The 144,179-nt window shown below is 38.8% G+C and overlaps 1 protein-coding gene and 1 non-coding gene across 3 annotated transcripts; one reads left to right on the forward strand and one right to left on the reverse strand.

The window, feature by feature from the left end:
- Nucleotides 1-6,244: 6,244 nt before the first annotated feature.
- On the reverse strand, nucleotides 6,245-91,838 carry YES1 (YES proto-oncogene 1, Src family tyrosine kinase). 2 transcript variants are annotated; one of them, XM_058556858.1, is made up of 12 exons: nucleotides 91,712-91,838; nucleotides 32,021-32,293; nucleotides 29,090-29,189; nucleotides 26,272-26,370; nucleotides 24,120-24,223; nucleotides 23,877-24,026; nucleotides 22,498-22,653; nucleotides 22,151-22,330; nucleotides 15,162-15,238; nucleotides 13,968-14,121; nucleotides 9,344-9,475; nucleotides 6,245-8,638 (listed from the first exon to the last, which is right to left on the reverse strand). In XM_058556858.1, exons 1-12 carry the CDS (start codon nucleotides 91,767-91,769, stop codon nucleotides 8,430-8,432), a joined length of 1,692 nt encoding a protein of 563 aa, XP_058412841.1. In that variant the 5' UTR covers nucleotides 91,770-91,838; the 3' UTR covers nucleotides 6,245-8,429. The 2 variants fall into 2 exon arrangements, with proteins under 2 accessions (XP_058412841.1, XP_058412842.1); XM_058556859.1 differs by lacking the exon at nucleotides 91,712-91,838 and adding an exon at nucleotides 77,720-77,918.
- LOC131415519 (U6 spliceosomal RNA) lies at nucleotides 64,977-65,078 on the forward strand. The gene has a single exon (XR_009222484.1). It is a non-coding gene; the product is annotated as a U6 spliceosomal RNA (small nuclear RNA).
- Nucleotides 91,839-144,179: the final 52,341 nt, after the last annotated feature.

Consider the following 144,179-nt stretch of genomic DNA (forward strand, 5'->3'; position numbering starts at 1 on the left):
TGAAGTGGAATAGAGAGCTAAATGTAAGAGAGGCCGGCCCCATCGCGTAGCGGTTAAGTGCACGCACTCCACTGCTGGTGGCCCGGGTTCGGATCCCGGGTGTGCGCCAACGCACCACTTTCAGGCCATGCTGTGGTGGCATCCCACATAAAGTGGAGGAAGATGGGCACAGATGTTAGCCCAGGGCCAGTCTTCCTCAGCAAAAAAAGAGGAGGATTGGCATGGATGTTAGCTCAGGGCTGATCTCCCTCACAAAAAAATTAAAAAAAAAATTAATAAATGTAAGAGCTAAAATTATAATAGAGAAAACATAGGAGAAAATCTTTGTGAACTTGGATAAGGCAAATTTTTTTAGGAAACAGAAAGCATGAATCATAAAAGGAAAAAAATGATAAATTAGACTTCATCAAGATTAGAAATGTTTTTGATAGATACCATTAAGGAAATGGAAAAGCAAGCTGCAGATTGGGAGAAAAATATTTGCAAAACATATATCTGATAAAGTACTGGTATCCAGAATATTGAAATAATTACAATTCAATAAGACAAACAACTTGATACAAAAAAATGGGTAAAAGATTTTAATAGACACTCCACCAGAGAAGATACATGAATTTGAAATAAGCTCATGAAAAGACTTAACATTAGTAGTCATTAGGGAAATGCACAGTCAAAGCTCAATGAGATCCCACCACCACCCGGCAGAACGGCTACAGTTCAAGTAGCTGACAACACCAGGTATCGGCAAGGATGTCAAGCAGCTAGAGCTCTCCGTACAAAATGGAACAGCTTCTTTGGAAAATAGGTTGACAGTTTCTTAGAAAGTTAAATATACATGTACCATAGAACTCAGTAATCCTACTCCTAGGTATTCTTCCGAGAGAATTTAAAGCCTGTGTTCACACTAAAACTTGTACTTGAATGTTCATAGCAGCTTTATTCATGATAGTCTCAAACTGGAAACAACCCAAACATCCATCAACTGGTAAATGGACAAAATCAAATTGTGGTACATCCCTACAATAGAATATTTCTGAGCCATAAAAAGATGAATCTCAAAAGCACTGTGCTAAGTGAAGGACGCCACACAGCAGTGACTACATACTGTATGATTCAATTTGTATGAAATTCTAGAAATGTCAAACTGTAGTGACAGAAAGCCCTCAGTGGTTGCCGGCGTCGGGAGTTAATGGAGGGAACTTTTTGGAATGATGGAGAAGTTCTATATCATGATTTTGGTACTGGTTTCATGACTGTATACATCTGTCAAAACTCATCTAATTGTCTACTTAAAATGGTGAATTTTATTGTGTCTGAATTATACCTCAATAAAACAAACAAAAATGTTGCTTTGAGGCTCCCTCCTCCTCTTTATATTTGTTGATTTTGAATTTGAATTCTTTGGAATTGCACTTAAAGCTCTCCAAGAATTTTCTCTTGTATTTGCTTTGGACTGGGTTTCTTGTGGTTCCAGGAGTTCCTCAAAATTTCTGCTGGACTTATGCCACCCTTTCTAATTTTCTAGCAATGGTAAGGATTACAGAAATAAAAAACCAACAACCCAGATCTTTGATCCTTTCAGGGGCTTTGGGATAGAAAGAGACATGAAAGCATGTCTTTAGTTTGCTACTTCCACAGTATATTCTCTCAGTGTTTTAGGGGACCAAGGCTTTCCTCGAAAATACTGCAATTATAAGTGAGTAAAAGGAATTTGATGACCTTTAAGGGACACACCATAATTCTTCAGTTTTCTGTTAGGATCCTTTTGGCCAACTTCCAAGTTTTGCTTTTTCTCTCACCCCTATTACCACGTAGGCTGGAGGCAGTTTTGTACTTTGGATTCTCCAGGTCCTCCAGCTTGCTCATGTTAACTTGACCTTTAAGATGTAAGTGAGGCTGGAGTCACTCTCTGCCCCCTGCATGTGGGAAATCTGTCCGTCCCAGTATCTCTGGAAGTACTTGGTGGACTTATTTTTCCACTCACCCGATTCAGTTTCTGTATTTGAATTTTTTATTTATTTCCTCACTGCATTTAAACTCTTATGTGTGAAATCCACCCCTCCCCATTTTTGTACCTTGTCAACAACCCTTCTGGACATTACCCTAATCGCTTTATTTCCCTAAATGCCACTGACCCAAGGTTTTGTGTAGCAGATTTAAAGGAAGGTTTGTGGTAACAGGAGAGCTGAGCAAGCATCTTACAACTGAATATTAGACATCTGTTTCTTAAAGGTCTATGGGCCATTCCTGCTACTGGGGAATTTTCACACATTGTCTATTTAATTTAGTTTCCATTGTTTTACTAATTTTCTAGATACTTCCTTTTTCTTCCATTTCCTTTTTCTTCCATTTCCTTTTTCTTAGGTCAGCACTCCCACCCTCATTCCTATTCATTTTTTATGCAATTCATGAATTGATTCATTCGTGAATTGGGGTGTTGCAACTAATCACTCTGTTTAATGAAGTTCTATCACATATGGCTTACCAATTTTTGAAAAATAGAAATTTAATTGAAAAACTCTTTAAGATTCCAGTTTTGAAATTGGAGTTTAGAATATTCTATGATTTGATATGTTCTGATATGAAAACCACCTAAGTATCCATCAACAGATTAATAGATAAAGAAAATGTAGTATATGTACAGCTGGAATATTATTCAGCCATAAAAAAGGAAATCTTGCCATTTGTGACAACATTGATGGACCTTGAGGCATTATGCTAAGTGAGATAAGTCAGAGAAAGACAAGTACCATATGATCTCACTTATATGTGGAATCAATCAAAAAACCTAAAACAGGCTAGCCCAGTGGCATAGCAGTTAAGTTTGTGCATTCTGCTTTGGTGGCCTGGGGTTCACCAGTTCGGATCCTGGGCGAGGACCTACTCACCGCTCATCAAGCCATGCTGAGGCAGCGTCTCACATAGAAGAGCTACAACTCTACAAGTAGGATATATACAACTGTGTACTGGGGCTTTGGGGAGAAGAAAAGAAAAAAGAGAAAGATTGGCAACAGATGTTAGCACAGGGCCAATCTTAAAACAAAAACAAAAACTGATACCCTTATGTTAAACAAAACAAAACACAACCACCAAGCTCATAGATCTAGAGAAAGAACAGAGTGGTGGTTGCCAAAGGTGTGTGTGTAGGGGGGCAAATGGGTGGAGTCAAAAGGTACAAACTTCCAGTTATAAAATATAATTTTATTTATTTTTTCCCCCAAAGCCCCAGCAGATAGTTGTATGTCATAGCTACACATCCTTATAGTTGCTGTATGTGGGACGCGGCCTCAGCATGGCCGGAGAAGCGGTGCGTAGGTGCACACCCAGGATCCGAACCCAGGTCACCAGCAGCGGAGCACGAGCACTTAACCGCTAAGCCACAGGGCCGGCCCAAGCCACAGGGCCGGCCCCCAGTTATAAAATAAACAAATCATGTGATGTAATGTATAGCATGGTGACTATAGTTAATAATACTTTATTGTATATTTGAAAGTTGCTAAGAGAATAGATCTTAAAAGTTCTCATCACAAGAAAAAAATTCAGTAACTATGTATGGTGATGGATGTTAACTAGACTTATTGTGGTGATCATTTTGCAATACATACAACTATGAAATCATTATACTGTACACCTGAAACTAATATAATGTATGTCAATTATACCACAATTAAAAAAAAGATTTGGTATGTTCTCTCCACAGTTAATAAGGTCTTATGGTAATTTTACATTTGATACAATATCGTATGCTGCTATTGTACTGAAGATGTTACTGTTTTATATAAACCGTCACTCCGATGTGATAGTGCAAGTTTCCTATTTTCTACTGATACAGCTATCAGTAGTATGACGAGTAGCAGTCAGGGTCCCAGCTGGAAATAGAGGGCACACTCTAAGATAAATCAAGAATATTTATAAAGGGGTGGGCAGGATAGGGGAAACACAGTGACCAAAGTTAGGAGCACCCCTAAGGCAGAAAAGATAAGGGATGGGAACTGTTATCAATCCCCAGGAGAGGAGTCCATATTGAAAGGAACTTTTGGTTGAAGGACATAGCCAGCCCAACCTCACAGGGAGGAAACCAGGGAAATAAACACCTTGACCTTTCTTTCAGGTTTCCTCCGATCTTCTGCTAGAGCTCCTCATGGGCTTAACTCAACAGGAATCCAGAGAGTGCAGGAACCCACTGATGAGTACAGGTCGACCTTCTAGCAGTCTGTGGATGTGGAGGGGCAAAAGGACGATACCAGCCATGCGTTGCTTATTTTAATCAGAGGTATTCCTTTCTGTATTGATAATTTGAATGTTAATTAAGACTCTGGTTGCTGGTGACAAAAACTCAACTTGATGTCATTTAAACAAAAAAAGGAGAAACTGGAAGAGGTGCAGGGGAGGAGCTGATTTTAGGGAAATAAATGCTATTGGGGCACACAATCTTCCTGATCTCTGCATTGTTGGGGTTTTTTGTAACAATGTGGGGACCTGGTCTCCAGCAGCACTGGGGTGGCATCTTTAGAGCATTATAATCAGACAAGAGATCAGACTCATCTTCCAACTCCATAGAGAAAAATCTTGGAGAAGAACTTTACTAAGAGATGTAAATGAAGATTTGCATAAATGGAATGGGAAAACTGATTTGAAAGATGTTAATTCTTACCAAATTAACTTATAAGCATAATGTCACCCTAACCAAAATCTCACTTGAATTTTTTGGGAATATGAAAAATAAAGTCTAAAGTTCATCAAGAATTTGCCAGAATACCAAGATTTAGGGGGCCGGCCCAGTGGTGTAGCAGTAAAGTTTGCACATTCTGCTTTGGCAGCCTGGGGTTCGCTGGTTCGGATCCTGGGTGTGGAACTACTCACCGCTCATCAAGCCATGCTGAGGCAGGGCCCCATGTAGAAGAACTAGAAGGACCTACAACTAGGATATACAACTATGTACTGTGGCTTTGGGGAGAAAAAAGAAAAGGAGAAAGATTGGCAACAGATGTTAGCTCAGGGCCAATCTTCCTCAAAAAAAAAAAAAAGAAAAAGGAAAGAATACCAAGATTAAAAAAAAAAAAAAAAAAGGAATAGCAAAAACAACTTGCTTCTTAATTATTAAAATGCATTATCTAGTGATTAGTAAATAAAAATGTTGTGTTGACAGAAGAATGGCAAGTTAATTGGGACAAAACAGATGTGTTGTAGATATGTGCATAATAAAGGAAAGAACCCAAACCAATGGGGTGGGAATGGATTAACCAGTGAACAGTGCTGGGAAAATTAACTATAGGGAAAAAATCATGCTCGACTCTTAAGTCATATTTTATACCCAAATAACTCCAAATGAATTAAAGAGAAATACAAAAAAGGAAAGCATAAAATATAACAGATGAGATGAATATTTAATCTTGGGATGCAAAGGACTTTTTAAGCATAAAAAAGATTGACAACATACAAATGTACAACTTAAATGTCAAAAACTTACATGCAAAATTAAAAGGCAAACAGCAAACTAGGGAAACATTCTTAAATTGAGGAATTATTACTATACTGTATAAAAATATTTAATAAATGTTTACTAAATGATGTGTTTGTTGATTAAATGTTACTTTTCTGAAATCAGGGAAAAACAAAGCTAATAATTCTAGATAATATAATAGTAAAAGGTAATACTATTACCTTATTGAAAATAATAAATGCTTTTGATTGGCCATTTATAATTTAGTATACCTTTATTTTCATTATACTTATAACAGAAGTGTAAAATACACACAGAAATAAGGCTCACATATTTTTCATTTTTAGAAAATTAAATCCCTTATGGTCAAAAGTGGTCATTTCATTTTATATCCTCCACACACATTCTCTGTGAACAGCTTCACTCAAATCACTTACGTTTCTCTGTACAATACATTAACTGTAGTTGCTGGTATAATTTAAAAAAAAAAAAAACTTGTAAAAATGTCACTCACCTGACAATGAAAATTAACCACATAGAATGAGTTCATTAATGTTCTGAATTTAATAAAGAAAATATGATTAGTGGCTAAAAAGATAAATGAGTGCATTCAATGAGAAATTTTATTTCAATTATCCACAAAACAATATTATAATACTTTATAAAAATATTAAGTTTTAGGCTACCATTATTCATTAAAAAAAGTGTTTGTGCTAGAAAGTTGTTTTTACAACTTTCTTTTTTGGTAAGGGTTAAGTTCCACATTAAGATATTGAAGATGAAAAGCTGTTGGAAAAAATCTTCAGATGTACAAAATTGTTTATTTTTCTTGGCAATCTAAAAAACATAACCATTTAATCTGAATACTCATTAAGTTAGTGTTTTATTTCCTTACTATACAACTAAGGAACTGCTCCATTCAGTTAAAACTTAATGCATACCATCAACTTTTCCCAGCTTATTTTTTTGAACAGAATTAGTAGATGAACATATAATTTTGTTATTCTTTTTTAAATGCTTAGAAAAATTATAATACCATAGTTCACTGAAGCCCTTTAAAAATTTGATGTCACAGGTTGTAGACGTTAAGGGTAAATGATGATGGCAGTTGTCTCAGGAAGATCCTCTCGGAAGAGGGATTCAATACTAAGCAGGTTACGTAAACATAAGAAACCACTGCAATTTTTAGTACCAGAACTATTGCCAACGTGCATGAAGTTCATCTGTCACATTATAAAATGGTTTGAATTTCAACATAGATACCATGGCACAGAATTTTAAACTTAATGATTAAATGAAGTAAGTGATGGTAGTTAAAAATTATGATTCTAAAATATGGGGACCTGGTGTATTGCTTTACTTAAAGCGTGACAATAAAGAGAATATTTAAAACATAAATACCAGACTTTTATTTTGTACGAGTCAGTACTTTTGCTAGACAATTAAACCAGTAATGCTATTATTCAAATTCATATTTTGGAATTTCTTTTTGAGTTAGTCATAAAAATCAGTCTTATTTTGTATGTTTCACTTCAGCCCTTAAAATGGGCAAAAAACTGTCCCCACTTTTCACCACTGTTATTATTCTGAATAAGTTTTCCTCCTCAAATCAGCTGAATTCTAAAAGGGAAAAAATGATCACCATTAAGTATATTTAAAAAGTGAACGTAGATTTAAACACAGATTTGAAAACTGGAGTTCTAAAAATGTTTTGCATAAAAGCTTTATCACTGGAATTAGTGGGAAGCCTTAACTTAGCTATTTTGAGGCTATAACACTCATTTAGTGTTTATGTTAAGAAAGATTAATTTTATAGTCATACCTTATAACTCTTAAAATCTCAGAAAACAGATAAGTGAGGAGCTTTGAGTGCCAGCAAAGCCATTTTGTCACTCCATAACATAAACATTAAACATAACATTCCATCCCTCTATCTGTAAAACTTTCACATTTTCTTTTCTCATATTTCTTTTAAATACATTTTCCTCTCTGTCCGCCTATATTCAGTAAGCAAAAGTGCATTCAAGTCCCTGATCTAGTGATATTTTATATTTGTGGCACCCATCACCGTAAATATTAGCAATATCTCACAGTGTACCAGTATATTTTTAAAAAGGACTGTTTAAATGCTGGATCTTATTTTTTCATGCTGTCTAAAGATTAAAAGATTTCCCCTTGGATTGGATAGTACAATTTTAATTATATATTGCGTTTTTGAAAAAAATCAATGCAACCTTATAAAAAATTAACTCACTTTCTAGTTACCTTCATTATTCTAAACTGAGCTATTCAGAAAATGATTAAAGTGATAAATTTCTTTTCTACTTTCCAGTTCCATGAGTTTGAGTATTAACACAGTGCATTATACTTTCAAATTCCACTGCTGTTGTCTAACATTTAACTAAGTTTTAGATAGTGTTTATTTTCCTTTTTGCTTCTAAAAACCTGGCCCATTTCCATGCAACAGGAGGCATATATTAAGATTGCATATTAACTGTTCAACATAGAAAAAACCTTTGAGAATAGTGAATGCAAGAAATTCTTAAAAACTGGAATGGAATTGTTTGGTCCCATAAAGTTCCTTGATTTTAGATTTTATTATGGTATAACTTTTTATCTCCCAAGTTTTGTCTATGATAATTTTTTCTTAATAGTTCTGAATTTGGGGAATAAAAGAAAGGAAGTGATTTATAAATAGTAGCCTTTCTGCTCTTCATTGTCATGCTGTCTCTCACACTGACATCCATATCTTAGCTATACTTTCTTTGGACCCTGAAATAAGTTGGAAAATTCATCATTGGTACTTTAGAGTTTAACACTCGGGGGAAAAAAAAAGTGGTCTTGTGCAACCATATCTGGAATTCCAGTTTACCATTTACCATGCAGAGTGAAGATTTTCTTCTTTTGATTCCTGTACAGAAATGAGGAAGTCTATACAAGTTCTTTACATTTTGGCGATTTGTGCATATAAAATAGGCTACTTGGATTATAAATTTTCTCCTGGCTGGTACTGTGGCTCTGTAGCAGTGAAGTAGTCTTCCAGGAAGGACTGTATATATTCAAATGTTGGTCTTTCATCAGGGTCCTTCTTCCAACAAAGATTCATCAATTCATGCAGGGATTCTGGACAGCCCTGGGGGCAAGGCATCCTATATCCTCGTTCTACCTGTTCCAGCACCTCACGGTTGACCATACCTAACAGGCAAGATTCAAACATGAAAAAACAATGATGCCAAGCACCACTAGCAAAACAGAACAAATCCCCTAGCCACTAACAGTTAATAATGACCAAACTTGGGCTAATGAGGAATAGTGACAAGACAGTGTCTGAAAGAACTTTCAAACAGGAATTCAGAGAGTTCTAGTCCTGATTGTGCCAAATATACTATGTATGTAACTATATCAAGTCACTTCCCTGAAACAGTTTCCTTATCTAATATCACCTGTTTTTGAATTTCTTCAAGGTATTACACAGTTCCTTTCTTGGATTCCTTTGTAATTCTCCCCACCCCCATCAGGAGCTCACCTCTCTTATCACAGGGTAGCATACACCCTCAATTACTTGGGGGCGGGGGTGGAGGTCGGGGGTGTGGGGAAGATGACCCAGGATATTTAAGATATGCTTATTATCTGAGAGAATGACTGAGATAAAAGGCCCTTTTGGAAAATGCCCTAAGGGAGAATGCTGAGGGGAATGTGGGCCACTCTTCATGTGCTTTCCCTATCCATCCAATACCAAAATAAAGGGCGGGGGTTGGGGGGGAAGAAGGAAGAAAAGAGAGGCAGAGACAGAGACAAAAGAAAAAAAGGCCTTTTTTGCCCCCTTACATTTTTCCTCCTAATAAACTCGAGTTCAAGTCACTGATGGGATAACCGAGAGCTCAGGAAACGCAAGCTTACCTGGATATGGCACTCTGCCTTTTGTTACCAGTTCTGTCTGCAGAATTCCAAATGACCATACATCAGATTTTATTGTAAATCGACCATATAGTGCAGCCTCAGGAGCTGTCCATTTGATTGGAAATTTTGCACCTAAAACAGTATTGACAATCTTGCTTAAGTAAATTTTTAAAAATCTATTTGTCTACACACAGAAGTCGAAATATAATGATCTACACCTGAAATTTATGTTATAAACCAGTGTTACCTCAATTTAAAAAAAGGTACTTAAATATGCACCAGGCACACTGCAAACAAGACAGTAAATCATTAGCCAGTATCCTGAGTCATATCTGCAGAAGGCCAGCAAAATTGAAACAAGCCCATTTAATTGGCTAATTCAGAACCCAGCCATAAAAATAAGCTATTACAAGCAAATCTAATATTTTCTTTAATATTTATGGTACTATTTACTTATAATAAAGACTTCCTGCATTTTTATTTTGATGAGTTTTGAAATCATGTATACCTATCTACCACCCTCCAAAATCAGATATAGAACAGTTCCATCATCGTGGAAAGTTCCCAAATATTTCTTTCCGATCAATTTCCCATCCTTCTCTGCAGCCCCACCCCCTGAGAAAACTACTTTCTGATTTATATTACCATGGATTATTTTGCTTATTTTGGGGTTTCATATAAATAAAATAATAGATTATGAGTAAATACAGTTTGAATCTGATTTCTTTTAATCTAATGCCTTTTTTTTTTGTGAGGAGATCAGCCCTGTGCTAACATCTGCCAATCCTCCTCTTTTTTTTTTGCTGAGGAAGACTGGCCCTGGGCTAACATCCGTGCCCATCTTCCTCCACTTTATATGGGATGCCGCCACAGCATGGCTTGCCAACCAGTGCGTCGGTGCACGCCCGGGATCTGAACCGGCGAACCCCAGGCTGCCACGGTGGAGCACGCACACTCAACCACTTGTGCCACGGGGCAGGCCCCTCTAATGCCTTTTTATGTGCTGATATTATAAATTTCTTTCTTTTTAAAGATTCCCTTTATCAGACTGAGGAAGTATGCTCTTATTCCTAATGAGTTTTTCTTATAAATGCATGTTGAATATTATCAAACGTTTTCTTCTGCATTTACTGAGATGATCATATACTTTTCACCTTTATATTGTTAATGCAGCAAATTAATTTTCAAATGTAAAATCAGTTTTTCATTATTGAGAACTCTCATTTGATCATGAGGTATTATACTTTTTGTATATCACTGAATACAATTTGCTATTTTGTTAAGAAATTTTGCATGTATGGTGATAAGAAATTATTCTGTGATTTTATTTTTTATAATATTCTCATCAGCTTTCTATGTCAGATTATACTGGCCTTATAAAATTAGTTGGAAATTGTTCCAATCTGCTGAATTTTCTAAAAGAGTCTGTATAAAATGTTTATTTTTTTAAAGGCTTATTGAAAATCACCAGTGAAACCAAAAAACCCAAAATCTATTTATGTAAATATGGCATAAGCAGGGCTAATCTTTTGTCAGTATCCCTACTATATGTGTCATCATGTCCAATTCTTCAAAAATATAAGATACATGGGAAAATTTTCTTTAATATTTAAAATTTGTATTAAATCAGATTTCTTCCTGATAAGATACTCAATAACATAAAAAAGATAATTGTTGGTGGAGAGATAAACCGTTCAAGAAAATAGAGGTAGAAACTCTAATAAGAAGCAACCAAAAATGTAGATTATAGGATCTCTAACTTTTAAGTCAGTCTAGCACCTAGTAGCTATAGCTAACTGTTGGTTGATGAGGGCATATTCTGCTGGGTTCTAATGTCTACTGGTTTTTGACCATAATCTCTTTTCTATTTTATCATATCTCTCTGGAAAATTTTACTATACTTTTTTAAAAGCCTATATTAATGTACTCAAATATTTAGTGTATGCTTTTTATGCACAAGACAGTATACTAATCGTTATGGGGGACATAAAAACATAGCCTTTGTGAAGCTTATAAGAGTGGAAATGAGATTATAGGTGTCTTACATACTTGAAGTTACTTATATATGTATGTATATAGTGTTAAAAAATCGTTCTTTAGATGTTCAGACAAACAGAAGATCAGTTTTTGCCAGCACAATCACAAAAGGTTTCATTAAACTTTTCACTAGCACAATCACAAAAAGTTTCATTAAAAAAGTGGCAGCGGGCCAGCCCCGTGGCTTAGCGGTTAAGTGCTCGCGCTCCGCTACTGGTGGCCCGGGTTCGGATCCCGGGCGCGCACCGACGCACCGCTTCTCCGGCCATGCTGAGGCCGCGTCCCACGTACAGCAACTAGAAGGATGTGCAACTATGACCTACAACTATCTACTGGGCCTTTGGGGGGGAAAAAAAAGGAGGAGGATTGGCAATAGATGTTAGCTCAGACCCGGTCTTCCTCAGCAAAAACAGGAGGATTAGCATGGATGTTAGCTCAGGGCTGATCTTCCTCACTAAAAAAAAAAAAAAGTGGCAGCTAAGTTAAGCCTTAAAGAATGGTTAGAATTTTTATAAAGAATACAGAATAGGAAGATATATCTAGCTGGAGAGAACTGCCCAAAAGTAAGGAGGTTGAAAAGAAAGCACTGTGTTGAAGGCAGGGTTTCTCAGCCTGGCACTACTGGCATTTTGAGCTGGAGAATTCTTCATTTGGTGGGGGGCTAGCTTCTACGTTGTAGGATGTTTAGCAGTATGCCTCGCCTCTACCCACTAGAGGCCAGTAGCAGCCTCCCAGTCATAACAACCAAAAAATGTCTCAAGACTTTGCCAAATGTCCCCTGGGGGTGTGCTAGCACCCCTGGTTGAGAACCTGTGGTTTAAGGCAGCAGTTCCCAGTGGTTTGTGTACCAATCTGGTCACTGACAAAAAGTCATACTGATGAAAAAAAGAGAAAAAGGATCATGTATCAATTCACAAAGCTAAAATTATTAATTTATAGGTATGTCTTCTGAGATTGTGTCCTTCCTACTTGTGTAGTGTTAAAATGCTCTTTTATGAAATGATGGTAATAGTAGATAGCTGAGAAAAAGATTTTTTTGGTATGTCTACTAAATAAACCTTCACTAACCTTTAAATTGGGCTTATTAGATTGTACTGAAAAGTCTATTTAGCATTTAGTCTCAGACAGTAGTTAGTGAGCTCCTTGATAGCAGAAATCATGCCCTCCTACAGCTGTGCCCTCATATCTGGCACAAAGAGGGACTCAAATGTCTGTTAAAGGTAAGCTGGGACTAGAGAGTAGGATATGCTGAATGCCAAGGAATCTGTTTTGTAGGTGTGGAGGCTCACTGAAGGTTCCAGGCAGGATGGACAACCTATGTGGTGATTTATATGGGACCTTACTCACTCAATGTCTGCTTGTCAAAGTTACACTTTTCCTTCAAGGTCCTGCTGATAAGTCATCGCCTCTGTAAAGTCTTTCCTGTTCTTTCTGCTTTCCCACAGTATTTTCCATATATTCTTTTGACATTAATTACATAATAGCTTGCTTTATAGTTATTTATATGCAGGTCTACCTTGCCCATTAAAATGTAAGCTCTAATATTTACTGAGCATCTACCATGTTAGGTAATGTCAAGCACTATACATCTATTACTTCATTCAAGTTTCACAACAGTCTTGAAAAGTATATAGCACCAGCTAGTCTTTATAAGTGAGGAGACTGAGGCTTAGTCAAAAAGGCTAGATAACTTGGTTGAAATCTCTGGGCTAATAAGAGATGAAAATGAGATTCAAAAAACCCATACTCTTTCCACATGCATATATTATAAATGTGTTCATTAAGTGTGTACTGAATGAGAGTTTAGAGAGAAAGATGCCAAACAGAAGAATCAACCTATGTTAATTTCTACAAGCTCCCTTCTCTTCACTCTATGTCAATCTTCCAAATGTTTTTATTTATAACAATTTTATATATAATAAAGAATTATTGTAAATCTGGTGTAGAAATGGTTTCCAAAGCCTTTATAAAATTGTATGCTATTTCTTAATGTATTAGCTTCAAATACACCCTTTCTGATCCTTAGTGTAGTAAAATCTGGATAGTTCTGAAGTTTGTTACAAAAAGAATTTTAAAATGTTTATCTGTTGGGGGCGGGCCCCGTGGCTTAGCGGTTAAGTGCGCGCGCTCTGCTGCTGGCGGCCCGGGTTCGGATCCCGGGTGCTCACCGACGCACCACTTCTCCGGCCATGCTGAGGCCGCATCCCACATACAGCAACTAGAAGGACGTGCAGCTATGACATACAACTATCTACTGGGGCTCTGGGGGAAAAAAAAAAATAAATAAAATTATTTAAAAAAAAAAAGTTTATTTGTTGGCATGACAAAAGAAGTGTAAAGAGGAGTGTACTGCTTGCTATATTTATAATGCAAAGAACACCCAGTTAAGTTCTTCCTTGGGGGAAATAATTATCAGAAAGCCATGGTTATCACATATTGTATATACTTTTATGAATAAAATCAATGTTTCTATGACTCTTCTGAGCAAACCTAGAGCTATTATTATTCTGTAGAACCCTGTATAGTCAAAAGAATGGTAAGACAATCCATTGAACATTAGGTTACAACCATTAAAAAGTAATTTTACCTTGTCTTGCTGTATATTCATTGTCTTCAATTAACCTCGCTAAACCAAAATCCGCTATTTTGCACACAAGATTTTCTCCTACAAGAATATTAGCAGCCCGAAGATCTCGGTGAATATAGTTCATCCTTTCAATATATGCCATACCATCAGCAATCTTGGAAAGAAAAAAAAACATATGGGACAAAGGGAAGGAGGGAGAGGACAATTTTGGTTAATGTTAAGTCAGATCACTGAAAAATCATCTCTCAAAAGGAGATGATGGGAACAGGGCAAAATCTAGCAGACAATAGGAAAAACAGAAAACACTAATGGAGGAGGAGGAGGAGAGGGAGGGGGAGAGGGAAGGAAGGAGAAGTAGAGGAGGAAGGGGGAGTAAGAGGAGGCGGGAGAGTGGGGAGGAGGAGGGAGAGGAGGAGAAAAAACAACAGTGATGTATATGGCCCACAAAGCCTAAAACATTTATCTGTTACCCTTTACAAAAACAGTTTTCCAATCCCTACCATAGAATGTCTAAGAGCCGTGAACTCAGGAGCATGGACTAGGCTTGGCATATGCTAAAGTCTCACATGGACAGTTTCTTGGTATAAAATTTCTCTAAACTGCCAGATTCCATGGACATCTGGATGCTCACTGAGAGAGGAGTCTTAAAACCATTATGTCAACCAAAGCCAACTAAAGGCCCCTTGAACACCTACCACATACCTGAATAGAAACTATTATAGTTTTCACTTATATTTAAAAACAAAAATGAGAAGAATAAAAATATCCCATTTTAAATGTATATTGCCATCTTAAACAACAAATTCAGCATATACTTTAGATTTCCAATATTTTCTTTGGAATAGCAATCATTCATTGTCTTAAAATTTATCTGTTGAAATATACATACATATAAATTTTATATTTGTGGATGCACATGCTTCTAAAAGGCCACATGTTCCAGGACAGCACTGTACTGGGAGTTACATGCCTGGTGCTGATACTAATAAGTTATATGAGTTTTAGGTACCTCGGTCTTCAGATACTACGTTATCTGTACCACAAGATGATCAGACTGAATTATCTCTAATGTTCCTTCCAGCTCTAAAACTCCATGGTTTTACTACATAAACAAGAGTAATTCTACTAAGATTATTTTATACTTTTAATGTACACTTTCAATTCAAATTGATACATGTATAGATACACAAGTACCTGAGCAGCCATATCAACCAGTTGTGGGAGCTTCAAATACTTTCCATCTCCCTCCTTCAGGAAATCTAATAAGCTCCCTATCAGAGACAGCAAGACATTCATGGAAAATAAACACATCTTAAATTAGGATTGAAACAAACATTCCCCACCTCCAAACAAATCACTACATCACAATACAAAACTTCAGCTTTTCATTCTTTAATATTTTTTGCAGCTTTGGAACTTCTGAATAATTATTGTTAAGAAGAGGTTTCTAAACTGAAATTTTATAAACTTCTAATAACATATGAAAAAAGAGAAAATGCAATAATCTCACCGGGTTATAGGCATTCCCTCCTTGCTTTGATCAAGAGCAGCAGTCCCAATTTTGATTCCAAAAGTAGTATTAGGTACTTATATATTTTTAAGTCACTCTGAATGAAGAGGTCAGACAAGTGGGAATATCTTGGGGGGTACTTAAAACTAAATCTGGATGGCTGAGTTGACATGGAAGTGTTAGTCCAACCAACTTCTCTCAATTTTAGCAGAAGATACCACAGAACAGCAAACTACTATGAATAACAGCAGAGAGAAAGGCTAGAAGGAAAAGTCTAGTTGCTATTCTTCTATTACTAGATAAAAATTTACCATGTACCTGAATTTAATCAAGAGAAAATATCACACAAACCTGAGTTAAGGCGTATTTTATAAAATGGCTGTACCATTCTCTTCAAAAATAACAATGTTATGAAAGACAAGAAAGGCAGAGGGACTGCTCCAGATTAAAGGAGACCAAAGAGAAATGACAACTAAAAGAAATCCACGACCATGGATTGGATACTGGATCAGAGGAAAAATTACCATAAGTAAGGACATCATTGGGACAACTGGTGAAATCTCAATATGGACTGATATTAGATAACGGAATTGTATCCATATTACATTTCCTAAATTTGATCATTGTACTGTGGTTATGTAAGACAATGTTCTTGTCTTAAGGAAACAAACATTGAAGTATTTAGAGGTAAAGGGAATATGTCTGCAATATACTCTCAAATGGTTCAGAGAAAACCCCTTATATTTCATATATTGACAGCTACATCTAGTTAACAATTGGCAAATCTGGCTGAAACATATACAGGAATTCTTTGTATTATTTTTGCAACTTTTCTATAAGCTTAAAAATATTCCAAAATAAAAGTAAAATCAGAACAAAACAAAACAAAACAAAGAAAGCCCTTTCCACGTTGACAGGATTGTGAAGCAAGGGAGAGTCGTGACTTAGACTGATTTACAGAGATTAAAAGTCAGAGAATATCTATATTTCTTCTGGTCGGTCTACTCCAGGGGGAACATGTTAATGTGTGTATCCATTTATCTGCCCATTCAAATATCTGCTGAGGGTCTACTACACGTGAAGCACTGTAAAAGGTATAGAAGATACAAAGATACATAAGTCATGGTCCCTGGCTGTGAAAAGATCTTGATCTAGTATAAAAGTATAGTATATAGATCTAGAAATTATAGAATATCTGCAAACAAATAAATACTGTACAGTAGATGTTATAAAAGTTATTGTAAAAACTACAGTGGAGACACAATGGATATGGCTGATTCTATGGAGAAGTCAGAAATGGCTTCACAGAGGAGATGCATGTTAAAGGATGACACGGAGGCAGACAGGAAATTCCAGGGAGACAGAATAACAAGAACAAAGGCAGTAATGCATGAAACAGCACAGTAAGTTCAGGGAACTGAAAATAGTCCTTCTTATGCAAGAATACAGGGCTCAAAAATGGGAACTGATGAGAAAGAGGCTGCAGAAGGAGAGTCAGAGCACAGAAGGCAATGCATGAATGGAGTGTATATGACATTTTATGCTGAGAAGCAATATGATCAGATTTATGTTGAAAAAGCAATCACTCCCACAGTACTATGAAGACTAAAATCGGGCCAAAACTGTACCAGAGGAATAAGTTTAAATTTCCTACAACAATCTAGGAAAGAGAAACTATTATCTTAAAATCTAGCAGTGACAGTGGGAATGGGGAGAAGGATAAAATTTCCAGAGGGATTTAATAAATGGGATCAATGACACTCAATGGACTATTATTACATAAGGGGGTAGGGAAGTGAAGCTTGCTGGGCCCCATTCCCGGAGTTTGCATTTATAACAAGTTTCCAGGTGATGCTAATGCTGCTGCCATCCAAAGCATTAGAGACTCCTGCACATGAGCAAAAGAAGGCAAGCCCAAGAATATTCACTGTAGCACAGTCTGTAACAGTGACAAACTAAAAGCAACCTAAACGGTCATTGGGAAAGGAATGAATAAACCATGGTATACTCACACAAAATCTCATTCAATAGTTAGAAGTATACGAATTAGATATTCCCTTATTCTCATATGAATAAATCTTAAGAACATAATGTTGAATGAAAATAAAGCTAGTTACATTTATGTAAGTTAAAAACATACAAATACTCTTAATAGGTAAATATATTAGTAAAAGTATACCAATACGAAAAACACAAATGAGAAAGGTTAAGCACCAAATTCAAAGCTGAGGTTACCTCTGAAGGGAAATGGGCCCAAAGGAGCCTGAAAGGAGGGCTGAAAGGAGAATGGGCTCAAGGAGGGGTAAAAACAAGAATTCAATTGGATCTTTAATGTTTTGTTTCCCCAGCAGAAAGATCTGAAGCAAATATGGCAAAATGTAAACAGTTAAATTTGGATGGCAGGGACATGGGTGTTATGGTACTCTTTGTATGTTTGAAATAGTCTATAATTTTAAAAAATGCTCTATGAAAACTATTGACATTAAATAAATTTGAATAGCTTTAAGAAAACAGTAAACGGATGGTTAGGAAGTGGAGACAAGGAGCACTGCCTATTCTTAAAAAATCTTGGCTGTGCAATCCTAAGAAAAAAGAACAAAGCAGGAGGCATCACAATCCTTGACTTCAAAACATACTACAAAGCAATAGTAATCAAAACAGCATGGTACTGGTACAAAAACAGACACACAGATCAATGGAACAGAATTGAAAGCCCAGAAATAAAACCACACATACAGACAGTTAATTTTCGACAAAGGAGGTAAGAACATACGATGGAGAAAGGAAAGTCTCTTCGATAAATGGTGTTGGGAAAACTGGACAGCCACATGCAAAAGAATGAAAGTGGACCATCTGCTATCGCCATTTCATAAAAATTAACTCAAAATGGATCAAAGACCTGAAGGTGAGACCTGAAACTACAGAAGAAGAAAATATAAGGCAACACACTATTTTACATTGGTCATAAAGGAATCTTTTCAGATGACATGCCTACCCAGACTAGGGAAAACTAAAGAAAAAATAAACAACTGGGACTTTATCAGATTAAAGAGCTTCTACAAGACTAACGAAACCAGAATCAAGATGAACAGACAACCCACCAGCTGGGAGAGAATATTTGCAAAACATATATCTGACAAGGGGTTGATCTCCATAATGTATAAAGAACTCACACAACTGAACAACAAAAAAACAAACACCCGATCAAAAAATGGGCAGACACTTCTCCAAAGAAGATATACAGATGGCCAATAGGCACATGAAAAGATGTTCAACATCACTAATCATCAGGGAAATGCAAATCAAAACAACACTAAGATATCACCTCATGCCGGTTAGAATGGCTATAATCACCAAGACAAAAAACAACAAATGTTGGAGAGGATGTGGAGAAACAGGAACCCTCATACACAGCTGGTGGGAATGCAAACTGGTGCAGCCTCTATGGAAAGCGGTATGGAGATTTCTCAAAGAATTAAAAATAGAGATGCCCTATGATCCACCTATTGCACTACTGGGAATCTACCCAACGAACCTGAAATCAACAATCCAAAGAGGCTTATGCACCCCTATGTTCACTGCAGCATTATTCACCATAGCCAAGAAGTGGAAGCAACCTAAGTGTCCCTCGACTGACGACTAGATCAAGAAGATGTGGTATATATATACAATGGAATACTACTCAGCCATAAAAAAAGACAAAATCGTCCCATTTGCAACAACATGGGTGGGCCTGGAGGGTAAGCCAGAAAGAGAAAGACAAACACTGTATGATCTCACTCATATGTGGAATATAAACCAACACATGGACAGAGAAAACTGTATTAGGGACAGAGAAAACTGTATTGTGGTTATCAGGGGCAATGGGGGTGGGGGGTGCACACAAGGGGTGAAGGGAGACATATATTTGGTGATGGACAAACAAAAATGTACAACCCAAAATTTCACAATGTTAAAAACTATTAAAACATCAATTAAAAAAAATGGAAAAAAAAAAAAACCTCGGCTGTGAAGGGAAGCAAAAAGGTAGAACAGTAGGTGAAAAGCAGATGATGGGACCAAGGGAGGGTTTTCTTTTTAAATGTAAGGAAGGATCAAGAATGCAGTAAAGGAACTGTCCTTAAATAGAGGACAACAGACTTCTTAGCCTGCAAGACAGATTGATGTCATATAAATATTCTACATGACAAAGCAGCATATATAGAAAGCAGCAGAAGACAGTTCTTTGTTTAGGATTGAGAATCTAGATAAGGTGCCATGATCAATACACTAAGTAGAACATCATTCAGTGAAACAATAGATAATTGCTAAAATAGTGCAAAAGCTGCAGACCACAGAAAACCAGGATTGGAATTTGTGTCATTTTGACAATTCCTTTTCTCTGATCTTTAACCAATCACAACAAATTTCACCCCTCCCACCTCTCAATGTTTCTTACATCCATTTATCATAGAACATTTTGGACTATATCAGTGGTCCTTAACCTTTTTTGGTTCATGGATTATTTTGAGAATCTGATGACAACTATGCACTCTCTTCCTAAAAAAACATGGATAAGTATGCAAAAATTGACACATAACTTCAGAGGAAGTTCATAGACCCTCTGAAGCTCATTCATGACCCTGGCAGAAAGTAGGTACTCAATAAATATAGTGAAATCAATTCAAAGGTATCCTTAGGTTTGTCTCATATACCTCTCTAGCCTTAATTTCAACTATTTACCTTCCATACATTCTACCACCCATGACTTTGTTCCCCATTTCCTCATATCCTCTTAACTCTGCAAAAATACCCATATCCTTCTCTTCACCCATCCATATCCTTTATAACCTTAAATGGCAGTTCAAGATTTGTCTTTTCTACTAATTTTTCTCAATTTATTTCAGTCTGTGTGATCTCTTCCTCAATTTCTATCATACTTACTGAATGATCAAACACCCGGAAATTCATTATGCTTTGGCCTGCAGCATTTTGTTTGTTTGTTTATAGTGAACTGTTATTTAACTTTATACTGAAAATTAACTCTTCAGCAGGTTAGGTCTTTTCTCTCCAAATTCAATTTAAGTTACTTGGGGGGCTTTATTTCTTTGATATAATAACTAGCAGAGTGCTTTGTATATTAGAAGCATTCAATACATTTTGGTTGTTAATAATTTCAAGAGTCATCTGATTATACACATTTTAGAGGATATAATGATCATGACAGACTGGGACATTAATGGAAGGCTTCAGACACTTCATTTAAGTACAATCTGAAGGAAGTATAGTTGATAGACTGGTCAAGAGATAGGGAAACCAAATTCTAGGTGAAGGAAATAACATGAACAAAATCACAGAAATAAGGGGCAACAAGAAGACCCATCTGACCAGAAAAGTGTGTTTATGTGAGAGCACATGAGGCAAGGAGTTTGGACAGATTACAGAGGGCCAACTGCTAAGTACCTGAATATCAAGATGGAGAATTACAGAGTTTAAAACTAGACAGGACTTCTGTGATTTTGTATTGTAAATCTCCCATCTAGAAATAATCCCAATCCAGCAATCTGGTAACATCGACTTCTACTATGTTCCCTCAATTAAATAATTCTTAAAATCAACATACAAAGCTAAAGGGATCATTAACTTTACCTCCATTATATTCTTATGCTATCAGTATCCTGATTTAACTTCCTTCTCGGTGTCCCTCTTCTCCTTTCCCTTTCTAGTTCATCCAGTGCACTTTCTGAAATGTGTTATTTGGCAGTTGTTTGTAGCAGAGATTCCCTCCAAAAAGTGCCATGTACTTTGGGGCTTCAGGTATGTTTTGGCTATCAACTAATAGGCTATGTAAGTTCTTGACTTTTGTTTTCTCAGTTCCTTTGGGGAGTGGGGGGAATTCTTATATCAAGTGTATAGCTTGTAGTTCACCCTGTCACCACGAGGTGGAACTACATTGTTGGCCAAGATGGACTACTAAAGAGGGAAGACATTATCAGTGGCTTTAACCATGGGTTAGTGATTCATTAGGAGTAAAAAAAGTAGATAAAATTCAAGATGGGTAAAAAGCAGGCCTGTTAGCATATTTGGTGACTTACTGGTTCCTCTTCTGAAGCATCATTAGCAAAGGGAAAAAGAGTGAAGGGCAACAACCTTCCCTTCTCTTTATCCTGGCCCTAACCATCTCTGTTACTGAGGATTCCACTTGGGGTCTGGGATTTGGGAGAATGGAGAAATTTCAGTTGACAGCAGTAGAAAAAGAAGTTTCTAGGAGTCCTGACTATGGAGATTATGTTTATCTTAAAATGAGATAAAATTAATTTCCTTAACTTTACCTGATTTCTTTGCTTTAGTACTAAAGATGTATCTTTCTGATTGTATTATTTTAGTTCAATTTGTACAAATACTTGTTTCCCTAGTTATTCCATTTCCCTTAGTCAAATCTATTTACAAAATAAATTCAGCCTGCCTAATTTTTCTTTTAAAATTTGTACTATCCTTTGGAATAACTGGAGCTAATCATACTCTATTAAATGCAGTATTAGATTTCCTCTTGTCAAATGTCTACATAAAAATTTTAAATTAGAAAACACTACATAATAAAAATCTGTATGCATAAAAACAGACATTGTTAAAACAGAAGACTTGTTTAAATTTATCAACATGAATACCCTAAGAGATATAACTATACACATACCTTTTGACATAAATTCAGTGACAATATAAATTGGCTCTTCAGAAACAACAGCATATAGTGGAACAAGTTTATCATGTCTCAATTTTTTCATTATCTGAGCCTCTTGAAGAAAAGCTTCTGGCATCATTGTACCTGGTTTTAGTGTTTTGATTGCTACTTTTGTGGTTCCATTCCATGTTCCTAGAGAAACAACACATTTTACTATTTTAATCTATATTTTAAGGGATTTTAGATCAAACTTCAATGAACAGCAGTTACCTTAAATATTTAAACATATTTCATCATAAATTGTGGTATTTTAGTCTATGGCTGAACAATGACAAATAACAAAAGTTCAGGCTTCTTACCCATCCATACTTCACCAAAACATCCTTGTCCTAGTTTAACCTCTAGTCGCAAAGATTCTCGAGGGATTTCCCAAGCATCTTTTGCTAGACCTTGAGTCTGGGGTTTCACAGTTGGACACACAGTTGTTAACTTATGGCATAAACCATCAGCATGTTCTAGATAAATGAATAAACTATACTGTAAAATTAGTTAATTACAAAAATTAAGATACAAATAGCATATCAATGTTTTTAAAGTTTAAATTGCAGAAAATAAAAAAAAAAACAATGTTCAATCGAAGAGCACAAAAAGAGAGTTGTATATAAGAAGGAAAACATTAGAAGTGAAACATTTTGTTTAACACATTTTTAAAGTTATTATTTATTGAATGCATATGTCCCAGCTATTGTACTAATTCAGCACTTGATAAACATCTCATATAAATGAGGCTTGGAAAACTTAAGCAACTTTCTCAAAGTCACCCAGTTAGTAAGTGATGGAGATGGGATTAAAACTCTAGGTCTGGCTGCCTCCACAGTCCTGCTTTTGCCTACTGTGCTTTACTTCTTCCCAAAGAAAATGCTATCACTGTTATTTCTAATAACCACTAATGTAAGACATATAGTGAAAATCAAGGAAAAACTTCTTCATTTAGGGGATTGATTTTTAAATAAGGGAGACACAAAAACAAGGAATCCCAAATTTATAGTGGTTTGACTTGTGAATCTCGCTTATACAATGTTTCTTACTGTAAATAAGGTATGTTTCCTCCCATTCTCAGTAAGTAACCACACAAATCCACATTCTAACAAGTGCAATTACACTTTGAGACACAAGACTCTAATACTGAATATCTTTCAAAGGTTCTTGAGAGACTGAAGAATACCTATAGTTGCTATAGGTTAATTTTCCAGGAAAAGAAAAATGCCTCTTCAGATCAAATTTCACTGGATTTATACTTTAAGAAGTCTTATGTGGTCCAGCCCATGCAGAGGAAGGTAACCCAAAAGGACATCTGATACAGCTTTTTATTTTAAATGTTTAGTTATACCTACTTAATAAGTGTCCTTAAACAAAATATTTACTTTTACGCTTTTTAAAATTTACTTTCACAATCTATCTTGGTCTTTAGCTGTTAAGAAATGGAACTCCAATGTAAACAGTATGCCAGTAAGATATAAGGACTCAAATGATACTAGTCTAATTTTAGCACATTATCCAAGAACCCAATTCAGGTAATAAGTATTACCTGTTCCTCATTTTAAAACTAGAATACCACACACATTTATTGAACACATACTGTGTGTAAAGTAGCATGCTAATCCTTAACAGACATAAAGAACATGGATTCTGTCCTCATAAAATAGAACATGAGGAAATATGTGAAATATTCACATACCTGTGTAGTGTTTTACCAATTTCTGCAGAGTATCAAATTGTGCTCTAGTTGTGATATAGTATCCACCGTTGTCAAGTTTCCTAATTTTGTAATGTTTCACATTGTCACCCCTTACCTCATCCCAATCACGAATAGAGAGGGAATAAGCACCTAAGGGGGAAAATGAATACTTTTATTGTATCTTTTTCAAAATACTGCACAAGAAAATTTTTATACTTATATTTAATATAACAATACTCATACCTTTAGTAGTTTCACTCTCTCTTACTAAGAAAATACCTCGTTGATTCCCAGGATTCAGCAGTAATCTTTCAGCATCTTTTCTCCCCATTTTGCCAAAATACCATCTGGAAAAAAATGAATAGTGTTCTGAGTTAGACAGGTGTAAGGATCAGAAAAATTACACCTAAGTATTAGTAAGAATGGAGTGGGATAGGGAGGATGACAAAGAATAGCTATAGAATACAGCTGAGAAATATAGTAAAACACAATGAAGGATCTTTCTTTATTAAGTACGAATATTATAAGTATCACTGTCAGAATATACTCTGTCATAGTACTTTCATGGACTGACTACTCAACATGTCTTTTAAACTCCGCTCAGCAGTCACAGGAACAGCAAATGGAGAAGGAAAGGCAACAATGACACAGAGAGCCTTTCAGTCAGTGACAGATAGCAATATTAAGACTACAGTAGGAAGAACAGAAGTGGTTCTCTGGCAAGTGTGATCATCTGTATTCAGTAAGATGCAAGTAAACCAAATCCAAATGATCAGGAACTCTAAATTAGTGTAGGCTTGATTTAATACAGTTTTGTGAATAAAAATTACAGTTCTGCTGTGGAGGAGCTCACAGAATAGTGGAGAAGACAGACAAAAGAATAAAAAAGAAAGTAACAAAGTACCAAAGCAGAACAGAGAGTCATGGAGACAAATTTATCATTCATAAAAGCAAACAAACGTTGACAGAGCACCTACTATGTGCAAGGCAGTGTGTTCAGTGTTGTGATAGGAAAACGAAGTAGCATTTACAGATCCCAGATAAAACTGGTTTGACCTAAAAGTAATATGTTACTGAAGGCGAGCTTTAACCTTTTAAAAGTTGCAAAAATTGTACAGAGAAGTCCTACATACCTTCCACCCAGGTTTCCCAACTGTTAATATTTTGCTGTCACATTCTCTCTTTCCCTCTGTGTGTGCGTTTTTCCAAATCGATTGAGTAGGTTGCAAACATGCTGAATCATTACCCCTAAAAACTTCAGTGTGGGGGCCGGCCCAGTGGTGTAGTGGTTAAGTTCACGCACTCTACTTTGGCAGCCCAGGGTGCGCAGGTTCAGATCCCGGGTGCGGACCGACGCACTGCTTGTCAAGCCATGCTGTGGCGGCATCCCATATAAAACAGAGGAAGATGGGCACGGATGTTAGCCCAGGGCCAATCTTCCTCAGCAAAAAGAGGAGGTTTGGCAATGGATCTTAGCTCAGGGCTAATCTTCCTCACCAAAAATAAACAACAAAAAAAAAATTTCAGTGTGTCTTCCTAAAAGACAAGGACACTCTCCTACATAACCACAGAGCAAACACCTAAGTCAAGAAATTAACACTGATACAATACTATCAACCGAGGGTAAATAGTATGTGTGTGTGGAAGACTGGCTCTGAGTTAACATCTGTGTCCATGTTCCTCTATTTTTTTTGTATGTGGGACTCAGCCACAGCACGGCTTGATAAGCAGTGCGCAGGTCCATGCCAGGGATCGGAACCCACGAACCACAGGCCACTGAAGCAGAGCGTGCGAACCTAACCACTACGCCACTGGGCTGGCCTGAGGGTAAATTTTTCTTTTTCTTTTTGGTGAGGAAAATTAGCCCTGAGCTCACACCTGTTGCCAATCCTCCTCTTTTTTGCTGAGGAAGATTGGCCCTGGGCTAACATCCGTGCCCATCTTCCTCTACTTTACGTGAGACGCCTGCCACAGTGTGGCTTGATGAGTGGTGTGTAGGTACGCGCCTGGGATCCGAACCTGCGAACCCTGGGCTGCTAGAGGCGGAGTGCACGAACTTAACCACTATGCCACCGGGCCGGCCCCTGGAGGGTAAATTTTTGAAGTGAGATAGTCTGCAGATTAAAAGAGTTAATATAATTTTTTTAAAGTGAAAAAATAAAGGAAAGAGACTAGGTATAACGCTGTATTATTAATGCAGATTCATTTTGATCCTACTATAAGTGAATACTATGGCATTAATTATTAATTTTCAAGTAACATCTATTAATATGATACATTAGCTGTATTAAGACTGGTATGTAATTGTGTGAGTGTAAAGATGTGGCTAAGTAGAATGTACATTAAAACATTTTTAAAATCAAAATAATTAATAAAATATGAAGTAGTGCCATACTCTTCTGCTTGAATGGAGTCTGCAGGGGCTACATAATTGCTGGGGATATAGCCATTCTTTCCTGTAGCAATTGATCTTGCTTCCCACCAGTCTCCTTCCCTGCAACACATAAAACAATCACCACAAGGCAGACTATTGCTCAAAAAGCAATCTATTGCAGTGTTGTCTTGTATCTAAGGCAGACAAGAAGTATTACTTTCATTTTTTATTTATGCATTCATCTGATCAAGAATTAAATTCAAAGAGTAATATTGAAAAATAGGTTACATCAATTAAGGGAATAAGGCTAACAAAAGCATAATTTCATATTTCTGCTCCAAACCAAAAAAAACCAAAAAACCAACCACTTTAATTTTACTTACAAGATCTCTTTTTATGTAACTCTTTCAACCTAAGACAATAAACTATACTGAATAAAACAATTTGGGAGGTAAATCTTTCAATTTACTCAGTTTTGACTGAATGTTTTCTTTTTTAAAAGCTTTATTGAGATATAATTTGCATGTCATAAAATTCCCTCATTTAAGATGTACAATTTAGTGGGTTTTAATATATTCACAGAGTTGTGCAACCGTTACCACAATCAATTTTAGAACATTTTCATCACCCCGAAAAGAAACCCCATACCCATTAAAAGTCACTCCCCACTCCTCACCCCCTCCCACCACTACAAGCCACTAATCTACTTTGTTTCTATGGATATGCCTACTGTGGGCATTTCATAAAAATGGAATCATATATCGTGATCTTTTTGACTGGCTTCTTTCACTTAGCATAATTTTTGCAAGGTTCATTTATGTCATAGCATGCGTCAGTAATTCATTCTTTGTTTTTTTTGCCAAATGCTTTTCTTTTTAACAGTGCATAAAATTATAACGTTCCTTTTTAGTCATTTTAGGAAAAAAAATCAGGATGCCCTAGACCTCCTATAGCCAAAATATTAGCAACAAGCAATAACAATAAAAAATTTAATTCCTGGAATAAAGTATATTTATAAAAACGTTACCTATAAATATCCAAAGAAGACTAAAATCAATTCAGAACATGAGAACTATATGTAGTTTGTAATACATAAGCCTTGACTTTTCCAGAATTAATGGGAAAGGAGCGAATATTACCGGTCTCTAATGAGGAAGAGATATACAGATTCCACAAAAGAGTAAACGCAGGTTTTGTTTTACCAGAAATAAATATTTAAAATATTTTGTCTAAAGTGAAATTTTATAAATGCTTGAGGTGAATTTGCTCTCTAGAAAATGAAATGGAAAATCCTTTGGTAATTCAAATATTTACAAACTCATACACTTGCAGTTTCCTAGTATATATTAAGTACTTTCATATACACAAATTGAAAACTTTGCATTTGATCCTGCTAACCATTCACTGATGCATGCAAACATTTACTGAATGTCTTTTAAGTGACAGACTTTACAATAGGGTGTGCTGGAAACAGAAGTAAAAAGACAGTCCTTACCCTCAAGGAACTCACAGTCTAGAGCAGGATTTCTCAACCTCGGCAGTATTGATACTTTGGGCTGGATAATTCTTTGTTACAAGGGGCTGTCCGGTGCTTTATAGGATGTTCTACAATATCCCTGGTCTCTACCCACTAGATGACAGTAGCACCCTGACTATAACAACCACAAATGTCTCCAGACATTGCTCCAGACAAAGGTCCCCTGGGCGATTCTGCCCCAGATTGAGAACCACTGGTCTAAAAGAATGATAAGCAAGTGATAAATTATAATTCAAAATTGTGATGGCAGCTATGGTTGAGGTTTGCACAGAGTGCTATGTGAACATGTAAGAGAGACACCTAGTCCAGCAGGAGGTGGGAACTGGGCCAGGTGGAAGAGGAAGAATGTTAGGAAAGGCTTCCTTGAGAAAGGACTTAGTAATATACATTTTGAAGGATGAGTAGGGTTGGCCAGATAAAAGAAAAAAGTGGAGAGTCAAGAAGTCACATTCCAGAAAAAAGAAATCATATGTGTATGGAGAGGGTGAGAAACCCCAGTGCAGTCAGAAAACTGCAAGTAATTCAGTATGGCTAGGCAGTGGAGTGAGAAGGGGAAGAAGCTCAATGAATGACGCCTACTGTTACTACTGTTTCCTTTTATGTTGACAGCAACTGGTAGCTATTGAAGGATTTTAAAGCAGACATGATCATATTTTATGTTCTGGAATAGTAACTGGTAGCAAATGAGAACAGGAAGGAAGAAAACATAACTGGAAGCAAAGAGACCATAAATACATATTTTGAGAAGTTATAAAGTGGTTGCTATGCCTGCTAAAGAAATTATGAGCGCTATTTTCCATAACAAGCATTGAATTTTCTATTTCTATGGTGGGCCACTAAATGACGAAAAGTCTAAGAGTCATATGAGGAAAAAACAACTTAATTTGGTCAGTTTGGAACTGCAGAGGTTCCTTACCTAGGCTTTTTCCTTTAAGAGAAAGCGGTAAGATGTTTAAATCATCTGGTGCTTAGATAAATGGGAACATAGTATTCTCTTTATAAAGACTTCTTTTTTTAAGTAATATATATATTTCTTACACATACTCCCTTAATCTTCATTCTTAAATCTCCACTGTTCATGGTAGAACAACAGTGGCACAATTTGTAGAAGTAATAACGTCTGGCTACAGCAGTAGTATTATGCCACGTGTCTAAAGAAACCAAATGCATTGTCCAACCCAGTGGGCAGAGACCCATGCCCCGCCCCTGTCATTTCTGAATCATCCACTAGCTCAGTGGTTTCAGTGTAAAGACTAGGTTTCTGTCGGTATTTCTCCCTCACAAAATAATCACAACACTTACGTATTGTTAATTATTTGAAATCTTTCACCCTTCTTAAATGAAAGGTCTTCTGTAGTTCTAGCTTCATAATCATATAAGGCCACAAAAATAGTAACACCACCTGTTAGAGGAAAAAAAGACCGAGGTAAATTAATAAAAGAGAAATAAAAAACCACTGCCAGCAAACAAGCTTAAGCATAGTTTTTTCCCTAGTCTCCGGAATCTATTTTCAAAAGTTGGAGATTTGGGCAGCTGGAGTTTTCAACTTAATAGGATGCTCTCTTAAGACCTTCCATGAAACTACTGTACTCTACAAATTCTAAAATTCTATAGACCCAGAGAAACAAATTTAATTTTGATTCATAGTAGCAATCAATATCTCTGGCTTGAAAAGACAAAGTTCACATCAATTCTTTGGCAGAAAAAGCATTAGCAAGTACTATAAACTACCGGCACTGATCGTCTCAATTTCTTATAAACAATGGGTGAATATTTCCATCCTTAAAATTAATTAGGAGTAATAACTAGGGTTTTAGTAAGATTAATTATTATATTTATGTATTATATTTAACACGAAGATAAAAATAGCATATTTTTCTTAGAAATTAAATGTTATGGCTGATATTAATTATAAATTCCAAAAATAACTGTGTCATACATAGCATTGTGTGCAGATGCTTAAGAAATTAGCACACTTACACAGCCAAACTATTATCTGCAAACTAAAGAAAGAATAGAACAGATTATCTCATTTATCTGGCTTCTCCCCTGAATTCCAGTCATATATTAACTACCTATTTGACATCTCTACTTGAATGTCTAACAAGCGTTTAAAACTTATTAGGTACAAAACAAAGGTGCTGATTTTTCCCCTCTAACCTGTATGGCCCAAATCTTCCCTAACTGAGCAAATGGCACTACCAGCTGATCAGGTACTCAAGCCAAGTCCATTACTAGCACTGTCAGTTCTCCCTCTACAGTATCTTTTCTACTTTCTTTTCCATTTCCACTGCATGGATTAGGCTGCCACCCTAATCCAAGTCCTTGTTATCTCTCACTGGGACTGCTGGAACTACTACTGAGTAGTAGCCTTCTAACCCACTTCTATACCAGCTTCCCTACATCCATTCTCCACACAGCTGCCAGAGCAAGTTTTTTAAAAAGGAAATTCAATCATGCAAATCCTTTACTGAAATCTCTTCAGTAGCTTCTTTCTGGCTTTGAAACTTCTTATCAGTCTACGAGGTCCTGAGTAATCCTGACTCTTCAATCCCATATCCTACAATTCTACCCTCTGCCTATACTGGCCTCCTCACTAGTTCTCAAAACTGCCAAGTCCATCCATACCTCCTAAACTTTGCACTTCTTATTCTCTCTCCCCAGAAAGCTCTTTTCCCACTTCTGTACATGTTTGGGTCATTCTCATCAATCAAACCTCAGCTCAAATGATTTCTTCTCAAGATGGTTTTCCTTGATCATCTAAAGGGTCTTCACCAATCATTCTGGTTTAGTTCCTTCATAGCATTTAAGAACCATTAATCATCCTGTTTGGTTGTTTATATAATTTTTGTCCAACCCTCATTATTATCTAAACTCTATTAGGGCTGAAATTTTGTTTTTCTTGCTCACAACTCTATACCTGGCACACAGACACTCCATATTTGTTAATAAATGAATACCCATGAATGGACTATTTCACATAAATATACTGCTTTAGGTAATGAAAGTATGTCTTTAAGTATCAACATTTACTTTAATCATTTTGGATTACTATCTTTCCCAAACATATAATCCTGAAAATAATTTAAACTTTTGCTGATGACTGAGAAATACCATCATGGCCATCTATCACTGAAGTATTTAGAGTTAGGGGGTTGGAATTAAGATTGTAATTGACCCTTTGATGTTCCTTAACTGCCCAAACGAACAATCTAATATAATTAGCGTATGATTCCTCTGACCACTATTATCGGTCCAGAGGTGAGCAGACTGAAGGGACAAATTTACAGTCCATGCTAGCAGATGAGATTCCTCTTTTGCCCCCACTGGTTGTTAGTACAGACACACGTTGCTCAATTTGATGCTGGCAGCTGTTTTGCCAAGCCTAAGGATAAAGTGGACACTCCAAGGGCTGCAGGAGAGAGATCACAGAAGCCTGAGTCCTTGATGACATCAAGGAACTGCAGTATCAAGGAATCCTGGAGCTTACCCTACCTTGTTAAGCCAGTTGTGTTTTGTTCCTCAAGGGAAAAGCATCCTAACATGGGACCCTTCACAAAAGAATTCTCTTTTTTTAAAGTTTCTGACTACTTTTTTAGAGCATCTCGGGCTCCCTGAAAGGTTGTCAGCTGTCACTTTTGGCTGCTCTCTGAAAGGATATCATAATATAACAAATGGAATCCTGGAACAGGACATTAAATCTGGGCTCTCCTGCTTATTATCTGTGACTCTGAAAGAAAAATCATTTAAACTCTGAACCTCAGGATTTTTCTTTTTTAAATCAGTACATATCTAATAGAAAAACTATTATCATCGCTAAGTTGCCATTTAATTAACATTTATTAAGTAACTACTATAATACTTTAATAGTGGATACTACTTTACAATCCTGAGAAGTTGTAACATTCTTGAGGGAGGGGTATATGTTTTTAATCTTTATATCCCCAGTGCCCGCCACACAGTATGTATTCAATAATTATTTGAAAAATGAATTAATGAAATAACTAACGGTGTAACTCAGTACATAATCACCAGTTATCACCAGATTTCTCAAAACAATATATATGTATCCAACAAAACTTTAATTTTTATGATAGACATTAATTTTCACATAAACTTATTTTAATAAAGTCCCCCAGTAAGTTATTTTTCTTACAGCAGGCAAACCTTATGTATGTATTGCCCAAGGTCATGTTCTCAAACCGACAACAGAAGTGTCCATTTAAATCTCACCTGTTAAACCAGCAGGATATGAACTTGGCACCACTGAGAATGAGGAAGATGCTCCTCCAAAAGGTGTCACTCCTGAGGATCCTCCAAATGGTGTCATGGAAAGACTGTTAAAATTAACAGATGTTCCCTTTGCTGCAGATGATGGTGCCACTGCAGTGTGTTCTGCTCCATAATTGCTGACACTTGTACTGACAGGTTCTGGAGTGTTTTCTGGTCTATATTTAATGGTTGGACTTTTGTTCTCTTTACTTTTAATGCAGCCCATTATCAAATCTACAAAGATGATAAGGCAAATATTCTGAGACGCAATTAACATAAAGGATACTTCAAAAAGATGCAATTCAAAAGTTGACTTTAAATAAGGCATTTTTCTCCTGCAAAAAAGTGACATTAACACCACCAAAAAAAAAAACTAGACAGCTGAAAATGAAGTCTCTTCCCCTCGTTTATCTTGACTACAATTGTGCTAAAGCATCATCCCAATCATGTCATTCTCCAGCTCTACCACCTTTAATGGTCCAATGACAACATGCCAGAGTGTGTTGGGAAAACCATGGGCTCTGAAGCCAGAGAGACCTAAGTTCGAATCCTGGCTTCTCACTTACTAGGGGAGTGATTTCAGGTATGTTACTGTACCTCTCTGCACCTCAGTTACTTGAAAAAGAAAGACGATAATATCACCTACCTCTTAAGGTTTTCCATGAGGATTAACTTAAGCTTATTACAAGTTCTAGACAATATCTGGCACACAGTAGGTACTAGTAAATACTGGTTATATTCCTTCTATCTACACTAGCACTATGTAATAGAAATATAATCTGAGTCACATATATAATTTTAAATATTCTAGTAACCACATTAAAAAAAAATAAAAATAAACAGGTAAAATTAATTTTAATAATATATTTTATTTAACTCAATACATCTAAAATATAATTATTTCAACACATTATCAATATAAAAATTTTTAATGAGTTGTTTTATATTCTTTTTGTACTAAGCCTTAGAAATCTGGTGTGTATCTTAAACTTACAGTAGATCTTCGGACCAGGCACTTTTCAAGTGCTCAATAGCTGCATGTGGCTACCGGCTATCATATAGGACAGCATGGCTTTATATCTTTTCCCTTCTCTATCAAGACACACCCCTCAATACTTGCCAAATCTGACCCCAATCTATCTTTCCAACTTTATCTCCTACGATTTATTTCCTCACAGTTTTGCATGTAAGAAAAAAACTCCTGTTCCCCCAATACATATGCCCTCTGCTTTCCCATTTTTGTGGGGTTTTTTCCTCCTAAAAGTGTCTCTGTCCATAATACTCTCCTCACATCTCTACCAGGTAAAATTTATCCATTCACTGATGGTCATCACAAATGTTACTTTTCCATTCAGGCTTTCCTAAAGTTGGTAAAATATCTTTTTCCTTAAAACCTCCAATGTACTTTTGGAGAGATTTTTGCATGAAACTCTTACCTTATTCCATTTCGCATCTTGTTTTTTGCTTACTGGCCTAATTCCCTCCCTACCCCCAAAGTACTGGTAATATACTTCTTAAAAGCAAGAGCTACTCATCTCTTACACACTGAACAGCCTACCAACGTGACTTGCAGATAGTCGGTTTACTAATATTACAAAATCTGCATTGTTCTATTCACTTCCTGCAGAAGCACTAATGGAAGTATCATTAATTCACTTACTTTTAAAGGTCATTCTTATTTTACAGTTTTTTCCTTTTTATTTGGCATTCAAAAAGAAATAGGTGAGTGATAAGATGACTGCCTCATAAATTCTGAAAGACTGAACATTTACAACCTCGGCTATATAATATTAATTTTAAATGTAGCTATAAATATTAAAATAGAAACAGAGTCAGAATTAGAAGGTTTTCAGATCACTATCTTAAATGGGTATATTCTGACGATATGACAGTTAAGCACAAGCATTGGAACATGACTGGGACTAGAAATTTAAACATCTACTGAAAACACCATGAGAGAATTATAAGCTAAATATATAAAAGGCAATTGCTTCTAAAAGTGTTAGAAGTACATAAAGGTAAGTCATTTCATAATCTAGTGTTGGAAAAGTCTTTTAAAGCATAATGTAAAAGTAGAAACCTTAAAGGAAAACTCTAACAGGTATATGATTATTCAACTTCCATGTGGAGGGCAGAGGTGGGGACAAAAACTCTTAAATGAAGCTAAAGACATGAGAAATAGAGAAAACATCCTTGTACTTGCTCATGCTCTTACTCTCTCAACACACACACATAAACGTACTCTTATGAAAACTGGTTGACATTCTTAATATAGACAACACTTACACATGAAAAAAAAAAGCCCCTCAGAAAAATAGGAAAGCCTAACAAAAGGCAATCCACAAATGAAATACGAAAGGCCAATTAGCATATGAAGATATGTCCAACATTCCCAGTCTTCTAATACATGCAAATTTTAAAAGGTACGTTTTTTGCTTATCAGATTGGCAAATTTTGACTCAATACTCAAGTTCAAGGGTGAATTTTAACCAACAATGAATACATATCTACAAAATACGTTAAACTGTAAAACTATTTAAAATCCACACAAAGAATTTTTAAAATCACCTATATCCAAAGTCTAAATATTAAGAAAACATTATTGGGGCCAGCCTGGTGGCACAGTGTTTAAGTTCGCACGCTCCGCTTTGGGGGCCTGGGATTCGCAGGTTTGGATCCCAGGCATGGACCTACGCACCACTCGTCAAGCCATGCTGTGGTGGCATCCTATATACGAAATAGAGAAAGATGGGCACGAATGTTAGCTGAGGGCTAATCTTCCACAGCAAAAAAGAGGAAGACTGGCAACGGATGTTAGCTCAGGGCTGATCTTCCTCACCAAAAAAAAAAAGAAAGAAAGAAAACATTATTAACAATTACATAAATTAGACTCTGAAAGAACAGCAGTTGTATGATAAGAAAAAAATTATGAAAGCCAGTAACTGTGTTAATTTATTTTAAATTTGATAACAGGCCAACTGAAATATGTTAATTCATAACAGAGGTTACTAAAATTATTCCCCCACCCCCATTTCCATCCTCAGCTTCCTTAATTCCTCATTTTCACCTTTTTCTTCACCCAGGATCCTTGCTTAGGTCTTTTCTCCCTGCAAGACATCACTTTTTTTTTTTTTTAATTTTATTTCTTTCTTTCTTTTTCCCCCAAAGCCCCAGTAGATAGTTGTGTGTCATAGCTGCACGTCCTTCTAGTTGCTGTATGTGGGACGCGGCCTCAGCATGGCCGGAGAAGCGGTGCGTCAGTGCGCGCCCGGGATCTGAACACGGGCCGCCAGCAGCGGAGCGTGCGCACTTAACCGCTAAGCCACAGGGCCGGCCAAGATATCACTTCTAATTTAACTCTCTTTCCTTCAAAAGTCACACCTTTTTTTTTTCCCTCATCCTACCAGTTTTTCATTACTACTGTCTTCCAGCCTCTTTTTCTTAATCCAGAGTCTTTGTCTAACTTCTCACATCCACCCATTTACCCTTTCCCATAGCTCCAGGATAGACCATGATTTTCAGTCCAGTTCCACTAGCACCCCAGTATCAACACACAGGAGCCATCACTGCTACCCATCTCCTTTAGAAAATCATGATAAATGTAGGACAAGATTTAAGTTTTTAGGTAAACTTTAGATGCAATATGAGTTAAACAGATTTTTATGGGTTGTCTGAGAAACGTAACATCATCCAGAACATTTACTATACAGGAAAGCTTCTTTCAAGTTCCAAGCTACTAACTTACAGATGGATATTTTATTAACAACATATATTTATTAGACACTATAAAGGGAGCGGGGATGGCAAGAAATGGTCCTCTTTCTTTAAAAAAGGTCACAAATAAGTGTAGGAAACAAACACAGCACTGTAAAATGTGAAAAATGCTAGAATGAAAAAAATGCTAGAGTGGAAGTATGTATGAGGCGCCATGGGAATACAAAAGAAGTTATCAGCTTTGCCTTGAGTGCTTGGGAAAGAAAATTTTGCAAAGTTGGTGGCATCTGAGCTAGGTCTTCAAGAGCTGGAGATTTAGGGAAGAGGAAATTAGATATTCCAGGAAGAACGAAAAGTGTGCAAATGCTCCTCTGTGGCAGTAGTATAAAGGGGTATTTTTGAGAATGGTGGGACAGATGGCTAGAGATAGAGAAGAATTTATACAAAAACAAGATTATTTGCTATGCAACAACTTTTAGAATTTATCCAGGGAGCAGTGGGAAGTTAAGATTTTTTAAAAGTTGAATAGCAGAAGATATGTGTTTTAGAATAATTATAGTATAAGTATGAATTACAAACAGGAAAGAAAGAAACAAAAGTGACAGTCAAGTTATCAAACTACGGCAATGACCCCACGCGAGAAAGGACAAAAGCAGGAACACTGGGGCCAAAGATGAGGGAGAAAATGAGAGGTATTTACTAAGTAGAAGAATCAAGTTTAGATGATCAGTTGGATATGGGCAGAGGAGATATGAAGAAAAAGGAGTCATTTATTCACCCCCCAGTATTTATTGAACACTTTAAAAGTAGTTACTATATGTGTGTTAAGGTCTGGATGACTCCAAAGTTTACAGTTTGAACTGAGTGGAAAGTAACGCCATAACTGGAATAGAGAAGAGAGAAACAGGTTTTTCTGGACCAATGAGTTCAGTTTCAGATGATGGTTCTAGGTGCCTGTGGGGCATCATGTTGAGAAGCGTAATAGGGATTGGGATAATAAGTCTAAAGCTCAGAAAAGGCAGAAACCACAGAAAGATTAAACAACAATATTTTCACAGTTTAACCACATCTTTTAGAGATAAAACTCACACAAGGTACAGATTTGGAAGGGTGTGAAGAATTAATACAATGTTTCAGGACACCTACATATTAAGGGATATACAGGTAAAAAAATTAGGAAGCAGCAATTAGAGTTGAGGAGTACCTCCATAAATAAATATTTATTTTTACATATAATTTTAAATATTTATTCTATAAATAAAAACATGTTTGGAAAAGATAATTATCAACTTCAAGATAGTGGAACGGGTTGGGGAACAATTTCAACTATATCTGTGGCATTTTTTTTTCTTAAAAGAAACATGAAGCAAATAGAGAAAAATGTTAATGTGTTAAATGTGGGTAATAGGTATAATTCTTGTTTATTTGAAGTATTTTATAATTTAATACATTTTTAATAAGAAGTAGAATAGTATAGTGGGAATAAAGAGACAGACTTTCAGGAAGAAAATGGCTAATAATGTTAAAGACCAAAACGAAGTCAAGTGGCATTTAAACTGATTTTAAATGGCTAGCTGATTAATAATTAGGAGCTCACTGATGACTTTAGCAAGACCATTTCTTAGCGTCATGAAAATAAAAGCTAGATCCCAGAAAACTGAATAGTAAATTAACGACTAGGCCGTGAAAATATGGAGAATTTTTGGAATGCAACATCTTCATAAATTGGGAACATACACTTTTTATCAAGACATTTTCTATCATTTCTTTGCCCAGTTCACTGATTCTCTCCTTCAGTCTTAGTATAATCCAATACAGGAGACACTTGGCTCCTCTACAGCCATTTTCCCCCTGCTTTGAGAAAAGAACCCTGATTTGTCTACTCTCCTCCCATTTGCCAAGTCCTTCATCTGTCCAGCCCTAGGTAGTAAATAATGGCTGATTTAAGCCACTCCTATGGTCTTATTCCTTTTGTCAATTAACTGTGTAAGCCAAGAGCATGGGCTTCTAGGAAGTTTCCTCACTTATAAAAAGGAATACCAGACAGGAATATTCTGTCTTCCTTCCCTAGATGTTATCATCTATGATGCCTAAATCTGAGGCAGCCATCCACACTATAAAGCACGCATCTGAAAGGACACCAACATACTGAGAATGGAAGGGCAGAAAGATGAAAGGAACTTGGGTCCCTGATGATGTTGCTCAGGTACTGAATTTATATAACCCTCTAACAACCCTAGATGACACTTTAGCTCCAGAAATCCTATTATGTGAAATAACAAGTATCTACTATATAAGCCAGTTTTAGTTCAGTTCTCTGCTATTTGCGGCTGAAAGGATTTTAAATAATAAACTACTCAAATCATATGACAATGGTTAATATATTAAATCCCTTTTCAACATATCAGGATTCAATAGCTTAACAAAAACAGATCCCAAACTTCCCTCAAAGTGTTTACGGAAATCTGAGATATCCTTAAAATTATAAAACTCATAGCCTATAAAGGTAAAATTAAAATTTTAAGCAAACTATTTCATGTAGATATTTCGTTGAGCATAATGCACATGAATATTTGCTGAAAAGCAAGGCTTTAACTCTTTTTTTTTTTTTTTTTGTGACAAAGATCAGCCCTGAGCTAACATCCAATGCTGATCCTCCTCTTTTTTGCCGAGGAACATTGGCCCTGAGCGAACATCTGTGTCCATCTTCCTCTACTTTATATGGGACGCCGCCACAGCATGGCGTGACAAGCAGTGCATCAGTGCACGCCCGGGATCTGAACCCACAAACCCTGGGCCGCCAAAGCGGAGCACGCGCACTCAACCACTTGCACCACTGGGCCGGCCCCAAGGCTTTAACTCTTAACTTGAATATTACTGCTACTTTAACATTTTTTGAGAAATATGAACTTATTTAAAATTAAAATTATGAAACCTTCTTCTCTTAGACACTGTCAGAAATTCTTTCCTAAAACGTTCTTTTTAAAAAAAATCAACTTTGAGGTATAATTTACGTACAATAAAATGCACCCATTTAAAGTGTACAGTTCAATGAGTTTTGGCAAATGTCTATAATTGTGCAACCAATACTACAATCACAACATAGAATATTTCAGTCACCCCCAAAAGGCTCTGCTGTACCCTTTTCCCATCAAACCCCAACCCCAGCCCTAGGCAACCAGTGATTTGTTTTCTCTAACTAAAGATTTACCTTTTAGAGTTTCATACAAATAGAATCATACTATATGTAGTTTTTTTGTATCTGGTTTATTTTTGCTAAGCATTGTGTATCTGAGGCACTTCCACGTTGCTGCATATATAGGTAGTTCATTAACTTTTATTGCTAAGTAGAATTCCATCATACCCATATACCATAATCTGTTTTATCTATTCACTTGTTGATGGGTATTTGAGTTATTCAGTTTGGGGCTATTATAAATAAAGCGGCTCTAAACTGTTGAAGTCTTTGGGTGGATAGATGTGTCTCTCCCCCGTCATAAATACCTAGGAATGGAACCACTTGGTCATATAAAGTTAAGCATATCCTTACATAAGAAGCTGCTAAACTGTTTTCCAAAGTGACTACAGCATTTTACATCCCCACTATCAATGAATGTGAATTCTAGTTGCTCCACATTCTCGACAACACTTCTAAGTCTTTCTTTTCCCTCTCTGAAACCCACCATATGTTTACATGGGTTTGGATAGGATCCAAATATTCTGTACAGCTCTTTTACATTTTATTCTATTTAAATAGCTTTGACAATTAAAATCTATTGATATCAAAAGGTAGCTGACAATATAAAATGTATATGGTTGAGTCAATGTTACACACATTTAAAACATGAGTATCATCAAAATCATTAGATCTGCAAATTAGCCATTGATTTCTAGTTCACTGATAGAAAAATAATGGTCGGGACCTAAGGTAACTGCCAAACATCTCTACCACCATTTAATCTGGCAAAAGCTAACAGGAACATTTCAACCTAACCCTGTCCTAGAGGCTTTAGAAAGTCCAATATTATTTCTACACTTAGATTAGATTCAAGGGCAACCAAAGTAAGACTGCATAGTTAGTAAGACACCATGATGATTCTCTCATATCTATAATGCTTCAATGGGTCAGTTTCTCATTCTTTTAAAATCCCATTAAAAAAATTAAGGCATAAGGGCCGGCCAGGTGGCGCAGTGGTTAAGTTCGCGAGCTCCGCTTTGGCGGCCTGGGGTTTGCAGGTTCAGTTCCCAGGAATGGATCTACGCACCGCTTGTTAAGCCATGCTGTGGCAGGCGCCCCACATTAAAGTAGAGATAGGCACAGATGTTAGCCCAGGGCCAATCTTCCTCAGTAAAAAGAGGAGGATTGGCAACAGATGTTAGCTCAGGGCTAACTTTCCTCACCAAAAAAAAAAAAAAAAAAAAAAAAAATTAAGGCTTAAATATGTAAAATTCACCCTTATTAGTATACAGGTCTGCAAGTTTTGACAAATGCATACAGTTGTGCAACCACCACCTCACTGAAGATAAAGAACAGTTCCATCACCCCCCAAGATGCCTCCACGTACTTTTGTAGTCAATGTCTCTCTCCAACCCCAGGTAACTACTGATCTGTTTTCTGTTATTATAGTTTCACCTTTTCCAGATACTATACAGTATGTAGCTTTTTGATTCTGGTTCTTTTCACTTAGCATAGTACATCTGAGATCCACCCACGTTTTTGTAGGAATCAGTTCATTCCTTTTCATTACTGAGTAACATTCCACTGTATGCATACACTACAGTTTGTTTATTCACTCTCCAGTTAAGGGACATTTGAATTGTTTCCAGTTTTTGAAAATCACAAATAGAGTCACTATGAACACATACATATGTGACATAGGTTTTTCTGTGAACATAAGTTTTCATTTCACTTGAGTAAATACTTACCAGTAAAACTGCTGGGTTGTATTGGGAAGTATAAACTGCAAAACTTTTCCAAAGTGGCTTTAACATTTTGCATTCTCACCATCAAAATGAAAGTTCTAGTTGTTCCACATCTTCATCTATACTTGTTACTATCAGGGATTTTTTAGGTGTGTAGTCCTATTGTTGTGGTTTGATTTACATTTCCCTAATGACTAGGCACCTGATATTAAGCATCTTTTACGTGCTTATTTGCTACCCATATCTACCTTGGTGAAGTACCTGTTCAAATCAATTTTTTTAATTGGGTTGTCTTCTATTATATTCTAGAAACAAGAATATTTACTACTATAATACTATTATATTCTTTATGTATTCTGGAATCAAGTTGTCAGATACAAGTACTGTAATATTTTCTCCCAGTCTATAGGTTCTCTTTGCATTTTTCTAATAGTATCCTTGAACATGATGTTTAATTTTGATGAAGTTCAATTAGAATTTTAAATTTTATGGTTTGTGCTCTATGTATCCTATTTAAGAATTCTTCACCAGAGGAGTTTCTCCAATGTTTTCATCTAGAAGTTTTAGCTCTTTAGCTCAGGCCTACTGAGCCATTTTAAGCGAATTTTTGTACGTGTTGTGAAGTAGTCTGAGGTTCAATATTTTAAAACTGGATATATAGTTGTTCAACTACTATTTGTTGAAAAGACTATCCGTTTCCCATTGAATTATGTTGGTACTTTTGTCAGAAATCAATTAATAATATATGTGTGGGTCTATTTCTATACTATTAGTTCCACTGTTTTCTATGTCTATGTTTATGTCCATTATCACACTGTCTTCATTACTATAGCTTTTCAGTAAGTATTGAAATTAGATAGGATAGGTCTTCCAGTTTTTTCATCTTCTTCAAAATCGCTCTGGATACTCTACAGCAGGGGTCAACAAATTTTTTCTGTAAAGGGCCAGAGAGTAAACATTTTAAGCTTGCGGACCAAATGGTCTCTGTCACAACGACTCGACTTGGCCATTTTAGTGCGAAAGCAGCCATAGACAATACATAAGTGCATAAGCATGGCAGTGTTGCAATAAAACTATTGCCAAAAACAGGCAGTGGGCCAGATTTGGCTTGCCAAGTTGCCGTTTGCCAAACTGTGCACTAGAGCCTTTGCATTTCCACACAAATTTTAGAATCAGTCAATCTCTACAAAAATGCCTGCTGGGATTTTGATTGGGATAATAATGAATCTATAGATCAAACTGGGGAGAATTAACATCTTAAAAATATTGATCTCCTGAACCATGAATGTAGTCCTCCATTTATTTTGGACTTTAAAAGTTTCTCTCAGCAATGTTTTGTAGTTTTCAGTGTATAGGTTTTATCTAATTTTTGTTAAATTTATCTCCAGGCATTTCATGCTTTTTTGATAATAATATAAATGGTATTACTTTATTTCTATTTCTAATTGTTCATTCCTTATATAAAAAATATATATTAATAATTATATAGATACACTTGATACTTATATATTGACCTGGTATCTTTTGACCCTGCTAAACTCACGTTAGTTCTTGTAGTTTTGTACGTTCATAGGATTTTCTACAGTCCAGATCATGTGTACAAATAAATACTGTTTTACTCTTTTCTTTCCAAGGTGTATGCCTTTTTCCCCCTTGCCTTACTGCACTGGCTAGCATCGCTAGCACAATGTTGAACAGAAATGATTCAAGAGAACATCTTTGCCTCGTTCCTGATCTTAAGGGGGAAAAAGCATTCAGTCTATCACCATTAAGTGTTGTTAGCTATAAGATTGTTTGTAGCTGACCTTCATCAGGCTGAGGAAGGTTCTCTTCTAATTCTGTTAGCTGAGAGTTTTTATCATAAATGGGTGTTACATTTTGTCAAATACTTTTCCATTTCTACTTTGATGATCACACAGGTTTTCCCCTTTATTCAAGTGATATGGTGAATTACACTAATCGATTTTTGAATGTTAACCCCACTTTGGCACCTTTGCATTCTTGGAATAAAACCCATTTGTCATGGTGTATTATCCTTTTTATACATTCCTGAAAGCTAATTATTTTGTTCAATATTTTTATGTCTATAGTCAAGAGGCATATTGCTCTTTAGTTTTCTTGTAACTTCTTTGTGTGTTTTTGGTATCAGGGTAATGTGTTGGCCTCAGGAAGTGAGTTGGGAAATGTTCCCTTCCCCCTTTATTATTTTAAAGAGTTTAAAATTGGTATTACTTCTTCCTTAAATGTTCGAAAGAATTCACCAGTGAAGCCTTCTGGGCCTGGAGTTTTGAATTACAAATTTAATATCTTTATTTAACATTCAAGGCTACTCATTTTTCTCGATTTGTCTTGTGTTACTTTGGCAACTTACATCTCTCAAGATTTGTCTAATTCATCCAAGTTGTTAAATTTATATTAGCATAAAGTTGTTCATAATATTCCTTTATTAACCCAGCTTAGCACCATGACCCTTTGCGGGTTACTAACAAAAGTCCTGAGGGATCAACAAGGACTTTTCCCTCTAGCTAGTAAAAAATCAAATGCCTCCCAGCCCTCTGTGGCCGCTACGGGCCATCACCTCACATTAACCTGGTTGCTCTTTGCCTGGCTTTATAGTTTCACTCTACACGTGTACATTCCAGAATTCAGCAAAAAAAAAATCAGAGACAGTCCTGTGCAGACTTTTAGTGTTATTTTTCTACACAGTGTCCTGCTGGAACTTTGCCCTGAAATTCCAGTTGTCTCAGCCTTCATGAATTCTTGATCTCTGTCTCCTCAACTTGTTGAGACTACTGTCCTTTGCCCAATATCCCTGTCCCTGCTCTGCAATTCAGACTGTGCCTCCAGGCAGAAAGCTGGGATGATTAGGTGACTGTACAGCTCACCTTGTTTGTTTCCTGTCTTTCAGGGATCACTGAAACAGTTCTGCACTGTTGTCCAACGTCTGAAGACAGTTGTCTCACATATTTTGTCCATATTTTCAGTTTTTCGGTTTTTGGGGGGTGGTGGGAATGGTAAATCCATCATGGCCTCTTAAAAGTTAATCTCTAGAAAAATGTTTCATTCTTTGGTTTTAATATCATTAAAGTGCAGAGTATTAATTTATTCAAAGGATTTATTCCTTAATAATGATCACTTTTAAACAATTAACATTTTAAATGTTTTACTGTAATTGGTTAAAGTACTCTGTGGCATTTTTCTTTTAATTTCAAAGAAAAAATAATTTTTAAAGTATCATTTCCTTATGTACCTGCTTGGTAGGGCTAAAATTTATACTCAGCTCAATGTTAGTTAGGCTCTTTTAGACAGAAGAAGGGGCTTTATTCTAAAGCTAAAAATGGTAATAGAGAAGAGGCAAGAATCTGATAAAACTCCCAGAAACTACAGAACAACCTGATCATACAGATTAATCCCCAAAGGCTGGTGTTTAAATCTGAATGCTTGATATTAGGTCTTGATACTAGGTAATCATTGCTTTACGGTGAGGAGCTTACTGCTTCCCTACCATAATGTGGATTCAGCATCTTTATTTCCGTACTCGTGATGCTTTAACCAACTACTTCACTCTGTACTGGAATAGCTGTTCCCTACCTCATAACTTCTACTTACTCATAATTTTGATTCATTTGTGGTCTATTCCAGGTTCCCTCAATCTCCCACGGCCACTGCCTGGTTTGCCTATTTCTGAGTTTGCGTTGGCATGAATAAGAGTAAAAGCAAAAGAACATAAATTGCTATCTAACTGCCCTAACCTGCTGACCAGTTAGGGTTTGGCTGTTGGACTATGGGCCTAGAAGGTACCATGATGACTGTCCGTTTAGCCTAGGCTTTTGCTTTAATAGCTAGTGTAGACACATTTTTGCAAAATGTATCAGAAGTAAAAACCTTTCAAAATGAAACAAATTTCTGCATTAGATTTTTTTTCTTTAATGGAGATAAAGTCAGAGATCTAGATGATTAATGTTGAATGCTGATCTAACTCACTAAGTCACCTGTCATTACCAGAGGGTAGAGTCTGGTTAATACATGCAAAGTTTTAGCTTGATTCCACATCACACTTGAACTACTTTCTCCACTTCCCTAGAAAATGGGCAAGAGAAGGTAGAGTGGAACTAAAAACATCAACAGAGTTTTGCTGATGGGGCAAGTTCTCAACAGTAGAGAGGTAAAATGGTCCCTTTCCAATTTCTTATAAGGCTGTATTGTCATCTCCCAAAAGAATGTAAATCATTATACTTTAAAACGAGGGCCATTACATTTGCCTTTTATTTCAAAATTCTGTAGGAAATAAAGGATTAATTAAGCTAGTGACGACAACAAAGAAATGCTACCAGGTATATAAGATGGTCAGGCATTCTCTCTTTTCAAACCTCTGGCCTTTCATAATTCTGTCCATTTCAACTTTGCTACCTCTTTTCTGTCCACATATCCCACTTATTTTAGCAAAATGTATTCCAACTTTCCTATGCTTCTCATACTCGCTTAAAATATAATCTGAATTTTCTTGATTTCTGACCATGCTTATTACTTCCACTATATTAAAACTGCCCATTAAGATCCCCAATTAACTCCACATTGCTAAATCCAATAGTCAATCTTGAGTTCTCATCTTACTTGACCTGTCAGCCATATTCAACTCAAGAGATCACTCCCTTTTCCTTAAAATGCTTTTTCCACCTGGTTTCTAGGACACACACTCTTAGTGTGTTTCCCCTCTCCCCCTTCTTATTAGCTACTCCTTCGCAGTCTCCTTTGCTGGTTCCTCCTCCTTTCTCTGACATCTCAACACAGAGGGCTGCAAGAAGGACTTCTCTACCTACACTCATTCCTTTGGTGATATCACCCAGTCTTCTATCTTTAAATACCATGTATACATTGATGATTACCAGATCTGTATCTTTATGGACTTCTGGTCTTCTCACTGGAACTCCAGATCAGTTTTTTAAATATCTGCTCAATATCACCACTTAGATATCTAAAAGCATCTCCAATTTATCCTAATCTTCATTTGCAAACCAGCTCCTGCAATCTTCCGTATCTCAGTAAATGTCAAGGCCATTCTTCCAGTTGTTCAGCCCAAAAACTTTGAAGTCTTCCTTATTATCTCTTTATTTCACATCCTACATCCAATTCCTCAGCAAATCCCTTGGTTCTATTTTCAAAATATATCCAAAATCTGAAAACTTCTCTCCACCTCCACTGCTACCCGAGTCTAAGTCACACCATCTCTCATTAATTCAACAATATTGCAATAGCCTAAATGGTCTCCCCGTTCTTGCTTTTGCATCCCTTACAGGCTTTTCTCAAAGTATCAGAGTTATCCTTTTAAAAGATAAATCATTTCACATCACTCCTCTGCCATGATCCATCCAAGACTTCCCACTGCACTTAGAGTAAAAGCCAAAGTTCTCACAATGGCCTTCAAGATCCTACTAGGTACCTCTGTTACTTCTCTAACCTCACCTCCTACTACTGTGCCCTTACTTGCCCCAGTTCTGCCACACAGCCTTCTTGCTATCATTCAGACAGACCAAGCATACTCCCGTCTCAGGCCAGTGCACTTTCTTCTCTCTGCCTGGAAAGCTCTTCTGCCAGATACCTACATCCCCTCAGCTTCTTGAGGTCTCTGTGCTATTATCACCTTCTCAATGAGACCTTGTCTGACCACCCTACATAAAGCAGCAATACAGCATTCCCTAGAGCACTGCTTATTCCCCTTTAACCTGCTTTACTTCTCTTGATAGCATTTATCATGAGAAAAAGAAGCATAAGGGTTGAGAGCGCAGACTGTTTTGTTTATTGGATGTACAGCATAGTGTTTAAGAGCACAGACTTTAGAGAGAATGTCTGTGTTTAAAGTCTGAGCCCCCCATTTTAGCTGTGTGAGCTTCTGTGCCTCAGTTTCCTCATCTGTGAAAAGGGAATTATAAAGGTAAGCCTCATAGTGTTGTTGTGAGGGGTAAATGAGTTAATATCTGTAGTGCACCTAAAACAGTGCCCAGCATATATTATTCACTAATGGTTGCTATCATGGTGATGATTTTGATGATAGATCTCCTCTCCAGAATGTTAAGAATGAGCAAATTTAAAAAAAAATTTTATTGAAGTATAACACATATGCAGAAAAGGAAACATAAACGTATAGCTCAACGAATTAGCACAAACCAGACACCAATGTAACTCATCACCCAGATCAAGAAAGATACTACTGTCAGCAACCATTCCAGTGGAACTACACCTTGCAGTAGATTGCTGGGTCAGAGTATGCACTGCTAAACAGTTTTACAGCTAGCTGTACCAGTTTATACTCCCATCAGCAGAGTATGAGAGTTACCATTGCTTCCTGTCTTTACCAGTACTTGGCATTTTCAATCTTTTAAAAGTTATCTGTTCTGGTGGATATGTAGTAGTCTCTCATTGTGATTTTATTTATTTATTTTTATTAAACAGTTTTATTTATTTATTTGTGAGGAAGATCAGCCCTGAGCTAACATGCATGCTAATCCTCCTCTTTTTGCTGAGGAAGACTGGCTCTGAGCTAACATCTATCACCAATCCTCCTTTTTTTTTCCCCCAAAGCCCCAGTAGATAGTTGTATGTCATAGTTGCACATCCTTCTGGTTGCTGTATGTGGGATGCGTCCTCAGCATGGTCGGAGAAGCGGTGCATCGGAGAAGCGGATCCAAACCCCAGGCTGCCAGTAGCAGAGCGCGCGCACTTAACCGCTAAGCCACGAGGCCGGCCCTCTCATTGTGATTTTAATTTTATGTTCATAATTACTAATGAAGTGAGCACGTTTACATACGTTTATTGGCCATTCTCTTTTGTGAAATGTCTGTTCAAGACATTTGTTCACCTCTCTATAGGGTTGTCTGTCTTTTTCTTACTGATCTATAAGGCATTCTCTATATTTTCTAAATATCAGAGGAGTGATATTTTTATCCCTTTCACTCCTATATTCCTAGAACAGAGTCTGGAATATAATAAGCATCAATAAATATTTTTTAAGTCAATGAATGCTTGCTTTGTTTTTCTTCAGATCCTAATCATCTCCGTTTCTACAACTCTGCTTCATGATCCAGCAATTTATGGTGATTCTCAACCTCTAATTCAACCCGAGGAGGTTCTAACATGTTGACCGTCTAATCTTTGTAAAGTAGAACTGTCTCACTCTCCAGGATAAATCTTTCAGTGGCTTCCTTCTATCTACAAAATAAAATCCCAACTCCTTAACCTAGTATTCCAGATTAACTTCCCCAATTTACTTTCCCAATCACCTGTTAACCTTCCAAAACACAGACTTGGGGTTGGGAAAGACAAAAACCCAATAAGATGTTAACTACACGAATCAGGGGACAGAGACTGTCTTCTAGGCAGAGATAGCAGGATGTTCAAAAGCCCACAGATGAGAGAACAAAGTGGACTTTTAAAACCGTAAGTAGTTCGGTGTTGAAGTACAACATAAAAGAATAAGAAGGGGAAGATGAGGCCAGAACAGACAGCAACAGGGAACAGTGCCTATGCTACAAGGATCTTATATTTCCTTCTACTTAACACAAATTGCTTTAGATATATGGACATTCATTTAATTTTTGTTGAAAGAATAAATCACTGAATTGTAACTTGATTCTTTTTTTCTTAATAATTTTATTTATTTATTTTTCCCCCAAAGCCCCAGTAGATAGTTGTATGTCATAGTTGCACATCCTTCTACTTGCTGTATGTGGGTCGCAGCCTCAGCATGGCGGTAGAAGTGGTGCGTCGGTGCGCGCTCGGGATCTGAACCCGGGCCACCAGCAGCGGAGTGCGCTCACTTAACCGCTAAGCCATGGGGCCGGCCCTGTAACTTGATTCTGACTAATTCTATCCAACAACCTGCCTAACAGTTGTTTCCCCACAAAGGGCCAAGCATAGCAAGAATTCTAGAAATACTTGTAGGATTACCAACTGTTTCCTAACTTATCAATTCCTTAACTCAGATAAAAGTTTTTCAACTTTGTATCAGGTGATCATATATCAGAATCACCTATATTATCTTAGAACCTACTGTGTAACAGTATGTTCAGTAGAGCTGGAACAAACTTTAAATAACTTTTTAATGCATCTGGCTCATTCACTTTATATAACACTTTACACTGTACAGTGTGTTAAGGTATTTTGTTTTAATAATATTTTACACTTTGACAGTGCTTTATGTTTCCAAAGTACTTTTTTATTACTTCATTTGATCCCATAATAATCCTACTAAGTTACCAGGAAAAGAAATCTATATCTTATATTTAAAGAACGTGAAGCTTGGGGAGGTTAAGTCACTTGCTCAAGGAGATAGGCTAAAAGTGAGCACAACTAAGGAACCAGGTCGTCTGATTTCTAGGCTGCATTCTTTCCACTACCCACATAGCCTCTATGAAGTCTCGTGTATACCATTTTCTGCTCTTTGATAAGTTATTAAATAGCAGCCCTTTAGAAAATGTTACAAACATGGTAACATTATTGGCAGTCAGTTGCACTGCTCTGCCTACAACACAAATCTAACTGAAAACAGCATCCCACCCCTCTCCACCATGACCATGTTGCCCTGTTATATGAGTAATAGTGACTAAAAATTCTCAGATGATTTAACATACTTTTGAACTCTTAAAAAAAATTTAAATGTACATTATTTCTATAAACTAACTCTAGTAAGCTAACCAATTGTGACATTATATGCTGTATCCAGCAGGGGGTTAAAAGCCCTAGTTTGGCGGGGCCGACCCGGTGGCGCAAGCGGTTAAGTGCGCGCGCTCCGCTGCGGCGGCCCGGGGTTCGCTGGTTCGGATCCCGGGCGCGCACCAACGCACTGCTTGGCAAGCCGTGCTGTGGCGGCGTCCCATGTAAGGTGGAGGAAGATGGGCACAGATGTTAGCCCAGGGCCGTCTTCCTCAGCAAAAAAAGAGGAGGATTGGCAGATGTTAGCACAGGGCTGATCTCCTCACCAAAAAAAAAAAAAAAAAAGCCCTAGTTTGGCATTTTGCCCAGATGGCTCCAATCTACGACTAAGTTTTAAATCTTTAAGAAATTCTAGAGAAATAAATTTATAGACTTAAATTCATAATACATGAAATGATCAATTTCCATAGGTCACAGTGCTCTACAGGCCATAAACATAGCCAATGATTTTTCTCTAACTTTCATTTTTAAATCCCCTCCCTTTAGCAATACAGCACAAAAGATAGGCAGGACCATAAAAGAATAGAAAACATAGAGGGAGAGGAGGAAACAGCAGACTACAAAGGGCGTGCACTTTGTCTTGTAAAAGCAAACAAAGAACTTAATTTTCCAAGAGTCAAAGGAGAACAGACAATGTGAGCAATGGAAAATTGAGCCTGCAGTGCTCACTGATAGCAATTTTCTACCATCTTTTTTCTTTTTTTTGCATTTTAGATATACAAACAATTGACCTTAAAGAAAAAATAAGCCAACTCATTCTAAATTCTTGGTGGTTCCTCACGGTTTCTTCAATGAAATCTGGCAGAGGATCAGCCACAAGAAGGACCTAATGTAAAGTATATGTAAAGAATACTTAAAATTTGTTAGGAATTATAGTAATAAAAATCACTTACAAATTAATGTAAAGCCCAAGATTTTAAAAAACTTATTAAATTCAACATAGAACAGATCTGAATTATAAAGATCTCAGGTAAAAGTTAATTATCTTTGGTCACTTTAGGCAATTACTAAAAACAGTTTGCTAGTAGAAAGGCACTTGTAAAATATTTATTTAGGCATCATTCTCTCCACAAATTCAGTCAATTCTTGAAAAAATAAGCTGATTTTATACTTATCTCAAGAATTTTTATCCTCTCAGATTTTCACACCTTATCTACTGTCCTTTGTCAAGATTTTTGACCTGCAAATTACAGTAAACAATTAGATACTACTTTCAAGTCCTTATGTCAATTAAATGCTCCTAGACACTGTATGGATTCTACTTTAGTTGGAGTTTTAAACCTTAAAAACATACCATGCAACTATTTCTATAACAATGTATATATATCCTTTCTGTCTTTTTATCCCTTTAATACAGAGCATAAGAAATTAGATATAGACACATTTTTAGAAACATCAGTTTATAAAATTAACCCGAGTTCTTGAATTTTTCCCAAATTCTTGTGATATTTATTTCCACCATGCTTCTGCTGTAACAATATTTTGAGCTTCAACGTAAGTTTTAGTCAATAGATTTAAAACTTAAAAGTTTAATTGGTATAGAAATCAAATACACAACTGTAAACATAAGTTAATGCAGCAGATCTGGGGGGAGGGAGCTTTTGGCAATAGAAGCAACGAGGAAGGCAGAGTGAGGTGTGTTTCAAAACCCAAAATAAGTCACACGATGGGGAGCATGGCTGGAGATGAGCTTAGGGAATGGAGGAAAGAAGTAAATCAGTTTACTCTGTTGTAGCTCTCAGAAACCGGGAACCTTTCTGACCTTTGACACCTTTGGTGCAGGTCTTGTATTTTGTTAAACCACTAGCCTTGTCTCAGGAATTAGCAGAAGCTGTATCCTTGCCTCTCACACTCAAGCCAATATTTCTAGTAACAGGGGTAAGAAAGAAATTTTTGAAAATAAGTTTTGACTGGTATCCAAGAATTTAATTGTAACTTGTGCATATTATATATGTTTAAAACCACTTCCTTTTTTCCAGTTATAAAAAACTATTTTGAAATAATTTTAGATGTACAGAAGTTATAATCATTTTCTTTTAAAACACTGACCTTTCTAGCTTATTCTGCTACGTAATATCCCTTCTCAAGCAAGATGTTATATATTTTTTTCAACAAGGACTATTCAGACAGCAATTTTTAAATTTAATTTTATCTTTTTTATTGAGCAAGATGTTATATTACTACATGAAGTAAACAGTTTATTTTGGTTTTCTTAGAGTTTAATACAAAGTTTTAAAATGTTTGCTTCAAAATTTTAATTGCCAAATATGTTAAAAGACATTTTAATTTTAATTTTTAACTTTCATTAAGAAAATTCTGTCTTGTCAGCAATAAAAAAAAAGCTATGGTATGGGCATAGACTAGGTACTTAATAAATGTTTATTATTCAGTTTTCTTAGCTTTTGTTTCATTTAAAATCAATGCCAATATAATTTCCCGGATAGCCGCATCGTAAAAGGATATGCGAAGTACCTTTAAATTGCCTTTTAATAGGCCTGTTTTTCCTGCTAAAAATAAGTCTACAGAATAGTGGTAATTACACAGTAGAATGGCAAAGACAAGCAATGAATTTCTAGCAATTTGTTGGAAGAGAACATGATTTTACTTTTTAAATTACTGGAAAAAGTCTCTCGGATCTTCTAAAATATCAAAACTTTGGCCAGCACAGTGGTGTAGCGGTTAAGTGTGCGCACTCCACAGCAGCGGCCCCGGTTTCGCAAGTTCGGATCCCGGCATGCACCAACGCACTGCTTCTCAAGCCACGCTGTGGTGATGTCCCATATAAAGTAGAGGAAGATGGGCATGGATGTTAGCCCAGGGCCAATCTTCCTCAAGAAAAAAGGGGAGGATTGGCGACAGATGTTAGCTCAGGGCTGGTCTTCCTCACAAAAAAATTAAAATTAAAAATAAATAAATAAATAAATAAAATATCAAAACTTATTAGATACCTACAGGCATTTTCTTCCAGAAACTTAAAGGGTGAAGATGAAAGATTAGTTCTCGATTTGTCAAAATATCCACTCTCTGTAGGAGGCTCTCTTAGCTGGTACAGCTATCTACTGGGCATCCACTGAAACATCTTCCAGGAATCTCAAATTTACCACGTCCAAAATGAGACCTGTCATCTTTCCCATCAAAATCCACTCTTCCTTCTCTGTCATCCATGTCTCAGTGAATGTAAGTGCAGCCCCCATTCATTCTGCTGCTTTAGTCAGAAACCTGAGAGTCATTCTTAACTCATACCCCTCCCATGCACCACATATCCCTTCAGTCACCAAGACCTGGCCATAACTAGCCTGTAATCTCCAAAATTCTTCTACTTCCCCCTCAACTAATTACTACTTCCCTTGGCTACTAATCATTTACTGTCTGGATTATTGCAAAAGCTTCCTTAACTGACCTCCATGACTCTAGTGGTAACAGTTTCTCCAGTCTCTTCTGGCTAGAGTGTGAAGAATGTATTTTCTAAAAAATAAATCTGATTAGGAGCCTTCAATGGCCCAGCCCCCTCTTGCTCCCAATATAAAGTCCAAACTTCTTAGTATAAAATAGAAGGTCCTGCATGATTTGCTTTATTTACCTCTCCTGCCTCATCTCTTTCCATTCATCACCTTGCATTCTATATTCCCCACATACCAAATTTCTTTTAGATCCTCAAATGCACCACGTTCTGTTCATAAACGCTTGGCACATCCTGTCTCTTTCCTTATGTTTGCTTTATGACTACTCAACCTTCAAGTCTTAGCTTAAATGTTCAAGGAATCTTCCCTGACCTCTCATGTGCTCGTATAGCACATTTTATGCCCACCCCCCTCCACCTCCCACAGCATTTACTACACTGAATTGTCATTGGCTGTTTTTCTCTATCCTCCTCTGAAACGTAAACTTTGGGAGAGCAAAGTTTTCGTCTCTGTTGTAGCTTGGTCTACTGTCTAACCTACAGCTGATATCCAATAAATATTTTTAGAGTGAATGGAATAAGAACTGACTTTGGAGTTAGACCTACATTTCAATCCTTGTCCTGTCACTTATTAGCTACTGTGATCAAATTACTTAATAGCTCTTAAGTTCAAGTTTCCTCTTTTTTTTTTTTTTTAAGGAATAATACTACCTATCTTGCAAGGTTGTGAGAATTAACTGATACTGTATATAGAGTAGCTAGCATATACCCTAACAAAAACAAGTGTTTGCTTTGGTTAAGGCTCTTCTTCTGGCTACAAGGACAAAATCTGACTAGACAGTATCTTAAGCAAAAAGGGGAGTTTTTATAAAGCTTACATGAGTCTCTCATGGCATTCAAGGTTGTTAGAAAAAACTAGAACTAGGAACTCAAGTCACAGAAAGTTAGTTTGTTCATTTTCTCTCTTTTTCCTGGTCTCTCTGTGCTTCCCTTCCCTTCTTCCCCATCTCCTCCTCCCCTCCTGACCTATTTATCCACCTCTCTCCTCCATCCCCTTCATGTGTTTGTCTCAGTCTCTCTCCATCTTTCACCTCTGCTACTCTATTCATCTGCTTTATTCTTCTCTCCTTTGGCAGAATGGCTTTTTCAGCTCTTTACTTCACATGGTAGAACATGGCCACCAATAATTTCAGAATTACGATCTTCATTTTAGAGCTAGACAGAAGGATTCTATATATTAACTCCATATTCCTAAAGGACTTGGATCAGCTGCCTGTCTCTGGGTCAGTCCTCTCAGTCAAGAGGTGGGATCACTGCTGGAACACGGCAGATCCCATTTTAACCATGAGATGGTGGGGAAGGTCTTAGAAAATGAGGGAGTCTGGGCAATCAAAACACTCTGGACTTACTACTCCATCCATTAAATAAAAGCTATTAATGTTTTAAGAGAATTATTTTACTTAAGTGAATTAGCTACAAAAAGGATATATTAGTAATTAGTCAAGTTTTAAGTTACACTTCGATTTTAAATTTTATATGAATAGAAAACAATATCAACATAAAACATGTAAAAAGGATTATTCTCTATTTTTAACTTCCTGAACTTCTGATCTCAATAGCTAATGATGCAAAACACACTACAAAGGTAAACTTTTTTTTAATAAAGGAAAAGGATTTAAGGATATTCTAAGGAAGTTTTAAATTATACAGCATACTTTAGCTAGAGACCCAAAGAGAAAGTTAGGAAAAGATCTTGAAAACACTTTTTAAAATTTAAATTAGCATACTAAATGCCTTCCTCATACCTTGTTCCAAATTGAATAGGAAAAGAAACCTTCAGTGGAAAAAACACATGGGAAAAACCATCACAACCTTTGACAGCTCTCTAGCAATAAATATGGATGCAATGTTCTAACAAAATTGAATTTGAAAGATCAATTTAATTGAATTGGAAAACTCAGGATAAAACTGTGAGAAGTGAGTAAGTTAACATATCTGCTTCCTGGCCCCCACACAGATTTTTCTAAGCTTCTATATGTATCACATGCTGATTAATTTTTCACCTGAAATTAATACTTGTAATATACAATTAACAATAAAAGTTGTTTAGCTTGTTCCTTTAAGGATAATTAAAATAAACATAGAAAGTTATTTACATTAAAGAAAACAGGCAGGGTAAATTACTGAGTCTTCCCAATAAAATTTCATATTAGCAAAAAATACCCATTTTGAGATACATTTTGTCATATATATGGCCAAAACTGTTCTTGTAACTCTAAATGTCCATAGGACATTTACTAAATATAATTTCTAATTTCTTCTTGTATTAAAAGCAAGTTTTTATTTTTTCTTTTTAACTACAAATTTCCCACATGCTCACCATATTAAAATTTAAATAACAGATGTTATATAAAGTAAAAAGGCGCTGGATGCACTAACTTGTTTAATGCAGACAGTAAACATTGAAGATATGTGCTATTATTATCCCTGTTTTACAGAGGAGGAAACTAAGGCCTGGAACTTGGCTCTATGTCACAAAACTAGTAAGTGACAGAGCCAGAAGTTGAGAACGAACTCAGGAGATCTTGTCTCAGTGTTTTCTATTTCTGCCATATCAAATTACCTACTACCTATTTCTATTGATAATTTCTATCAAATTTCTATTGCTGCCATAAAAAATTATCACAAACTTAGTAGCTTTAAATGACACAAATTTATTATCTTACAGTCCAGAAGTCTGACACGGGTCTCACTATATTAAAATTAAGGTGTCAGCAGGGCTGCATTCCCTCCTGGAGAATCTAAAAGAGAACTGATTTTCTTGCCCTTTCCAGATTCCAGGGGCTGCTGGCATTCCCTGGCTCGCAGACTACTTTCTTCACCTTCAAAGCCAGCAATGTTGCCTCTCGCTGGCCCTGCTTCCACTGTCACACTTCTTTGACTCTGCCTTCCTCTTCCACTCTTAAAAACCCTTGTTACTACAAGGACCCAACTGCATAATCTAGGCTAACCTCCCTATTTTAAAATCAGTTTATTAGCAACCTTAATTCCATCTGCAACTGTAATTCCCTTTGGCCAGGTAACCTAATATATTCACAGGCTCTGGGAACTACGACGTGGATCTCTTTGGGAAGTCATAATTCTGCCTGCCATAGTGCCCATACTTGTAATCACTACACTACCAAAGTTATACTGATCTGTTAGGGTTCAGACAGTGAGTATGTTTTGGCTCAAAGTGTATCATGATTTAAAATTAATTCTGTACTAAGCAATGTACCTTTCCTAATTAGGAGAATGTTTTAAATTAATTCTCAAAATAAAACAAAGTGGTTGAGTCAATCGAGTTAACGACTCACTCATCTAACTAGGCCTTAAAGGGAAATAAGCCAATAAGAGATACCATCTTCCTCTTCCCTTACTAAACTTCTGAAGTACTAACCTTGAGGGGAGAAAGAGGAACAAGTAAAGCTGGTCTTATTCTAAGTGGTGGGAGGAGAGAAAAGCACTGTGAAAGGTCTGAGTCCTGGTAACAGAGCTGTGGTTGGCATTATGACCAGCCTGTTCAAACGACACTCTGGACCCAACTGTTCTTCAAATGTCTCCTGAATGGGAATTCGGCAGGAAGCTGGTCTTGGCAGAGCAATTACCAAAAGCACCAGGACTCAAAGAGGGGAGATTTGGGGGTGAGTGGGTGGGTGACTTCCTTTGTTGCAACACCAAACATGGAGGCATTTTTTCCCCCTCCCTGGAGTGAGAGGGAGGGGTACTTGATATAAGAGTGCTTAATTTGAGTGCCACATTCAGGGTAGCTAAGGAAAGCTGAAATAGAATGTTTGTCTATTGTAGCTAGCTCAGAAGACATTCTGCAACACTCACTACCATAAAAATGTCATCATTAGTAAATCTTCATTATCAAGAATTCCATATTTGTGAATTACCCTCCTTGCTAAGATTTATCTGTAACCCCCAAATCAACGCTCATGGCACTTTTGTGGTCATTTGCAGACATGTGCGGAGCTGTGAAAAATTTGAGTTGCCAGATCCACACATCCCCAGCTCAGATCAAACAAGGCTCTCATACTGTCTATTGTGTCCTTTCCGCAGTCTATCTAGTGCCACTTTTTTCTTTTTTTGCATTTTTGTTGGTGATGTCACTGTTTAAAATGGGCCCCAGGTGTTAGTGATGAAGTGCTGTCTAGTGTTCCTCAGCTAAGAAGGCTGTGGTGTGCCTTACAGAGAAAATATATGTTAGATAAACTTCATTCAGGCATGAGTTACAGTGCTGTTGGTGAGTTCAATGTTAACGGTGTCTTTAAACAGAAGCACACACACAGAACAAGATGATGTATTGATCAGCTGATGAAAATGTTGTAACCAGAGGATCACAAGAACCTAACCTTGTATTTCCTCTAGGAGCAATGGCTCAGTATCCACTACTGCAAGATTCATGGCTTTCTAGACTATAACTACTGCAAATAATGAGAATTGACTGTATATGAATATCTTGATAGAGAATATTTCTGAGTCAAAAGTTATGCTTTTTGAAAGCTGTGATAAATACTGTCAAATTTCCCTCTAATAATGGATTTTAAAAGGAAAAATCTAAAATGCTGTACTTTAAAAATGTTTTTAAAAGTACAGTTTTGGGCCGGCCCCGTGGCTTGGCAGTTAAGCGCGCGCGCTCCGCTGCTGGCAGCCCGGGTTCGGATCCCGGGCGCGCACCAACACACCGCTTCTCCGGCCATGCTGAGGCCACGTCCCACATACAGCAACTAGAAGGATGTGCAACAACTACGACATACAACTATCTACTGGGGCTTTTGGGGAAAAATAAATAAATAAATAAATAAATAAATAAATAAATAAATAAATAAATAAAAGTATAGTTTTTTGTTCCATTTTAAAATACCTTTAAATGAATTATAGCCCCCTGACAACTCCATACCATTTTTGCATTTTTAAGTGAATTAAAATTCAAATGAATTGTTACTTTATATTATTTTGTCCCAAATAGACAAGTATTGCATTTGCTAACCATGTATTTAGATATTAATTACTAAAACAAAAGCCAACACTGTAAGCAAATTAAGAACAGGCAGTTATGATAGTCATTTTTTGTATATCTAATATTGTGCACATTCACTACATTTCAAAATGTCTTGATGAATAAATGAATGAGTATAGGGAGTAAGTACACACAAGGTAATACACCAGGAAGTAGTCTAATTAAGCATGTAGGGTAAAATAATTAATGAATTTAATTAAAATGTAGTAAAAAAATACATTTCTCTTTAATTAGATGACAATGACAACTACAAAAACAACAGCTAACACTTACACAACAGTTACTATACTATAGCCACTGTGCTTAGCACTTAAAATGGATTATCTCATTTAATTCTCGAAATAACCTAAAAAAAACAATTACTGTTACTTTCCTCATTTACAGATGCTGAACCTGAGACACACAGGGAAGTAACTTGTCCAAGGTCACGCAGCAGGACTCCAGAGCTCCAGTGGTGTACCACTGTGTCAAAGTGAACATCTTTAAAGCTTCAAGTTCTATAAATGTGTCTCTATTTGCAATTTTTCCATACCACCTGTATTATAAATAGCTTGAGGTATTTATTAAAAATGAAGATTCCTGGCTCTCAGTCCAGGTTTAGTGCATTAAAATTTCTGGAGACAGAACTGAGAAGCCCACATTTTAACGGACATCCCAGGTGATGAGCAGGCACTGTGAAGTTTGAGAGCCACCACTTTTAAGTACGTGATCGATATTTATTCCTTATTCCTACACTTGAAGCACACCTATTTACTATAACCAGAAAGTAACTTGCCTTCTCCATCTTCTCTACGTCTCTTTTCATATTATCAGCTCCCTCTGGAATGTCCATTTTGTTTATCCTTCAAAACCTACTCAAATCCCACCTTGACCAGGCCTTTCCTGAATGTGCGTTTGTCTCTTCTCTTGATCTGCTACTGAACTTGAAAATTCCAATACAATATTTCCCTCAAGTTATCTAAAGAAGTAGTATACTTAATTGATAAACAGGAGAGGGCAGAGTTTCCTTTTTACCTCCTAAAAAGCTTAATCAACATGGTGCAGGTTATTTGTGACTTGCCTGGAGTAAACGTAAATTTTTTTTCAAGTTTGTTGGAATTGAATTACAGATCCTTTTCCCTATCAATGTTTAGGACTTGACTCAAAAGATAAATATTACTCAACAAATTAATACTTGAATCTGGCTTCTTTAACAGAAGGGAGTGGAGATAAAAAGACTAATACAATAAAGAATTACCAGAAGTAAAAATAAATTTAATCCATAGTAACATATATCAAATTAATTTACTAGTTATCTGCATCTCCTTTAAGCTGTGAAGACTTGACAATGCTTATGACTTTAACAACTGCTCTAGCCTCAAAATGCCAGTACAGGTGGGTGACAAGAAAACAGCAGCTACATGAGAAACACAAAATGCAGACCATTTCCAGACATTTCGGACACCAAGATGGTCAATTCAGGGTGGGAACAACAATCGATAATATCAGTTTTCTGCATTACTTATTTAGCAATAGCTATTATTTCCACTTAGAAGTAGGTAGGAACCTTATAGACACTTGAATAAATGAGAATTTATGGGAAAATAGGATTTGGTACATATCATATTTTTACATAGTTGAGCTCCAAAGACCATTATCTATATTAAAAAATCAAATATATCCTACATAATGTATGTTCTGAAGGACTTCATCCATTTACATTTTGAATCTACAAAGAATATGAATTTGCCTGCTTTGGTTTTTTTTGGAGCAAAAAAATTAATGTGTAAATAGTGTGACTGGTTTCATTCTAGTCCAATGAAGCTGTTACATTAAAAGGAAACATGAAGTTCTTTTTGTGTGTGTGTGAGCAAGATCAGCCCTGAGGTAACATCCATGCTAATCCTCCTCTTTTTTTTTTTTTTTTTTTTTGCTGAGGAAGACCGGCTCTGAGCTAACATCTATTGTTATCCTCCTCCTTTTTTTTTTGTTCCCCCCCAAAGCCCCAGTAGATAGTTGTATGTCATAGCTGCACAGCCTTCTAGTTGCTGTATGTGGGACGCGGCCTCAGCATGGCCGGAGAAGCGGTGCGTCGGTGTGCGCCCAAGATCCGAACCCGGGCCACTAGTAGCGGAGCGTGCGCACTTAACCACTAAGCCACAGGGCCGGCCCAGACATGAAGTTCTTAATCAAAAAAAAATTGAAGTTTTCTTTCTTTCTATCTTCACATTACACTAAGAGCTTTTGACCCTGGGCTATAAATGATCACTTAGTCTCTAGTTCCTTAGCATGACGTCAGAATTAAAGCCAGAACCTTGGTACAATATTTCTGAATTGCTCCTTACATCTGTGCTATACTATTTCAATCCTGAAGTCATTTTTTAAAACATGTAATAACTAGGTGTATACATGTCAACATTTAAAACGTCATTAAAAAATTAAAAGAACACATTTGATTTTTAAGGTTATCATACAAAGTAGTGGAAGTTTCCAACTAGAGTCACAAATATTCTATGGCAAACTGTATTAGAAATCAAGAGGTTAAGATTTTTTATAATCATGATGCTATTTTGTGCTCTCAGCAGAATATTACAGCAGTATTGGCAGTATTTGCTTGCTCAGAACAAGTATATAAAAGTCTGTTGAACTGAATTGTATCAACATTTGTCATACTATTATGGCCCACATTTCATAATATTATTCGTTTGGGAAATAGATATTTAAAATTCCATGAAGCAAGTTACCTATACATGCATAAATTACTTCTAACTGGAAATAATTTTCTCAGGTTATCATTTATTGAAATATTGACAACAGAATATATGCTATAAAACCTAAAGACAGGGTACACAAGAGTGTTTTTTCAAGGTTTCCTAAATAAGGTGAATACATAAAGTTTTTCATCATCCAATACTCTTGTGTCAATGAGGAAACACAAACTGAAATGATAAAATAAAAATAACAAATTTCTAACATATCAATGAGCTACATAAAGCAAAGGGTGTATTCAGAGCAAAATTCATAGCCTTACACACCTATTGCTAAAAAGGAAATAATACAAACAAATGAATTAAGTATGTAGAACCAAACTAAAATGGAGTCACTTACATTAACGCAGGTGCACAAAGGAAACTTAACCTAACCTTACAGGAATTTATAGCTCTTCTCAGAAATCGTTAGAGAACACCAGCCAATCCCCAAGCACCAAGTCTGTTCAAGCCATATCTGAACTTCCTGGTTCCCCTAACTCAGCTACCCTGTTCCAAATAGAGAAGAAGACCACTAGGCAACCAATCAGCTGAAAATGCCAAACAACTCAAGCATCTAGCCCATAAAAATCCCTTAGTCTGTGAGCAACTCACTGTCCCTGTGGCCTTGAGTTTCCCGGCTTACAGGTCATAAGCCTTGCAATAAATGCAGCCTTCTGCTTTGTTTTATTCAGTGTGCAGAGCTTGGTTTTAGACAAGTATTTAAAATTTAGGAAAAAACAAAAACCAAAGAAACCCAAAAAGAGGATTTTTATTTGTAAATCAGACTGAGATTTCTTTTTCTGTTGTTTCTAATTCACTAATTTTTCTTTTAATTTTCTTTTATTTCATTATTATAATTGAACAAATTCCAATATGATTTACAAAAAAAATCAATGAAATAGATAAATCACTAGATTTAATCTTAATAAAAAAACAAAAAGGGAGGGTACACAGTATTAGGTGTGAGAAGAGTGGCTCAGCCACAGAGGATTTAAAAAGACTATAAACGGGAACTTTGTATAACTCTGCTAATAAAGTTTTAACGACTAGATGAAAAGGACAAGTACCTCAGCAAATGCAAATTACTAAAAAAGTTAAAAGGAGGCCTAGGGGTTGGCCCAGTGGCGTAGTGGTTAAGCTCTCGCACTCTGCTTCGGCAGCCTGGGGTTGCCATACAGGAAAAACTTTACGATGATGACCAAGGACCAGCAGCAGCACCCTCTCCTTGCCCACCACCAGATATTTGATCACTGACTATAATATTGTGGGGCTTTTTTTTTTCAGATTTAGAGGATTTTTACTGATAGTCTAGAATAGCCCTAAAAATGCAGTGTAAATAATAAAATCATGTACATTTTTCTGCTTTTTAATCTCAAAATATATCTAATTAGTCTTTTGATTTTTCTAATCTTTTGATATAGAGATTTTTCAAAGAGAGAAGTCCAGGCCATTTGTCTTTTAGGAATTGCAATTTTCTTGGTTGTAGTATTGTTTCAATAGACATTCTGGGTTATCAAGAGACCTCCTTCCCAACCACTACCTAGGTTACTCAAAAATTCTCTATATTCAATTCATTCAAAAACTATTTGAGAGCCTAAAAAGTGGAGATACAGCAGTAAACAAAACAGTCCCAGCCCTCGTGCAGTTTGCATTCTTATTGGAAATAGCAAGACAACATGAGGCACTTACCATGTGCCAAGCATCATTCTAAGTACTCTTGCACATATTAACTCATTTAATCTTTACAACCTTATGAGTTAAGGGCTACTTTTACCATTCCTTTAAAGATGAGGAAACTGAGGACTATGTAACTTGTCCAAGATCAGATACCTCCAGGCAGCCCGGCTTCTAGAGCTGTGCTATCCAACAGAAATATAATGTGAGCCACATACATAATTTTAAATTTTCTAGTAGCCACAATAAAAAAGATAAAAAATAAACAAGTGACATGAATTTCAATAATATATCTTATTTAACCTAATATATCCAAAATATTATCATTTCAACATGTAATCAAGATAAAAAGTTGAATTATTTTACATTCTTTTTATCACACTAAGTCTTCAAAATCTGGTCTATATTTTACACTTACAGCACATCTCAATTTGGCCTAGCCACATTTTAAGTACTCAACTGTCCTATGTGGCCAGGAGCTACTGTGACACTGTGTTTAACAATAAAAAATATACATTTGGTCTTTGTCCCCATTCCTAGCACAGAGCTCCCAAAACCCGTGCAATTATAAAATACAGAGAGAAATAAGTAGCTTTTTAATATATCAAAAATAGCCAGTTATAAAATATAATTTAAAAACAAACCATTCAAAACCACACATACCTGATAAAAGGAACTAGTGCTCCTTAGATAAATGGCAGATTCCAAAGCCAGAGCAAGGTAAATACAAGATGAGCCTGTGACATATTACACCAAAAAAATAAAATAGTACTCAAAAAATGATGGGGATATATCAAAAATACATGGGAGCTATCTTGAAGAGACTCTTGCTGGCCAAAAATAGTATAAATTTGAGCATCAAAATGAAGAGTGACGTTAATGGATTATAACCTGCTGACTAAAAAAGAATCCCTAAGTCATTCTGATAATAAACGAGGGAGAAGGAAAGGTTTTCTCTTATACAATCTCAACTAGTAAATGTAGAAGAAATTATAGAGTTGGAAAAGTATTATTTTGCAACCATCACTGCAATAACCAATTCAGGCAAGATTCATTAATGGAGGCTAAAACTATTTCTCACATATTACTTATTAATTAAAAAGAGAAAAATGCTAACTTTACAGTAGAGAAACCTGAAAGATATCACCTTACCTGAGCAGAGTTAATATTGCCAATAGTGGGACAGATTAACATAGTGTGCCTCCTGATGGGCTGTAGTAGGAAGGACACAATACCCCTTACATAGTATTCTTGCCCTACATTCATAATCTGAATTTAATCAGGAGGAAACATCCAACAAATCCTCATCAAGGTACACTGTACAAAACAAGAAGTCTGATTTTTCAAAAATATCCACATCATGAAAGACAAAGGCTGAAGAACTGTTCATATTAAAGGAAACTAAAGAGACAACTAGATACAGTGGATTGGATTCTGGATTTTTGTTACAAAGGACATCATTAGGAAAACTGGGAATAAATTGATTATGGACTGCTGCATTAGTTTCTTAAGAACTGCTGTAAAAAAAATGGTTTAAAACAACAGAATGTTATTCTCTCACAGTTCTGGAGGAGGCTAGAAGTCCAAAATCAAGGTGTCAGCAGGGCCATGCTGACCCTGAATCTCTGGAGAGAATCTTTCCTTGCCACCTCCCAGCTTCTGATTGTGGCTGGCAATCCTTGGCTTGCAACTGCATCACTCCAATCTCTGCCTCTGTTGTCACCCGGCATTCTCCCTGGGTGTTTCTATCTTCAAGTGGTATTTTCCTCTTCTTATAAGGACACCAGTCATATAGGATTACGGCCCACCTTAATTCAGTATGACTTCATCTTAACTTGATTACATCTGCAAAGACCCTATTTCCAAATAAGGTCACATTCACAGGTACTGGGGGTTAGGGCTTAAACCACCTTTTGAAGGAAAACAATTTAACCTACGACAACTGTATATTAGCTAATTTTATTATAGTGATGTTAAACTTCTTGAATTTGATAATTGCACTATGGTTGTGTAAGAAAATGTCCTTGTTTTTAGGACACACACACTGAAGTACTTAAGGGTAATAAGACGATGTTTGCAACTAACTTGCAAGTGGTGGTGGTGGAGGGGAACACCCATATACATACACACGAGGAGGGAATAACAAAATCAAATGTGGTAGCATGTTAACAACTGATAAGTCTGAGTGAGGGGGATCTAGGAGTTTTTTTGCACTCTTGCAATTCTTTCTATTCCTGCAACTCTTCTGTAATTTAGAAATTATTTCCAAATAAGTTTTTTTCAAAACCACACATGAAATAATATCTATGAATAAGCTTAACAAAAAATGTTCAGAGTTTATATTAAGAAAATAAAGCTCTGTGGGATATAAAGAACCTCAATAAATGGAAACATATCACATTTTTAAATGGTAAGATCCATTATTATAAAGATGTCCATTCTTCCTAAATAAATTAAATAACATTATCTAAATCACAGTCACAATCAAGTTCATATGGAAAAGTAAATGCATAAGAATAGCCAAGAAATTTTCAAAAAAGAAAAATGAGGAGATTTGTCTTTTTAGTAATCACAACCTCATGGTTAAGAGTATAGGCTCTGGTTTTGAGTTGATTACAGTCCTAGCTTGTGACTGCAATAAATTAATTTCTCGAGGCCCATTTTTTCATCTGTAAAAGTAAAGATATCAAGAACACCTAACTCAGCTCACTTTGGCAGTATACTAAAATTGGGACAATCTAGAGAAGATTAGCATGGCTCCTGTGCAAGGATGACACACAAATTCACGAAGCGTTCCATATGCAAAAAAAAAAAAAAAGAAGAAAATCTTTTCATTAAACAAAATGACTACGTCAGAATATTTAAGCCAGGTTTTCAAAAGAAAAAGAATACCTAACTTATAGAGTTCTATGAGAAAGGAATTAGTTAAAATGTTAAAGTATTTATCACTGTGACTGGCACGCAGGCAATACTCAATACACATTAGCTGCTGGTTTTACTACTGTTATCACGGCCATGATCCTCACCATCAAGCTATGTGGTTTGGGCAGAGGACTAAACAATCCGGAAAAGAAAGAGTGCCCAGAAACAGGCTTGAGAGTAAAAGAATTTCTAAATGCTAAAGGTGGTATTTTGTATCAGTGGACAAAGGATAGATTTAATAAATAGCACTAATAAGCTATATCATCTGAAAAAAAAAGAATTCTTATCTCATAACATATATAAATATAAATTCCAGAGTAAAAAGCTAAATTATTTGCAATATAAAACAAAACAAAAACCTCTACATAGAATTTTAAAAATGGTCATCAGCTGTGGAAAGTATTCTTAAAACACAAAATCCAGAGGTTATAAAAGGAAAATTATTTTAATACTTTTAAGATAAAAGGAAAATATTAGACGAAATAAAGATAAGCAGAGATATGGATAAAGTGTCTGCAACATAAAGCAAAGGATTAATATCCATACTATATGAAGAAGCCCTAAAAATCTATAAGAAAAAGACAACCCAATAGCAAAATTGGCAAAGGTTATGAGCAAGCAGTTCACCACATGGAAAAATGCACAGTAAGCCTTCAAGTGAAAAAGCAAATTAAAATAACTTTAAAGATAGCTTTATTCACATAGTAACTAACAAAAATAAAACAATGTTCACAGATATTATGGGATAAACAAGGATGTTTCTATATTCCAGTTCAATCTTCCTTAAAAAAAAAAAAAAAACTGGGGCCGCCCGGTGGCGCAAGCGGTTGGGTGCGCGCGCTCCGCTGTGGCGGCCCGGGGTTCGCTGGTTCGGATCCCGGGCGCGCACCGACTCACTGCTTTGGCGGGCCATGCTGTGGCGGCGTCCCATGTAGAGTGGAGGAGGATGGGCACGGATGTTAGCCCAGGGCCGTCTTTCTCGGCAAAAAAAGAGGAGGATTGGCGGATGTTAGCACAGGGCTGATCCCCTCACAAAAAAAAAAAAAACTAACTGGAAATACATAAAAAGAGCTTTGAACTTGTTAATATCCCTGGCTCTGAATATCCTCAAAAAGATAAAGCATTGTCTATTGTGCCATTAGAAGACTTAATTACAGAAAGTGGAAAATAAAACAGACAAAAAATTAAAAAGTAGAAAAGGAATCACTGACTCTTACTGTTAGAAGGTAACTAAGCTTATCAGGTCCAACCACTCACCCACAGGAAAGTATCACTGACAGATTATTTAGCTCCAGCATTTGCTCAAACTCCAGAGAGAGGTGGTTCAATGATTCAATAAAGCACTGCTGGACAACAAACTGCTAAAAATTACTTCTTTATAACCTTCCAATGGTTATAAATGGCAACTGTTTAATAAGCTATTACAGAATTTTGTCAGGAATCAAAGGCAACTTTCAGTGTTGGCATTTATTAAAATCTACCTTTGAAGGCATCATTTAATCAATTCTTTTTGAGATGTCTATTTGTCTCCTGATTTCTCTACGACTAGTGGGGCCCTGGGAACATTAGAAATTCTTTCAGAATCTTCAAATAGAATTCTTCTGGACGTAGAAGCTTGAAATCGGTTAAAACCAGATGCCCTCTTACTATCTATTATCTGCTTTCTTACTCTCTTTTCTAGCTTTTCTAACTTAAAGAGCATCCTCTTGTTACAGAAGTTAGAAGGCAAAAAGAAGACATGCAAGGTGTTCTCTGTTATTTATTATTTCAACTTTCCTAAATTGTGGATCTGTGCCTTCCTTTTTACTTCTAGTTGTGCATTTATCTCTAAGAATCGTCTATGTTATCAGTTTTTCCTTCTTCTAAGCACTGATTATTCTAAAAATTCTATTCATCCTCTGACAACATCCTAAAAAGTTCTTGACTCTCTCTTTCTACTTGACCTTTCTTATGAGTTCCTCCTTCTGACTTAAGTTCTATTCATTAAAAAAAAAAAGTCCAAAAATGGAAACTAAACCCCAGTAGGAGTGGCTAAGGGCGAGAGAGGGGGAGAGGGGAGGGGAAATGTGGGAGAGGGAGGAAGGCTTTAGCTCCACCATAATTTGCACCTGTCACTATGCCCACCAGATTCTTTGATCTGGCTAATTACTGTCTTTTCTCAATCACTAAAAGTGCTATGCAAATACTGATACAATCCCCACTCTACTCTGACCCCCTCCCCTACCAGAGTGTTTCCCAAGCTTTTCATACAAAAAAGTTTGGAGCATTTTTAGACTTTTCATTCCTTTAGGTGGTATACTGCCAATTAGAATCTTAAAACCATAGACTCTTAGTTTTCTAATGTTTCCTAAAGTCTAGGGCATACATCTCCTTGAAGTCCAGAATTACCTTTCCTGTTACTTTTAATACAAACCCAAGACAACATGGTCCTTATTTCCAAAGGCTCTTTCTATAATTTGCAAATCACTTTTTTTCTATTGTCCCAACTAAGTTCAAAATAGCAAATACCTTTATAGCTTCCTTTACTACCTAAAACATGAAATTAAATTTTTCCAGATGCTCTGCTTATAAAAATCAAATTTCCAGAAGGTGTTGGGATATTTGACATTTTCCATCAGAACTAGTTTGCTTCTGAATTAATTGCTGCCTGAATTAAGAAGATACCATCTATGTCCACACCTTTCAAATAAATATTCTAACCATGTTTATACAACCAAATAGTGTATTTCCATATAGATGTCTAACTTGTTTAACTACTAGGTTACTTCCTGTCCCTTTCTGCAGCAGAGACAGCCACCTTTCCACCAAAAATTCATTCTCTCTTTCTATGGTGTGAAATTCTCACTGAAGGTAGCTGCCCTGCCAAGGACTATTTTTCCCAGCTCTACTTACAACCAGATACATGCATATGATGTGTGCCAGAGTTTTTAAGAAGCATGTTTGCCAGAGATATATTCAGAGACTAAGATACATAGAAAAGGAACCTCCTTATTGTAAATGGGTAACTATCCTTAGGGATAGTTAAGGATCTTTCTTACAGCTCTTTAACATTTACAAGTCACTATGAAATCCAACCTCAGTTTCTCCATCAGACTCCAGTAGGACGTTTATTTGAATTCATCCTGAACATTAATGCCACTAATTTAGCACTAGGCCGGCCTGCCACTCCAAGAAGTCTTGAATGAAAAACACCTGTGGTTATTGCATGAGTTTTAGTGAGGAGCTAGCTCTTGGGGACATTCCTTTCTCCCATGCCCACGGTAGGCAAACACTGCCAGCGGACTGTTGCACTTTCCTACATTTAAAAATATTTAATAAGTGCCTACTATGTGCTATTGTTCTAGATGCTCAGGATAAGTTCTGTAACCAAAACAAAGACGCCTACCCTCATGGAGCTTACATTCTAGTGGCAGCCATTCCAATCATTTAGAATTGGCACAACAGTTTAAAACCTATCTGTCAACCCTGATGTAGAGACTTAATAAACACGGGCAATGAGGGAACTATTGCAGTGATGTGTGAAGGAGTTGTATTGTAGATATTCTATGTGGGATAATAATGCTACAAAATGAAGCTAGTACTTCCACTAGAAAACAATGCTCCAGCTTATTAGAGAGGATAAAGGGTACATTCTTCGATACAAGTGAAGAAATAAAAAGAAGCCAAAGAAGAAAACGCTTCTAAGGTGGTGAAGGAAATCACTGTCAATGGAACTTGACACGGTGGCAAAAGAGTAGCAAACATTTCCATTCGGAGCTTTAGATGAGACTCCTCATCCAGAGAGTGAGGAATTCATGTAACAATAAGATTTATAGGAACAAGCCACTATGGAAGAATCCTACTGTTTCTTCCAGAAGGAAGTGAAGCTTTGAATGGTTGGTGAGTCTGTAACAAAGATGTAGGATTGCCATCCCACCCAGAGGCAAACACTGCTCTCTTTCTGTAGCATCTGTCTGAAATGTGATGGAGGACCATTTAGACAAGGCAGACCTTCCATCTATTTCTACTAACTCATCTAGAATAAATGATAGAATTAGCAGAAACAAAAGTAATACTGTATAGATGTTTGATCTAGCTTTTGAGTCAGAAGACTCAGATTTGAGCACAAACTATACGTATCAGAGAGAGAGAGAGAGGGGCTGACCATATATATACAGACTATACATATACTTTACAAACCCAAACTTAGAAAAGGACAGCATTTTCTACAGTTTAGTGTAATAACCCATCTTTTTCAGCTCATATAATATCTGATCTTGACATCTATTATGAAATATGCACCACAAAATACTTCCATTAAAAAGAAAAGTGTGAGTGGTTGGAAATTTGCAGCCCCAAGACAAATGTACAGTTTAAGGGAGAAGGAAAAAGATAAGAAAATCCCCCTTTCCATCACTGCTCCTTATCCCTAAGGAAGTTGTCTTACAGGGAACAGGATTGCTGTCAATTAGTCTTATATTCAAATCCGTTCCCCCCAATCACTAGTCATGTGACCTTAGCAAATAATATACACTTTCTGATCCTCAGTTTCTAATGTGTAATAAATACCTACCTCATCCACGACTTTTCTGGGTATTCTGGAAAGGCATTTCAAAGATTTAAGTTAAATGTGATAATGCATACGAATGTGTAGCATTGCACCTGTCATAGAACAGGACTTCTTCCTTCCTTCCTTACCCAATGCCTAAGAGGATTAAATGGGTAGGAAACAGAAAAAAAAGATGCAAATGGGAAAATTATAAACTCCATATTACGGCCACTCCTGATTTTCCCAAGCCCTCTTTTATTTTCTTCATTTTTGTTTCTCATCCCCAATCTTTAACAGTTTTTCCACTCCTCACACTTTCTTGTAGGGTTAGAGTAAGAGGCATGCTTCACAACGCCTAACAAGCAGATGGGAGAAACTAGGGAAGCTTCTGTACTTAAATTCAGCTTACCAGCAAGGCCTCATTGGAAAGAGTCGTGGCCTCCTGATATGGAACTCAGAGTGGTTTCTAAATAGTGAGGAGCTGGGAAGGTGGGGAGGGACGGTGATCGGCAAGCCTATGGGTTCATCTACTGCGTAATCAGAACATTTAGTAGGCCAAATATTTCATTTATTCAAATTGCTCAGCAGATTAAAAACAAAACGAAAAGACAACCCTGAAACTCAATTAGAACACATTTACCACTGAAACACTGTTATACCTGTTTGTTAGGTTTTTATAGGTAAATTCTAATGGGCTGCCTAGAAATCTAACCAAAAAGGCTAACCTTACAGAAAAGACTTTTTCTGGGAAAGGATTCTGATTTTCAAAGAACTGACTGACAAAACTTGGGAACACAATCTACTTAAATTTTTAGTTTCTTTCTTTTTTTTTCCCCAAAATCTATTTTGCAAACCTTAAAAAGCTAACCATTTTCAAATGTCCATACTTTATTTTGATCTAAATATCAACTACATGTGTTAAAGAAAAATACCCAGAACAATTACTCTGAGTTTTTGTCAATGAAAAAAATTAAATACGTTTTATAATGTTGGTGGCTATTTTCCTGACACAATATGGCAAAGCTGTCACCCAATGGTCAAGATTACCTGGTAACTGACATCACAACTACTTGCTTCAATGAATAATTAAGTCATAATTTTTCTGCATTACATTACTGCAAAATAAATCTGAAATTTTTTTTTAAAACCTTGCTTTCAAATGTATCTTCTTGTAGTAAAATTTCTCTATAGGTGTTGTAGAGCCCGTGTACGTGAGTCACAAACATTTGTAATGAACTAATATCTAGAAAAACAGCAAATCAAGTCTTCCTGCCTAGAGAATTGAATCAGTTTACTCGAGGCTAAAGCTATCTAGCGCAAAGGGATTTATTAGAGTTTCAAACGTATCACACACTAATACCATCAAAAACAGAGAAGTACTGTAATGGATTATCACACTAAAAAGATCTACCAACCTACAAACTTATAACAGCCTCATAATCATAGCCAGTTCCACCCAACTGTGAATTCCTAGAAGGAAGCAGTCATGCTGCAATCATTTTTATAACATCAAAACTAGCACAGTATTTGTCACACCACAGGTTTAATAAATGTGCACTAATGAATGGAATAACACTGCATTTGCTTGAGAAAGTCCAGTACTAAGTCTATGGGTCACTTTTTTTACTACAGCCTTTACTTACCTGATATCTAATTTTATTTCAAATTCCAGACTCTGAAACATTTTCTTAAAATTTATCAGTACATGGAGCCGGCCCCATGGCGTAGTGGTTAAGTGCATGCGCTCCGCTGCTGGCGGCCCGGGTTTGGATCCCAGGCGTGCACCGATGCACCGCTTGTCAGGCCATGCTGTGGCGGCGTCTCATATAAAGTAGAGGAAGATGGGCACGGATGTTAGCCCAGGGCCAGTCTTCCTCAGCAAAAAGAGGAGGATTGGCAGATGTTAGCTCAGGGCTGATCTTCCTCACCAAAAAAAAAAAATTTTATCAGCATAAAAACTTGAACTGTAGTAAAATCTACACATTTATATAAGGCTGAAAGGATATTAGAAACCATCTGGTCTAACTACCTCCTGTTTCAAACAGTGAAACTGAGGCCTAGGGAGTTGACTAAACTGACCAAGGCCACATAGCTCTTCACTGTCAGAAGTGGAATTAAAATCCAGATGGTCTTCTCTCTTTTAGTCCTTTCCTTATTACAACATATTGCCTTCTCTGCTCCTTTTCAAATGCATGACTACTACTTTAAAAGTATTCTTATCTGGAAAATACTAATTGCATCAGAACAAAAGTTAGAAATCAATAAACTTGCCATGGAACAATTATAAGTATTAACTTATGCAGCAAAAGCCACCAACTTTCTCCACTCCACCCCAATTTCCACTTAATGCTGAAAAACTGCAAGTTATATTAAAAAATTAAAGAAGTAACTAGTATCCATAATTAGTTGAAGAAAACCTAGAGTCTACATATTGCCAGGAACAGAGGCTGAAACCAGACAATCTTTAAGTTTCAGTGGCCAGTCCTTTCCTCCCGGTACTTCCTGTCTCCGCTCCCACCCCCAATAACTCAGCAGAAATATCCTACAAACTATGCACTTTTTACACACATTATGTCAAGAAAATCAGGACTTCTTTTTGTCCTCGGAGGATATGAACACTACTAAGGTGATAGGATACCTAAAGTATTTTAGAAAAATCTAAAAATTTTTTTTTGCGTAACTTGGGCTTTCCGTATTCACTAAAATAGTAAAAAAAAAAAATTTTTTTAATAAACCTTATCAAAGACTAGTTTAACAACTACCAAGAGTTCCCAGCTTACATTAGAAATATCAAAACGACCTTCAAATTCCCATTTGCAAGTGTTTAAATTGTTTTATAAAATCATTTTCTACAACAAAACTTTGAGGGTAAAAATCTAAGGAACTTGTTTTAACATTAGCTTATGAAAAAGCACTAAGCTAGTTTTATAAAATTTTAGTAGTGGTGTACCTTAAAAATGTGTTGTGTGTGGGAAAAGTCTGTATACATAAAGTCATATAAATATACACAGAACCAGCTTTCTGTATACAATTCAAAATTTATTAAGCATTTATTCTACTAGGGGCTGTTCTCAAAGATTCATGTAAAACAGGTCCTTGCCACAGTGAGCACTGTGTCACTGAGTCAAGGCTATTACAGTCACAGAAAGAAATAATTATAATGCAAGGAGAAACATGCTTTGATATCAGGTTTTTGTGCGAGCCCAAAGAAAACGGTCAACACACCAATGTCCTGCTAAGCATGTGCCACGGTGACAATGTGCACTTGTTAACGTTCAGGCATACGATCTTCTGAACCTCTTCCTTCCTTCTGGTTATACAAGTTTGAGCGCTGCTTCTCCCAATACTCTCTATGTCCCATCCCAAATTAGCCAAACTCTGAACCACCAAGTTCCAAAGCCAGGACTAGCAAAAGGAATCGTCTCTAGATTTTCCGACAGTAGTGGTGAAAGAGAAGACAAGATGCTGCTCTTTGCTTGGCATGTTTATAAACTGAGCAACACTTCAGAAGCAGCAAAATTTACCTATGGCATCTTCCAGTGTGGAGCTTGCCATACACAGCTGACAGTGCATCTGCGTTTGTTGATGTCCATCTTCTCATACTCCAAGAATAAACAAAGAACAACAGGAAAAAGAACCTGGGGTTCCTACTTGCAAAATTCAGGCAGCCACAGGGGTATGTCATGTGCAGCTAGTTCTAGAAATAATCTCTCTTGAAGGTATTCCTCTTCCTGGAAGAAAGTAGGAAGCCCAAAGAACCCACATATAAACTCTCCTGCCACCCCCCAAACAACAGTAACAGCAGCAGCACTTCTGAGAGAGACAGCTTACAGCAGCACAGAGCATACCGCATATGCTTCAGGGAACCTGCAATCACTTATACACACTCAAACAAGGTTGGGGGGCGTGGAGTAGGGGGGAGGCTGACGCACACAGAGGCTTATAACTCAGTCGGGTACATTATCCTATACTCTGAAATTACAGGATTCTCTCTCTTTCTGGGAGTGAGCTTCAAGATCTTAAAGAGTAACACTAGGTAAATCCAATCCAGACCAGGATATGTTACCATCAAGTCTGCTAGTTCCAAGACAACAGTAGTGCTGCTGCAGCCAACAATTTCTGGGCATACAGACATGTTAAAACGGTACTGGCAGCAGCACCAGCTCTTCTCTTTCACCCTGTGCTGTTACTATAGCTCCTTTTGCTAAATCTGCCTCTGAGTTTAGACAGGAGCTGGATGGTTCATAATCACCCAGCAGCTGCAGCTGAGCAATACTCAGCCTAATTGTGGCGCTGGAGCAGCTGAGAGGAAGAAAAGAGATAATACATACCCTACCGTAGCCACACACAAACTGCCGCACACACACTACCAATAAGATACCAAGATACTTTAATAGGAACAGATGATTTCCTTTAAAGAAATGCAGTTGTACCTCGCTAGAGGAACTTGTGTTTGTATTATAGACCTGTTTAAATGTGAACTGAAGGTGACCTAAGCCATGTAGGGTTCTGAACAATGGAAGATCTTAACAAAAACTTCCTGTAAATATTCACACAACAAAGCCAGAGCCACAAACATCACCTTTGTAACATGACTGAAAGTTCCTGTGATATAAGAATTTGGCACAGATGTGATCTCCAACTCTACAACAACGCAAAGCAACATCAACAACTAAAACAGCAAGCCATTACACAAAGCAAGTAAAGTAGCATAGTGCAAGGACTCACAGCATTTTTGTAACTCTGACACCATGCTGTCATTTGCTTCCTTTTGAAACAAAACATACTCTTCCTTTTGATGCTATATGGCACATCTTCATAAGGCATAAGTAAACAAAAACTTATTTTATGCTGAGAATTTCATGACATCCTTAAGAATATCAAAACTCAGGGTGAAATTACTGATCTAAAGAATTATTGTTCCAGAAAAGTAAAAATGGATGAAAGACTTATTACCTTGATGCCACAGTTTTGAGTTTTAACTGTCATGTTACATAATTTTCTGAAAAATAGGGTATATTTTATACTTGATGACACAACAGTATCCATTAGTTTAATAAACATTTTAATTACGTATGTCACTTACAAAATACAAGCTGAAAAGGATTTAAAGTTAGTGAAACCTGAAGTCTTCCCTCAAAATACTAATATGATTAACATATATTATATGTGTACATGTGTCAAAGTAGTTACACACAATAGCTGCTATATGACAATTACAATTTAATAAGTCTAATCCTGTCTGCAAAGGACAGCCTAAGCAGTGTTCTAAAGTCAATCACTATGGGGCTGGCCCGGTGGTCTAGCGGTTAGGTTCACGTGCTCCGCTTCAGCAGCCCGAAGTTCACCGGTTCAGATCCTGGGCAAGGACCTATGCACCGCTCATCAAGCCATGCTGCGGTGGCCTCCCATACAGAGCAACTAGAAGGATGTACAATTATGACATACAACTATCTACTGCAGCTTTGGGAGGAAAAAAGGAGGAAGATTGGCAACAGATGTTAGCGCAGCCCTGTGGTAACATCTGTTGCCAATCTTCCTCAACAACAACAAAAAAAACAAAACATAAAGTTAGTCACCAAATATTAAGTTCTTTATCTAAAGCACCTTATAAAGTACATTACACACAGGCTTCTTTAAAAAAAGAACAAAAAGTTCTATGTAAACTAAAACAATGATACAGAAAAGCACACAGAACAAATGTATGACAACGAATTATACTAAGGCCAACACTCTTGCAACTACCACCAGGTTAAAAGAACTTTGCCACCACTTCAGAAGCCAGGTCCCAATCACAACTGCCCTCCTCTTCCCATATCTTTACTTTTATGTAAATTACCTCCTTGCAGGTTTTTTTTTCTTAAATACAATTTTATCACCCAAGTTTGCATTCCTAGACACCAGAGCTTAGTACTGCTCTTTTAAAGTTTTTCATATTAGGGTTTTTTTTTAATATAATGACAATAGGAACTAATAAATGATGCCTACACTGAACAGACTTACTAGATTAAGAGCTAAATATATTTATAAAGAAAAATTACATTAATAAATTATTTACTGCCTAACAAGACGCAAATTTGAATTTTGTACAAGTCTTATACCATGCATTGGTATTTCACTTATACTGAGCCATTGCTACTCTTTTATAATATTTATTCTTTTAACATTACACAAAGGATATATATTTGCATAGACACTGATTTTTCAGCTTAAGAATTTCCTGAATTAAAAAAAAACTTAAACCATGTATTAATATTATACTTCAGCCATGAGACAAATTCCACCTATCCCAGGAAGATAGGTCAAAGCTGTAATTTCACTTTCGGTTGAACAGAAAGGAGTCAATTTTGTGGTTTATGAAGTCAGCAAAAACATACTGCAAAACTAAAGCTATTATAACATTACGGTGGTTACAGCCGAGTACATATTTTAAGAATCCCTTTATCTTTTATCCTGGAAACATGGCTTTGAACAGTCTTGTAGTCAGATTCAGATCAAAGGCAATTGTTTTTTTCAAATTTAGGACCCTAAGAATTGTCAACCAGCATTCAAAATCTCCACTGAGGTTTAGCTAATGTCCAAAAGTTAAAATACAACTAAACTTCTTTTTCTGAAATGTAACTATGGCAGGGGTCTCATATACTAGTAAAAACAAAACTAAATATATATATATGGCTTAGTGAAATACAACTTTCTTACAAAACAATATGTGAAAATCATATATGATGCATACGAGATCCTTGGCTTCTAATACAAGACACTCCTTCCTCACCTGCCCATTCAAAATGTTTCCTGTCCACTGTGTGCCAAGCATTGTGTTAGTTAAGGTATTAGATTTGCCTTAAACGCATACAGTCACATGTACACATTTAGTGATATTTTCCTTAGTGTGTAGCTTAACTTTAGAAATTTAACAGAATGGTTTAAATACACTTAGAATTATCAGGATACCTTTGGCACTGTAATCCTACTACAACCATATACGAGTATATGTGAAATCATCTATGTGAAAACACCCACTAGTGGAACATATACATACATAATAAAGGGAATGAACATAAAGTGATTCCACTAGACTTAACTTTTCATTTCTTCACTTTAATAATGTATAAATTGTTAGATCGTATGTTATTCCGTGCCTTTTCAATTAATTAAGCAGAAAATAATTCAACCAAATCCGAACCAGGTTGTGTCCCGCCCACAACAAAACAAAAATTAACGCAGTCCCTACGTCGGAAGTGATTTTCGAAGAGCTTCTTAAAACAACGCTGCTCCATGCCCAGCAAAGCCAAAGCTGGAAGCAATTATCAAGAAGAAAAATAGACTTTAAAACAAAATTTTCTGGAACACATGTGGACAGAGAATCGAACCAAATGGGAGCTGGAGTGGCATCATACTGTAAAAGTGGACGCTGAATGGCATATTTCCCAACCCCCAACCCAAAACAAAGGAAAACTTTAACATGTTGCGGTTTTCAATCAAACCAAGTGAAGCGAGAGCCTCCCCCACTCGCCCTCGTCCGCTCTCCCGGCACAGTTGTCGCCCGGCGTCAGCCAAGATCCAGACCCCCAAACCCGGGGACAGAGAGGGGCCGCTGCCCTCGCCCCTGCCTTCGGCCGGGCCAGCCAAAATAAACCTCGCCTCCCCCTCGCCGGGTGGCCCCCACGATCTTAAAGACCCGGGTGGGGGTGCCTCAACGCTCCGAGGACCTTAAGCTGGACCTGGGCGGGACCGGGAAGGACTGGACGGGGCGGAGACCGAGTCAAGGGGCGAGCAGGTAGCGCCGGGAAGGAGACACGCCCGCCAGGCGAGCCGGGCCGGGATAGGGGGTGGGGGGGGCGGGTGGAGAAGTTTCTCCCCGACTTCCCGACTCCGAGCCGCCGGGGGCAGGGAGCGGCGGCGCCTCCGGCCGCGGGCGGGCGGGCGGGCGCCGGGGCCTAGCGCTGCCCGGCCGGGGTCGGCCGCCTCTGCCCGCGAGGCCCCGCCGGGTCCTTACCTGCGCTCCAGCCGCGCTCGCATCAGTCCCTGCGGCGGCGGCTCGGGGTGGCGGGGAGGGGGCGGCGGGCGGCGGCGAGGCCCGCGGGCCCTCTCCCTCCTCCACCTCCACGTCCCGGGCGCCCGGCGGCAGCGACGACGGCACAGCCGGCCCTGAAGTCCTTACTTCAGGAGGAGGGAATTCCCGGGCTCCCCCACCCCTGCGACTCACTCTCCACCTCTCTTCGCGCGGCGCCCGCCCCCTCTAGGGGCTCCGCCCCTCCGCTCCCCGGCGGGGGCGGGGGCGGGGGCTGCGGCTACCTGCGCGCGCGGCCGGCCGCTCACCGGAACTCGCGCCGAGCCCGCCCCTGGCTCGAGCGCCCCCCCGCCTTCCGGCGCCGGCGCGCGCCCCCGTGGGCTGCGGGCCGTCCAGCCGCGGTCTCCGTCGGCGGCGAGTCCGAGTCACTTATCCCGGCCCAACATGGCGGCGGGGTCCGGGGCGGATTCCCGAGGCGGCGCAGGCTGAGGGGGCGTGAGGAGGAGGCGCTTCTCCCCGCGGAGAGCGGGCCCACAGCGCCCCCTCCCCACGCGCGGACCCTGCGGCCGCTGACCCGGCTGCGCGGAGATGGAGTCGGGGGCGCAGATTTCGCCCTCTCTGCCTCTCCCCTCCGCCCCGCGCTCTGCACCGCCGAGGGCTTGGGACTTTGCTTTTTGGGGGGAGAGGACAGGGTTGAGTGTTTCTGGTTGGCTGTGTGCTTCTCAGTACTATGCTTCCGCACCCTTTGTCGTTGATAGTAAAATCTCAGCCCCGCCGCGTGAGCCGGCGGGCGTTACTAACACCCTCATCACCATCCTGATCGCCGTCCAAAAACGCTTGCGTCTGGCCTCCTTCCAAGTCAGGGATCCTGTCCCAGCCCGAGGAGCTTCCTGTTGACTGTAGGTCGAACCAGCCTTGCTTCGAGCGGGACCCGAAGCCGAGTTCTGTTGGCGACTCTCCCAGTCATGGTGGCTTTGGCTGATCTTCGGACAGCGTATTCTTATATGATCCTGGCAACGTCCCAGGGAGGGAACTGGGACAGGTATTACTCTGTTTGACAGCTGTGGAAACTGAGGTCGCGACCCTCTAGAAAGTGGAGCAGCCACAGCTAGAATCCTGCTCGTCGGAATCCAAGCAACCTTTGCTATTTGCCTTGTGGCCAGTCGCTGAAGAAGGGAGAGGATCCTGAAGGAACTGGGATGAAGATGAGGGTTAGTTAGTGTCGGAATGGGCTGAATATTGAGGCTGTTTTGCTGAAATCACTTCTGCCCTGTCAGACTCTTAGATGAAGTTCCTCTCTTTATTTCCTCTTTGGTAGGGTTATCAGAACTATTAACGTGGGATGGTTGGTTTCCTTTGTGGTTTCTAGCGGAATTCAATCATCTTCGACAAATACGAAATAGCACAATCATATATGTCAGTATTATGGTATTCTGGGAACTCGGGAAATGCATATAAGGATTTGAAAAATGTTTTTCTTCAGCTCACTAAATGAACCAAGCGTAAGCATAGGGTTTCACATTAACGGAAGGTACACATCACATGGAACGGTGCTTTCTTTGATTTAGCTACTCAAACTTCATTTGCTGTTGACTGTCTTGGGCATTAAAATTTTCATGTAGATTTATATTCAGCTTTTTTTTTTAACTGGAAAATAAAGTCCTGGAGCTGTTTCTTTTCTAAACTTCTAAATAAAATAGAGATAATATTTTTGTTGTCCTAAACTCTCAAAAAATCAACTCTAAAATACTAGTTTACCCCAGTTTAAGGGTTGAAGTGGCTTTGAAGATGTTCTATATGGACTTTTGAAGGTGAGAGAGGGTGTCAAAAATCTCTCCTGCGTGTTACAGGTTATGTTATCATTGAATTTTCTTCTCTTCACTCTCATTTTGATTTTTTTTATTACCTCATTCGCTTTTTTCTTTTTTGAAGTAGTCATTGCACAATGCCAAGTTTCCATCTTTAAGTAACCCGGAGAATTTTCAATCTTAGGTTCATTTATTTCCAGGGATATTTAAAACACCAAAAAACGAAAAACAGGATGAAGAAAGAATCTCTAAAGTCTCCTTGAGTTTGGTAGAATAGAAATTGCTTTTAAGTGAAAATCTGTTCATTCGTAAAACAAAGGAAGCAGCTCGCCCCTGTGTCCTTCCATACAGCACAGAGGTCTGCATGTATGTGTTAGGGAGTGATAAGGGACCTAAGTCTTGGAGTCCTGGGAGAGTCTGCTGGATGAAAAACTAGGGGAAAGCTTGAAACAAACAAAACTGATGAAATATGTTAAGTCCCTACGAAAGTGAAATGCATCATCTATTTAAGTTTACTAATGCTGTTATTTGAGTGACTGAAAGTTTAAGAAATTTGGAGTTTAGCTGGGGCACACTTGCTCTCACCCTGGAACATGTGATTTTGCCAGGAAATGTTTGTGTTTAGGATAAACCTCTCCTCCCCGCTGTCAATAATCTGCTGCTGCGGCTGCCTCTGTCACTGAGGCTGTGACGATTTTCTCTTTGTGGTAACTAAAAAGCCTGCAGTCCTACACAGGGTCCATGCACTGGTCTCTGCTCTCTAATAAGCATCCCCACTACCACCCCCCTCAACATGCCTTCCATGGACTTGTGCTAACCACTCAAAGTCTGGATCTTCTCACGTCCACTCGATGCCTGAAGTTATCTACATCACCTTAGCCTTGCCTCCTCTACCTGGCCAAAACGGCTCCTAGGACCAGTTAGGATGTCTCTCAGCAAAGATTTGGAAAATTAGGCAAAAGGAAAGTATTCATCCTTGAATGTTAGGCTCATTGTGTTAAGCTTAGTGGAGAGGTGCTGTAACCCATCAATTTCGGAATGCTCCTGATGCTTCACTGCCTCAAGGACGGGTGCTTCCATTTTTACTTCCCCTCAACTGGGCAATGTCTGTGTAAGAAAACCAATTCATTGGATATGTAAGGACACATCCTACAATGAATAGATGTAACAAATGGCATTCTTATATGAGCAGCAGCAAATCCAGCCCATTATTTTGCTCTGTTTTGTTGCCCTCTCCAGCTACTGACTTCTTGGCTACCCGGTCCACAATGTTAGAATTCCACCCTTTGCCTGGTGTGCTTCTCCCGCTCCAGGACTATTTTTTGGAAGTCTAATCTTTGCTGTTGGAATCTACTTTGAGTCATCTCTTGGTTTATTTCTCTGACTTCAATTCTTTCTACTTCTCCCACAGTTTGGTCCCAGGCCTGTTATATCTTATAGAGTCCCTAGTTTCAGCTCTAGCTCCTCCTGGTACCTACTCTGCCAATTCCTAAGTAGGTATCTCACCTATAACTGTAAATTTTCATATTCTCAACTTGGTTTCTCACTCTGTTCTGTGACAGCACTTTCTAAGCTGGGTGGCACCTGGCATCTTCTCACATGCCTCCCACTTGGCAGAATATAGCATGCAATGGACACCTTTTGAGGATGTCTGTTTAGCTCAAGTTCCTCTTTTCTGAGAACCAGTCCTCTACCAATAGCTGGAGTGTAGCCTTGTGATCTGTACTGCTACTCCCAGGCTCCAGCTTGGAATTTTGAATTTTGAGGGAGTGACACAAAGGTGACTCAGAGATTACTCATGGTGGCTGTGGTGGAGTTGAGAGTCCAGGAGCAGAAGATGAGTGTCCAGGAGTAGGGGAGTCCAGTAGCAGTAGGCAACAAGTGTCCAGTGCTGATGGTGCCTGCATGCTAAGCAGATTATCCCTATGGTGGGACCTGGACTCTGCCCTGCCTTCCTTAGTTCCTGCCTGAGCCTGCTCCACCGACCTTCCTGTCCATTCTCTGAACTTCCAAAATTAAATTCTCTTCTTAAGTTGAGACCTTCTCTATTCTTTGCAAATAAGAAACACTACTTAGTCTCTGCTACTTACTTGGACTGCTGACAGTAAACTCAAGTGCTATAAGGGCAGCATCTCCTGCACACAATGAGGGTGGGCATGGGGTGGGGGAGCTGGTTTTCAGAGAGAGGATAAAGCAGATACACAGTGAGAAGCAGGGATAAGAGATTGTAGGACCCCAACGCTGACTCCAGTTGCCTTGAGCCACAAGTAAGACCCCAATCCTAGAATACAGCTGGCAAGTCAGTCCCTCCTCCTGCCTGCCCAGGGCAGTCATTGCTTTTAGATCACAATATAGCACACACTCCTTTTTCCAGAGCACTAAATCCATCTTCAAAATCCTTCTCAACACAACAATTCAGGCAGCAAACACCTGAAACTGGTGTTAGATGTTGATACATCTCTGCCCTATAGGCTTGTAATTTCCTCCCAAGATCAATATTTGCAATTCCTGTGGCCATTACCAAGTGTTGGCCTTTACTTTTCTGATACATTAGGCTGATGTGTGCTCATAATATGTCAGTGTCTCTGACATTGAGTTTAAACACGACTAAAATTGCTACCAGATTGCTACTTCCTGGAAATCTTCACAAATGGGTTATGAAAAGTAGAACATAACTTTGCTTGAAGGCAAGAAGTTAAAGTTAGAATGTTTACCTACATCCGAGTGTTAGAAAAGAAACTATAAATCAGGCATGCTCTTATCTCTTAATTGAACTGACATCAGGTCATGAAACATAAAGGGTTGGTATTAGGGAACTTTTTATTATTAGATATTCTGCAAACTAACATTGTGGTTGGGGTTTTAAAAAAATGTGTTTAGAATGAATCTATGCTTTTGAAAACCAGTTTTAATATCCTTTTTAAAGCTAAACCTTGTTTTTGTGTTTTGGTGGTATAGATCATTATTTTTCACGTTTGTGTCTGAGCAAATTAAAATCTGACCTGATCTTAATATATGATGTAAACCTTAGCAAAGTGTATTTATGCTTCTTTGACTTAGATGAATAGGGCTTTTGAGTTCTTGAAATGGCTACTTAATTTTTCTTCTTTCTAAAGGAATAACATATGCAACAAATATGTAACATAAGATCTATGCTTTGACAAAACGTTTTGGGTCATGTGAATGAATTAATGAGACTGGAAATACAGATACTAGAATTGATAACAACAATGGCTGTCTTTTCTGGAGCCCTCGCCCATATGCCAGGTGCCTTACCTGCATCATTCACTGAATCCCCATCATCCCCCGGGAGGTTGGTAGTATTTTCCCCATCTACAGATTGGATTCCTCAGGCTCGGAGAGGTTATGTACCGCACAACTAATACGAGGAAATGTTCCAAAACCTATTCTACTGAAAGTCATTGTGACTGCAGAAAAGAAATTATTTTTAAGTGTTATTTCAATGACCGGGTAAAACAGAATTTATTTCTCTAAATTCTGGAATAATTAAAATTGGTAAATTGTCTTTATAATTAGAAGTATATAAATAAGAAATGTGGAATACTACAAATTCATAGAACATTTTTTATTTTATAGTTTTATATGCCTAAGAAAGGGTTGGGGGCAAACTTAAAAAGATGTATAAGACTAGCCTAAAAAGAATGAATTCCATTTAGAAAAAACGTGTATTAAATATAACTTTCTGGTGATTAGTATTTGGCATCTTCAAACAACACCTTCCCCCAAACCATGGTTTCAGACAAGAAACCAAACATCTGAGAAATGACTCTATGTACAGCATAAATAATTACCTTACAAAATACTAAATAAGTTAAGTCAATGTTAAGGTTTACATTTTAATCTGCCAAGGCTAGCTAATTGAAGTTAAGCCTTCCATGGTAACCATAACTCGGTGATTAGATGCAGTAAACGGTTAATAATAACCCAACACTAGGAAAGGTTGTTTCATATTTTTAAAATCAGCTTATTCATTCATAACATATTTATAGACTATCTCCTGATAAATTCTGTATATTTTAGTTGATATTGTATTAAAAGAGATCTTATGACTTTATTAACTTGGAGAACTGGAAATTAATGGCAGGACACTTTCCTTGTATTGAAATCCAAGGAATGTAAATATTAACAGATTTTCAAATATTTTATTAGGATTTTTTTTTTCAGAGAAAAAGGAGTTAATATCCTACCAGATTCAATGTTAAAATTCATCATTTTCTTTTGGAAATTTTCATTACAGACTAATAAAATCAGTTTTTATAGTTTACACCTAATTTGCTTTTTAAAAATTTTTTTACTTAAAAGTACTAGCCACTATTTTTTTAAAAAAATATATATTTTAGCTTTATTGTCATTACCATAATTTTCATTGCTTTATAGTGGACTAATCTACAACCATTTCAAATTATTTGAGCCCTGAGTTCTGGTAATTAATTTGCATGGGCCTATGTCCTGAATACTTGAAACCATGTTTACTAAAGAATCAACAACCGTGCATTGAAGAATCAAAGAATATACAATGACTCACACTTTAGAGGATGCTATTTAAATAATCTAAATATGACTAACTTTAAAGTAGAGATTTTTCTTTTGGAAACCTGATAATTTTGGAATAAAATAAAAAATTGGCACTCATGCTCATTTTATGTAAAATTAATTCCAACAAGTTAAAGTAGAAGCAAAGCCAGAGACCAAGGAATGGATGTTTTGGAAACCACAGACTGGAAAATTTGGTTTATATGATGGTGAGGCACTTTTAAAATTTATTTGAACTCCTGTTCAGGAAAATATTTAGATTCTCCTTAGACCTCTTAAGGACCAATTGTCTAGTTGTGGATTTTATTTGAAAACCTTGAAATAGAAAAAAAAAAAATTCCTCCTCTTGTGAAATGCTCCAAGTCTCACATGCTCTCTGTAAAAATCACTCACTTCCTTTGAGATGATGAGCTATACATTCAGAGAACAAAGCATTTCCTGAGTCTGTTTAGAGTACATAGGATGCGTTCCGAAGTGTTTGTCATGTACCCTCAAGAATCTGGTAGATATTTTTTTTAAAAAACCAAAGAATGCAGAAATTTATCTAAAATCTTGAGATGGTTAACAGCACAGAATTATGCAAAGTCTTAGCAAGTATTTGATAAATTGGGTCATTTAGGCAAATAAACACTTATTAAATTTTACTTACCTTAAGAGAATCAGTTTGAAAATCCACATAAAACTATGACAGTGGAAAGATCTTTGGACTTGGAGTAAATATTAATTCTGATCCCACTGGTAGTGGGTTATGGAGTTTCTTTTGGGGTGAAAATATTCTGGAATTCGATAGTGGAAATGGTTGCACAACTTTGGAATGTACTAAAAAACACTGAATTAATTGTACACTTTAAGGGTAAATTTTATGGTATGTAAATTATATCTCAATTAAAAGAAAATCTAGTTCCAGAACTTTATGCCCTTATGTAGCAACGTAATCTTTATTTCCACAGCTTTATTGAGATATAATTGACATATAGCATTGTGTAAGTTTATGGTGTACAACATGATGGTTTGATACACGTATAAATTGTGACATGATTATCACAATAAGGTTAGTTAGAACATCCATCACCATTTATGCTACATAGAATAGATTAAAGGAATAAATACAAAGTACATAAATATAAGCAAATCAACACTATTATGTAATTTCGAATGGAAAGAGTAGGATACTGGGACAAGCGACTATCCATTTGGCGAAAGGAAAATTTCCCTTGAAGATTTTGTGCAAATGTATTGGCCATTCATATTTCTAATTTTGTGAATTGTCCTTTACCAACTTTGCATTTAGGTGTGATTATCTTTTCTTTATGGATATGTAGGTGTTTTTTTATATTTAAAAAATTTGAATTCTTTATTTTTCATAAACAACGGCAACATTTCCCCAAAGTTTTCATGTCATTTAACTTTATTTGCTGTTCTTTTAATACAGAGAAACTAAAAAATATTTTAGTCAATTTATGAATCTCTTTCTTTTTGCTTTCTTTTAAATTGTCAGTCTTAGCATTTCCTTTCCAATTCTAAAATTATGTAAATATTTTTTCCAGTATTTCTGTGATTTTCTTTCACGTGAAAAAAATTTAATCCATTTGAATACGTTTGATGTTGTAGGATATGAAGTAGTGATCTACTTTTTCTGTTTTTTCTGAATGGCTAGTCTGTTGTCTCAGCATTCTATTCTTTCCATTGGAAATTACATTTATTTCTTTTTCTTGCCTAATTGCTCTGATTAGGACTCCCAGCACCATGTCAAATAGGAGTTGTGAGAGGGCATGTTTGCCTCATTCCTGATTTTAGAGGAAAAGCTATTAGCTTTTCACTATTGACTATGATGTTAGCTGTGGGTTTTTCATATTTGGCCTTGATTATGTTAAGGTGTGTTCCTTCTATACGAAATTTGTTGAGAGCTTTTATCATGAAAGTGTGTTGAATTCTATCAAATGCTTTCTCTGCATCTATTTGAAAGGATCATATAATTTTTATCCTTCATGCTTTTTTTTTAATTTTTATTTATTTTTTTCCCCCAAAGCCCCAGTAGATAGTTGTATGTCATAGCTGCACATCCTTCTAGTTGCTGTATGTGCGACACTGCCTCAGCATGGCTGGAGAAGCCGCGGGTCGGGGCGGTGCGCGCCTGGGAACCAAACCCCGGCCGCCAGCAGCGGAGCGCGCGCACTTAACCGCTAAGCCACGGGGCAGCCCTATCCTTCATTCTATTAACGTGGTGTATCACATTTCCTAGCTACGTAATCTTAAGTCAGTTTCTGAAGTTCTTAAGACTTCAGTTTTCTCCACTGTAAAGTGAAGGGATTTTTTAGATCAACATTTTTCACACTGTGGGTTGCAATTCCTTAGTGAGCAGCAAAATCAATTTAGTGGATGGCAACCAGCATCTTTTAAAAAATGAAACAAAGAAATATTAGAGTGCACTGCATATAATAAGTATTTTTTTCACCAAACTCTTGTTTCCCTTGTATATATGTACATACTAAGTCATGATATAAAATATATTTTTTCTCTGTGGGTTACAATAAAAAAGTTTAAAACCCACTGTATTGGCTGATTTGTAACGTCCCTCCTTCAATAAAATTCTGTCAATTTATACTATTGAATTTGGTAGTAGCAAAATCTCCATTGATCTTGTAATACTTGCAGCTAACATTCTTTGAACACTTACTGTGTGTCAGAGGCTGTTCTGAACTCTGTATTAACTCAATCCTCATTGCAAACTATGAGGCAGTACAATTATATAATCCTTCCCATTTTATAGGCAAAGAAAATGAGGGAAAGAGAAATTAATAATTAAGACAAAAATGTGTAACTAGAAGTGATGGAGCTGGAAATTGAACCCAAACAGTTTAATTTTAGAGCTAACTCTCTTAACTACTATGTCATTCTATCTAGAATTCTGACAATAAATTTTTAAAAGTTTTGAATTGACCTACAATCTTGTAGCCCTCCTCCATTTAATATTATAAAATTATGTATTTTTGGTGGTGAATATTGGTTAAAAAAAAAGTTTCCTTGATATTAAATAAACCACATTTGAGAAAGCATTGAAAGGGATGGGGGAGGGATAGTCAACACATCACTTCAGACCATCAACTCTCTACCCAGGGCCTTCTGTAGATCTCAAGGTTTGGCTGAGTAGTAGAAACTTGACACACACACAAAAAAAGATCTCTCTGCAATAAATAATCTTCCCTTAAATAAAAATAAAACTCCTATAATTCCTTTGTTTCATTCTATTAATATAAAGATTTCTTCACCTTTAGTTCAGTTAAATTTGGCCACAAAAATGTCTCGTGTTTTTCCTCAGATCAGAATTGTTCTAATTAGCTTCCAAGGAAGGCAAATGATAATAAGATGCATGAGAAATGAGAAACAGAATTTAGATGCGTGGCTTAAGTCAGTGCAATTAAAACAACAACAAATGCCACATTCCCTGTCTCCCTATCTTTTTTCTTTTTGATCCTAGCTGTATTCTGTGCACACACACATACTCACTCTTCTATTAGTTCAACATACACAAAAATTATTTTGAAATGATCCCTGTTTCTCAAGGAGCTTCCAGTCTCTTGGCAATAAAAACTGGAGACTATCATTTGTCGAGTGTTTGTTCTTTACTAGGCACTTGCCCTGATTTATATGCTAACTCATTTAAATTAGTCTTCACCACAATCTGTGACATTATTCCCCTTTTCTAAAACTGAAATTCAGTTAAAATAATTTGGTATTAAAAGATCCAGCTTGTTGGGGCCAGCCTGGAGGTGTAGCGGTTAAGTGTGTGTGCTCTGCTTAGGCGGTCCGGGATCTGAAGTTTGGGATCCTGGGTGCACGTCAATGCATCGCTTGTCAAGCCATGTTGTGGCGGCGTCCCATATAAAGTAGAGGAAGATGGGCACGGATGTTAGCCCAGGGCCAGTCTTCCTCACCAAAAAAAAAAAAAAGTGATTTTCCTTCAATATATGTGATTACTAGGTAGTATTTATCCCACTTTAAAATCTCAAAATTTGCTATTAATAGGAATGCAAAGTGGACCTTCTATATATCACAATACCACCAGGGATTATAATCACAGTAACTAATTTTATACTCGAGTATTATTATTATTATTATTTTTTTAATTTATAATTTTATTTATTTATTTTTTCCCCCAAAGCCCCAGTAGATACTTGTATGTCACAGCTGCACATCCTTCTAGTTGCTGTATGTGGGACTCGGCCTCAGCATGGCTGGAGGAGCAGTGTGTTGGTGCGCGCCCAGGATCCGAACCCGGGCCGCCAGCAGCGGAGCGCGCACACTTAACCACTAAGCCATGGGGCCGGTCCTCGAGTATTATTTAAGGTAGTTTGGTTCATTAAATAATATCACATACTCTAGATGACAGCTTTCCTCAAATTAAAGTTAGAGTTTTGGGTTTGACACTGCCTTTTTCTATGTTACTATAACATATTTTCCCTGTTGATATGATAGTGTTTACTCTCGTGTCTTAAACACTCAAAAAAATTTTTTTTATAGGAGCGTGGTATACAGTGGAAATAAAAATAGTTTTTGTAATTTGGTGTAGGATTCATATCCTTAACACCAATTTAAGACTCAAATCTTTTTTTATTGAAAGTATTTTTTATTTAATAAAAATTTTATTATATAAGAAGTTTTTTTATTGAAAGTATTGTATCTTTTTGTGTGTGTGTGAGGAAGATCAGCCCTGAGCTAACAACCATGCTAATCCTCCTTTTTTTTTTTTTTTTGCTGAGGAAGACCGGCTCTGAGCTAACATCTATTGCCAATCCTCCTCCTTTTTTTCCCCAAAGCCCCAGTAGATAGTTGTATGTCATAGTTGCACATCCTTCTAGTTGCTGTATGTGGCATGCGGCCTCAGCGTGGCTGGAGATGCAGTGCATCGGTGCACGCCCGGGATCCGAACCCAGGCCACCAGTAGCAGAGTGCGGGCACTTAACCGCTAAGCTATGGGCCGGCCCAAAAGTATTGTATCATCTTGACAAGAATTACCCCAAGTCTGCCACTCTGATGGTGTAGTTATTTGGTATCATTGCATCATTTTCCCCTCCTATTTCATCCCCTCAGTCTCTAAAGGAGAATAAAGTCTAGTTGGTTTCCAAAAGCCCCCACTTGAATGGCTTTCCGATAATTTCCAGTGTAAGGATCAGGTCTTTCACTTCTTTTATACCCCCTCTTACAGCACCCAGAATGATGCCATGCACGTGGAAGGTGCTTAAGATGTTCTAGAGCAATGGATATATAAATGAAATTGGTTTGGAAGAGACCTGGGAAAGTCTGGGATGGAGGAATTGGAGGACTCTCTTTGTTAGAAGTAAATATAGGGCTGGCCTTGTGGCTTAGCGGTTAAGTGTGCGCGCTCTGCTACTGGCGGCCTGGGTTCGGATCCCGGGTGCGCAGCACCGCACCGCTTCTCCGGCCATGCTGAGGCCGCGTCCCACATACAGCAACTAGAAGGACGTGCAACTATGATATACAGCTATCTACTGGGGCTTTGGGGAAAGAAAAAAAGGAGGAGGATTGGCAATAGATGTTAGCTCAGAGCCGGCCTTCCTCAGCAAAAAGAGGAGGATTCAGCATGGATGTTAGCTCAGGGCTGATCTTCCTCACACACACACAAAAAAGTAAATATGAATATGAATGAATAGATCCCTCAACACTGGGACATCAGAGGTGACAATCCTGTACAGTAATTGGTGAGGAAAAAGCAGGAAATAAGGGGAAAATGAAGTAGAGCAGGCAGGGAGGCAGTCCAAGGAAGTGAAGGCAAGCTTTGACCATGAGACTAAAGACAAGGGGGAGTTAGGGAAGGGAATGATGTCATCGGAACAACAATAGAGGAAGACAGTTTTGGCAGCAGCTTTTGAATAGACTTTGAAGAAAAAAAATTAGAGAGAGGGGAAAAAGGAAACGGGAAAGGGAAGTCTGCTCAGAACTCAGCATGACATTTGGAGTGGGTGGGAGCTTCCTGTCACAGCTTGATGTTTGGAACATCTGGTCACCTCTTATAATGACTAGACCTTAGAAACTTGAGCTTTCTCAAGTGACCAGGTTAGAACACGTATGGATTCCACGGCCTAACCATCATGGCCAGGAGACAGGCATGTCTGAAGAAAGAAAAAAACACAGATGGAAAACAAACTCTTCTCTTACACGGAGAACACTCTCACTAGTTTTCCAATGTAAGAGTTCATATTTGTAAGTGTATATGCTTGCCATGTTTTTGGAACTTATTGGTTTTACATTAAAATTAAAGTGTTGTAAATTCTCTTTTAATTCAATGATCTCAAATAGGGAAATGTAACTAACAGATTTACAAAGAAACTGTTTCCAAAGCTAATGATTTTCACTACCCATGTTTCTGTTGCATTGTTTAATTTTTGCAGGATTCCCACGTTGCTTCAGTTACAATATTGGCCAAAGTTTTCCACAACACAATTGTGCCCTCTAGCGTTTCTTAGTATTTAATGACGCCTACTTTGGAGTTTTAAAAAGTGGTCACAGGTAGAACTGACTCTTCCAATGAGTGGCTAATAGTGGTTTCCCACTTTATCATCTGAAGGCTACCTGCTGTATTAGTCAGTGTAAGTGTGGTTATGTTATGGTAACAAATAAACCCCCCAATCTCAGTGGCTTAAAAAATAAAAGTTTACTTCTCACAGAAGGTCCAGTGCAGGCTGGCCAGGCCCGTCTACAAGCAGCATCTCGGAGATCCAGGCTGCCTGCATCCTGTGATCTCCATTACCTTCTCACCTACCAAAGTCACCTGGACAGGGCAGTAGAGAGATGGAGGAGGCAACAGAGAGACGGAGGAGGCCACTGGCTTTTAACTGCTTCAGCCTGGAAGTGATATATGTCACCCCGCTACTTTCTATTAGCCAGAACCAGTCACCTGGCCTCAGCCCAATGGCAGGGGAGCCTGGAGGACATGGAGAAGCACATGGGTGTTCTGGAGCACTAACTGCCTCTGTTAAAGCTCCTATAAGAGCAGCTGGGAACAAACGTATTGGACATTCTAGCTTTATTATTATGGGAAATATTTTTGATTTGAAGTTTTCCAGTAGAAGAGTATTCATTCCAGAGGGGAAGTCAAGATGGTGGCGTAAGCAGACTCTGAACTCACTTCCTCCCGGGGACGCAGCCAATTTACAGCTACTCGTGGAAAAATTACCCCTGAGACAGAAGTGAAAACTGGATGAGAGGAACTCCTGCAACAACGGACAATCCTAACTGAGGTGGAAGAGGCAGAGACTCCCTTCTGGAGAGGAAAAACGCCGCCTTCACAAGCCGCCAGCTTCACGGCCGCCGGGAGCAGCTCACAGGTACGCAGCCCTCCCTGGAGGCGCAGGGTCCTGAGCCGGGGAGCGCCCCCACTGTGGGCATTTTGTGGACCCAGCATAATCGAGACGAGTGGCATAATATCTGACTGTGCCTGCTTCTAAAGCATTGGGGAGCACCCCCAGAAAACCCGGTTCACAAAGAAACTAAAACTGGCTCTTAAAGGGCCTGCGCACAAACTCACCCGTTCCAGAAAGCATCCTAAACTCACCACAAAGAAAGGTGCGCAGTGCTGTGGTGAAAAGAGACTCACCTAATAGGCCATGAGTGCATCTCGGTGAGGGGTGAGACCTCTCCAGGGACTGGGACATTGGCGGCGGCCACTGTTGTGGCCTGGTGTGGGCGTGCTGCCACAGACGCCATTGGAGTTCTCCCTGAGGCCTGCTAGCCCAGGGTCTGCCCCACCCCTAGAGCACTGATTTAATCCAGCTCAGCCAGGGCAGGCAGCCCACCCTAGAGACTGGCCCCACCCAACAACAAGCCCTCAGGCAACTTGTGGGCCTGCATAGATTGGTGACTGGATTCTCTGCAGCCTGGCAACTGAGCCAACTTTAGCAGGGCAGGGCGTGCACAAGGAGCGGGTAGAGAGTGTGGGGCGGTGGCGGAGTGTGTGGGGCTCCCGCCATGGAGAGACTGGGTACGCATCGGGAGGTCGGGGCGCGCACATGGGGCAGGACTGTGTTGACTGTGAGTGTGGACCTGTGGGCGGCAGGGCTTGTCAGCTGCAGAAGACTTGTGCTTCTCAAAGACCCACATGGGGGTTTGCCCCACCTTCCAAAGCCTGAAACAATTGGGTGCTCCCGTGCCTGAGGCCAGCCCCACCCAGCTGCAATCCTCAGAGAGCTGACAAGAGACCTAAAGGCTGGAGGCTTATAGCAATTGTAAGGCCCTGAGCCTAACAACCTGCCATGCTGGGGGCCTACTCACTTAAAAGAAATACTGCAACACAAATGTGGTATTAGAACTTGCAGCCAACTGTGCTGGGGCTCCCCACACCTGATAAAGAGACTGAAGGGCCCACAACAACTACAAGCAGCTGAGCATTACAACAGCTGGCCAGGAGCATAACTCAGCCTCCCTGGGCGCCTACAGGGAGAGCAAACAGGACACAACAGAAGGACACATGTAGCCCACATAGGGGTCACCCCTGGAACATTGAGAACTGAGGGAAGCACACTGGAAGCCTCCTAAGGCATCACTTATATAAGGTCACCTATCCAAGAGCAGGAGACGTAGCTGACCTACCTAATACATAGACACAAGCACAAGGAAAGAGGCAAAATGAGGAGGCAAAAGAATACATTCCAAGTAAGGGAACAGGACAAAACCCCAGAAAAGGAACTAAGTGAAACAGAAATGAGCAACCTACCCGACAGAGAGGTCAAACTAAGAGTGTTAAGGATGCTCACTGATCTGGGGAGAAGAATAGATGAACTCAGTGAGAATGTCAACAAAGAAATGGAAGATATAAAAAAGAACTAATCAGAAATAAAGAATACAATACTGGAAATGAAAAATTCATTAGAGGGACTCAAAAGCAGAGTAGAGGATACAGAAGAATGGATCTGTGAGCTGGACAAAAGACTAGAAGAAATTACCCAAGGTGAACAGGTGAAAGAGAAAAGAATTAAAAAGAGTGAGGACAGTCTAAGGGACCTCTGGGACAACATCAAGCGCACTAACATCCGTGTTATAGGTGTCCCGGAAGGAGTAGAGCGAGACAAGGGGACAGAGAACCCATTTCAAGAAATAATAGATGAAAACTTCCCTAACCTAAGGAAGGAAACAGACATCCAGGTACAGGAATCACAGAGAGCCCCAAACAAGATAAACCCAAAGAGGTCCACACCAAGACACATCATAATCAAAATGTCCAGAATTAAAGATAAAGAGAAAATCCTAAAAGCCGCAAGAGAATGTCAAGTTACATACAAAGGAAACCCCATAAGGCTATCAGCTGACTTCTCAGCAGAAACCTTACAGGCTAGAAGAGAATGGCACGATATATTTAAAGTGCTAAAAAGAAAAAACTTACAGCCAAGAATACTCTACCCAGCAAGGTTATCATTCAAAATGGAAGGAGAGATCAAAAATTTCCCAGACAAGCAAAAATTAAAGGAGTTTGTCACCAAGAAACCAGTGCTACAAGAAATGTTAAAGGGACTGATTTAAGGGGAAAAGAGAAGACCACAAATAGGAAAAATTATCTATTTCCATGATAAGAACGTAATGGATACAAATGCACAAAAAAGAGGTTAGATATGATATCAAAAACATAAAAGGAGGGAGGAGGGGAGTTAAAGAGTAGAGCTTTCAGACAGAGGTCAGACTAAAGTGACCATCAGTTCTGTATCGAAGAAGAAAGGAACAGGGAAGGACTACTAAAACACAGAAAAAAAAGTTAAAAAATGGCAGTAAGTACATACTTATCAATAGCTACTTTAAATGTCAATGGACTAAATGCTCCAATTAAAAGGCATAGGGTGGCTGACTGGATAAAAAACAAGACCCATATATATGCTGCATACAAGAGACACACTTCAGACCTAAAGACACAAACTGAAAGTGAAGGGATGGAAAAAGATACTCCATGCAAATGGCAATGAAAAGAAAGCTGGGGTAGCAGTACTCATATCAGACAAAATAGACTTTAAAACAAAAACTGTAAAAAGAGACAAGGGCATTACATAATGATCAAGGAAACAATCCAACAAGAGGATATAACACTTGTAAATATCTACGCACCCAATGTAGGTGCACCTAAATATATAAAGCAATTATTAACAGACATAAAAAGAGAAATAGACAGTAACACAATAATAGTAGGGGACTTTAACACTCCACTTACACCAACGGATAGATCATCCAAACAGAAGATCAATAAGGAAACATTGGCCTTAAACGACACACTAGAACAGATGGACCTAGTAGATATATACAGAGCATTCCATCCAAAAACCGAAGAATACACGTTCTTTTCAAATGCACATGGAACATTCTCCAGGATTGATCACATATTAGGCCACAAAACAAGTCTCCATAAATTTAAGAAGATTGAAATAATACCAAGCATCTTTTCTGACCACAATGGTATGAAACTAGAAATCAACTATAGGAAGAAAATCAGAAAAGCCACAAATACGTGGAGATTAAACAAAATGCTACTGAACAACGACTGGGTTAACGAAGAAATCAAAGAAGAAATCAAAAACTACCTGGAGACAAATGACAATGAAAATACGACATGCCAGAATTTATGGGATACAGCAAAAGCGGTTCTAAGAGGGAAGTTTATAGCAATACAGGCCTATCTCAACAAACAAGAAAAATCTCAAATAAACAATCTAACAATGCACCTAAAGGAATTGGAAAAAGAAGAACAAACAAAGCCCAAAATCAGTAGAAGAAGGGAAATAATAAAAATCAGAGCAGAAATAAATGAAATAGAGACCAAAAAAAAAAAGAAAAAATTAATAAAACCAAGAGCTGGTTCTTTGAAAAGATCAACAAAATTGACAAACCTTTAGCTAGACTCACCAAGAAAAAAAGAGAGAAGGCACAAATAAGTAAAGTCAGAAATGAAAGAGGAGAGGTTACAACAGACACCTCAGAAATACAAAAGATTATAAAAGAATACTATGAAAAGCTATATACCAACCAATTCGACAATCTGGAAGAAATGGATAAATTCTTAGAATCATACAACCTTCCAAAACTGGATCAAGAAGAAGTAGAGAATTTGAATAGACCAGTCACCAGTAAGGAGATCGAAACAGTAATCACAAACCTCCCCCAAAATAAAAGTCCAGGACCAGACAGCTTCCCTCGTGAATTATACCAAACATTCAAAGAAGACTTAATACCTATCCTTCTCAAACTCTTCCAAAAAATTGAGGAGAGGGGGAAGCTCCCTAACTCATTCTACGAAGCTGACATTACCCTGATACCAAAACCAGACAAGGACAACATAAAAAAAGAAAATTACAGGCCAATATCACTGATGAACATCAATGCAAAAATCCTCAACAAAATACTAGCAAATCGCATACAACAATACGTTAAAAATATTATACACCATGATCAAGTGGGATTTATTCCAGGGATGCAGGGATGGTTTAACGTTCACAAATCAATCAACATAATACACCACATTAATAAAATGAAGAATAAAAATCACACGATCATCTCAGATGCAGAGAAAGCATTTGACAGATACAGCATCCATTCATGATAAAAACTCTGAATAAAATGGGTATAGAAGGAAAGTACCTCAACATAATAAAGACCATATATGACAAACCCACAGCTAATATCATCCTCAATGGTGAAAAACTGAAAGCTATCCCTCTAAGAATAGGAACCAGACAAGGATGCCCACTGTCACCACTCCTATTTAACATAGTACTGGAAGTCCTAGCCAGAGCAATCAGGCAAGAGAAAGAAAGAAAAGGGATCCAAATTGGAAAGGAAGAAGTGAAACTGTCACTATTTGCAGATGACATGATTTTATATATAGAAAACCCTAAAGAATCCACCAGAAAACTTTTAGAAGTAATAAACGAATATGGTAAAGTTGCAGGATACAAAATCAACATACAAAAATCAGTTGCATTTCTGTACACTAACAACGAAGTAGCAGAAAGAGAAATTAAGAATACCATCCCATTTACAATTGCAACAAAAAGAATAAAATACCTAGGAATAAACTTAACCAAAGAGGTGAAAGATCTGTACACCGAAAACTATAAAACATTTCTGAAAGAAATTGAAGAAGACACAAAGAAATGGAAAGATATTCCGTGCTCTTGGATTGGAAGAATTAACATAGTTAAGATGTCCATACTTCCTAAAGCCATCTATAGATTCAATGCAATCCCTATCAAATTTGCAACAACATTTTTCACAGAAATAGAACAAAGAATCCTAAAATTTATATGGAACAACAAAAGACCCCGAATAGCTAAAGGAATCCTGAGAAAAAGAACAAAGCTGGAGGTATCACACTCCCTGATTTCAAAATATACTACAAAGCTATAGTAACCAAAACAGCTTGGTACTGGCACAAAACAGACACACAGATCAATGGAATAGAATCGAGAGCCCAGAAATAAACCCACACATCTATGGACAGCTAATCTTTGACAAAGGAGCCAAGAACATACAATGGGGAAAAGAAAGTCTCTTCAACAAATGGTGTTGGGAAAACTGGATAGCCACATGCAAAACAATGAAAGTAGACCCTTACCTTACACCATACACAAAAATTAACTCCAAATGGATTAAAGACTTGAATGTAAGACCTGAAACTGTGAAACTTCTAGAAGAAAACATAGGCAGTACGCTCTTCGACATTGGTCTTAGCAACATCTTTTCAAACACCATGTCTGACCGGGCAAGAGAAACAATAGAAAAAAATAAACAAATGGGACTACATCAAACTAAAAAGCTTCTGCACAGCAAAGGAAACCATCAACAAAACGAAAAGACAACCTAACAATTGGGAGAAGATATTTGCAAACCATACATCTGATAAGGGCTTAATCTCCAAAATATATAAAGAACTCATGCATCTCAACAACAAAAAAACTACCAACCCAATTAAAAAATGGGCAAAAGACCTGAACAGACATTTCTCCAAAGAAGATATACAGATGGCCAACAGACACATGAAAAGATGTTCAAAATCACTAACTATCAGGGAAATGCAAATCAAAACTACAATGAGATATCACCTCACGCCCGTCAGAATGGCTATAATTAACAAGACAGGAAACAACATGCGTTGGAGAGGATGTGAAGAGAAGGGAACTCTCATACACTGCTGGTGGGAGTGCAAACTGGTGCAGCCACTATGGAAAACAGTATGGAGATTCCTCAAAAAATCAAGGGTAGAACTACCATATGATCCAGCTATTCCACTGTTGGGTATTTATCCAAAGAACTTGAAAACACCAATGGGTAAAGATACACGCACCCCTGTGTTCATTGCAGCGTTATTCACAATAGCCAAGACTTGGAAGCAACCTAAGTGCCCATCAAGGGACGAATGGATAAAGAAGCTGTGGTATATATACACAATGGAATACTACTCAGCCATAAGAAACGATGAAATCCAGCCATTTGTGACAACATGGATGGACATTGAGGGTATAATGCAAAGTGAAATAAGTCAGAGGGAGAAGGTCAAATACCGTATGATTTCCTTCATTAAGTAGTAGATAATAACAACAATAAACAAACACATAGGGACAGAGATTGGATTGGTGGTTACCGGAGGGGAAGGGGGGAGGGAGGAAGGAGGAGGGTGAAAGGGATAATTCGGTGCATGTGTGTGGTGATGGGTTGTAATTAGTATTTTGGTGGTGAACATGATGTAATCTATGCAGAAATAGAAGTATAATGATGTACACCTGAAATTTTGACAATGTTATAAACCAATGTTACTGCAATAAACAAAAAATTAAAAAAAAAGAATATTCATTCAAAAAGAGAATAACAATAGCAATTTTAATATTCATAATTCTTCATTTTTCAATATGACACAAAAAATTAAATATCCCATTTGTATAATGGCAGAAGTGTAAGGAGAGATTTTTGTATTATAATTTCTGTTCTGATTGACTTTTGTATAAAATAAAATATCCCTTATTTCCCTATTCTTTGAGAGAGCTATCATCCTCCTCCTGCATCTATTCCTTAGATGTAAGTTATAATTTTATTTTTAAAGATTTTTTATTTATTTATTTGTTCCCCCCAAAGCCCCAGTAGACAGTTGCATGTCACAGCTGCACATCCTTCTAGTTGCTGCATGTGGGACGCGGCCCCAGCATGGCCGGAGAAGCAGCCCGTCCCTGCGTGCCCGGGATCCGAACCCTGGCCTCCAGCAGCAGAGCGCGCGCACCCAACCGCCAAGCCACCGGGCCGGCCCTATAATTTTATTTTTAATTACTTCTTTCCAACTTTAATTTGGATATGTTTGAAAGCTGTTGTCCTTACTGATATTGCATTTTGGAGAAGTATATTACATTTATTTATGAAATTTTGCAAATTTTATCTATTGTTAGGGAAATATATTTAAGGGAACTTTATAGTTATGTATTAAGTATTGAGCTTAATGGCTCTTTTTTTGATTTTTTTATTATGGTAAAATATACATAATATAAAATTTACCATTTTAACTATTTTTAAGTGTATAGTTCAGAAGCATTAAGTACATTCACATTGTTGTGCAATCATCACCGCTATCTACCTTTGGAACTTTTTCATATTTCTGAAGTAAAACTCTGTACCCATTAAACACTAATTCGCCATTCCCTCCTCCCTCCGGCCTCTGGCAACCACCATTCTTTCTACTTTCTGTCTCTCTGAATTTGACTACTTTGGTGCCTCAGAGAAGTGGAACCCTACAGCATTTGTGCTTCTGTGTCTTGCTTATTTCACTTAACATAATGTTTTCAAGGTTCATCCATGTTGTAGCATATATCAGAATTTCATTCCTTTTAAAGGCTGACTAATATTCCATTGTATGTTTATATCACATTTTGCTTATCCATTCATAATGGCTCATCTTTGACAATATCACATTAATTTTGTTTAGTGAGTAAATCACTAATACATATTTTGAGAGTCTTCTATAATCTATAGCATATTTTGATTAGAGAGACACAAAATTGTTCAACTCTTGGTCAGCTGTGTCCCCTTAGTCTATGTATCTGATCTATCATGGTTTTCTACCTTTTCTTTAGGCCTTCTGGCAAAGCTCCACTTTTCAAAGGAAGTTTTCTTCACTGTGCTTAATGGTGCTCTAGGGATGAGCCATCATAGTATTTGGCCTCCAGTATGAGCATGTTACCTCATTAAGCTTTTCCTTTTCTACCTTGATATTTAAGAGACTGATTTTTTTTTAAAGATTTTATTTATTTATTTTTTCCCCCAAAGCCCCAGTAGATAGTCGCATGTCATAGCTGCACATCCTTCTAGTTGCTGTATGTGGGACTCAGCCCCAGGATGGACGGAGAAGCGGTGCCTCGGTGCGCGCCCGGGATCCGAACCCGGGCCGCCAGCATCGGAGCGCGCGCACTCAACCACCAAGCCACGGGGCCGGCCCAAGAGACTGATTTTTTAAAGTTATCTTAAATATGGAGATGCTGTCGGGTGGTAGGTACTTTGTTACTAGCTTTACCGTGTTTCTAAAAGTCTTTGTCTAATTCTATTATGATAAATCTAGTGCTAATAATATTATTAACCCTCATATAATAACAACAATAGCTGCTGAGCACTGTTGTAAATATTGGATACACACAATACATGTCGATGCTAGTTGTTGAAATAGAAAACACAGGAGGAGACGCAGAGCAGAAAGAGGGAAACTGGGCAGCCAAGTTTTGGTCATGTTGGGTTTGAGATGCCTGAGGAAAGCAGGTGTGCAGTGGGAAATGTGAATTTGTGTCAGAACTCAGGAGCACTGCTGGGGCTGGAGGGAGATTTGGGAATCAGTAATATGTAGGGAAGAGCTGAAGGTGTGGAACAAATGAGATTTCTAAGGGAGAGAGAGTGCAGAGTGTCCACTAGCCCAGCCCTGAGCTGAGCCTGAGGGGTGAGTAGGAACTAGCCAGGCGGGAAGGCAGAAGGGATGTTCCAGGTGGAGGAAATAGTGATGGCAGGGAGCCTGCACGGTGCCTGGTAACCCCTGTTCTACTTTCTGCTTGCATGAATCTGACTATCTGGGTACCTCATGTAAGTGGAATCACACATATTTACCTTTTGGGTCTGCCTTATTAGGAACCATGGTTCCTACTCCGGCTGTGCAGCCAATCAGTTGAGGAGCTTCGAAAAACTACACGTCTGGTATCTGGTCTGAGGGAGGAATCAAACATCTGCATGGAGAACCCAAGTGCGAGCACCTGCTCTGGAGCGAGAAGACAGAGGACAGCGTCACGTGAGCTAAAGGGGGCGGGGCTGCAGGCGAGGGGCGTGGCCAGCAGGAGAAAAAGTGCTCCCGGGGTTTAGAAGGGAGAGCCCGACGGAGCAGTCCCCGGGCTTGGCACACGAGGTCTTATCAGAAGCTTCGATGGAGCAGTTCAGTAGAGGGCTAAGGGAAGAATAATTGGTGGAGCAAGGGCCTGGGACACTGAGGGAAATTGGGATCAAAATTATGGCTTGAAAGGGGAAGGATTCAAGGATGGGTGGAGATGTGGATAAATGATGAGATAGACGGGATGCAAATGCAGGACTCGAGGCCTGAGAGCTCCTGTTTCCTAAGCGAAGCTGCGGGCGCCGTCCTGGGAGGCCACAGCACTGGGGTTGAGAACACTCGGGCCCCGCCATCTCCCCGCCCTGTGATCTCCGCGCCTCACATTTCTCGTCCGTAAAATGGGGATTTTGAATCCCATTTTCTGCCCCCTAGGACTGCTGTGAAGGTTAGAGCGAGTCAGTGCAGGTAAGGTTCTGAGGGCAGCACCTGGGCGCGGTGAGGACTCGGGCTTGGGAGCGGCCCCGGAGGCGAGGGTTGGCCTGACGGCTGCGCCGCCCCTGCGGGGGCCGGAGAGAAGCCGACGGGAGCGGAAGAGGCGCTGCTGAGCAGCGTGGGCCCCGCCGGGGCTGGAAACCGTTCACTTGCAGCAGAACTGGTTCTTGTCGCTGATTTCCTGGGCGGAATTCGGCAGCGGGAAGAAGCGAAGGGAGGGGCTGACGGCCGGGGCCGGAGCTGCAAGTGCGGCCCCCAGCGTGGGAAGAGGTTCACCTGGGCCGCGCTGGGCCGGTAGCCCGGGGGGTCAGGGAGGACCCGGGGGGTCAGGGAGGACCCGGGGGGTCTGAACTCCGGCGGAGGTCCGGGAGGAGGTTTGCAGGCTGCGAAGGAGGTGGAGATGCAGCAGGGGAGAAAGTTATGGTTCGAGAGAGAAATTCTATAGGACAAGCACGTTTTAGGGCTCCTAATTCGGTTTATTCCTCCCCATCAATCATTTTCAAACTCATCTGAGGCGCCTGGCGGTTCTTCAAAGATGCTTTAGGGACAATCCTTTCAATCAGAGCTACTCCATTTTCATTTGTCTAGACGAGGAAGGGTGGAGGGTGTGGAGGGGTGGAAGAGTGTATATTCTTTGTCAAATTTCGTTAGAAAAAAAGGCATTTTGTTGCTTGCTTGTTTGTTTTGGTTTGAAAACCACTGCCCTTGGGTGGAACGACTTTGGGATTGACAGCGTGTGAGTCATGGACTTTGATCCTGCTTCGCCAAAGCAGCAGTGTGGTTTGGGCTGGGTCCCTTACCTTCTTTGGGTCTCAGTTTGCTTATTTGTAAAGAGAGTGGGCTGCACCAGCTGATCTTTTCTGCTCTAACACCCCCTGTTTCTGGCTCGAGGAGGGCTGCGATTCAGCCGCACCGCCGGGCAGCGCCTGTGGAGGTTTGCGGGCGCCACCTTGTGGTAGAAACTGATAGTGCTGTCAACGGGCACGGTGAGACTGAAGAGGATCCCGGGACCCAGAGAGCTTTCTAGATGGGCTTTATTTACGTAGAGAAAAATCTGTCCAGGGTCAGGAGGCCCTATCCAGGGTGTGCATGCTCTTTTGTTAGAATAAATTGAAAATGAGCTGGATGTGGCACAGTAGCCAAATCTCATCATGGCACCCAGAATAACTCATCAACACAAGTGAATAATTTATTTCATGCTCAGTCTGTTGGAGAGAGAAGGCCAATAACGTTAGTCAAAACTTGCTTGGAATCTGCTTACTTCAATTTGATTTTTCTTTATTGGAACAGTGACCTTGAAAATGACTCCTTTTCACACTCAGGCCTATCTCTTGAGTTTCCCAGTACAGTCGTAAACCTGCACTATGTGTGTGCTTGGGTGTGTCAGGCACTTGTGTAGTCAGGGTCACTCTACTATGAGGCACAACAACCTCTATTGTCTCTAAAGGATTTTTTAAATGACTAGTGATATTAGAGAGCCAGGTGTATGATTCAGAAAGGTTATTGGAACAAAAGCTTCTGGGTATGACCTTGGATTATGAATTTCCTACCCATGGGCAGAGAGGGTGTCTGCAACAGAGGCTGTCAGGAAACAAACACAATAAAATGAAAATAGAGCGGAAGTCGGAGGCAGTTTTTCTGTCATTGTGCTAGTCCTTGAACCCTTGAGGAACAAGATCCACACCTCCAGTTTCAGACTGCACATACCCACTCCCTCGCTTTAACCCCACTTTAAAAAAATTTTTCCAGCAAAGCTTCAGACTAAATTTTACCCTCCAAAGAGCTGGTTTCAAGACTTGCTTGGAAGAGCTCCTGTTCCTTTATATTTATGGTCATTGTATTTCCTCTATGAAGAAGAAATGTGTGCGTTAAAAGCTGTAGTATCCAAAATTTATTGTAGACTGATATCAAACCGGTCACCCACTTTTATAATTCTATAGATCAATCCTGTAATCCTTCCCTTCAACTCCTTGCCCCTCAGTCTCAGATCTAACTTCTCAGGCAAATACAGTACACCATGGGAAATTAAAACTCTCTACGCTCACCCTTAAAAGTTGACAACATTTATACTCATTCATATTTCCTTCTCATTTCACAACAAAACCCTCCACTCACGTTCTGGATCCTATGACGTCTTATAAGGCAAGAGTGCCTTATGAACCAGCTATCATCCTCTTCCGTATTTCCAATTTTTTTTCCTGAGTATACAATCATGCGTAAGTAATTTGCACCTTTAAACAAAGAAGCATACTTGAACCTATTCTCCACTTCTGTTTCTGTCTTGGGGCTCCTCTTCTAGTCCGTGCAGAGCAAGGTATCTTCTCTATCTCCATTCCCACATTCATAATAACTCCTCAAATTGTCGGGGGAAGAGGGAGAATCTCCCTCTGCCCTTTCCCTTAAGGTTCTTCTGGCTGGCCAAATAATCAACAAGACAGGTTAGCAGGAGAAAATAATACCAAGTTTAATAACATGTATACATGGGAGAAAGCAGGGACACTGCGTTTCTCAACACAATAGCAGAAATTCTCGTCTTAAATATCATTTTCAGCCAATGACAAAGGAGGATTTTGGGGGTGGGGGAGTCAGTTACAGGAGATTACCACTAAAGCACAGTAAACAAGAGTAAGGTTTATTATACAGATTTAAGTCATCACCTTCCACATTGATAAGTCACTAGAAATGAGCTCATCCCCCTCTCTTCTCCAAACAGAGAGGGAGATACCTTTACAAATGGAGATTTCCCTTATAAATGTAAATGTCTGTCTGGCAACTCCTTGCAGGGCCATCCAAAGAATGTGGCCAGAGACAGGACTCCCGATAAGATGGGCGTGTTGGTGCCTTTTCTATTGTAACCTCTATCCTAAATTATCTTTTATAGCAGTCATGATAATAACCCCTTCCTAAAACAGATTTTTTTTGGTTTTAAATTCTTTAGGCAGTTTGGGAGGGGAAACTCAAATATTTTTCCTGAGCTCTCTGAGTCCTTATTGTCTTCAGCTCGAAATAATCCGCATACCACAGTGGTGCTTCCTGGGGCAGCTTGCCCCATCAAAATGATAGTAATAAGACTTCCAACTGTAGGGGAAGAGGGAGAATCCCCCTCTGCCCTTTCCCTTAAGGTTCTTATGGTTGGCCAAATAATTAAAAGACAGGTTAGCAGAAGAAAATAATACCAAGTTTAATAACATGTATGCATGGGAGAAACCAGGGACACTGAGTTTCTCAACACAATAGCAGAAATTCTTATCTTAAATACTATCTTCAGCTAAAGACAAAGGAGGATGTTTGGGGTGGGGGGAGTCAGTTACGGGAGATTACCAGAAAAGCCCAGTAAACAAGAGTAAGGTTATTATGCAGATTTAAGGCCTCATTCTTCACATTGATAAGTTTTTAGAGATGAGGTCATCCCCCTTCTTCCCAGTACAGAGAGGGAGATATCTTTACAAATGGAGATTTCCCTTATAAATGTAAATGTCTGTCTGGCAACTCCTAGCAGGGCCACCTAGAGAATGTGGCCGGGAAGAGACAGAATTTTTGATAAGACGGGCTTGGTGCCTTTCCTATTGTAACATCTATTTTACATTATATTACATCCATCATGCTAGTAACTCCTTCCTGAAACAGATCTTTTATGTTAAATTCTTTAGGCAGTTTGGGAGGGGAAACTAAAATGTTCTTCCTGAGTTTTCTGAGTCTTCAGCTTGAAATAATCCGCATACCAGAGTGGTGCCTCTTGGGGTGGCCTGCCCTGAGCACCATCACAACTCAACTGTGCTGCTGAAACTCCGCCCAAGCACGACTGCCAGATTCAGTGGAGGCTCTTCCTTGACCTCTCTGTGGCATCTGACCACTGATCACCTTCAACTTTTAACTCTCTTCTCAACTGGCTTCCGTGACACCACTCTCCCAGACTCTTCTCCTTCCTCTTTAGAAATTCCTTCTCAGTTTCTTTTTTAGGCTTATGTGTGTGTGTGTGTGTGTGTGTGTGTGTTCGTGTGTGCATGCACATGAGATTCTTGCCATTTACTCAGCCTCTGCTAAGTGCCAGGCACTGTAATAGTTTGCCTACATTATCTCTTTTAATCCTCAGAACAACTTTATGAGGTGGGTGTTTTTAATCCCCATTTTGTATAAGAACCCAAGACTCAGAGAGGGTAAATAATTCCCTGAGTAACAGATTGAAACCCAAGGTCACCTGTCTTCAGAAGTTAAGCCCTTACCCTCTGATGTTGTGATGCCTCTTTTTTGTCAGCCTTCTTTAAGATTGACCTGCCCTAAGGCTCTGTCCACAGTTCTCTTTCTTCCCCCAGGGAGTATCATCCCCACCCTGGCACTCAAGGACGATTTTTATGCTCATAGAGGGGAAGTCACTGTGTGCACTGTCGTTCCACATAAATAACTGCCCAAGGCATTTCTAAATCCATGTCCTGCTGGCCCCTCAATCTCAACTGTTCAAAGTCTTTTATTTTTTAATTGTGGAAAGAACACTTGACATGAGATTTACCCTCATCAAAATTTTAAGTGTGATATGTCAAAGTCTTAGAAAGCCCAAGGGTCCTGCAGGACGGGAGCCTTACCACTCCAGCCCCATTTCGCCTGCTCTTCTGCTCGCCCACAGCCCTCCAGCCACACCGACTGTCTTTCTGTTCTTCAAGTGTGTCCAACTCATTTCTGCTTCAAGGCCATTGCATGTGCTGTTCCCTTTTACTGCGATGTTCTTACCGCGCTGCTTATTCCACGGTTGGCTCCTTCTTTTTTTTTTTTTTTTTTTTTTTTGTGAGGCGATCAGCCCTGTGCTAACATCCGCCAATCCTCCTCTTTTTTTTTTTTTGCTGAGGAAGACGGCCCTGGGCTAACATCCGTGCCCATCTTCCTCCACTTTATATGGGACGCCACCACAGCATGGCTTGCCAAGCAGTACGTCGGTGCGCGCCCGGGATCCGAACCAGCGAACCCCGGGCCGCCGCAGCGGAGCGCGCGCACTTAACCGCTTGCGCCACCGGGCCGGCCCCGGTTGGCTCCTTCTGATACTTCAAGCCTGAGCTTAATTGCCAACTCCTGAGAGAAACTTTCCTGACCGTCCTATCTAGAGAAGTCTTTCTCTCTGCAGTTTTGTTTGATCACATCATCCTTTGTGCTTACAAAGGAACAATTTTAGAAAACCAAACCAAGCCAAACAAAATCCTAGGGCCAAAGTTTTAGATTTTTCCTTGTTCACACTCGTCTGGAAAAGTAAGTGGTGGTGGTGGTGGTGGTGGTGGTGAGGATGGCCAGGACGACCTTAGTTAACCTCAAGAACATGTGGTCTCTCCTGGTCCATATTTCCGGTTAGCCCACTTTGGCCTGCTTTAACGTACACGTGCCTCTTAGTGCTGTGCATTGATTTAGAACCCTCGGATCTCTGGAACAAATGTGACAAAACCCTATTAGCTTGCTTAATAGTTTTAAGAAATAATTTCAAGATGGGCACTAGAGTGCTCCAAGCTTCAGCCACAGGAAGCCTGGTGTGGAGAGGCTGCTTTCCTGGGGGCCATTTCTCTGGGGACACTTGCCTGAACCAAATGGAAATTATCTGGCCAAGTGAATTTATTGTCATGAGCTAATAACATCGTGTATTTTCATGTAGATTTAAATGACTAGGTTTTTTGAAAAAACAATTGGCACTTTAGTAGTCAGCCATTCTTGACTTATTTCAGTCTGAGGTAGATATTTTAGACCAAATTAAACGTGATCATTTTCCTTATTAAAATATATTCTGCCCCTCAATATTGTTGCTTTTCAAAAGTGACCATCCTTAACTCAAATAGTAAGATAATGATGATAAAAACGTTAAGAAAAAGTAGACATCTTTCCAGTTCCATGAGTAACTTTCCACCCAAAGTGTTTTTGGCAGAGGATTCCATTTTGTATAGTAACACATTTTAGACAGTCTGGAAGCAGCCTAGATTACTTGATGTAATAATATTAATAACTATCAGTTATTAAGCACAGAACATGTGCCCTGCTAAATTTATGTGCTAAGCATTTTACATGCCCTGTATCTCATTTAATCTCTACATTGTAAGTGCAGTATAGTTATCAATTTTATTTTATAGAAATAAATGTGCCCAGAGGAACTAAGTAGCTTGGCCAAGGCATGACAGGTGGTAAGTAGCAAAGTGGGAGCAGAGCTAAGGTCTGCCTGATGCCAAAATACATCCTCTGCACCCTCTGTCCTCTGCATGCTCTGCACCCTGTATGCTCTGTGTCCTGTATGCTCCGTATGATATAGAGAATTGTGCTTATTTTTTCTTGACTCAGAACTGCCAGGGAGTTAAAATAAATTCTAACCTTGTGAAATCATTCCTCAATGAAACTTAGATAAAGTCAAACACAAACATATTAAGTTCTAGCTGTTTTAAAAACAACTTACTATTTGGGAAGATTTGGCTTATCATGAGGTGATTTGGGATGGGTCGTCATGGATAATTCTATTTGCATATTTAGATGACTGTTGCTCATGGCCAGGCCTATTCAGGAGGAATTTTAGAAACACAAGTCTTTTTGTTCACTTTGGAGTCCTTCTATTCCTTTGGTTATCTCTCTGCATTTGGTAGATTCCAGGGTTCTTTTCAGCTAGAATTCAGAAAACCCATCAACTTAAAAATACCAATCAATTAAAACAAAATGAAATACAAAGTCCACCGAAAGAGTTCTCTTATAGCCAGAATTGTTTCAATTATAGTTTATATTAGTCTGGACTCCTCAGTTATCATGACAGATAACCAACTCAAATCAGCATATAGAAAAAGGATAATTTAAAGGCTCACGCAGTTGGGAAGGATTCTGGGCTGGCTCCCAGAATTAAAGGTAGAGCTGCAGGAAGTGGGGGTTTGAGCCCTGGAACTGGGACACAATGCCATGAGGTCTCTCCTCGTCGATGTCTGTCTTCCATCTCTGCTGTCTCTGCTTGGTTCCTTCTTCAGACAGGCTCTCTCCTCAGGATGAGAACGGGGGTCACCAGAAGTGTCAGTTGCATTCTCAGCTTAACAACTCCAGGGAAAGATCCTGACCTGCCTCGTGCAGATTCCTTCCCATCAGTGCGTGCAGGTATGAAGACTGGCCAGGCTTGTTGAACATGCCTGCCCCTGGGTCCAGAGATGGCCCTGAACACAGTTACCTGATAAAGAGGAATGGGGCAAAATATGCTGGGCAGCCAAAAGCAAGAGTGACCGCAGCTCATTGTATGCCTGTGTGCACACTACATTCCTAGCTCAATTGCTAATCAGATGTAATTCCTTCAGAATGGAATCTAAGTATGGTCTACCTTTGTACCAGTCACATTAGATTACATGATGCTACAATATAAACAACTCCAGGATCTCGGTGGCTCACAACATTAAAGATTTATTTCTCCCTCATGTTATGTGTTGGTGAGGTTCAGCTCCTTCTATTCTGTTTCACCACCAACTGGGTGTACTGCCATACATTTCTGATGTGCACCACCCAGAGTTAAGGTCATAATCCCCAAGTTAAGAGCTCAGTCCTCCACAAGACTGTCCTTACTTCAGACCCTGAACACACTTCAGGGGTCCTGAGGTCACTTACACTTTTGACTGGCTATTAATTCAGGGTTTTTCACAACTCCCTCAGGTTTGATAATTTGTTAGAATGACTCACAGAACACAAGAAAGTGCTATACTTATGATTACAGCTCTATTAAGGGTACACATGGGTGAGGTCTGGGAGGGAATGCAAAGCTTCCGTGCCCTCTCCTTGTGGAGTCCATTCTTGTCACTCTCCAGGCACTTCAATGTGTTCGGAAAGCTCCACTGAGCTTCAGTGTTCAGAGTTTTTATCAGGGTTTCATGATGCAGTCACAATTGATTAAATCATCAGCCTTGTGACTCGACTCAATCTCCATACCCTGTCTGCTCCCTAGAGTTCAGGCTGGCCAAAAGTTCTAACCCTTTAATCACATGGTTGCTCTTTCTGATAACCATGCCCCATCCTGAAGCTGTCTAGGGGCCCACAACAGTCAAACCATTAGCATAACAAAGACACTCTTGTCACTCAGGAAATTCCAAGGGTTTTCTTTTTCTTTCTTTTTTTAATTTTTTTGTGAGGAAGATTAGCCCTGAGCTAACATCTGTCACCAATCCTCCTCTTTTTGCTGAGGAAGACTGGCCCTGGGCTAACATCCGTGCCCATCTTCCTCTACTTTATATGGGACGCCGCCACAGCATGGCTTGACAAGCGGTGCCTCGGTGTGCACCCAGGATCCAAACCCCAGGCCACTGCAGCAGAGTGTAGGCACTTAACTGCTACACCACTGGGCCAGCCCCGCAAGGGTTTTAGAAGCTCCTTGCCAGGAACCTTGAACAAAAACAAGACAAATTCTTTATTTACTACACCTTCATTCTAGAATTGAGGCTGAAGGAGGAACTGCTTTCTGGAACAGCGAGAGAGAGAAAGAACAGTGGTGGAACCTCCTGTTGACTCTTGAAGCTCCATCTTGCAAATAGAGTAATTTACTTCTATTCACGCTTCTTTGGCTCACATAAGTCATGTGGCTGAGTCTGACATCACTGAGGTGGGGAGATATAATCCTCCCACAGTGAGGGGCAGCAAATATTTGAACAGGCAATACAATATACCACAGCTTCCTTTATGGAAAGGTAAATCTCTATCACTGAATTGAAATTTTGTTGGTTTGATAAATCTTTTCAGAACTCTACAGGTTTTCTCTGGGTAGGAAAGCAGAACTTATACTGAGTGCCTACAATATGGCAATTGCTTTATATATGCTATATTATATAATTATCATGCTGATTATATAAGGTGTGTATTATTAGAACCATTTTACTGATATAGAAACTGAGTCTCAAGGATAACTTATTACATAACTATTGATTGCATCAGATGCAAATCCAGATCTGTCAGACTGTAAAGCCTCTTTCTGGGAGCTTGTTAGATGCAGAATCTCCGGCCACCCCACTGCCCTCCACCTGCTGAATCAGAAGCCGCATTTTAACAAGACTCCCAGGTGATTAATATGCACATTAATGTTGGAATTAGATTATATAGAGATTTCAGAAGCTATCTGAGGTTTCTTTACCCTTCCCTCCACCTCCAACCTGTTAAAATAATGTAGGAAACAACATGTTTAGTTGCTAACCCTCATCAATACTTCACAAACATCGTCTCGTTTAAGCCTCATAACAACCCCATAGTGTCAATACTATCATCCCCTCCTTACAGGTAAGAAGACTGAGTCTTGGGGAGAGCAGAGTGCTAATGTAGGATTTGGAGAAGATAAAAATAATTCCTCTCAGATGAAATTTAAGTTCAAAATGGTATAAAATATTGTTGCTTTTTACTTTCAACTAATATTTAATAATCAGATAAAGCTGATAATGGTACTTATAAAGAACACTGTAGCTATTTGTTGAGTGCTCACAATTTGCTTCTCACTATACTAAGTGCTTTATGTTATCTAAGTATGTAAAACTGTTATATAAATGGAGTTTATTCTCTCTGACCATAACATGTAAAAAGACAAATATCATGAGAGCATTTGGCTTGTTTATCATGAACCAATGGCTTGAAAGACAGAATGATAGCTGTTGGTTAACCATTGTCAGCAAGACCATCTGACTATCAGCCAGCGATCCTCAGTTCGCTGTGGGCATCCTTCAACGGACATTTGGAACTGGAAGGGGCCCTTTTTGGCTGTCAGAAAGGGGAGGTACAACTGGCATTTAGTGTCTTGGGATCAGAGACCCTAAACGCTGCCAAGTATCGGATCCCAGCACGATCAAATATCCTCCTTCCCCAAATGCCATTTGCACTCTCCTCAAGGAACAGAGAAATTCGCCACAATTTTTGTATTTATAAAACAAGTTTCAGCCTTGAAGAGGACAGTACTAATTATTCTCACTTCAAAAACTTAACACATTCGGCTACTAAATCCTGCTGATAAACCCTCCAGGACACAGATGTACTGAAGCCCAGGGGCTTTGAGGCAATCAGAAATCCTTCACGGTCGAATGGACTGTCGGGAGGAAGCCCGTCTTCTCGTTGCAGAGAATCCCACCGCAGCTCACACGTGAGAGACAGGGACAGTCTTTCCCTGGGAAGAGGAGCGACTAGTCGATTGTGAATATTCCCTGAGCAGGTTTTACAAGCGGGTGGAGTTCCGGTGCCTCAACTCACCTTCCCTTTCTCTTCCTACTGTAGGGCAGCTTGGCCTGAGTTCCTGTCCGAGCCACAGGCTCAGTGGCTCAAGTCGCCTGGGAATGAGGCATAGGCCAGGGGAAAGTGAGGGACCTTTACACGCTATTTTGTCATTTGCTCTAGCACTAGGGAATGTTTTTGGAGTAGCCTTTACCGGCGCGGCAGTAGTTCCATCTGCCCTTGGATTTGCAGGTGAAACGGGACGATACGTGTGGGGAAAGCAGCTGGAAGCTCCTCTGTACCCTCAGGCCTAAACCTTTCTCCAGTCCAGCTGTTAACAGAATTATGTTTGGGCTTGCTCGGCTGTTGACAAAGAGCCACTGTCTTTTTTTTCTCACTGCGCATGCTTGCATGTTCGTCAGTCAGCCTGCAGAAGGGAGGTGGAGAGAGGGGGTCCGGAGAGAGGGGGGCTGTAGATGGGGGAGTAGAGAGAGGGGGGCTGGAGAAGGGGTCGCTGGAGGGAGAGGGAATGGAGAGAGGGGGCTGGAGAGAGGGGGCTGTACATGGAGTGCTAGAGAGAGGGGGGCTGTGGAGAGGGGAGCTGGAGAGGGGACGCTGGAGAAGGGGTTGCTGGAGAGAAGGAGGCTGGAGAGAGCGGGATTGGAGAGAGGGGACCTTGGAGAGGGGGCCCCTGGAGAAAGGGGGGCTGGAGAGGGTGCGCTGGAGAGAGCGGGGCTGGAGAGAGGGGACCTTGGAGAGAGGGGGCGCTGGAGAAAGGGGGGCTGGAGAGAGTGGGGCTGGAGAGGGTGCGCTGGAGAGAGGGGGGCTGGAGGGAGGGGGAATGGAGAGACGGGGTGGAGAGAAGTGGGCTGAAGGAGAGAACTGGAGAGGGGTGCTGAATCCTGAGCGCGTTCAGTAGCAGCGGTAGCTGTGGTCTATGAAGAGCTTGCACTGTGCTGAGCACTTTATTTACGTTATTTTCTTTCCTTCTCAAAACAGTTCTGGGAGATGGGTATTATCCTGTTTCAAAGACGTGGAAGCAGAAACTTTGAGACATTAGTAACTTGTCCAGGGCTACTTGGTTGTTAGAGTTGGAATTAAAATAGTTTTCTGAAGACTAAAGACTGTACTTTAAACATTTTTAGAGACAAAGCAGTTTCTTCCACGTTTTGTGATACAGGTTTATCCACAAAGCACTGTTTTTTTGAGAAAAAATAATGTGGTTTTGGTAGCTTCCCTGAGAAAGTAGGATGTTCTGTCTCTGACTAGAATATAAATCAGGTTCCTAAATTTTCCCAACACTTTGAACCGTGCCATCTGCATGTCTGAGATGGAAAACATATTTATTTTCCTCCATTCAACAAGACAGAAGACTGGCATTTTAGTCATTTGTCACTACGAATTGATTGCAATTCAGCACTTGCCAGAAATTTGCTTGTAACATCTGATAAGAGAGAGAGAGAAAGGAAGAATGTGAAAAAAGATTTGTGGAAATTATGTTTATCTGTTCTCCCAGAATCTCTAAGTTATTTGGCTGTATTATATTAGGCGATCAGAAAATGGTGTTCTTGACTCTGTGTGTGTGTAATCACAGTTCCCTTAGAAATATCCTTATAAGAGTAATAAAACAATACTGGTAGGCTAATCTGTCATTTTGCTAATTTCTAGGGCTGCTTTAATTGACCTTAGGAATGACAGGAATCCCTTTCTTTTCTCACTGTTTAGGGGCTGTCTCAAAATTGGATGTTTGATGGATGAAGACTTTCTTTTCAGATACAGAAGCCTGGTTCTTCAGTCAACGTGTACAAATGTCGGGGCTTTCCTGCTCATTAGAATGATTGTCAACTCCATTATTCAGTGTATTTAAATAAGCCTCCCTGTGAGAAATTCCTGCTGGAGTCCAGTTCACCTTTATGGAAGAATTTGTGTGCCTTATTCTATTTGGAAGTGAGACCTGTTACTAAATGTCTTTGCTTTATTGTTTTGGTTACCGGAAAACTCATGGCCAAATGGGTGCTTAATTCCTTCCAGATGCTAAGTACACATATTGTTTTTTAAAATATTACATTTTTAATTTTAATTATCACCTTGTGTTTAATATTTTGTAAGTTATCTAAAACACTCCCTCACACTTTATTTTTTTGGCAATAGGCATAGAATTACCCCCTAATTACTTGCTAACTGCCAAGGGCAAAAATACCTTAAAAAGATGGAGAAATCTGACTGTCACTACCCCACCACAGTGATAAATTTTAAAATTACTAGTAGCAGGGCAATCAGACTTTATGTGCCTCCTGATGTGTGCAATATGATGTACGTATTACCACTTGTCGAAATGTTAACCTGAATGTAATCAAATTGTTAGGTCTTGCTTCCAGTTCTTGGAAATATAGGGGATAGAGAAACAAATTAAACAATATCGTAAAGAAACAAAGTCAAATTTAAAATGTGGGAGATTGTACAATACAACTGACCAGGCCTCTTAAAAAACTAAATTTCATGGAAATAATTGGGGAGGTGGAGTCTGTTCTAGATGAAAAGAGATAGGAGCATGAACAGAAACTAGATCAACAGTCATTACTGGTGGGCATGGAAAATAGTGCAGCCACTTTGGAAAACAGTTAACGAGTGAAATGTGAATTTACTATGTGATTCAGCAATTCCACTCCTAGGTATCTACCCAAGAGAGAATGTATATCCACACAAGGACTTGTATATGAATGTTCGTAGCAGCATTATTTATAATGTCCCTGAACTGCAGACAATCCAAATGTTCATCAACTGGTGAATGGATAAACAAAATGTCATCTATCCATACAGTGGATATCGCTCAGCCATAAAAAGGAACAAACCACTGCTGATATGTGTTACACCAGGGGTGAACCTCAAAAACATTATGCTGAGTAAAAGAAGCCAGATGCAAGAGACTGCATATTGTATGATTCCATTGATATGAAATGTCTAGAAAAGGTAAATCTATAGAGATGGCTTAGTGGTTGTCAGGGGCTGAGGGTAGAAACAGAGATTTACTACAAATGGTCATGAGGGATCTTTTTGGGGTAAAAAAAATGTTCTAAAACTGGATTATGGTGATAATTGCACAACTCTGTATATTTACTAAAAATCGTTGAATTGTACACTTACAATGATTGAATTTTACAGTATGTAAATTATACCTCAATAAAACTGTTTAAAAAAATATGGCAGAATTGATGCTGTGTGAGCCTAGACCTCAAAAAGCCTTGCAGCTTTCACGTTCTCCCTCCTGAAACCTGTCCTGAGACTGTCGTGGAGGAGAACTGAGGTGCACAGCCAATAGCCAGCACCAGCCACTGCACATGGGAGCGAGTCCATCTTGAACCTTCCAGCCCTGTTGACCTTCTAGGTGACTGTAGCCACAAGAGTGAGCCCAGTGAGACCAGCAGAGGAACCGCCCAGCTGACCCACGCATCGTGAGGTTAATCAATTGTTGTTTTACGGCACTAAAATTTATATATAATTAAATAAAAGTATATATTGGTGAAGTGATCTGGCAAAAGATTAGCGATTGTATTTAAATGGTGGATATATCATTATTTATTGCGCTATTTCTATTTTCTACGCGTGTGCAAAATTTAAAATGAAAAGTTAAAATAGGCACGTATGAGAAACTGTCCCTGGAAAGGGAAGTAGGCATTTGGGGTGGCTATAAGTCCTTCCCTAAATTCATGTTTGTACTTCCACCCATGCGATCCTTGGACATTTGAGATAGGTCTTGAGTGAGTAGCCACTGATCGGGGAGCAGAGGGATTCTAATCAAAGGAGAGAGCAGATGCAGAGAGAGAGACACAGGGCTTCATTTGGGGCTTACTCACTTATTTATTCAACAAAATTATTAGCATCTACTGTGTGCTTGGCACTGATAAACGTACTGGAGCTTCAGCAGTGAAAAAATCCGACAAAATTCCTGCCCAATTGGAGCTCCCCTTCTAGAGAAGGAAGATAAATAATAATAAATAAACAAGTGAATAGTATGTATGGAATATCAGATAAGCGGGAGTAGATCCAGGTTTTTTGAGGCCTGGAGCTTATACAAATTTGGAGCATTCATTAAGAAAATAAAAACAAAATTATCTTTCTTGGTGAATTTTCCAAAAACACATGACCGTGTGAACACATTTTCAGGGAAACGGGCCCATGCCAGTGAAGCCTTCTGACCCTGATGCTTCACGGTAAATCTGCTCAAGTGTTTTTGTTTGGATTTCCCCAGAAGAAGAACCAAGTTGAGGATTTGAGTGTAAGTGGTTGATATGGGAAATGATTCCAGGAAATGCTGGTAGGGAATGGGGATGCGAGGCAGACAGGAAAAGTTAATGAATGTGCTTACTCCTACCCTGGGAGCTAGGAAACCGCGTAGAACCAGCAGCTCAGTCTTATCTCACTTGAAGAGAAGGAGACTGAGGTGTATGTGTGTATACTATCTCCTGTCAGCCACCTGCTGAAGCTTGCTCCCAGGGGCATGATTTCTGGGGTGCTTGTGGCCTGCAGTGGGGCAGAGTGGGTGCTAGCAGTTGGAAGAGGGCCTGGCCTGCACTGGAGTATTAAGAGGGAGAAGATGGGGCGTGAGTCAGGGGCATTGCTGCAGTCCACCACCTGCACCGTTCCCATCCATTCATGCCCCACATTAGGTTCACGGCACACTGTCATCAATTCTCCTGGTTTGCCCAGTCAAAATTCCTATAAAATAGACTTACAAAGGATGTTTGGAAGCTCGTGCTACAGCTCTCTCTGCTCCAGTTGGTCCCCAAACTGCAACTGATATTCCCTCATCTGCCATGCATTCTAGCTTCCCCTCACCCTTGCTTATCGTTCTGCTGGTCTGGGTTGCTCGCCCAGTGGGAAACCCAAACCCTTCCCTGGAAGGATCTGAGCCCTTGATTCCTGTGTTCTTGCCAGGCATATTTGCTGGGCGTGGAAACAACAAGTGGTGGCCTGATGAATCCCTAAGTTCCAGACATATTCTTCCCTGCCTCAATTATGGAGCAGCAATCTTATTTCCTCATGATATCTGGGTCAGTTAGCCCCACCAGTATAGTAACTCCACTCTGCTTTCTGATCTTCTAGCATGAGAATCTCCAAATGGCAGTCAAAGCTTTAGGTTCAGTGGAACTCTCGCCTAGTCCCTTGGTAGAAGTCTGCCCTCTCAGGGAACCAGGACCTTTGGTCAAGGAGAGCCTAAAATTACAGGGACAGGAACTACTTCCTCTCTTTGTTTCCAAGACCAGACAAAAACAGGTTGTTTAGAGGCCTGCCCCGTGGTGCAAGCAGTTAGGTGCGCGCGCTCCGCTGCAGCATCCAGGGCTCGCCGGTTCAGATCCCAGGTGTGCACTGACCCACCCCTTGGCAAGCCATGCTGTGGCGGCGTCCCATATAAAGTGGAGGAAGATGGGCACGGATGTTAGCCCAGGGCCAGTCTTCCTCAGCAAAAAAAGAGGAGGATTAGCAGATGTTAGCACCGGGCTGATCTTCCTCACAAAAAACAAAAAAACAGGTTGTTTAAAGGGAACAAAACATAGGATTAACCTCTACGAACGCCAGAAAAAAACAGATTAATACCAGCATTGCCTGTAGAGAAAAGTGTGCAAATAGAAAATTTTGTGACTGGCCAGATTGTTGTTTGTTTGGGAAGATTAAGGAAGACGTTATCATACGTGCAAAAGCCCTGATAAAATACTTATACTGAAAAGAAATTACTAGGACATAAAACCCAGTTCATCACGAGATAAATAAAAATTTATGATTTAAGAATCGAGAGATCATGGCATGGAGGACTGGTAATAAACATTAAAACCAGCTAAGCTTAGAGTTAGACTACATAACCAAATGCAAACTTTACTGAAAACATGGAACAACACCTAAATCAATGGAAAGAGAGATCACATTTAGAGATGGAAAAACTTTGGACTTATCCTGCTTAATTACTGACTCTTCTGTTGATGGACACTTAATTTATTTCCCTTTTTCTTCCTATTACAAATAAGACTGAAATGACTATTCTTGTACATTTTTTTTATGCATGTGGGCTAGAGTTTCTCTATTACAGGTACCTTAAAGTCGAATTTCTGATTCAAAAGACATTCTTATATTCAATTTTACCCAATGTTCCTAAATCACTCTCCATGTGTATGGAGTATGAATTACACTCCCACCAGCAGAACATGAAAGTCCTTGCTGCTTCACATTCTTCCCGATACTTAGGATTTGATCAGTGTTGAAATTTGTATGAGTGCTGATTAGGCTGAGCACCACTCAAGTGTGTTTACTGGCTGTATGACCTTTCCTTTCTGCCAATTGCCTCTTCATATCTTCTGTTCATATTTCTATTGGGTTATTTGTCTTTGTTTTTGATTTGTAGGCTTTCTTAATATGTTCTTGGTACTAAACACTGATAATTTACAGGAATTAGAGACATCTCCTACAGGTCCATGGTGTGTCTTTTGCTTTTATTTATGGTATCCTTTTGAGAGTTTGTTTTGTAGCATTTGAGCCTAGGGGTGTCCACTGGAGGTGTCTGGGTAGATAAAGACCTGGGAATTTTTAGCAGGATGATGAGTGACGTGCATGGATGTGGGTAGGCTCTTATGCCAGGCTGCCGGAATTTAAATTCCACTACCAGTTATGTAACTTTGGGCAAGTTATTAAACTTCCTGTGCCTCATTTTTCTTTTCTGTGAAGTGAGGATATTAATAGTCCATGCCTCATAGGGTTGCTGTAAGGATTAAATGAGTGTATTAGTTTTCTATTGCTGCATAACAAATTACCAAAAATTTAGCAGCTTAAAATAAAACATCTTACAGTCTCCATGGGTTAGGAGTTAGGAAAAACTCAGTTCTTCCTCGTGTGTGTTTCCTTACTCTCACACTACTACCACACTCACAACACTTCTAACTCCAAGGATGTGGGGGTTTTCTCCACCAAGCAATTCTTTGCGACACTAGCTGGGTGTCCTACAATTTAACTCAGTTCTGGCACTATCTCCCTGGCGATAGCGTCGGATCCTACAGGTTAAGGCCTCAGTCCCACAAGACTGCCCCCCACCCCCATGTCAGATGCCAGTCACAAGTCCATGTTGTCACCTGTGCTTCTGACTGACAGGCTATAAATCGGAGGTTCCCACAATCCCCTCTGTGGGTTTGATTAATTTGCAAGAGTGGCGCACAGAACTCAGGAAAATAGTTTACTTACTGTTTACCAATTTATTATAAAAGGATATGATAAAAGATACAGATGAATATCCAAATGGAAGAGATGCACAGGGCAAAGTATGTGGGAAGGGGTGCGGAGCTTCCATGCCCTCTCCAGGCGCACGTCTCTCTCCGCACTGCCACACGTTCACCAACCTGGAAGCTCTCCGAACCCTGTGCTTTTGAGATTTTTATGGAAGCTTCATACGTGGGCATGATCCATCATTAACTCCATTTCCAGCCTCTCTCCCCTCTCTGGATAATGGAGCAGAGGTCGGCTGAAAATTCCAAGCTTCTAGTCATGGCTGGTTCTTCTGGGTGACCAGCCCTTGTCCAGGAGCCCATCAACAGTCACCTCATTAGAACCAAAGATACTTCTGTCATGCAGGAAATTCCAAGGAATTTAGGAACTCTGTGTCAGGAACAGGGGTCAAAGACCAAATCCTAGAACAAAAGATGCCTCTAGTGCTCTTATCACTTAGGAAATTACAAGGGATTTAGGCGGTCTGTGCCCGGAACAGGGGGCAGAGGCCAATATATGTATTTTCTATTATCTCACAGGAGTCCAGGCATATTTTTGCTGGTTCTTGTGCTCATGGTCTCACAAGGCTGAAATCAGTGTTTGGGGCAGAATTTTGATCTCCACTGCAGCTTGGGGTCTTCTTTTAAGCTCATTGGTTGTTGACAGAATTTTGTTCCTTACAGTTGTAGGACAGAGGTCTCTGCTTTTTTGCTGTCAGCCAACTGGGCACCCTTCTCATATCCTAGAGGCTTCCCCACCTTCCCTGCCATGTGATCCTCTCCCCAGCTTGGCAGTTTGTCCTTATGGGGCCAGAGGAGAATCTCTCTCATCCTTGGAATCGCTTCCTTTGGGAATGGGCTAGTGACTTTTAAGAGCTCATCTGATTAGGTCAGCCCCACCCAGGATAATTTTCCTTTTGATTAACTCAAAGTCAACTGATGAGGGACCTTAATTACACCTGCAAAATCCCTTCCTCCATGTGATGTAATATAATCATAGGAGTAACTATCCCATCATAGTCACAAGTCACGCCTACACTCAAGGGAAGGGGGTTGTACGGAGTGTGTACAATGGGGGGAGGAAGCTTGGGGCCACCTTGGAATTCTACCTATCACAACACTTCTTCTCACTTGTGAGGAGTTAACCCACAACAGGTTTTCTGTCTATTCCATAAACACATTTGTATTTAGAACTTGAGGAATTTGATATCAGACTTTCTTATTTATTGCCCTCTGGGTCCTTTGGGAAAGGGCAGTCATGAACAGAAAGGAGGGCAAGAATATTTGGGAAGGACCCCCCGCAGAACTCGCAGAGGATCAGGGTAAAGCCAAGGAGGTCTGTGCCTTCTGAGTTATATTTCTGAGTTATATTATAAAATTTTAAATTATTCATTTATTTTTTTTGAGGAAGATTGGCCCTGAGCTAACATCTGTTGCCAATCTTCCTCCTTTTTTCCTTTTTTATCTCCCCAGTAGATAGTTGTATGTCATAGGTGTACATTCTTCTAGTTGCTCTACATGGGACGCCGCCACAGCATGGCTCGATAAGCAGTGTGTAGGTCCATGCCCAGGATCCAAACTGGCAAACCCTGGGCCGCTGAAGTGGAGCATACAAATCTAACCGCTTTGCCGATGGGCTGGTCCCCTAAATTAGTTATTTTTAATGATGTCTAGAAGAAGGAAGAGAAATTATCATTCATAGAATTTTTAATGGGAAAAGTAATTTCAATATGTTTTTTGTGAAGAACTTTTGGGGAAAAATTATCCATAGACTCTCCATGATTATTACTTCAAATATGAACCTGAGTTAAAAGAAGAAAAATTTGCTGATTTTTGTGTTTGAAATTCGAGTACTTGAGGCATGGAGAGTGTTCAATTTATTTGTAATACCATAAATTATGCATTAGATTAACATTTTTTGTGATTCATTTTCTCACTTATTAATTTAATGAATACAATTTTTCAAAGAGAGGTTTATTATTGTGAGTAATACAGTGGCAATAAGGACGAGGCAGTTCTATTCATCCTGGGTTAAGTGAGAACACCTTCATTTTCATAACTTAGAGCATTATCCCTTATACAGAGAGATTGAACTAAATGCCATGTCTTCTGTATTTGCCCAGAGAGCTTATCAGGATGGTTTGTTAAGGAGGAAACATTTTGTGTTTGTCTAAAAGTAGCAATTTAGAAAAAAAAAACTCAGGAAATTTTTAGGGACTGAATTGGTTTCATGCTTCTAAGAATTTATAAATGAACTAGCTGTGGAAATGAAAAAAATGGTTATAAAGAATTTCTCAATATGAAAGAATGTGAACTAGTGTCACCAGGAACTAAGAAACCAGTTTTGATGATATATATGGTATATATGACAGAATAAAATTATGTTCTATCTTTTATTCTAAGTATCTATAAGTATAGAACCAACTGTAAATAACATATCTAGCCCACAGTGAAGCCATGAATCACTGGTCTTTATGAAAAATAAAATTCATCAATAAACTTTAGAAGAAAGAAAACATGCTCAACATTGAATCCTGTGACATAATAATATTACCCAATACGCATGTTGAAAATGCAGTTCTGGGGCCGGCCCCCTGGAGTAGTGGTTAAGTGCGTGCGCTCCGCTGCTGGCGGCCCAGCTTCGGATCCCAGGTACGCACCGATGCACCGCTTGTCAGGCCATGCTGCGTTGGCGTCCCATATAAAGTGGAGGAAGATGGGCACAGATGTTAGCCCAGGGCCAGTCTTCCTCAGCAAAAAGAGGAGGATTGGCATGGATGTTAGCTCAGGGCTGATCTTCCTCACACACACACAAAAAAGAAAATGCAGTTGTTTACTAGCATTCCAGCTTAAAAACAAACCATAGAGGATTCATTTCTGGGGTATTAAACATCATTTGAATAGATTACACCTCCACACATCAGTTGTATGTGGATACTTCCAGGCAGAATGATTTTGTTGAAAATTTTTGAAAAGTAAGTTAATTTGTTCTAGTTGTTGGTAGCCATAGCTCTATCAGGTTGCTCCTTGCTGCTACCAGATCTTCTCATTTTTTTTTATGATTTGATATGTATATATTGTGAAATGATTACCACAAAAAGTTTAGTTAACAACAATCACCTCACATAGTTACAAAAAATTGTTTTCTTGTGATGAGAACTTTTAAGATTTACTCTCAGCATCTTTCAAATATACAATACAGTATTGTTAACTATAGTCACCACGCTGTACATTACATCCCCAGAACTTATTTATCTTATAACTTTTGACCACCTGCACCCATTTTGCCTGCTCCCCACCCTCCATGTCTGACAACCACCAATCTATTCTTTGTATCTTTTTTAAAAAAGATTCTACATGTAAGTGAGATCATATGGTATTTGTCTTTCTCTGTCTGACTTATTTCACTTAGTATAATGCCCTCAAGATTCATCCATGTTGTCGCAATTGGCAGGATTTTCTTTTTTTTTTATGGCTGAACAATATTCCTCTGTGTGTGTGTGTGTGTGTGTGTGTGTGTGTGTGTATGCTACGTTTTCTTTATCCCTTCATCCATTGATGGACACTTAGGTTACTTCCATGTCTTGGCTATTCTAAGTAATGCTGTGATGAACATGGGGGTGCATATATCTTTTTGAGTTAGTGTTTTTGTTTTCTTCAGATAAATACCCAGAAAGGGAATTGCTGGATCATGTGGTAGTTCTATTTCTAATTTTTGAGGGCCCTCCATACTGTTTTCCATAGTAGCTGCACCAATTTACATTCTAACCGAGAATGTACGAGGGTTTCCTTTTCTCCACATCATCACCAACACTTGTTATCTCTTGTCTTTTTAATGATAGCCATTCTAACAGGTGTGAGGTGATCTCTCATTGTGGTTTTGATTTGCATTTCCCTGATGATTAGTGATGTTGAGCCCCTTTTCAGGTACCTGTTGGCCATTTGAATGTCTTCTCAGATCTTCTCATTTTTAATAGAAGCAGGAAATCTGGGCTCTGTTTTGTATGAGATCTTCTAATTTTTAAATGTTGGCTCAATTTTTATAAAAAGTGCCATTCAACCCAAAGGAAACCTGTGTGTGGCCCACCGGGGAGAGAGATCTGTGTGGGGAACTGATATTGACGGGAAGTAGAGAGAGGGTGGGCTCAGAGCTGCTGTGCTCCTCACCTTCCTGGCCCCTTAGGGAAGCCTTTTCATCTTCTGAACCTCAGCTTCCATTTATACAAGAGGGGATCAGCAGATTTGTGGTTCCTAGAGGTGGGTGGTGGGGTGGGGGAGGGGGAATGAAGATGGTCAAAAGGCACAAACTTCTAGTGATAAGATATATAGGTACTGGGGATGTAATGTACAACACTGCTCTACGGTAGATTTGAAAGTTGTTAGGAGCGTAGATCCTAAGAGTTCTCATCACAGGAAAAAAACATTTTTTTCTTTTTCTTTTTTGTATGTATATGAGATGATAGGTGTTAACTTATTGTGATAATCATTTCACAATATATGTAAATCAAATCATTATGCTGGACACCTTAAACTTTTACAGTGATATATGTCAATTATATCTCAATAAAACTGGGAAAAAAAAGAGGGGATCGGATGACATGACCTCTTAAGCGCCTTCCTCTAAAACTCTTGAAGAATTTCTTTTTCTATTTTATACCAGTGACATGCTGTTCAGTGTGTTTCTTGATGAAGCTTTTCTTTAATACACGAGATTCATGAGTTACTTGATTTCTCCTTTATTATTTTTTTTAATCTTTTTTTTGTGTGTGTGTGAGGAAGATCAGCCCTGAGCTAACATCTGTGCTAATCCTCCTCTTTTTGCTGAGGAAGACCGGCTCTGAGCTAACATCTATTGCCAATCCTCCTCCTTTTTTTCCCCCAAAGCCCCAATAGATAGTTGTATGTCATAGTTGCACATCCTTCTAGTTGCTGTATGTGGGACGCGGCCTCAGCATGGCCGGAGAAGCGGTGCGTCAGTGCGCACTCGGGATCCGAACCTGGGCCGCCAGTAGCGGAGCGCACGCACTTAACTGCTAAGCCACGGGGTCGGCCCCCATTTATTTTTCTTATGCCCATTATCTTTCACATGATGTTTTCTGAGTGGTAGCATGCTCTGGAACAGTTGTAGCTTATTACTCTTTTGTTTTGACATTTTAGGTTTTTCAAGGATTAATTTCCTAATTTACAGTCCAAGAAATAAAGTCCATCTAATATATATAAAGAGAATTAGCATCATAATTATTCTCTCTCCTCTTCCCTTCCTTTTCATTTTGTGTGGAATTATCTCTTGGGCCATGATAAGTAGCAGAAAATGAAGCTGCAGTTAGCAGATATTTAGTGATTTTTAGCTTTTCGGGCAGTCAGTCTGGTTAATTCAGCTCCAAATTCGACTTCACTTTTAACTGTGTACAAATTCTAAAATTTCTGGCACTAGCTGTAGGAATTCCAGTTTTTCAGGTTAGGCTGCAGAGTTTGATTTTTATTAAGATTGATTTCCTAGAATCCTGGAATTATTTTTGAACAATCTGGGCTTGCCATCTAAAAGCATTATACCATTTAAAAAAACAACACTCAGGTGTAAGAAAAACATAAGAAACAGGCAGCCTCACAGTAAAATTTATTCAGCGTCCCAACCTTTTGTCAAGGTCTCTCTGCTTTACATATTTGTTGTGAAAAGGTATCCTTAGCAACCAAGATCATTGGCTTCTCATATAAAAGAGACCCCAGACCGTTCCTCTAACATCTAAAGATTGATATTGGGTTTGCTTTTCCTTCCCAGTGATAATCAACACACAGATGGCAGGACCTGACAGGAAAGGGGCAGGGGCCACAGCATTTGAATAAAAATCGGAATGAGCTTTAGGCCACACCATGGTGGTCTCCCCTTCTCTGCACTCTCTCCTTATCTTTCTGCAGGGTCTCTTCCAGTAAGGCTGCCCAACAGAAGGAAACCTGGCATTTCATTAGGGCACTGGGAAAAACAAAAATGCTCCTGGAGCATTCCTACAATTCAGAGTGAAGATAGTCGTATTGAGTACCATCTGAAAGCAAAATGTATATTCTTACAAATTGTCATTATTGAAAAAAGAGTGATAATGAGAAAAGAATGATTAGCTCCTGGGGTGATAATATTTGGGCGTACTTGAGAAGTATTAGCAGGAGGCTGTTTTCTAATTTTTATTCTGAAATTAGTCAAAGGGAGTTCCCTGCTTCTATGGTGGGTCTTTTTTCATAAACTTTGTTGGGGAGATTTTCAGAAAGAGGCTATTATTTTTGAAATTCCTTTGAGATACTAAATGCCTTTCCCCCTTTTTCCTGAAGGAAGCCACAGCAAATGTCTCAATTTGAGGCTGTGAAACAAGCGCTGTCTCCCTGACCACAGGTGGCTTCCACACTAATTTCCAACAGGTTGGAGCTCTCTCCTAACTGTGAATAAGAAAAGTAGGAGAGGCAGATCAATGGTAAGGATAAAACCCTTCCTTTATTGGCTCTCATGTTTTGGTTCTCTTTAGCTCCTGCTTAACTATAGAAACTGTTCCTAGAATTGGGCATTCGCACTTACATCAGAAACCTCTGCACTGACAAGTTATTGAAGCTTTTTTCACCTTTTCATGGCTTTTCTTGGCTGACTGTCCGTAAAGTGAAATTTACAATTCAGGCAATGCTTTCTTCGTGTTTCTGACCTACCACTTTCTTTCTTTTTTTAACATTTATATTTTTTTATTGAGGTCACTTTGGTTTATAACATTATATAAATTTGAGATGTACATTATTATACTTCGACTTCTGTATAGACTATAACGTGTTCACCATCAAAAGTCTAGTTGTGGGGCTGGCCCGGTAGCGGTTAAGTTCGAGCCTTCCACTTGGGCAGCTTGGGGTTCGCCAGTTCGGATCCTGGACGCGGACTTACTCACTGCTCATCAAGCCATGCTGAGGCGGCGTGCCATATGGAAGAGCTCCAACTCTACAACTATGATACACACTATCTACTGGGGCTTTGGGGAAAAAAAAAGAAAAAGAGAAGATTGGCAACAGATGTTAGCGCATGGCCACTCTTCCTCACACACACACACACACACACACACACACATACACAAAGATAATCAATCTTGCCTTCGGGGGGAAAAAAAAGTCTAGTTGCCGTCCATCACTGTACATATGCACCCCTCTACCTCTTTCACCCTCCCCCAACCCCTTCCCTTCTGGGTACCACCACTGTGTTCTCTGTATCTATGTGTTTGTTTATCTTCCACATATGAGTGAAGTCATGTGGTGTTTGTCTTTCTCTGTCTGACTTATTTTGCTTAACATAATACCCTCAAGGTCCGTCCATGTTGTTGCGAATGGAAAGATTACATCTTGTTTTTTATGGCTGAGTAGTACACCATTTTGTATACACACCACATCTTCTTTATTCATCCATCTGTTGATGGGCACTTAGGTTGCTTCCAAGTCTTAGCTATTATGACTAATGCTGCAATAAGCATAGGGGTGCATATATCGTTTTGAATTAGTGTTTTCGTGTTCTTTGGACAAATACCCAGCAGTGGAATAGCTGGATCATATGGTAGTTCTATTTTTAATTCTTTGAGGAATATCCATACTGTTTTCCATAGCGGCTGCACCAGTTTGCATTCCCAACAGTGTGTGAGGGTTCCCTTTTCTCCACATCCTTTCTAACACTTGTCATTTCTTGTCTTTTTTTTTTTTAAAGATTTTATTTATTTATTTTCTTTCCCCCCAAAGCCCCAGCAGATAGCTGTATGTCATAGCTGTACATCCTTCTAGTTGCTGTATGTGGGACGCGGCCTCAGCATGGCCAGAGAAGTGGTGCGTCGGTGTGCGCCCGGGATCCGAACCTGGGCCGCCAGCAGCGGAGTGTGCACACCCAACCGCTAAGCCACGGGACCGGCCCTTGTCTTTTTAATAATAGCCATTCTGACAGGCCTGAGGTGATATCTCATTGTGGTTTTGACTTGCATTTCCCTAATAATTAGTGACGTTGAACATCTTTTCGTGTACCTGTTGGCCATCTGTATATCTTCTTTGGAAAAATGTCTGTTCAGATCCTCTGGCCATTTTTTAATCTGGTTGTTTTTTTGTTGTTGAGATGTATGAGTTCTTTACATATTTTGGATATTAACCCCTTATTGGATATATGACTTGCAAATATCTTCTCCCAATTGTGAAGTTGTCTTTTCATTTTGTTGATGGTTTCCTTTGCTGTGCAGAAGCTTTTTAGTTTAATGTAGTCCCATTTGTTTATTTTTTCTTTGTTTCCCTTGCCTGAGGAGATATATCCAAAAAGATATTGCTAAGACTGACATTAAAGAGTGTACTACCTATGTTTTCTTCTAGGAGTTCTATGGTTTTAGGTCTTACATTCAAGTCTTAATCCAGTTTGAGTTAATTTTTGTGTGTGATGTGAGATAGTTGACATACCATTTTCTAAGTAGAATATGGACGAACAGCTTGGGGAATTTCATTCTGGACAAGGCTACCTGAGCTCACAGGGAACATTGTGTTCCTTCATGAAATGTAGGAATAAAGAATCAGTCTAGGATGTGCAAAGGAACTTCTCAGACTTTTATCCTGTAGAATTCAGATCTGGTTTCATAATCTTCCAGCTTCTGAAAACCCAAGGTGACTTTCAACATGAGGCGCCTGGGCATAATCAAATAACTGTCAGCAACTGTCTGAAGGAGTCATGCACACAGGGAGAGTGAGAGACCCTCTGATTGCAGCAGTGGTGCTTACATTCACCATTTTTTTTTTTCTGGTGAGGAAGATCAGCTCTGAACTAACATCCCTCGCCAATCCTCCTCTTTTTGCTGAGGAAGATTAGCCCTGGGCCAACATCTGTACCCATCTTCCCCCACTTTGTGTATGGGATGCTGCCGCAGCATGGCTTGATGAGCTGGGCTACCTCCACGCCAGGGATCCGAACCTGCAACCCCGGGAGAGCCCGAACTTAACCGCTACGCCACCAGGCTGACCCCCCGGTTTTTGTTTTTTAAACGCAGGCACAACTTGCTGGATTTATTTCTCATTAATAAGTTCCCCTTAAGGTACAAACTCAAGCAGTTCTATTATTTTTCTGTCTGAAATGACCAAATTCACTCTACGTTAATCAAGTGAAAGGTTGTTACCAGTTACCTTTATGGCCTTTCTCAGGGGAAATCACCCCTCAGAGCAGGGCGAACTTCTTTTATGTGGATAGACGCCTGCGCTACCAGAAGATAAAGCAGGCAAAGCAAAGAAGTTGGGTTGTCGACTCGGGATCTACCGTCCCATGAAGGCTCCTTCAGGCTTGATCCTTCAGCAATCGGTCCCTAACGGCCAGGGGATTTGCTTTCTGAAACTGAACAGCACAAGAACAAGTGCTCTCAAGTTCAAGGTTAGCATGTCATTAACAGCCAAATAAACCTGGAAAAAAAACCCTGATTTTCTTTCTTAACTATCAGAGATAACCAAGTGCCTCCTTGGTTCAAAATACTAACTTTGGTAAATATACAAATGTTATATTTTCCTGTTTCATTTTTGTGTTCTCTTTTCTGTCTCATTGAGGGTTTCTGTGAAATGGCGCACTTCAAATTGCTGCTGTCAATTCCAGTTTTGCCTCTTTTTATTGAGGCAGCAGCTGGAAAAAATAGTAGTGCAATTTAAATATTTGAAATATCTATTTAAAATGAAAGATATGAAGACTGAGGTTTATGCTCAGCAATTGTTTCTGGTCTCAGCTGGCTTTATGATAGATGGTTCCTATTTGCTAGATGGATTGTAATCTGTGAATTAGAGGATTTCCTGTAATAAGGTAGAGGTAGTTTCAGGACCATATCTTGGTCCCGACGGTCTTAAAAAGAGATTGCCAACTCTGAAAGGCCAAGGGCCGTGGTCTTGGCAGCGGAAAAGAGTCTCTCACAAGGGCCACTAGGTGGCGGTGCTGCGCCGTAGGTGCTGGAACGCCGCACGCCCTCTGCGCTTCCGGGGCTGAATGTTTCTGTGGAGAGAACTCTGATCAGTGATGCTTGTGCTCCGGAGCAATTAGGTTAGCCCAGGCAGAGGTGGTCTTGATATGTTATATATCTGGTAACCGAATTTTCTGTTAAGCTTTTGTTGAGGCTGTGATTCGTTAAGTCAACAAACCATTGTCTAAAGGCCAATGATGGCTTTTTTGAGAAATTGAAAAGGAACTATAAGGGCAAAATTCAGAATCTCTTGAGATTATAAGTAAAATTTTACTTTTTACGTTAATTTATGTTTTCCAATGATGATTAAAATTTTTCTGAGACTGAAGACTTTTGACAGCTGAATGGAAAAGTAAGGAACTAGTGGCCTGTGTGGCGTTGGGTGGCGGGGGCTCCACCATGGGTTCTGAAGAAGGAGCTAGAAGGTTGCTGGGCGAGACAACTGCTTGCTGGGCCTGTTCTCAGCTACAATATGAGGGATTTGGACTGGAGACGGCTAAGGTCCCCTCTAACAGTCTCTGATTATCTGATTTTAAACAGTTGCAAAGTGTAGGAGCTCCTGAAAGCCATTTAATTTGATTCCAGTTTACTGTCAAGGCCTAGGAGCATTCTTAATATGTTCTCTATGTGAACAGCACTCCGGAAGTGATGTTCATTCCTGGAATTCCAAGATACAAAATGAAAACTTTGAAGTTTTAAAGAGATGATGAAATTGTCTATTATGACATTATCTTAGTGCTCTATCTTTGCTATAAATGTTTTAGAAACTACTGGCCTCCTATTTGCTACATTTAAAATCACATTAGAAAGTCAGACAGAAAAAGACGAATACCATATGCTTTCATCTGTATGTGGAATCTAAAAAAGCTGAACTCAAAGAAATAGCGAGTGGAATGGTGGTTGCCAGGGGCTGGGGGGTGAGGAAAATGGGGAGATGTTGGTCAGAGGGTACAAACTTTCAGCTGTAAGATGAATAATTTCTGGAGATCTACTGTACAGCATGGTGACTATACTTGAAAGTTGTTAAGAGAGTAAATCTTAAAAGTTATCACCACACACACACACACACACACACACACACAAAGGTAATTATGTGAGAGAATGGAGGTGTTAACTAATGTCATTGTGATAATCATTTCACAATATATACGTGCATCAAATTACCACATTGTACACCTTAAATTTACATGTTATATGTCAATAGTATCTCAATAAAGCTGAAAAAAATAAAATCACATTAGAATTTTTGGATCATAAATCTGACATGAGAGAATTATATAAAATTTTCTCCTAGGGACATGATATATTTTGAATTAACTTATTCATTAATTTCCTTTTAAATAATTTATTCATTTATTGAGGGAACAAGTAATGGCTTCTGCCTTCAAGGAGATTACATTTTTTCTGGTCAGACCATTACTTGGGAAAGCAACTTCAAGGATGTCTGGTAAGTGATCTGGGTGGAGAAATACAAGATTCTCTGAGAGAACACAGCAGTAGAGAGATGAGAATTACTGTCTGTGGCAACTTCCCAAGGAGAAACTGAATGTCAGATTAGATTGTACAGGGATGTTTATAGAAAACTGAATCTTTTAACAGAGGAAACAGAAAAAAGCATTGTGTATCTGTGTTAAATACTTTTTCTCTTTATGAAACCTGAAAACGTATGTAAAATTCTTTGAACACTTTTGATCATAGATGCTATAGAAAAGCTATAGAAATAACCACTAAGGGAATATTTTCCTTTTTGTTTTTAAGTCACATAAACAGTTGTATCTGGAAAAAAAACTTTAAATATCAATGAGCTTTCCATTTTCTGTGAAACATCTTTCTTTCCCTGTTACTCATATCCTTCCTTTAGGAGAATTATGAACCCCTAATTAGAATGGCATAGTTACCCAACATTTGAAATTAAAAGCAACAGTTTGCGTTTGCAATATAGATCACTTCAGGTTAATGGCAACTTTTGCTTATGCAAGAAATAAATACACTGAAATCTGTCATTCACACTGTGAACAAAACAAGGGAGAAATATTCATAGACCCAGTGATTCATAGTTATTTTTGGTGGGGTGAAAAACCATCTCTTGAGAAGGACAACGGTTCAGTGAACAAACACCACAGTGCATGGGCTGACACAAGGGACATCCACAGCTGAATGGAGGAGGAAAAAAGTTGTTTTTACAAGGACAGTTTTGATGCAATTGAAATATTACATTTATAAAACCCTACTTATTGTTGATGAGTAATCTGATTTTAATGACGATCCTGTGTTTGAAATACATATAATCTGACAACTAACTCGCCTTTCCAGCCCCCACATAGAAGGTTTGAAGTTATTCTTTATTAATGTTTTCTGTTTTACTTCCACAACTTGGGCTCCTTCTAAGTGCCACACTCATTTCTAGCAACCGGAATGTACTGCGGCCCCTTCTTCGGGGGACGATTTTCAGAATGTTTATATTGAATGAGAAAATGTTAGCTGTGGACATGGCTTTAAAGAGCATCTAATCCTTTACTTTACAGATGGAAATTAAATCTTAAGGAGTTTAGTATCTGATAGGTTGTGGAGCTCCAACTAGAACTCAGAGAGGAGGCGAAACTAGGAGAGAATTTACGCGTGTGAAGAATTTACTATGATAACCATGAAACACACTTTATTTAATTTTAGTCCTTACAATAATCCTATGTCATGGGCAAATCCTTATCTTTAGATGAACAGATTAAGGCTAGAAAAGTAAACAATATGAGTCCAGATCTGAGTTTGCTGGCTTTTTGCCATTCACTCACTCAACTCACTTACTAGCTCACTTAAAAATATCTATTGAAAGGCTGTGTCAGGCACGTCCTGAGGATACAAAGGTGTGCAAACAGGTGGATTCCAACCTCAACTTGCTTATGATTTAGCTGCAGAGACATGCATTAATTAAGCAATCACACACAAAGATGTAAAAATACACTGATAAGAGCTATGAAGGACAGGACAAGTCTTTTGCATTACATCGTGATGGAAAGGCAGAGCAGAGCAGTTCACCATGAATGTGGTCCTTGCAGAGGCTCGGCCAGCCAAGTGCCAACCTCTTGGAGAACCAGTTTGAGAGAGAGGTTGGACCAGCTGGTAGGATGATAACAGGTGAGCTGGTAGGATGATAACAGATGAGCGAAGTGCCATTGTTTGACTAATTTCTCTGGGGCCTCATGGACTTGCTTTCACATGGCTTCCTCTGGTTTCAGTTTTTTTTTTTTTTAAATAATTTTATTTATTTATTTATTTTTTCCCCCCAATCCCCAGTAGATAGTTGTATGTCATAGCTGCACATCCTTCTAGTTGCTGTATATGGGATACGGCCTCAGCATGGCTGGAGAAGCGGTGCGTCGGTGCGTGCCCGGGACCCGAACCTGGGCCGCCAGCAGCGGAGCACGTGCACTTAACCGCTAAGCCACAGGACCGGCCCTAGTTTCAGTTTTAACAATAGTTATGTCAACATATTTTTCTTGAAAAAATTGTAGAAAAGGCTTTGCTTTGTGAAATTTTGCTCAGGAGAGTGACAGCTTGCTTTGCTCTCTCCTAACCACAGTTCTGAGTCTTGGTAAAACTCCATGGCAATTGTTTGTGACACTGACAACGACTTCTCCTTACTATGAAATGTGATCCTAAAAAGTAAGTTGGCTTGACTATCTGTGGGTGAATGTTTGTCTGTCTGTCTGTCCAACTGTCCATCCATCTGTCCATCCATCCATCCATCCATCCACCCATCCATCCATCCATCCCTCCTTGTATCCATTTCTGTTAGCAGTTTTTCTCTGTTTCTGACACAATTGAATTCTAAAGAAGGTTTTGTCATTGGTTATGATGACTGTCAAATTTTGTTTGCTTATAAGACAGACATCAAAACGTATATGGAAAATGAAATGATTTTGCTTTGACAAAACAGTGGAACCCTAAATGTGTATTGTCTTTTTTATTTTCACTGCTGTCATTATAAAGTTTGTGTAATACAATTTTATTTTTGTCTTTTGGTGCTATCTTTCCAGATATATTTCCTTGCAAACATATGCATATACTTATTCATTTTTTTGAAAATGAAATCATACTCTATAAAAATTTTTGTGGCCCCTTTTTCCTCTTAGTGATATATCACAAACATTTTAAGTTCAATTAATAAAGCTCTTCGTGGTACTTTTTTTTTTTTTACTTATAATTTTATTTATTTATTTCTTTTTCCCCAAAGCCCCAGTAGATAGTTGTATGTCATAGTTGCACATCCTTCTAGTTGCTGTATGTGGGACGTGGCCTCAGCATTGCCGGAGAAGCGGTGCGTAGGTGTGCGCCCGGGACGCGAACCTCGGCTGCCAGCAGCGGAGCACACGCACCTAACCGCTAAGCCACGGGGCCGGCTCCTCTTCGTGGTACTTTTAATGGCTGCATGGCATCCTATTGTAAGAATGTGCCGTAATTTGATCTATTTAATTAATTTAATTAATCTCCTTTTGCTGAGTACAGTTTGGAATTTCTGCGTTCTCATCAAATTTGCTGCAATAAACATTCTTACATGTTTACTTTTGTGCACTTGTCTATTTATTTCCTTCTGATAGACTTCTAGATGTGGAATTGCTATTAAAGGCTTTTGATATATGCTGCCAAACTGTCCTTTTTCATAAATTGTATCTATTTATATTCCCACCAACAAAGCATGAGGATATCTGTCTCTTCACTGACTCCTTGCTATAGCAACACTAAGCAGTGCCAGTGAATTTTTTTACCATTGAAAACTTTTCCATATATTATGGACTAATTGCTTTTCTTATTTTGTGAATTGCCTGTTTATATCCTTCGGCTAATTTTTTACTGAGGTGTCTATCTTTATGTTTTTGTAAGGGCCTTTTACATAGAAAGGGCATTTCCCCGGTTTATCATTTACATTTTGACTTTGATAATGATGTTTTTTGAGTTGCAAAATTACAACAATTTGATATAGTGAACTTCATTTACTTCTTCCTTTGTGGTTATTGTATCTGCTGTTAAACTGAGGAAAGACTTCCATGCTCCAAGTCTATATAGTTACTCTACATTTTTGTTCTAATATTTTATTTTAAAATATTTATATACGCCTGGAACCTATTTTGAAATATGATGTGTATTAGGAATATAACTTTTTTTGTTCCAAAATAGTTAGTATGTTGTTAAAGAACCATTAATGGACTATTCTATTATTTCCTCTCTGTCTTGAAATGTCATCTTAATCATATACTAAATTCGAATACATACTTGGATCTGTATCTTGGCTTTCTCTGTTGGTCATTGGTCTGTCTGCAGGTGAAGGCACCAATATTACATTGTTCAGATTAAAATAGGTTTTTTTTCTATTTTTAATTGTTATTTTATGTTATTTAAAATATTCGTAAAATAAAATTTACCATTTTAGTCATTTTAAGTGTACAACTCAGTGGCATTAACTACATTCACAATGTTGTGCAACCATCATCACTCTCCATTTCTAGAACTTTTTTGTCATCCCAAACAGAAGCTCTGTACTCATTAAACAATCACTCCTCATCTTATTAATGGAAAGCCATTCATTCTTGTATATTAATTTTTGTTACCAAGTACATACTTGAATAATGTATATATGATAAATTTTAAACTGTTGGTTAATATTTTAAACTGATAGCATGCTTGGGATCCTCTCTGCATGGATTGCCTTTGTATTTACTAGATACACATTTAACAAGAAGAAAATTTGCTTTAAAAGAGAAAATTGTTGCTGCACATCCATATTATAGGTAATAGCAGTATTTATCTTAAAGGTAGACAGCTCTTTTCATTAGGAAAAATCTTAGTGGATCTGTTGGTCACGGAAGACCTGGATGGGTGAAGATTGAAAAAAGGAAAATAAAGCTGTTCTGCCTGGTAAGATAACAGAAACGTTCCTAAATTCTTTTGCCATCTGAAGAGGAATGGTGTGGGAACCCCAAGGATGAGAAGAGAAGAAACCACGGGGAGTAATGGCCTCAGTGAGGAGAGGAGTCCCATGAAAATATAGCTGCTAAGAAATTCCTTGTAAAGGGACTTCTGAGGAACAGTGATATTTAGTAATAAATTGTAAGCTGCTTTCTGTTCTGTGCCCTGTTGTGAGCTGTTCTAGGCTATAGTATATTAATAGAAAATTTGAGGTATAGTAAGGCCAACAGATCAGCAAATGATTGCCATTGAAAAGATAGTTTATTACTTACAGTTCCCAAGAGAAGTGGGGACCCTATGCCACTTGGGGCCACATGGTGCAGCACCAGGGTTGGTCAAGAAGCAGAGGAGGGGGCAGGAAACATGGGCAGGAGTTTATAGTGGTTTCCTCAGGAAGGAACAGTTGAGGCAGGGTAAACAGGCTTATAAATTTAATTTTATTTATTTTTTCCCCCAAAGCCCCAGTAGACAGTTGTAGGTCATAGCTGCACTTCCTTCTAGTTGCTGTATGTGGGACGTGGCCTCAGCATGGCCGGAGAAGCAGTGCGTCTGTGCGCGCCCGGGATCCGAACCCGGGCCGCCAGCAGCGGAGCGTGCGCACTTAACTGCTAAGCCACGGGGCCGGCCCTAAACAGGCTTAGATTGCTGGTTTGAATAGTTGTAGCAGACCTGGGACACAGGGATTGTCCCTAGTGGTCTGGAGTGATTAGGGCAGGTGGATAATGGCCAGGAGTCTGAAAGCCCTATAAAGAGGTGGTTGGGGGTGTGGACTCTGTATTGGTTGATTTGTATTCGAAAACCATGCCCCCAAGAGAAGGACTTCTCTTAAGGGGGCAGGGGAGATGAGGGAGGCAGGAGGCCAAGGTGAGGTGACTGAAGCATATTACTGGGTTGTCCAGGACAAGGCATGTCCAGCATATGCAGGTAGGGCATATATCAAAGCACCAAGTTTACAGATGCTAGAAACATGGTTAATACATGATCCTTCTCAAACCTTCAGCAAAGTTCTGTTATGTGCAACTGTCTTACGTTAATAGTATTTTGGGGAATAAAGGAAACAGGGCAGATGTTGCTACAGGAAGTGAATAGAGTAGGAAATCAGAGTGAGAGGTGACCAGGAGAAATAGAAGCACTCCCCACCAAGAACTCTCAGAAATACTGAGGAGGGCCATGGACATGATGTGGGATGGAGGCTCAAGTCAACTTACTTGGAAAATAAATGCTTCAAGAAGGCACTGGAAATGCCCAATAGCAGGTCCTTGGGTTATGATGGTAGAATTATAAATTCTGTAGGCTTTAGGAAGTGGCTTGAAGGCTGGTCTGTTCCTAGAGAAGAGCTCCCTTACAAAAGTGATTCCCCTTAAGGTTTCTGAGGGTCATGGTCATGGATTTTGGGAATCTGATGAAAGTGATTCATTATCTCTCCCTAAAAATGTACAGTATTTTCTATATTACTTTAGGAGCTTAACGGAAGCCCTAGAGCCCGTCTACAGATGCTGGTCCATGAACTTTGGATGAAATGTCTCCCAATATCAGAGATAGAAGTCATAGGAAAAGAAATGAACACTATGTGTTCTCCTTAAATTCCTCACAATACATCTGATCCAATTATGCATTTTTGATACCCTCACATGATAATTGAGAAAACTACTTTTTCTTTAATCAATGCTACTGGTTGGGTCCTTACCTATAATGTAGTATAAAATCAGGTCAACTTAGAATCATAGAGGTAGGACTTTTATCATAAACGCCAGGACAGTTTTCTAGTATTTATTACTAAGACTTGTAATTTCTCTTTACAACCAGTCAAGTTAAGGACTCATTTTTATACCCTTGTTTCTATCTAAGAGTATGGATCACATCAGAAAATCTAGTTATTTTTGGTTCTGAGTAGAAGTGAAGAAGCATGATTACCAAAAGAGAGATTTTATCTTTAAGTCATTGAAAAGTTTTCTGAATAGTTCAAAGGTGAGATAAAAATTACATAATGGAATAGTGAAAGACTGCTTGACATTTTTCTTAACATTTTTATAAGAGGTAATTTGATAACTTACTACTGGCTAATACCTGCATTGGGATGATGAATCGGAAGTAATTTCACTGGTTAAATGATACCTAGAGGGAATAAAACAAAGCAGTCTATAAGAGTTTCATAAGACACATTTCAAAGGTCTCCATTTATCTACCTATCTATCTTAAATTGCAGTAAGAAGGTGTTGTATGATAAAGAATTTGTCTGGTCTTTGCCCTAGGTTCCTGGGATAGAGATTTTAATTCCTTGGAATTTCCCCAGTGATAAAAGTGTCTATTACTTGTGGAAGGTCCCTCAGACTATGCCTGAATTTATGCCAATGAGGAGACTCATGATAGGGCCCCTAAGTAGTTTCAGGCTGGGGGCTGGCCATGCTGGAAAGACCAACTACATGATTAGAGGGTTGCAGCTTTGAGCCAGGTGATGTCAACCCAACCTCTAGGGAGGGGGAAGGAAATAGAGATTGAATTCAATCACATGGCCAATGGCTCAATCAATCATGCCTACTTAATGAAACCCCAATAAAAACTCTAGACACCAAGCTCAAGTGAACTTCCCAGTTGGTGAACACATCAATGTGCCAGGAGGGTGATGTGTCCTGACTCCATAGGAAGAGGACATGGAAGTTCCGTGTTTGTGAACTTCCTAAACTCACTTTACAGATGTCTTCTTTTGTCTGGTCTTGATTTGCATCCTTTAAAATAAAACTATAATAAGAAATATAGCACTTTCCTGCGTCCTATGAGTCTATTAAATTATCAAACCTGAAGGGGCTAGTGGGAACCCCTGAATTTTTAGCTAGTTGGAAAGAAGTGTGGGTGGCCTGAGAACTCCAGAGCTTGTGGCTGGTGTCTGAAGTGAGGGAGGTTCTTGTGGAGGACTGTGCTCTCAACCTGTGAACTCTGCGCTAACTCTGGGTAGTTGGGTGGTTGGCATCCAAATTGCATTGCAGAAGGAGTCCGGGTGGGCATAAACAAAACTTCCCTTGATAAGGTAGTTAGATATTGGAACTGGCTACACACTGGATAGGCAATCATTTGTCTTGTTCAAAGTGTTGTCTTGGCTACATATAAGAGATATGGACTAAATAAACTATCATAAAATTTTACCCAGCTATGCAGTTCTGAGATCTTGTAGCCAGCTTTTTTTTTGGCTGGCACAGTTAAGGATTTACCAATTTTTGTTGTTGATTAAGGATTGTAATAACAATTTGGTATCCAAAATGGATAACAAATTTATGCAATTATGTCAGATGGACATCTGAAGATGTCTATAATAGAAAGAGGTCTTTACAATGATTTTGAAAGGACCAGAAAGATTGATGAAGCACTTATTAAAAAATACTATGTGGTAAAGTAGAAATACTGCTCCTGATCTTAAATATGACAATATATTGTCACAGATCGTCTACTATTTACATACTACTTCCTTGATATTTGTCAGTAGTTCTTATAATGAAAAAGTTGCCCTTTAAACATATAGATCCTCTAACAAAAAATTTAAAGAAATTTCATGATTTGAGTATTTGGGAGTTCGAATAGGAAAACAAATATCCTGTTATTGTAGACTCAAAAATAAAAAACTAAAGAAAATTGTATTAAATTCATCTGCAAGTAATATTTTCTCCACATAACAAGTAGGAATAAGGATATTACCAGAGATGTTTCCCAACCCCAGAACCCCTTATGTTGGGCTATAACTCATCACAAAAGTTCTAACATGAAATATTTGTTTAGTGTGCTTAGGTAATGGATAAATACAGAGTACATAAGAACCACAGAAACAATGGAGCAAACAGAATCTCTAGAGATTCCCGTGAGTGGGAAGTCAGCTCTAGACAAATATATGAAGTAAGTAAAGTTTGTCTGCAGTGCCATTTCAGGATCTGGTCTTCCCTCCAAGCACCTTCCTGCCTCTTTTCAGTTTCCCAATGCTATGATGCTATCCGGGCAGACCAGGGCCTCCCACCCAGACTGTCCTGCCAACTCTAGAACACTCTCTTCTCCTTCCCCTCATCATGAGTAGCTCTCAGTTATCACACTGGGAAGGTCTGATAAACTTACTCTCCTTCAGCTGTTACTCACTGATAAGTGTAAAATGTTATTCCTCCATAAGAATGTTTCCTCAGTCTCTTATATGGTGTGAGTTGAGCTGTGACAAGAAATGTTTCCTTTTTGTCACCTGATACATTTCCTCAATCCTACCATTAACCTAGTTTCCAGGGTTTTGAAGTTTTTTTGATTTTTAATAGACTTCCATTAAATTATATTTTAAGGGGCCGGGCCGGTGGCATAGTGATTGAGTTTGTGTGCTCTGTTTCTGTGGCCTGGGGTTCGCAGGTTTGAATCCCGTGCGCAGGCCTACGTGCTGCTTGTCAAGCCATGCTGTGGTGGCATCCCACATACAAAATAGAGGAAGATGGGCACAGATGTTAGCTCAGAGCTAATCTTCCTCAGCAAAAAGAGGAAGATTGGCAACGTATGTTAGCTCAAGGCCAGTCTTCCTCACCAAAAAAAAAAAAAAATATATATATATATATAAAATATCATATATATATTTTTTATATATATATGCACACTTTAAATATATATATACTTTATATATATGCATACAAGTATATATATATTTAAAGTATATATATATATACACATATAAAGTGTATATATATATATATATATATACACACACATACACTTTAAAACTCTACCAGCCAAAGTCAGCTGGTTGAAGGAGTGGCAATAGAGTAAGGGATAAAGGCCAGAGGTTGCAGGGTGGGGTGATTGTTAGAAAGTGGGTTTCTGTTTGGCTGTAGGGTTTTGGAAGAGCTCTGGAAGAAGAGATGGAAGACTGCCTTGTCGGATGGAGTTAATTTATAAAACTCTAATATTAGGGCTTAAGTATCGCCATGTGAAAGGAAATACGCAGAAAAATATACATGTAACTGTGTGACTGCCTCAAGATCACCTAGGGGAAGGTGATCTTGGTCAGTGTTCTAGAAATGGAAAAGCAGATCAAATTAGCATGTGGTTCAGGAGGCAATGAGACACAGTGGGACAAGCATGGGCTGGTTCTAGTCTCATGTTTGCCTTGGGGCACCTGTATCAACTTGGTGCAGCCATTTAATCTTTCTGGGTCAGTAACCTCAAGGGTGACATAAGGTGGTCAGACTAGATGACTGATTTCTAAAGCATCTTCTGGCTCTCATATTCTCATCTAGAAATCCACTTTCTGATAATCTTGAATATGTTGAATGTGATTCACTCCTTCTTTGTGAGAAGAAAGAACACTAGAATACAGTACAACACAATACAATACAATGCAATACACTAGGTTTTGACTCTTCTTCCAGTGAAATCTCCCATTTCTGGAAAAAAATCCCATATCTCTGCCTTCTATTGTTAGTCACATCCTCTTCAAGGGCCACAATACTTAGTGTATATCATCTTCCTCTTCTACTTTGATAATGATTTTTTTCTTAAACCTTTCAAATTCCACCTGTTGTTTTTGGTTTTAAATTTAAGAATACAGCTTTCATAGGTTTTTGGTCTTAGGTCATCTCCCAAGATAGGGTGCCTGTGGGCAGCAGTGGATCCTGGAAACAAGGTTGGAAGCAAGACTGAAATAGCAAAGGTGAGTCTAGGGTTTAGCTTGAGAACAGATCAAGTGATAACCTTGCGTTAGAGATGAAGAACAAGTTATCAGCCAAGAGCAAGCATTGAATCAGGGAGCAGGAGCAGACAGATGCAAGATCCGTAGAGCAAGGAACCTCCAAACCACAGAGATTGACTTATATAATCCCAGATGCAACAGGACCCAGTGTTGGGCTTTTCCACGGCATGATCAAGCCAACATTTAAAAGCTGCTGCTTGGGCCGGCCCCGTGGCTTAGTGGTTAAGTGCGCGCGCTCCACTACTGGCGGCCGGGGTTCGGACCCCGGGCGTGCACCGACGCACTGCTTCTCCGGCCATGGTGAGGCTGCGTCCCACACACAGCAACTAGAAGGATGTGCAACTATGACGTACAACTATCTGCTGGGGCTTGGGGAAAAAAAGGAGGAGGATTGGCAGTGGATGTTAGCTCAGAGCCGGTCTTCCTCAGCAAAAAGAAGAGGATTGGCATGGATGTTAGCTCAGAGCCGGTCTTCCTCAACAAAAAGAAGAGGATTGGCATGGATGTTAGCTCAGGGCTGATCTTCCTCACACACACACAAAAAAAGCTGCTGCTATGTAGACACTGACAACTCTGGACAGATTTTGCTCTACTGAACTTGAAATAGAATTATAGAGCAGATGTAATGGACATGTGTTCCTGTGGGAGGGACAGGGAGTGGTGAGTGATTGGCCTAAGAGGTCAACCAGTCCTGAATGCTTAGATATTAAAATATCTTCAAAATAATCCTGGATAGGTAGTTATTTTATCATGACTGTCTTACACTATTTCATCTGCAAAGAAACAGTTTTTATACAACAGTTTATGTTGAGATTGTGCCAACGGGAACTTTCAAATTTTGCCTAATTGGATTAGGGAACCGATATTATCTCTCGTCATCCCATTTAACTCTCACAATGATCCCATGAGATAGGTATGGGAATGAGGAAAATGAGTTTCAAAGAGGTTAAGTAACTTGTCCAAGACCAATTTGAGGGGACATAATGGACCTGGGATTCAAATACAAACACATCAGACCTCCTAAGACCCAAGGAAGCCTTGCTACTGTATGTACTGTACTCAGTGTGGAATGGGAGTGGTTTCTCTGTTAGAACGTTGTAACTATGGTGGCATGAAAGGTTGAGTCAGGGTTCTCTCCATTTTCATTTTTTTTGACAAAATTCTCAACCTGTTATATTGGTGGGACTGTGTTACTTTTGGCAAAGGGTCATACAACTAAAATAAAAATAATCTTTATAAAAAATATCCTTAGGGTTTCCCTTACAGTGAAACTAGGTTAGCAAGAAAAGCCTCTGAATACTGAAGCAAATGTCTGTGCATCTACCACTCCCCCTGCAAGAGGATGAGCTAGCGGGAACAATACGTTTTTCAGTGATAGCCGAGAATAGAGTTAACCCCTGGTGTAAAGGGTGCAAATGTCCTGCCTCCCCTCCCCGAGCTGTGTGTGTGTGTGTGTTGTGTGTGTCTGTGTGTGTGTGTATTTGTCTGAGCATATGCATGGAATAACTTTATACTCCAGATAGGCTAGGAGTGTGTAAGTGCTTCCCTTCCCAAGTAAGACCTGAGGAGATATCCAAGCTTTGCAGAGAAGCCCCCTCCCAAAGTCTGGTTTGGCAATGGCAAATGCACACAGGGAAGATCTGGGCAAAGAGTGCCTGAGGCTGCCTCCTGAGTCACCTGTGGACCCAGAGGAGTGCAGGGGAGCATTAGAAAGTTTCCCACGCTCTCAAGAGTGGGTAGGATTGGCTGAGAGAAGCCTGGTGGATTAGAAGTGGCCTCCAGTCAGGAATAAAGGGAAGTCATGATGAAGGAAAGTAGTCAGCAGATGCAGCATGGACCATTTGAATGAGAAACCACAGCTGGAATAGATGCTCACCACTAAAGACCCAGCAAGATGAGTTACATCTTTGTGGATACCCATGGAAGACAGAGAACCATGAAGAACCAGACACTTCATCTGCTAAAGCACAGACACTTCCATTAATTCTCCAGAACTTATGCCACTGGGTAAGAGTGGAATGGGGGTCCCTGGATTTTACAGGGAAAAAAATTCCTGAAATGACTGACTGAAAACATGGAATGGTTGAGTAATTGTTGATTTGGCTGAGTTTACCCAGAAATTATTAGATTAAACTTTCTGTTATTAGGCAGTATTGGAAGCTCAGGGCAGAAATTAAATTCAGTTATAGTAAAATAAAATACAGTTTTGCATATTTGAGTTTATAACTGTAAAAATCTATTCCCCTCTGTGTAATAATACAAAATAAATCAGAGCGTTTCCCACCTGCCCCCGTGTTTTTCCACTGATTTCTCTCATTTCCTCCCACACAGGCTGAATTGCGAGGCTACCCTTGTCAGCTTTCTCAGATTTAGTGGCCAGGAGCTCCAGGGGACTTGGAAGATGTCAGGTTGTTAGTTATTATTGTAATAACTGTTCAGTTAAATAAAAGCTCTAAGAATTTGTATATTGAAAAATTTCAGATGGTTCCTATTTATTTTAGCTTTGTTCCTTTTGCAATAAAAGCTTTCTATTTAATTATTAATTTGCTGTTATTTCTGGCAATTCTTGGCTATAAATAAATATTTTCAAAACGTTATCCACAAACCACTAAGGGTTTTTTTTCTAGTGGTAGAACTGTGTTATATGAAATTGTTGACTCTGTAAGTAGTGTTTAACCATGAATAAATACTATTAATGTAAATTAAATTTAAATGATAGTTTCTTCATGATTTTGGAAGGACTGGGAAGAAAAAAATACAATTTAGACAAAACTTGCGATATCTTACTGTGATTGGATGACCAAAGGGATTATGCTATTTGCTAATTATAATGAAAACAGAAGTCATTATTAGAGATTGTGATGGTTAGTTTTATGGGTCAACTTGGCTAGTCTACGGTACCCAGTTATTCAATCAAACACTAAGTCTTGCTGTGAAGGTATTTTGTAAACGTGGTTGACATCTACAATTAGTTGAATTTAAGTAAAGATTATCTCTGGTAATGTGGCTGGGCCTCATTCAATCAGTTGAAAAACCTTAGGAACAAAACTGAGTTTACCCTGAGGAAGAAGAAATTCTGTCTCCAGACTGCAGCATCAGCTCCTGCCCAAGAGTTTCCAGCCTACCAGCCTGCCCTACAGATTTCACACTTGCCAGACCCCACAATCTTTTTTTTCTTATTATTTATTTATTTATTTTTATTTTTTTCCCCCCAAAGCCCCAGTAGATAGTTGCATGTCATAGCTGCACATCCTTCTAGTTGCTGTATGTGGGATGCGGCCTCAGCATGGCCGGAGAAGCGGTGCGTTGGTGCGCGCCCGGGATCCGAGCCCGGGCCACCAGTATCAGATCACGCGCACTTAACCGCCAAGCCACGGGGCCGGCCCAACCCCACAATCTTATAACCTCATTCCTTGAATTCTCTGTCTTTCTGTCTCAAGGACATGTATGTATTAGAACCTCTAGAACCACTCTCCCGACCAAAATCTGTATGAGTCAAGGAAAACAGAACTAGTATAACCAGTATAAGTTCTGTTTTCCTTGACTGATACAAATTTGATCCTGAGAGTGGTTCTAGAGGAACAGAATCTTAAGGTTGAGTTTTTTGAATTGGTTCTGGGTTTCCTGGAATTGGTTATCCAATATGATTGGATTTAAAGGCACAAATGATTCTATTTTCAGTGGTGAAGAGGGCACTGATAATCCACAGCATGATTTGGCAATAGAGATATGCAAAATAACGCCATTGGTTAATCCTAATCAAATAGTTATAAGAGGCAAGGTTCTGAGTGACCATGTATTTGAAACCTTAGAACACTGTTGTCAGACTAATGAGATTGGCTTGTTGCTCCTAATTGCATTGGAGAAAGTAGAGAAAGAAAAAATGAGCTCAGGGCTTCAAATTCCCAGCTCAAGCTCTGCATAAATGACCTGAAAGGTTCTATGTCTACCCTGAAAGAAACCTTTATCTCCTGTAGCTTCAGAGCTGTGATTTATGAAAACTAAGCTTTGGGCATCATCCTGGAAGTGGCTGAATTACAACACAAGTTGAATTTCCAACCTTGCAGGGTGTCTATTGTTAAAACGAGGCGTTGATTGGGAAGGAATGGGATCCTAAAAATTAGAATGGGACATATGGGTAGATCCTGATGAAGCTGAGGACATTGAATTCCTAAATTCTGTTGAGTTTTCTTTGCCAATAGAAGCAGCCCTTCCACTCT

This window comes from Diceros bicornis, chromosome 16 (assembly GCF_020826845.1).
Source record: "Diceros bicornis minor isolate mBicDic1 chromosome 16, mDicBic1.mat.cur, whole genome shotgun sequence".
In the NCBI taxonomy this organism is placed as follows: Eukaryota; Metazoa; Chordata; class Mammalia; order Perissodactyla; family Rhinocerotidae; genus Diceros; species Diceros bicornis.

Bases quoted from the DNA above. Each gene is read 5' to 3' on its own strand.
- YES1 (XM_058556858.1), bottom strand. From the start codon at position 91,769: ATGTCCCAGTCCCTGGAGAGGTCTCACCCCTCACCGAGATGCACTCAT. The intron at 22,331-22,497 runs GTAAGAAGCCTG...TTGTTTCTCTAG, and splicing joins TTTTGGTGAAGTATGGATGG to GAACATGGAATGGAACCACA. The intron at 8,639-9,343 runs GTAAGCTTGCGT...CTTGCCTGTTAG, and splicing joins AGGCAGAGTGCCATATCCAG to GTATGGTCAACCGTGAGGTG.